Raw genomic sequence first — 144,179 nt, forward strand, 5'->3', positions numbered from 1 at the left:
CAGTCATCCCTGACCGCAATCCACGGGTGGCTTAGTCGGACATTCAAAACCCTACAAAGAAATTGCCACAGCATTCGGTCTGACCACCCTGAGCCACGGGATCGGGTTGCCACTACTACCCCCAACATTGCACTGAAGCCCGGTTCCGGGTGCCCCACGGCCCAGGGGGCGAGTCACTGGCACATGCCTTTAATCAAACCCTGCAGAGCTGGCATTTAACCCTGTCCTATCTGACTTTGCTACAGGTCCTACAATGTTAATATGACAAATATCTGTGAGCATGTGCAAAAGAAAGCTCTGCTGCTCTGTCCTGAAGATAGCTTGACAGTATGTGTTATAGGTTATCTCCAGCTCACAGAAACCACTATGGACAGCAGTGTGCGTGCTCTCTTCTTATCCTAGCACCCCTGGTATCTCCAGTATAAGATCAGATAAACAGTGTGAGCAGCAGTGTGAGCAGCCTCTTCTTACATCAGCACCCCTGGTATCTCCAGTATTAGAACAGATAGACACAGTGGACAGGAGTTATATAATCCTATAAAGATACCACTGAAAAGTGGGATCACTCCCAAAGTCAAATATATACCCAAAAAGAAAAGAGACTAACTGTAAATTATACCCTGGCTGACACGTATTACAATATCATTAATATGTATATGTAATAAGTGCATATTATACCTGATGAAGGCTGTTGCTGGCAGAAACGCGTTGTTTGTTCTTAGAAAAATGTTCGAATAAATCTGATATTGAGAAAAATAATTAATCTTTAACCATCTTTATCCTCCGGAAGCGCCGAAAAAGGGAAACCTTCTTTCCATTACACTATCCAACATGCAAGCCTTATACCATGGCTGACATAATTCCCGCATTTGTGCTGCAGACCGGAGGATTGAAAAGAGCTGACCACTATACGGATCATTTGAGTGAAAACACAAGACATCTAAAGGGTGAATGCAAAAAAAAAATATTGTTGTGGCAAATGCACATATTCATCTACACTTAGAATCTGTCTCCCCTTTTATCCCTCTTTTTATTACCGTGAATATCATTAATATATTCAAGTGTTATGAGGTAATTGCAGCCAATTTAGGATAACCAGAAAATCAAAAAAAACAAGGGATCAGTTTTAAAGTAATACATTTTATTTTACATTATATAAATACAAAAAGACAGCAACAAGAGTCTTGAGAAAAGAGGTGAGAAGGGCTGCTAAAAGCACTATGGGTAGATGGAAAAGGATCACCATAGTACAAAAAGGAGAAACCAGGTCCCTATAGCGATACATAGTGATTATATCAAAAGATAGCATGCAGATTCATTAGATATTGTTATAGCATGTAGCAAATATATGTAATGACAGTAAAAGTTAACAAAGATGACAATTAATGCAATACTAGCACATGCTGAGAGATTTAGGCAGATATAAAGTCAATCATAAAATAACGCTGCTCTGTTCCTAATACACCAAAATATGAGTCTCAGAGCAGAGTAAAAGATAACAGTTTACCTTGTGACATGCTGTCAGAAGAGTGTGCGCTTAGGGAACTGTGCGATAGCAGTGTGAGCAGCCTCTTCTTCCCTCAGCACTCCTGGTATCTCCAGTATTAGGACAGATAGACATGGTGGACAGCAGTGTGAGCAGCTCTTCTTACATCAGCATCCCTGGTATCTCCAGTATTAGAACAGATAGACACAGTGGCCAGCAGTGTGATGAGCCTCTTCTTCCCTCAGCACTCCTGGCATCTCCAACATTGGAACAGATAGACATGGTGGACAGCAGTGTGAGCGGCATCTTCTTCCCTCATCATCCCTGGTATCTCCAATATTAGATCAGATAGACATGGTTGACAGCAGTGTGAGCGGCATCTTCTTCCCTCATCATCCCTGGTATCTCCAATATTAGATCAGATAGACATGGTTGACAGCAGTGTGAGCGGCATCTTCTTCCCTCATCATCCCTGGTATCTCCAAAATTAGATCAGATAGACATGGTTGACAGCAGTGTGAGTGTCCTCTTCTTACCTCAGCACCAATGGTATTTCCAGTATTAGAATAGAGAGATAGGGTGGACAGCAGTTTTTTTTTTACCTCAGCACCCCTGGTATCTCCAGTATTAGATCAGATAGACAGGGTGGACAGCAGTGTGAGCAGCCTCTTTTACCTCAGCACTACTGGTAACTCCTGTATTAGATCAGATAGACAGGGTGGACAGCAGTGTGAGCAGCCTTTTCTTACGTCAGCACCCCTGGTATCTCCAGCATTAAATTAGAATATCCACTGTAAGCACATCTTCCTTCACATGAATGGAGAGATACTGCTTCCTGCTGCACATGATCACTTGCACTCACTCGTCTTATTAACATTCTAGGACAGCTTTCTGCCAATGTAATAAGACAGCGGACATTTTATTTCTATACTGATTACCTCCTTAAATAAAATGAGTCTAATTTTCTAATTAAGGGCTTGTTCACACACTATGTTTTTGCTGCATTTTTTGGATGCGGAAAAGTTTACAGGGAATGAATACTTTTGCAAGGCACTGAATATAGATTTTATGTGTATGTACGTACATTGATTTATCAGGTATTTGTCCTCATGTCCTTGGTATTAACTTTTCACTCCACCTGAAAGATGTTAGTTTGGTTCTTGCTTGTCCACCACACCTCAGTAAATTCCAATGACATTCCTACATTTGTCCCAGGAGGAAGGTTGGTCAGGTGTTTATATTAAAAGGTGTTACGCCAACAACATAACTATCAAATAATTAGATAAGGATTATGTCGGGATAGATACATGTGCATGTGAGTAGATAAGTGTGTGTTTATACTGTATGTACAGCGGGTGAAATAAATATTGAACACGTCACCAATTTTCTAAGTAAATATATTTTTAAAGGTGCTATTGACATGAAATTCTCACCAGATGTCGGTAACAACCCATCCAATCCACACAGGCAAAGAAATCAAACCATAGATGTCCATAAATGAAGTTATGTGTAATAATAAGAAATGACACAGGGAAAAAGTATTGTATACATGAAGCAAGAGAGGTGCAAAAAGCCATGGAAAGTCATGCTGAAATGTATCAGTACTTAGGAAGCAATCCTGCCACTTAGTGAAAAATAATATCAGTTCAACTGATGGCCTATAAAAAGGTGTCTCATTACCAAGATACCACACAAGAAACATCCCATGATGGGTAAAACCAGTGAGCTGTCTCAACCTTATTGTTGCAAAGCATACTGATTGGAATTGACAGAACAATTTCTAAACTACTGAATGTTCCAGTGAGCACTGCTGGGGCGATAATCCGGAAGTGGAAAGAACACAATTTCATCACAAACCGGCCATGACCAGGTGCTCCCGCAAGACTTCAGACAGAGGAGTGAAAAGAATTATGAGAAATGTTGTCCAAGAGGCAAGGACCACCTGTGGAGAGCCACAGAAAGACCTGGAATCAGCAGGTACAATTGTTTCAAAGAAAACTGTAAGTAATGCACTCAACCTCCACGGCTTGTATACACGCTCACCACGCAAGACTGCATTGCTGAGCAAAAAGCCTGTATAAGTGCATTTAAACTTTGCTCAACAACATTTAGACAAGCCTGTGAAACACTAAGAGAATATAGTCTGGTCAAATGAGACCAAAAGTGAACTGTTTGGATGCCATAATACACACCATGTTAAAATACCATACCGACAGTGAAGTTTGGAGGTGGGAATATCATGGTGTGGGGCTATTTTTCAGCACATGGCACTGGCAAACTTCATGTAATTGAAGGAGGGATGAATGGACAAATGTACCGAGACATTGTTGATAAAAATCTGCTGCCATCTACCATGATGATGAAGCTGAAATGAGGGTGAACATTTCAGCAAGCTAATGATACCAAACACACAGCCAAGGAAACTTTCAATTGGTTTCGAAGAAAGAAAATAAAGCTGCTAGAATGGCCGTGCTGATCACCTGACCCGAATCCAATAGAAAATTTAAGATAGGAACTAAAGTTAAGAGTTCATAGAAGTTGCCCACGGAATAAGGAGGCCATTATACAGTGTGGGAGCTAATGCAAAGGCCATTATGCAGAGTGGGAGCTAATGCGGGGGCCATTATACAGAATGGGAGCCAATACAGGGCCCATTATACAGCATGGGATCTAATGTGGGGGCTATTATACAGAGTGGGAGCTAATGTGGAGGCCATTATACAGCATGGGAGCTAATGCGGGGGCCATTATACAGCAAGGGAGCTAATGCGGGGCTCATTATACAGTGTGGAAGCTAATGTGGGAGTCATTGCACAGTTTGAAGGCTACTGTGGGTGTCATCATAAAGTGTGGGGGCCTATATACAGTGTGGAAGCTACTGTGGGGGCCATCATATAATGTGATGGCCTTTATACAGTGTTGGAGCTACTGTGGGAGGACTGTCATAAACTGTGTGTGACATTATATAGTGTGGGGACTACTGCGGGGGGCCTTTATACAGTGTGGAAGCTACTGTGGGGGGGCCGTCATAAACTGTGGGGACTACTTTGGGGGCCATTATACAGTGTGGGCGCTAATATGAGGGCCATTATACAGCTTGGGGCTACTGTAGGGACCCTCATAAAGTGTGGGGATCATTATACAGTGTGGGTGCTAATGTGGGGGCCATTAAAGAGTGCGGATGCTACTGTGAGGGCACAAAGAAGACATTGTTCTATGTAAGGGGCACAGTTGTGGCATTACTTTGTGGGGCAGTAAGAGAAGCCATTATTGCACCACACAGCAGGTGTAGTAATAGGGACACAGCAGCAGATGCTTGGTATTGGGTTATCAGCAGGATGAGGAGTTTGTGCAGGTAGATGAGAAGTGAAATGTGTCTTTGTTGTAATCTCTGCAGACGAGTTGGTGCTGGAGAAGTTGTCTTGTGAGTCTGAGCAAGTTTGAAAAGACAAGAAAAGTGAATGACAATGACGCGCCCCCCCTGGGCCTGTGCTGTGCAGGGGGATACCCGGAGCCGGATCGCTGGGGGTTGTAGTCCTCCGTGGCGGTGACCCGGTCCGTGCCCAGGGCGGTCAAACCAGTGGCAATCTTAGGTAATAACAATGTCCGACTATGCCACCCGTGGATTGCGGTCAGTGGGGACCGCCGCTGCGCTGCAGACCGCTGAGGCTGATGTTGTTTGCGCAGCCGAGTATGGGATAACTCCCCACGGGAGAAGTATTGCCTCAGGGCAGCTAGTGTGGATGATGGGAGTGATGGTGTGAGCGTCCCAGTACTGATGGTGCTGGTGCGGCGATGAAACACAGAGACGTGTGGTGCAGTTCAGGGTCTTTACTGATGGTATAATGCAGACCCTCCCGGGAGTACTGGTTAGCAGTAGGGGCCTGGTCAGTCTGTAAGCAAGTAGGATCTCCCCTGGCCAGGTGGAGTTGTAGGCCTCCCCGACTATCTGCACTCTTTCCTGGCTACCTTGCTCTATGCGGGTAGAAGTATCCCACGTCCCTGAGTATACCGTGTGGTGCTCACCCGTATGGCCGGTGACTTGGGGCCTTCCGTTAGCCTCCGCTTCACGATGGCGGTGCTGGTCCCTTGCTTGTGACCGTGCCTCCGGGCTTCTATGGCCAGAGGACATGGAATCCCCTGCCGGTTGGATTCTGCTGCTGGACCTGGATGTCCCCACAGCCTCGGACTCCGTGTCCAGGTTTAGTGTCTTCAGCCAAGGCGAGCTTTCTAGCTTCCAGCCTCTGGCACTCGCTCCTGCTCCTACAGAGCTCCTGTTGTAACTCTCCCTGTGTCTGGAACTTCACTCACTAATCCCGCCCCAGACCCAGTTTATAAGGGCAGATTCCTCCCCTCCCAGGTCTGGGTGGGCCGTGTTGCATGCTTAGGGCTCCTGACCAGAGAAACCTCCCACTTGCTCTCAGACATAATATTTCTATTACTGTGGCAACCAGACCCCTGGGGTGCCACATTCCCCCCTAGTAAATTTTAGTACTCCGGGACTAAACACATTTTTTTAAAGAAACATAAATACAAGGGTATAAACAACAATACAATAACATATTTACAAGAAGCTTTAGTTCTTTAAAGGTCACGGCGTGTCCGCAACCGGGTGTCCATATCACCCAAGGTGAAGTTTTAAGCGAAGTAGGGGACCTGTCCAAAGCAAACCCCTTGCGTTGGCCCTGGGCGTGGCTGCAAGGCTGAAGCTAGCTACTTTGGACCGCAAGGAGGCCACGCCAGACAGGTTTTCTCTTCCGCGGCCGTCTTCGCAAGAGGCACCAAGGTGCAACTATCTACAAGATTGTTCCGGTTATCCAGTGTCCATAACCTGCTAGTCCATAGAAATCTGCAGGGTAACTGAGAAACATAATTAATAACAGGCAACAACAAAAACCATAAACAGTTAAACAGATAAATTCACAGTGCACTAGTTTAGATTTTCCAGCGAGCGGGCATCTGACCTCTAGTGATTCTAGTGGACCTACGGAGCTCACTAACTGGTCCTGCACTACAGGGTGTAGGAGGTGTTATGGGCAAGCTGGGAAGTTGTCTGCGCACTCTTTGGCTCACTAAAGGCACGGCAGGCTCACTACTAGCAGAGGGTTGATTCTCCTGCGCTGTTGGTGTGGACTCTTCTGCCTCCTGGGCCGGCTGCTCTTCCAGCTCTACCTGGTCTTCTGTAGGCACTTGAGGGGCTGGCTGGAGAAAGGTGAGGACGGGCACTACGATAACGTTGTTTACTTGTGTCCAGGACCGGGGAAAGTCTCCGAGTACGGTGCTGATCATTTCCTCCTTTTCCTCTACGGGTTGAGGGTCTTCCTGATCTTCATCCGTGCTTTGCAACTTCTCGGGGCACTTTTTCAGGTGGTCTCTGGAGACTGTGGCTGTGGTCTCTCCTCCATCCTTGCTGATGACGTACACCTTTGGATTATTGTGGCTTGAGGGCAGTACGGTGTACGGGTCCTTTTCCCACTGGTCGTCCAACTTATGGAGCCGCCTTTTTCTTTTCAAGACCTGCTCTCCAGGTACCAGGGGAACAGCGGGAGCATATTGGTTATAAGTCCTCTACTGCCTCTCTCTTGATTGACTGAGACTTCGCTCGACGCTCTCCTGTACTTTCCGGTACTGCTGCTGCCGTTCTGTATCCCAGTCTGTCTCTGGCGAGGTGTCCTCGGGTATCAGGACTCCCATATCCAGGTCAACAGGCAGCTTACCAGGTCTTGCTTGCATTAGGTAAGCCGGGGTATAGTTGGTGGAACCTACCGGGATGTGGTTATACAGGTCCACCAGATCGGGCAGTTTCTCAGGCCACAGACTGCGTTCTTCCAGGGGCAATGTTTTTAGCAGATCTATCACCACCTGGTTCATCTTCTCGCAGAGTCCATTGGTTTGGGGGTGATAGGGCGTTGTTCTTATCTTCTTGCAGCCATACAGGTTGCAGAACTCCTGGAAGACCTCCGCTTCGAAGGCTGGTCCTTGGTCCGTCAGCACTTGGTCCGGGTACCCGTGTGGGCGGCAGAAGTGCAGCTGGAAGGCTCTGGCTGAGCCATCAGGTCTTTGACAGGGACCACCACCAGGAACCGGGAGTAGTGATCCACGATGGTTAGGGCGTAGACATACCCGCTTCTGCTTGGAGCCAGTTTAACATGGTCCAGAGCGACCAGTTCCAGCGGCTGCCTGGTGATGATGGGCTGCAGGGGAGTCCTCTGGCTGGCACGGTCCCTTCTTCTTAGCTTGCACAGGCCACAGTCTCTACACCACCTCTCAATGGCTCCTCTCATGCCTATCCAGTAGAACCGTTCACGCAGCAGGAACTCCAGCTTCTTCCATCCGAAGTGCCCTGCCCCATTGTGGTAGGCCTCCAGCACCATAGCTGCGTCCCGTCTCGGTACCACAACCTGCCAGATCAGCTCATGTGTCCAGGAATTGACCATTCTGCGGCACAACTTCTCCTTGTAGAGGAACAGTCTGCTCTTTTCCGTCCACAGTTGCTTGGTCTCTTCCGGAGCGTCTGGGTCCAGGCGGGCGTCAGCCTGGGTCAGCATCTCCTTCACCAGACGGACTGCGGGGTCACTGTCTTGCGTCTCCGCCCAGTTGTAGTGGGGTAAGGGGTTGAACGTAGTGGATCGCTGGCCCCTCACACGGTGGGAATACTGGGTAATCCCATGACGGTGAAACGCAGGGAGTTCGATCTCTTCCAATTCTTCTGGATCCTCCCCTTCGTCCGGTAGGTTTGGCATCCTGGACAGGGAGTCCGCATTGGTATTAGAGCGTCCTGCCCGGTATTTGATCGTGAACTCATAATTGGACAGGCGGGCCATCCATCTCTGCTCCAGGGCACCCAGTCTTGCAGTGTCCAGGTGTGTCAACGGGTTGTTGTCCGTGTACACGGTGAACCTGGAAGAGGCAAGGTAATACTTGAAACGTTCGGTTACTGCCCACACCACTGCCAGGAACTCTAGCTTGAACGAGCTGTAATTCTCAGGGTTTCTTTCCGTGGGTCGCAGTTTTCGGCTGGCGTAAGCAATTACCCGTTCTCTCCCCTGCTGGATCTGGGACAGTACGGCTCCTAGCCCGATGTTGCTTGCGTCAGTGTAGAGGATAAAGGGCTGGCTGTAATCAGGGTACGCCAGGATTTCATCTCCCGTGAGGGCCATCTTCAGCTGGCGGAAGGACTCCTCTTCCAGCTTTTCCCATTTGAAGGGTGGCTTCTGGTTTTTGGCCTTCCTGGACTGGCCTATAAGGAGGTCCTGCATAGGAGCTGCCTTCTTGGTAAAACCGGGAATGAATCTTCGGTAGTAGCCTACCAACCCGAGGAACTGCCGCACTTCCTTTATGCTGGATGGTCTTGGCCAGTCCTTAATCACGGTGATCTTGTCAGGGTCGGGAGCCACTCCGTCAGCACTCACCACGTGTCCCAGGTACTGTACCTTTGGCTTCAGTAGATGACACTTTGAGGGTTTTACCTTTAAGCCGTAGTTTGCCAGAGCTTCAAACACTTCGGCCAGGTGTTCCAGATGGTCCTCATAGTTCTTGGAATAGACGATGACATCGTCCAGGTATAATAGGACCGTCTCGAAGTTCCGGTGTCCCAGACAGCATTCCATCAACCGTTGGAAGGTTCCTGGTGCGTTGCAGAGCCCGAACGGCATACAGTTAAATTCGCTGAGTCCCATCAGGGTGGTGAATGCGGTCTTCTCCCGGTCCACCTCTGCTACAGGAACCTGCCAGTACCCGCTAGTGAGATCCAAAGTAGAGAAGAAGTTAGCAGATTTTAATGCAGCTAAGGACTCTTCTATCCTTGGTAACGGGTACGCATCCTTGTGTGTGATACGGTTGACCTTCCTGTAGTCTACACACATCCTCATGGTGTTGTCTTTCTTTTTCACTAAGACTAGTGGAGCTGCCCAGGGGCTACAGCTGTCCCTAATTACCCCAGCCTCCTTCATGTCTTTTAGCATCCCCTTAGCGTGTTGATAGTGTGCAGGGGGTACGGGTCGGTATCTCTCCTTTATGGGAGGATGGTCTCCCGTGGGGATGTGATGTTCTACCCCCTTTACTCGCCCGAAGTCCAGCGGGTGTTTACTAAACACTCTCTCGTACTCTTGAACCACCCGATAGACTCCCTGTTTTTGGTGTGAGGGAGTGGAGTCAGTACCCAAATGCAGTTGCTGACACCAGTCCTCCATTGGTTTCTTAGAGCCGTTACCTTCCTCTGGTTGAGATGGAGGCAAGGGTTCCACGGCCCTTACAGAATTCTGGTTTATGGTGAACAATTTGGCTAGCGTGGCATACCGGGGCAGGTATACTTCTCTCTCCCCGATATTGATGATGCGGACGGGCACCCTCCCATGGCGTACATCGACCACCCCCCGTGCTATCAAAATGGTGGGCCTACTGTCTGAGTAGACGGGTTCTACCATTGCTTGGTAGTCTCTACCTCTTAGACCAATAGCTGCCCGGCACCAAATCATCATCTCACTTTTTGGGGGCATGGCAATAGGGAACGGGTCACACATTCTCACGCTACCTATTTCACCACCAGATAGTTCCAGTTGTTGCCGCTTCATCAGTGCCCGGATCTCTTTTTGGAGCACACGCTGCTGGCTGGAACTGGCGTTCTTGGCAACCTGCTGCAAAATAAGAATAACCTCTGCAAGACAGTTTTCAATTACGTTAGTACCTAGGGTTATTTTTGGGTGACTCTCGCGACGGTCAATGTCCACAATGATAAGTCCTTGTGCCGGCAGTTCAACTTTACCGACCTTGATGGTCACTTCCTTAAATCCTATCTGTGGCACGGGCTGACCATTGCTGGCTATAATTCTCAGGTCGTCATCTGGGTAGCGGGTTATGTCCGAGTCATTCCAGTACCGCTTGAAGAGCACGTACGGGATGGTGGTGACCTGTGACCCGGTGTTTAGTAGGGCACTCATAGGAATGCCATCCAGTACCACAGGCAAGACCGGACGTCCCCCTACATATTTGTCACGCCAGTTCGATGGGCCTGATGATCTTATGCCTGGGGGTAGGCCCTCTACCCCAGGTTGAGCCCGTTTAAATGACAGTACCTTGCCATATGTCCGGGTTGATTGCAGTGGCGGCAGATGGGTCTTCCGTCCTCGTTGTACCGGTCGCTGGGTCTTCCTCTGGCCGGTGGGGTCCTCCTCAGTCGGCGCCACGGGACGTCCTCCGGTCTGGATGCCAGCTGGATCTTTCCTGGAGAAGAGACCTGTAAAGACTGCACAGTTCTGGTTAGCGCGGCAACGCTCTTAGTCAGCTCTTGGACCTGATGGTGCAGGTCTGTTGCCGGGTCATTGTTCAAAGCCTGCGCATCAGCTCCCACAGGCCCTGCAGACAAGGGCGCCGCGTCCTGGTGATAAGTGATAGCAGGGCGCCTGTGGGTCACAGCGCCACCTGGTGCCGGTTCTCGGAGCACCCGGATGGCTCTGTCCTTGAACTGTGCAAAGTCCAAGTCAGGGTCCTGTAAGGCCATTGCCCGCAACTGGGTTCGGTGGGCATTGCACAGTAGACCCTCAATAAATTGTTCGGTCAACAGCTTGTCTTCATTTCCCACGCTGTCAGGGTCTGCCTGCTTAATGGCTCTCAGGGCCTCTTGTAGGTTTAGAGCATAGTCTCTTATACTTTCATGTGCCCGTTGTTTGCACCCGTAAAATCTGAGCTTTATTTCGGCTGAGGTGCGGGTGTCAAATGTGTCTTTCAGCCGGGCTAGTATCTCTCTGACAGTCCTCTTCTTCCCAGGTGACCAGGACTTTACCTCCCTTTGGGCTGCCCCGATTAACTGGACCACCAGGATGCTCACTTTTTGCTCTTCCGTGAGGGGGTATACCTGGAAGAGGCTATCCAGTCTTTCCCTAAAGTCACTTAGGGTATGTGACTCCCCTGAGTACTGGGGTAGCCAGGTTGCCCCCGGGATATAGGGCATGGTGAAGGGCATGACCGCAGCAGCAATTGCGCTGGCGGCCGGTGTGGCGGTGGAGCTCCCCTCGGTGTCCGACATTCTCCTAGTGGACCGTGGCCTACCTTGTGATGCTCTTCTTCCGTAGGCCGCGGCTCCGCAGTCAATCGTCGGGGTAGAGGACCTGGCGTTGCGCTCCGATGATGTCAGCGTCGCTCTTCCTCCCTTCCAGGACCTTGTGCAGCGTCAGTGCGTGGGGCGGAGCTTCGGATCTCGCGCGCTTTCGGCGTCCACGCCCCTCTTCTTCCCGTGCGGCGTCCCGAAGACGGCGTCCGAAGGCGGGAAGCAGCTGCGGATGGCGGGAAGATGGCAGAAGACGGCGGGAAACGGTCCAAGATGGCGTCCGATGGCGGGAAACGGCTCCGGACGGCGGGAAACTTCACCACAGGTAAGTATAAAAGTCTTTTTTCAGGCACGCAGTACCCGGTGGTTGCGGGTTGGTTTGTATCCTGCCGAGTACGCCAAAGTTGACGCGCCCCCCCTGGGCCTGTGCTGTGCAGGGGGATACCCGGAGCCGGATCGCTGGGGGTTGTAGTCCTCCGTGGCGGTGACCCGGTCCGTGCCCAGGGCGGTCAAACCAGTGGCAGTCTTAGGTAATAACAATGTCCGACTACGCCACCCGTGGATTGCGGTCAGTGGGGACCGCCGCTGCGCTGCAGACCGCTGAGGCTGATGTTGTTTGCGCAGCCGAGTATGGGATAACTCCCCACGGGAGAAGTATTGCCTCAGGGCAGCTAGTGTGGATGATGGGAGTGATGGTGTGAGCGCCCCAGTACTGATGGTGCTGGTGCGGCGATGAAACACAGAGACGTGTGGTGCAGTTAAGGGTCTTTACTGATGGTATAACGCAAACCCTCCCGGGAGTACTGGTTAGCAGTAGGGGCCTGGTCAGTCTGTAAGCAAGTAGGATCTCCCCTGGCCAGGTGGAGTTGTAGGCCTCCCCGACTATCTGCACTCTTTCCTGGCTACCTTGCTCTATGCGGGTAGAAGTATCCCACGTCCCTGAGTATACCGTGTGGTGCTCACCCGTATGGCCGGTGACTTGGGGCCTTCCGTTAGCCTCCGCTTCACGATGGCGGTGCTGGTCCCTTGCTTGTGACCGTGCCTCCGGGCTTCTATGGCCAGAGGACATGGAATCCCCTGCCGGTTGGATTCTGCTGCTGGACCTGGATGTCCCCACAGCCTCGGACTCCGTGTCCGGGTTTAGTGTCTTCAGCCAAGGCGAGCTTTCTAGCTTCCAGCCTCTGGCACTCGCTCCTGCTCCTACAGAGCTCCTGTTGTAACTCTCCCTGTGTCTGGAACTTCACTCACTAATCCCGCCCCAGACCCAGTTTATAAGGGCAGATTCCTCCCCTCCCAGGTCTGGGTGGGCCGTGTTGCATGCTTAGGGCTCCTGACCAGAGAAACCTCCCACTTGCTCTCAGACATAATATTTCTATTACTGTGGCAACCAGACCCCTGGGGTGCCACAACAACATCAGAAAAAACGTCAGCTGTAAGTCACCTAAGATTCAGTAACTGTACTGTAATCACTTATATGTTCTGCAGGACTGGTATCTACCACTATATGCTAACCATATGGCAGTAATATCAGTGTTGGTCTTTGTGTAGAGATTTTTTTTCAGTTACAGCAGGGTCATCTGCTGAGGTTCCCCTACAGCAGTGTTTCCCAAACTCCAGTCCTTACTGCCCCCAAGAGATCATGTTTTCAGGATTTCCTTAGTATTGCGCAGGGGATGAAATTATTATCAATGCATCACGTGACCCCCGTCTACAGCCGGCTCTGGCATTCGCTGATGTCACGTCAAGTTCCGGACTTACTGTTGCGTTCCACGGTGGATGCTGGACTGTGGGCAGGGTTACCCCGCACGTCACACTCAGCATCCACCACCTGCTCTCCCTCTCCTCATTCATTAGGAAAGCGAGCGTTGGATGCTGGGTGTGACGCGTGGGGTAACCCCGCCCACAGCTCAGCATCCACCGCGGAGACCGTGTCACTGATATCATGCCTCACTTGACGTCACATCAGTGAGGGGTCACGTGATGCCTGTGGGCGGCCCGCGGTAGCGCCACTCACAGGCAATAGAGACCACCAAAGGTAAATACAAAAAGTCTTATAATTACAGGGTTAATACATTAGGGCAATCTTAGAAAGTAGTGTACAACTTCTTTAAATGCCAGGATACAATGATGACATGTTACAACTTTCCTTATTTGGAAATAGACAAACACATTCCATCAGAACAAGGTGAGGAGACCAATCAGGACTGGACACGTTCTAGTCAATGACTGAAATGTAGATGAAAAGATGGCTCAAGGGACAGGAGCTCAGGAGACCGGCAGAGCTCAAGAACACACACAGAAGAAAGAGAGAATCCACCAGAACCACCTCCTGGACCATACGCAGATCCACATCCTCATAAGTATCAAACTCTACTCATCTATACTATCTTATGCTTATACCATAATTCTTTCTGACACCTGTAGCCTATTTTATGTTATATCCCTGAGTCTCCTTACAAACAGGGACAGTGTTGTCAGGTCGGGGAGGTTGCTTGTGTTTGTTAACGTATGTGTCTTAACATCACGATCCAAATTATTTCGCAAATGCTCCTTTTCTCTGATTTTCCTAAATGGTCGATGAAAATGATTCAGTATGAAGTTCAAATCATCAATTGTTAGAGGATAAATCAAATTTTATTGGACAAACCTCCCAATGATAACAGTATTTTTTTCAAAACTAAAAAAACTCAAAATGCAATGTTCCATTTTATTATTCCAAAGATTCTATAGGTTGTAAAGAACTGAAATGCTCATTTGTTGAATTTTTCAGCATTAGAAGGTCACATTTACTGAAGTCCAAAGCTTTTTCAATCAAAAACATCTGAACAGTTACATGTTAACATCGGACCCATTCTTTGATATCACCTTCACAACTCTTGAATCCATTAAACTTGGGAGTTTTTGGATACTTTCTGCTTGAATTTATTTGCAGGATGTCAGAATAGCCTTCCATAGCTACTGTTTTGTTGTGAACTACCTCCCACCCTCATAGATCTTTTGCTTGAGGATGCTCCAAAGCAAAGTAGTTAAGCTGTGCAGAATTGCAGGGAGGCACGATCCTCCTGCACTACTGCTCTCCTTTGGTGACACAGTGGCAGAGGTGCCATTGCACGCGTAGAATTCAGGGTCCCGGCGCAGTGATAACAGCATGCAGCGCCGGGACTCTGACATTCTGTATATGCGTTGGAGCTATGACATCAGCTCATTGATCTGCCTGAGCCTCGCCTATGGACTCATCAGGATCCTGGATGAAGAGGATATATGATGTTTTTTATTTTTATTAAAACTTGTAGTGTGACTGTGAGGGCATCATAAACAATGGGGACCCTTATACTTTCTGGGGGATCTTGAAATAGTATGTAAGGGGCCCCTCGTAAAGTGTGGGGGCCATTATACAGCGTGTGAGTCAATGTAGGGGCCATTATACAGTTTGGGGCTAATGCTGGGCAATTATATAGTTTTTCAACTAATATAGAGCCATTGTATAGTTTGGAGGCTAATGTACGGGCTACTATACAGTTTGGAGACTAATGCGGGGGCCATTATACACTTTGGAGGCTAATGCGGGGGCCATTATACAGTTTGGAGGCTAATGCGGGGGCCATTATACTATACAGTTTGGGGGCTAAATCGGGGCCATTATACAGTTTGGGGATAATGCTAGGGCCATTGTACACTTTTGGAGTTAATGCGGATGCTATTATACAGTTTGGGGGCTAATGTGGAGGCTATTATATAGTGTGGTAGCTAATGTGTGGGCCATTATAAAGTTTGAGGCCTACAATGGGGGCAATCATACAGTGTGGGGACTCCTCATACAGTGTGGGAGTCTCTCATATTGTGATTGAGCCATCATACATTTTAGTAACATCTGTTGTGGGTTCTCATAAAGAGTGGTGGCCATTATACAGCAATGAAGCCAATTTGAGTGCCATTATACAGTTTGGGGCCTACTGTGGGGCAATCAGACAGTATGGGGACCATCATATTGTATGTAGGGGAACTGTGACCCCATCATACTGTATATAGGGGGCTGTGGGGACATCATACTGTATATAGGAGAGCTGTGGGTCCAACATACTGTGTATAACACAGTTGTGGAGACATTATATTGTGTATAAGGGAGCTGTTGCCCCATCATTTTGTGTATAGGGCAGCTGTAGGCACATGATACTGTGCATGAGGGAGCTTTGGACCCATCATACTGTTTATAGGGGAGCTGTGGGGCCATTATACTGTGTGTAGGGGAGCTGTTAGTCCAATATACTGTGTATAGGAGATCTGTTGGCCTACTATACTGTGTAAAGGGCAGCTGTGGGCCCATCATTCTGTGTATGAGGGAGCTGTGGGCCCATCATACTATGTATAGGGGAGCTGTGGGCCCATCGTCCTGTGAATAAGGGAGCTGTTGGCCCATTATCCTGTGTATGGGAAGCTGTGGGCCCATCATATTGTGTATAGAGGAGCTGCATATTAAGGGTCTCAGGGGACATTATTAAATGTTAAGTGAGCATTTAAGAAGCATTGTTGTTATAGGCGCACTCAGGGTATTGTGACCAGCAAAAGTGCACAGGGGGCACTTTCTAGGGGCAAAATGTGGACACTATTTTCTAGGGCATTAATATTTTACAGGGGGCAAGGACAATTTTCCCATCTAGAGGGCACAAAAGAGGGGCCCAGTGGTGGATATGTGAAGCCCAGCTGTGCTTGGTATCACAGATCCTAGAAGGGTGTATTGAAGGATTCCTCCACAAGAGGCCCCCATAACCATTCACACATCTCCACCTTCCACCTCAGACCACCAGAGGGAGCCCGTTAGGGAGATATAAAAGGGAAGGTGGAGCCAGGCAGCAGTCTAGTCTATTCTGGTTTAGCAGTGAGTCCAGTGCAGTCTGAGAAGAGTTACCCCAGAGGACAAAAGTCTGTTCCAGCTCCAGCAATTGCTATCCTGCAGTGGAGCTTATCCAGATCAAGACTCGGTGTAGCTCAGTGAGGTGAGCTTTAGGTGTCATAAGATCGGTGAACCGCGGCCCGCAGCCGTTAGTGTGAGTAGCCTATTGAGGGTCCGAGTAGGCCGAAGGCGAAAGAGTAGAGAGAGTTAGTTCATAGGGGGCAGAGGAGCTTAACTAGCTCACCCCGAAGAAGCAGTTACCGGACACCGGGTCCGAAGCTTACCGGGATCTCCATGACCCAGTAAGATAAACCGGAATCCCTGGAGAACTACAGGTCCCAGGATAGCTAAAGTGCTGATACGTACCAGAGCCAGGAGACACATAGGCCCCGTAGGTCGGGAGCGTGCACTCCAAGAGAAGGCCCTACCACAAGGTCAGCCAGCGCAGGACAGAGACAAAGTTAGGCCTAGCTCCAGGCAAGTCAGAAACTTATTACGCAGCAGCAAGAACCAGGAGGCCCAAAACCTGCTCATTGGGGAGGATCCGGACATACACCCTTCACCCTACAGTGCTCCGGGGAGTGCCTGAATTTCCATCAGTAAAGGTACTGAAGTGACTATTGTGTCCGTCCCTGTTCTTGCTCTGACCCGGCGGGGTCTCTTCGTCCTGCTTTCCCCGTTCGTACCCTGCCCTGAGGCCTAGCTCCACCTGTGGGGAGCCATACCATCTAGCTGCCTTATCACCGGCCTCAGTGGACTGCGCAGCGCTGGTGAATATCATCAGAAACCATAGGTGGCGTCACAAACTTTTATAAACTTGATATCTATCAACGCCTTTTTAAAGAGAGACCCCAGAGTACGGGCCCGGGAGCCGACCACCGCGACCTCCTTAAGGCTAAAGGCCCGGGTAACCGAGTCATCCCCCATCCCCTGGGCTAGTCATCTCTTCTGGCGTCATGAACAGGATTGCGTGCCCGCTGCAACGACGCCGTGTTTTGCCCGTTGCCACTGGGTACTGTGCGCCTTTATTCTGAACTGTGTACGTAAAGTTGTGGTGAAGGTTGCCGCCATTGTTGGGCCGCTGAGCGAGAAGAAGGGCGTAACCGCGGGAAAATAAGGGGCGTACCTGCAAAAGAGCGCGAAGTCCTGGACACGCCCCACGCCTCGACCTCAAAGCAGGAAGCGCCAGGTCCTGTACGGAGCGTCGCTGAACGCTCTGACGTAGGACGCAAGCAACGCAAGGTCCTGAAGATAACCGTCACCTGCGGAGCTGCGGCCTACCGGAAGAAAAACCAGAAGGTAGGCCATGGTTAACTAGAGGGGCGCTAAGATGTCCATCGAGCAGCAGAACGCCGACCTACCGGTCAACGTCCCTGAAGTTCAGCCCGCGCCCGATAATGGGCAGGCCGAAGCCGCCGCTCCATCAGCAGCGCCTGTAACACCTGTGATTCCTATGACTTTACCGTACATTCCTGGAGCAAAGTGGCTCCCCCAGTACAACGGCAAACCAGATACCCTGTCTGGATTCAAGCGGAAGATATGTGGTATCTTAGACATGTACTCTATGACCGGCAAACAAAGAGCTGCCGTTGTATTAGGACAACTGACCGGTGCTGCGGAACGGGAAGTGGAAACATGGTCGGCCGCAGACCAAGAGTCAGTGTCCGCAATATTCCAAAAACTACAGACTGTCTTTGAGGACCTTACTGAGGCGGACCTCCGGATGAGGTTCTACAGCTGCTCCCAACAACCAGAGGACAATGTTCGGGACTATGCCTGGAGTCTCCAAGGGGCCCTGCGGGCTCTGAACCAGGTTAGTGAAACCAGCGTTGAGAATGAGAACAAAATGCTGAAGGAACAGTTTGTCCGGGGACTGAAGTCTCCAGAGGAGAGCAGGACTGTGCGTTGGTGGTCCCTGGATCATCCGGATGCCACCTTTGACAATCTTAAGGAAATGGCTATAAAAGGACTGCAGCCCCTGGAAACAAATGCCATCCAACGTTACCAGGGTGGGGCTACTCCAGTGCCTGCTACACCCACCTTTTCCCCAGTGGCTGCTGAAGCTAAGGTTCCAGCAACGTCCCCTAAAGAACTGGACAGTCTGCGTCAGTTGAGCAAAACCCTGACCACTGTGCTGAGTGCTCTGCAGCTGCGGATGGAGCCTGAGGAAGGAGGGAAAATCCTGCTAGCCAATAGCCCTGAGGATGTCCCCTGGATGCGGAGGAGGAGGAGGCCAACACCACCCTCGCCAAGGACCAGTGACCAGCGCCGCCCACCGAGGGAACCAACCTGCTACCGATGCCGTAAGACCGGACACCTCGCCCAGAAGTGTCCTTTAAACGAGAAAACCCTGGGTCCGAGGGCCGACACCCAGGAGTAGACTCACCAGGCCCATCAGACTGGTACAACAGGTTCGTCGGAGGAAGACCTTTCCTGTCCATTGTATTGGACGGGATCCCGACGCATGCCCTGCTGGACACAGGATCTCAGGTAACCATTATGCCTGAAGTCCTCTACAAGAGGTTCTGGTCCATGGACGATCTACGTCCGCCAGCTCCAAATTTGTCTGTATATGCTTCAAATGGACTCCCCCTTAACCTACTCGAGGTTAAGAATGTGACTGTAAAGGTGGGGAGAGTGGAGCTGAAGGACCAGGGACTAATTGTAGTGGAGACTAACCCTGATGACAGCAACCCATATATGGTACTAGGCACTAATGTTGTTGGTAACTGTTTGGGAGAGGTTGTGTTATTGCTCCAACAGATTGCTGACACTGCCAGACCGAGACAGAGGAGGGCGCTGCAAAGAGAGATCCGCGTCCTGATGTATCAACAGCAAGTAAAGTTAACAGATGGTGAAATCGGTAACGTGAGGGTAACAGACCAATACCCATTGTCGTTCCCCCAATGAGTGAAATGCTCATCTGGTGTAGAGCTGCCATAGGTCTTAGAGGACAGAGCTACCAGGCGGTAGTAGAACCCCTTTGCTCTGAGCACAGACCCACGCTCTTAACTGCCAGGGGAGTGGTAGATGTACGTAATGGGAGGGTGCCTGTCCGTCTTCTTAACCTAGGGGAAGATGAGGTCAAACTGCCACGTTATGCCACTGTTGCCAAATTACATGCTGTCAATAATAACTGCATCCATGAGGAGGAGTCCTTAACCTCACCAGATGAAGTAGAGGATAATGACCCTGCAACCCAGGTGGAGGATTGGTGTCAACAGCTCCATGTTGGGACAGACACCACTCCTGCCCATCAAAAACAGGGAGTACACCGGGTGGTTCAAGAATACTCGCAGGTGTTCAGTAAACATCCACTTGACTTCGGGAGGGTTAAGGGGGTTCAACATCATATCCCCACAGGCAGCCATTCCCCAATCAAAGAACGCTATAGGCCTATACCCCCAGCTCACTACCAGAAGGCAAAAGAAATGCGGCATGACATGAGGAAGGCGGGAGTAATTAGGGATAGTTGTAGTCCCTGGGCGGCTCCCCTAGCGCTGGTTAGGAAAAAGGATGGGAGCATGAGAATGTGTGTAGATTACCGTCAAGTAAATCGCATTACACATAAAGATGCATACCCTTTACCACGCATAGAGGAGTCCCTAGCTGCCTTGAAGTCTGCAAATTACTTTTCCACCCTTGACCTCACTAGTGGATACTGGCAAGTAGCTGTGTCTGAGGAGGATCGGGAGAAGACGGCCTTCACCAGCCCAATGGGACTCTGCGAGTTTAACAGCATGCCGTTTGGACTCTGCAATGCCCCCGGAACATTCCAGAGATTGATGGAGTGCTGCCTGGGACACCGCAACTTTGAGACTGTGTTACTTTACTTGGATGACGTAATTGTGTACTCCAGAACGTACGAGGACCACTTGAAACACCTGGCAGAGGTATTTGAGTCACTGTCCCGGTACGGGATGAAGTTGAAGCCCTCAAAGTGCCACCTGCTCAAAAAGAAGGTACAGTACCTGGGACACATTGTCAGTCCGGAAGCCGTAGCACCAGACCCGGAGAAAGTCACAGCCATCCAGAAGTGGCCGGAGCCGAAGAACCTCAAGGAGGTGCGTCAGTTCTTGGGACTAGTAGGATACTACCGGAGGTTTGTAAAGGACTACACAAAGAAAGCAGCTCCTCTGCAAGACCTCCTTGTAGGGCAGTCCCCCAAAGGCAAAAACCCTCCATTCCACTGGGGTAAGGAGCAAGCAGAGTCGTTTCAGGAGATGAAGGAGATCCTGACAGGTGATGAGATCCTAGCCTACCCTGACTACAGCCAACCGTTCCTGCTGTATACGGATGCCAGCAACGAAGGCCTGGGCGCTGTCTTAAGTCAGAAGCAGAATGGGCAAGAGAAAGTCATCGCATACGCAAGAAGGAAGCTCCGTCCGACTGAGAGGAACCCAGAGAACTATAGCAGCTTCAAGTTGGAGTTCCTGGCCTTAGTCTGGGCCATCACTGAAAGATTCAAGCACTATGTGGCTTCCAGCAAGTTCACTGCCTTTACTGATAACAACCCCTTGACCCATCTTGAAACAGCTAAGTTGGGGGCTCTGGAACAACGATGGATGGCTCGGCTGTCAAACTACCAATTTACAATTAAGTACCGGGCGGGCCGGTAGAACGCCAACGCCGATGCCTTATCCAGGATGCCTCATCGGTCAGACACGGAGGAAGAAGTGGATGACTTGGAAGAGATTGAGCTACCTGCCTTTCACCAGAATGGGATGATTCAGGAGCAACGAGCCTCCAGGAAGCCGCGTGGAAACACGTTAAACCCCCTGCCTCATCACAGCTGGAAAGAGACCCAGGACACTGACCCGGTTGTCAGCCGCATTAAACAACTGATAACCCAAGAAGGTGCCTCTCTGGAGAAGGATGCGTCTCTCCAAGCAAAGCAGCTGTGGAACGAGAGGAGCCGGCTGTTTATCTACCGGGAAAAGTTGTGCCGGAGGTACGTCAATCCCAAAACCCACGAGATGGTGTGGCAGATAGTGGTCCCCAAGACGGACATCCAGATGGTGTTGGAGGCCTACCACGATCAGGCGGGGCACTTTGGCTGGAAAAAGCTAGAGACCCTGTTGAAGTGTCGATTCTACTGGGTGGGGATGCGCAGCTCCATTGAGAGGTGGTGCAGAGACTGTGGACCCTGTAGCCTCAGAAGAAAGACTACAGCAGCCAGAAAGCACCCCTGCAACCCATCAAGACGTCTCGACCTCTGGAAATCGTGGCCCTGGACCATGTCAAGCTGTCCCCCAGCAGGTCAGGGTACTCCTATGCTCTGACTATGGTAGATCACTACTCACGTTTCCTGGTGGTCGCCCCCGTCAAAGACCTGACGGCAGAGACAGCAGCAAAAACGTTCCAAGCGTATTTCTGCAGACCCCATGGCTAACCTGAGCAGGTGCTGACGGACCAGGGCCCGGCCTTTGAGGCTGAGTTGTTCAAGGAGTTCTGCCATCTCTATGGGTGTAAAAAGATAAGAACTACACCTTACCACCCACAAACAAAAGGTCTCTGCGAAAAGATGAACAACATCATCATCGACCTGCTAAAGACCATACCACTTGAGGAGAGAAACCAGTGGCCAGACCTACTACCAGATCTAGTGGATCTGTACAATCATATACCAGTCAGTTCCACCAATTGCACTCCGGCATATCTCATGCGGGCAAGGCCTGGAAAGCCGCCCATTTGGAGCTTGGTGTTGTTGAACCTGAAGCTGATATGACCACTGAAGACTGGGACAAGACCAGACAAGAGCAGTACAGAAGGGTACAAGCCTGTGTCAAGGACAGTCTTACTCGGGTGAGAGAAAAGCAGGAAATGCACTACAACAAAAACGCACCAGCAGAACCTTTCACACCTGGTGAAACAGTACTAAAAAGGAAAAGACGCAACCACAAACTCGACGACCAGTGGGAAAAAGACCCCTACACTGTGTTACCGTCAAGGTTTGACAACAAAAAGACCTGCGTAATTAGTCGTGATGGAGGAAGAACATCTGCTACAGTGTCCAGGGACCATCTAAAATTGTGTCCACATCTACTAAAGACTCAGGAAGAATTGTCTCTCACAACCCAGGAAGAACCTAAAGAAGCGGTGATACACACTGACCTAGGAGACTTCCCAGCGGATTGGCCTCAAATAGGAGGTGCAGTAATCATTCCAGTTCTCCAATTCTATGAACAGCCAGAAAACCCTCCACAGCAAGTTGAACCTGTAAGTGCTGTAGAAGACCCAGCTCAAGAAGTATCCCCGGATGAAGGATCCCCGGCAGGAGCAGAGCAAGAAGGCCCAGCCAATGGTAGACTTGCCAGTCCAAGAGAGAGGTTAAGGCAGTTTTACAACATGGTTACACGTAGAACTGGTAGAGTAACTGAGGATATAGACACTGACACCCCACCACCTATTGCACTATGTAGATCAGTACGCAGCACAAGAGGTAAACCCCCTGCTAGGTACACTGAGTAAAGTAGCAAAATTTCAGAGAGTGTAGATAGTTACCCCTGGGGTATTGTATGTTAAATTGTGATGTACTGCATAGTTGTATAATTTCATGCATGCTTATCAATTTGTGCTTTTTCCTATTAATTCTTTATGCCTACATAATGAACTTCGTGGCTGAGGACTGTGTGCATCCCAAAAACTCTTGATGTATATAATTGCGCTGCCTGGAGTGCCCCTTTCAGGTGACCTCAGAAGAAAAACCTGTCTGGAGTGGCTTTTGGGGGAGGTCCAACTCTGGATCTTCATGCCCTGCAGCCACCCCAGGGCCTACGTAGAGGGTTTATGGCAAGTCCCTCAAAAACCACAAAGTACTCTACCTTGTGAGATGGACATCCTTCTTGGGAACCTCACCACCAGAGACTTGGATTCTGAGGACACTCTGCTTTGTTATTGTTATGCAACGTTTAAAATTTGTGCCTCCCATAAAGGGAAGAATGTTCTAGTATTGCTTATGTTCCTATTGTTACTGTTGTTATAAAATGTACTTCAGCCCGGGAGTGCTGAGTTTAACTAGGGGGGAATGTGAAGCCCAGCTGTGCTTGGTATCACAGATCCTAGAAGGGTGTATTGAAGGATTCCTCCACAAGAGGCCCCCATAACCATTCACACATCTTCACCTTCCACCTCAGACCACCAGAGGGAGCCCGTTAGGGAGATATAAAAGGGAAGGTGGAGCCAGGCAGCAGTCTAGTCTATTCTGGTTTAGCAGTGAGTCCAGTGCAGTCTGAGAAGAGTTACCTCAGAGGACAAAAGTCTGTTCCTGCTCCTGCAATTGCTATCCTGCAGTGGAGCTTATCCAGATCAAGACTCGGTGTAGCTCAGTGAGGTGAGCTTTAGGTGTGCCGGCGCCATAAGATCGGTGAAGCGCGTCCCACTGCCGTTAGTGTGAGTAGCCTATTGAGGGTCCGAGTAGGCCGAAGGCGAAAGAGTAGAGAGAGTTAGTTCATAGGGGGCAGAGGAGCTTAACTAGCTCACCCCGAAGAAGCAGTTACCGGACACAGGGTCCGAAGCTTACCGGGATCTCCATGACCCAGTAAGATAAACCGGAATCCCTGGAGAACTACAGGTCCCAGGATCGCTAAAGTGCTGATACGTACCAGAGCCAGGAGACACATAGGCCCCGTAGGTCGGGAGCGTGCACTCCAAGAGAAGGCCCTACCAAAGGTCAGCCAGCGCAGGACAGAGACAAAGTTAGGCCTAGCTCCAGGCAGGTCAGAAACTTATTACGCAGCAGCAAGAACCAGGAGGCCCAAAACCTGCTCATTGGGGAGGATCCGGACATACACCCTTCACCCTACAGTGCTCCGGGGAGTGCCTGAATTTCCATCAGTAAAGGTACTGAAGTGACTATTGTGTCCGCCCCTGTTCTTGCTCTGACCCGGCGGGGTCTCTTCGTCCTGCTTTCCCCGTTCGTACCCTGCCCTGAGGCCTAGCTCCACCTGTGGGGAGCCATACCATCTAGCAGCCTTATCACCGGCCTCAGTGGACTGCACAGCGCTGGTGAATATCATCAGAAACCATAGGTGGCGTCACGAACTTTTATAAACTTGATATCTATCAACGCCTTTTTAAAGAGAGACCCCACAGTACGGGCCCGGGAGCCGACCACCGCGACCTCCTTAAGGCTAAAGGCCCGGGTAACCGAGTCATCCCCCATCCCCTGGGCTTGTCAGATATTACTATATGGGGCAGTAAGGGGAGCACGGTTATTGTGTCAAATAACAGGTGCAGTAATAGGGCACATATGGCAGCAGCGGCTCAGCATTGGGTTGAGTAGTTTGTTCAGGTTGGGAATAGATGGAAATGGTGCAAGAAATGTGAGAAGTCAAATGTGTCTATTGTAATCTCTGGAGACGAGTCCTGGCTGGAGAAGTCGTCATGTCAGTCTGGGCCAGATGGAAAAGACAGGAAAAGCGAAGGACTCTATCAGAATGAACATCAGCTGTAAGTCACTATATATAACTGTACTGTAATCTCTTGTATGTTCTGCAAGACTGGTATCTATCTACCACTGTATGTCACCATATGGCGGTAATCTCAGTTTTGGTCTTTGTATAGAGATTTATTTTCAGTAACAGCGCAGTCATCTGCTGAGGTTCCCCTGTACCCACGATGAGGGGGCGCCACCGTAGTTGTAATCAGGGTTACCGGTTAGGGGCCCACTCAGATGTCCCCCCCCACCAAGCTGAACCCCTACCTATGCCTCTGAGTAGGGGGTAATATAAACGTTGCTACAATGCCCATAGTTCACTTGTGTGCACTTCTTGCAGCACAATACATGTTGACTTGTAATAATGTTTTTTTCTTCCTCATCACACATATATTAATCTGCAATATGGAAGTGCCATGTAATACACTGTGGTACACAATATATGTTATATTTAGGATAAACAGTAGTATCACTCAAGTTTTATTGTATTTGAAAAATGTGTAAGTTTGAGTCTTTATAACATATATATATATATATATATATATATATATATACATACATACATATATATGTGTGTAATGAATCATGTTGCATATAATAAATGACATTTTTTGACTACTGTATATGGATTATGTGTATTGCTGTTTTTCTTTATCCTGTTTTAAATCTAACATTGATCATGCGATTTATCAACAATAACAATTATTTATTTTACACTTGTTTTTATATCCACTGTAGAGTGGATTGTTCCAGCTATTTTATATATAAAGTTGATCTATCTTTAAGAATGCAGTTAATAAGAATAAAAAGTCTGCTTTTACTGATCATGTGATTGGGTCATGTGACTGGAAGGACATCACTAGTACGAAGATTGATATCTCCAATGGTGCGGGACCTGTGGACAGGATCTGACATAAGTGATCATGTGATTGGGATTTATACTAGATATTCCAGAGCACATGATGCAGGCGGTTCGCTTGGTGGGAGGAACTTGTAGAAATGAATGACATCACGCCATTGGCTGTTGGGGAACACTGACACTATAAGACAAGCAGGATAGCAGCTTGGTGTTATTCTTCTGTGGGCAAGTGAGGTGAGCTGTGCTTGGCCACTTGTGCAGGGTGTGCATGGATGTCTTAGTACTATGATATGTTCCTGATTGTTGTGGCTGTTATCACTCTATTTTATGGCTCATGCAGATGTCTGAGCATGGAACACTAAAATGCATGGACCTGAGTGTGACCGCTTCATAGAAATACATGAGTCATGGAGACCATATATACGTTTCCCTTTTTTTTTTTTTCTTTTTTTTTTTTTTTTTTAAAAAGCAACTTTATTTGTAGTGGTGAATAAGTGGCTTTAATGTTGTAGTCAGTGCAAGTGTTGATACTTGTTACATGCATGGGTTTCTTGTTCTAGGAAATGTCACCAATTTTTTTTTTTTTTTTTTGCCACCTAAATCTGAGAGCAGTAAGATAGAGACCCTGAATCCAGTGATGTCACTTACTGGGCTGAGAATCCCAGTTTTATCAATAGGAGATTATCACTAATGGTCTAGTAGACCTGCAGCCTTAGTCATCCATACTCATGAGCTCTGTATATCCTGGCCTCCACTGATTAGCATCTGTGTGCACTGGCAGAAAGCTGTCAATGATGTGGTTGGGGTTATACAGAGCTCAGCATTCAGAATTGGTAGTTTTGCAGCAGAAAAAAGGTATTTTATGAAATGTACAGCAAGCAGCCCAGTAAGTGACACATTGCTGGAATCTGGGGCTTGGCCCCTACATCATGCTGCTCTCACATGAGGTAGCAAAATCTGCTGACAGTTTCCTTTCTTACTTTTTTCACCCTAATGAATCAGTGTCGATTTGATGTTTCCTTTTCACGCAAGATTAGTGTCTTGTATTAAACCAGAACAAAAAAACAGGGCCATCCTCCAGGCTTATGTTTGTGTAATGTTTTGGGGAAAGGGGGAGGGTGGAGAACTAATAACTGCCAGCTGGCTAAAAAGAGCATTATTCAGAAAGAACTCTCTATTGCAACAACTAGGGTAAGTGATGCTCATTCATTAATGTAATAGTATAACCCTGTTGGGGTATGTGCACACTAATTGGTGCAAAAATTTTTTCACCATTTCTTCATCTCTTGGCAGGAAACGCTTTGTAAAATACATGGCATTTTGGTGCATATTTTCTCCACTGATTAGTTTGAGCAAAAAAACGCTGACAGAATTGACACACTGCAGATTTAATACAGCAGCAAATCTGCAAGTCACAAATAAGCAACATGTGCATGAGACTTCAGGATTCTCATTCACTTTGCTGGCTGCAGGAAACCTTCCAGGTTTTGACAAATCTGCAATGTGTGCCTGCTCTTAAATAGACTTAAAATTAACTGTTCTTGTCAGTTGCTTTTAGGTTGTAATTTCTCATTGCCAGGGTCCACTCTTTGGTTTTACATGAAGGTGTTGGGTTTTATTTCTCTTCGACTTGCTGCCTCCTTTCTGAAATATTAAAGTGCTCAATTTTAATGACTATCATTAAATTACTTAATGTTTACCCATATATAATTTTTATGTTCTTCTCCAATTTCCAATAACTCATGTAATCCAAAAATTATGAATAAGATTCTCATGAAAATTGAACATTCTACTGTAATGTGAGAAATGTCTCTAACAATAGCAAACAATACCTTTGCATGTTGCACAAAGGTATTTGGCAGAAATGGTTTCATTTTATTTAAATGAGTTCTGGAAGAAAAAAATAATCTTGTATCCTCTTTGGGTCCAATGCCATCTTCTATTACTTTTCAGCACTGCATTTGTGCATAGTTTATTTAAAGGTAAATCCGTCTTGTATTCATGGTTTCTCATCTTCATAAAAGCCTGCAAATCCTTAAACTGACTTAATATCAACCTAAAATTAACTTAATATGAAAACATGATTATTTTTTGTTCCTCAAGAAAATTAATGCTAGGGGTATCTGTCCGCAAGTTTTTTCCCCCTTCTCTATATTGAAAGAAATACGCAATGTCCTCATTGTTTGCTGTATCTATCAGTTCTGGAATGTTTGCTACACCTGCGTGCCAGAGGTAGACTTCTGATTTAATGTTTCTTTTGGCACACTTGTGTTTTTACAAAATGCTCAAGGTGAAAAGAGATGTACCTTGGATGATTAAGTGACATTTTCCAGGAACAAAAGTTCATTTTAATCAATAGATCTTCTTTATAATCTCCACAATTGAATGCATTTAAATAAAATGTTCCTGTGCTGAGATAATCTTATAAATGTGCCCCTGCTGTGTACTGTGTAATATCTGTATCTAAATGTACAGGAACATGGTCAGATCATACCACATCTCCTGGCCAGGGGAGGAAGAGTATACAGACAGGACAGCAGGAGATTGTTTTCAAACAATCAGCTGCAATGTTTTACTTCAGAGTAATGTTTTCTCACAAAAACAATATAGGATCACAGCTGATTCTGTCTGTATACCACCTCTCCCCCCACCCTCTGCCCAGGATCTGTGGTGTGATCAGACATATACATTACACAGTCCACATTTATAACATCTCATGGCACAGGAACATTTTATTTAAATGCATTCAATTGTGGAACTTATTATTATTCCAAGATCTATTGATTGATATGAACTTTCTTAAGTGGGAAATCCCCTTTAAGGTATATTTGTTGCTGGAATGTTTGTAACTGAGAATCTGTTCTATAAATGCAGCAGATCTTTTGTGGCGCATCTGAATAGTGAGGACAACTTGATCACAAGGAGAGAAGGCAATAAAACACTGAGGAAACAGTACAGATTGTGTATGTGGGACAGCACAGCTGGGAAGAAGTTATTGTGAGGAACAATGTGTCGCATATATTTTTCAGGGCAATTGGAGGCTTTGATGGCTTTCAGTTCACCATGTTGAATATACTGTTAGAAAATAATCTATTCTGGAGGATTTTAACTTCAATATTGGCTCATCTCAACTCAAGCATACTGTGTCCTGCATCTGCATGGATTGGCTGGATGAAGTGGTGGAGGGAGGGGGGATGAGTCTGGAGTAAATGAGGGGAATATGTTGGGTTTTGGGTAAGAGTTGACAGGGTGGGGGAGAAGATATCTGAAATGCTTTCCCCCCCCCCCCCCCCCCCCCACACACACACAAAAAAAGTGAAATTAAGATTGAAGGGGTTACAATTTTAAGTAACCAATGGAAGATTGTATAGCTTTCCAAACGAGAAGATTATCTATGTACCTGCCATACAATTGGATTTTCTTTTGTGCAGGAAATGCTTTGATTTTAGTTCATTTACCATTCACTTGTTAGTTTTGTGTTTACTTATGTTGTCTGTGCACTGGTAACAATATATCCTGAATAAGGGGGCATGGGTCCCTGAAACCAATGTTACCCATATTTGAATTATAAGCTTGTCATCCATCTTGAATATGTACATTAAATACTGTTTGTTCTTGAAGCTGGACTGTCCTTTCCTTGTAGCATTTATCTGCAGTATTAACATGACAGAACGGAGGTGGAAAGTCCTCTTTATACCTGGTGGGGTACAAAAGTACTTACCTGATTTTGTTTTGAGTTCTATCATTTGGGGACCCCCTATCTTAAAGTAGAAAACCTGTTTAAAATGAATACTTTAAAAAAAAAAACGTAGTTTTTAATCTATTAAACTATCCAGACCTTGGTAAACATTTATTAATGGTTTAACCATTTTCATTAACTGCACTCCTCAGATGTCTCATTGATGCACCAGTAACTTCACAGATATGGCTATAAACAATGACTAAAGTAATGTGTTAAAGGGAATGTAACATCGCCAAAAAACACTGTTTACATGCAGGTAAACGGCATTAAATCCTGTCTAACCAGCTGACTTCAAGTGCTTCTAGATGGAGAACTAAGTTTTAATAACTGTTTACTCTCCATGTAACAGCTCTCTTCACTAGGACGATGCAGGGGAGTGATCACGTCACCCCTCAGTACTGGGAGTGCGGCTGTAATCACCAACACTGAGTGAAAGCTTGGTCTACACACACTCTGCAGGCAGGCTGTCACTCAAAGTCCTGGGGTGCCATTACAGCCAGGCTCCCAGTATACTGAGTGGTAATGTACTACTCCCCTGCACTGCCTGGGTGACTCAGAGCACCATTACATGGAGACTACTCTGATTAAATCTTGTTTTTTTTTCTATATAGCAGCGCTTAATGTCATCAATCTACACTAGGCTTTAATCTGCAGGTAAATTGCATTAATGTTATGTATGCATGTAAATTATTTTGGTGATGTAGGGTTCCCTTTAAATTATCCAATTTTCACTTAAAGCATTTTTTATTAATTTTCCTAACTTTTTTTTTTTCTTCCATCAAGCTAAACTCACCATGGCTAAGAAAGTTGCTGTGATTGGCGCCGGTGCCAGCGGCTTACCTGCAATTAAGTGTTGTCTTGATGAAGGTTTAGCACCTACATGCTTTGAAAGGAGTGATGATATTGGAGGCCTCTGGAGGTTTAAGGTATTAACACTTATCACTAAACACAACTGTTACCTGTAATATGCTATTCTACTACACAGATTTCACCCTACAAATGCAAACCATTTTGTAGGGACTTGGCTCTTATAATATATTCTACACTTAATTTAGTCTGAAAGCTCATTATATTGCATACATGGCTCAGTGGTTAGCACTGCAGCTTTGCAGCGCTGGGGTCTTGGGTTCAAATCCCACCAAGGACAACATCTGCAAGGAGTTTGTTCTCCCTGTGTTTGCGTGGGTTTCTTTTGGGTTCTCTGGTTTCCCCTCACGCTCCAAAGACATACTGATAGGGAATGTAGATTGTGAGGCCTAATGGGGACAGTGCCCATAATGTCTGTAAAGCGCTGTGGATTTAATGGTGCTATATAAGTGAGATAGATAAATAAGCAAATGAGGATCTTTGGTGCACCCTTGGTGTGGCCGAGAGCTTGGTTCACTGTTGCACCTCCCACCATTTGCATGCTGTGCAGTTTCCTTACTGATAAACCACCCACTGGACTCGTCCATACAAGCACTAATGATTTCAATTAATATAATACAAGTTTTAATGAAACTCCTCCCACAAAAATGTACATTAACTTGATCTGCTGCATCCTGCCTGCAGATCAGATATCACTTACAACACTACAGCTTCCCTTTAAAGCAGGGTTCCCCAACTCCAGTCCTCAAGGCCCACCAACAGGTCATGTTTTCAGGATTTCCTTAGTATTACACAGGTGATAATTCCATCATCAGCACAGGCAATAGTTACATCACCTGTGCAATACTAAGGAAATCCTGAAAACATGACCTGTTGGTGGGCCTTGAGGACTGGAGTTGGGGAACCCTGCTTTAAAGGGTTTGTCCCACAAAGTACATTTTAATTTTATTTTGGATTAAAAAAAACAATTGGATGTGTTAAAAATACAGACGTCACAGCTTTTTTTTTTTTTTTTTTTTTTTTAAGCAGACTAACTTTTCTTCATGGAAACCAGCAGCTGTGATCCCAAACTGCCCTTTGCTCCCCCACCCAGGAGATGTGGTATGATCAGACCATGTTCCTGCACGGTCAGAAAGTCAGTACACAGCACGGGCACATTTATAAAATTCTCAGCACTTTAAACATTCAATTGTGGCAATTTTATTTTTTATTTCAAGATCTATTAAAGTTTGAGACAATCCCTTAAAGAAATCATCCCTTGCTTATATCAAACCTGATCTATTTCCCTTTGCTTACAAGCTCTTGAGCACTAACTTTCTTCACAAATTTATTTAAAATATACTGAATTAATGGCTGAGTTTAACAATCCTGCTACCAGGTTTCCTTATACCAACACAATATTAGTTTTCACATACGCACTTTTTTATAGATGGATAGCCCTTTGGAAATCATCCATTCTTAGGCTGTGTGCCCACAATGTGTTTTTCAAGCATTTACGCTGCAGAATTTCCGCAGCGTAAACGCTTGGTAAACCTTCCCCCATGGTCTCCAATGCAATTCCACACTTTCAATGCCCATGCTACCGATTTTTCCACAGCGTTTATGCTGCGCTCAAAAATCCACAGCATGTCCATTCATTTTGCGGAAGCGCTGCATTTTCGCCGCCATTGACTTGCATTAGAATGCGCCAATTCCGCAAGACTGCATCTGTAATTGCGTAATTGGCGCATTCTAATGTGCAGATGGTACCTGGGTGTGGAGGACAGGAGACTCTCCTCCACACCCAGGTACCATAAAAAAAAGAATAGAATAAAAAATAAAGATTATATTCACCTTCCAACGGCCCCCAGACTCCTTCCCTGTGCTGGCTGCCGACAGATCACGCAGGACTGGAGGACCTGCGCTGACGTCAGCCATGTGACGGCAGGTCTTTCAGTACAGCGTACCGCGATCTGTCGGCAGCCAGCACAGGAGCGCAGCAAGTCTCGGCGGGGCCATCAGAAGGTAAGTATAGGTTTATTTTTTTATTTTTAACCATTCTCTCAGGTCACACTATAAATCCATGCCGTTTGCATGGATTTATATAGTGTGCCCTAGTTGTCACAAGCACTTTCCAAGTGATGCTAAAATAGCTTGGAAAGCGCTTGTCAACCCGCATGCGGAAATACATGTGAATAAACGCTTAATTTCCGCATGTTTTTTTTTTTTTTTTTTTTTTTTTTTTTTTTTTTTTTTTTCCTGCCAGGGAGATGCAGAAACGCTCAGGAAAAATCCTGAACATTTCTGCATCGTGGGCACATAGCCTTAAAGTGAAGTTGTGCTCCACTAGTCATCTTGGCAGAGCGGTCTTGGCTATAATTATGCCAACTGTTCATTGACCTACCCAGGGGCACAGCTAGGGCTGACTTCATACACTAAGCATATGAAGAAGGAAGCATGGGTGTGATTACAACCAAAAGTTTGATCACTGCATTAGCACTCGCCTAAATGACTATTGGAAGATGGCAAGTAACTGAGTTATAACTTCTTCCCTCTATGTAAAATAACAAAATTCCACAAGGGCATGTGTAAGTCACTCGGTGCACTTTTCACAATCCATGGGGTACCACTAGATGGCAAGGACAGCCAGGGGTCTGATGACAATGTCAATCATTATGATTCTCCTGTGAACGCTGGCTCATGGATTGTGATTTTTGCTATACATGGTAGTGTTAAAGCACAGCTACTGTGTACATATTTCATTGTGCGGTTTTGTTAGGTTGGTCACTGTTAGTTGATAAAACTGCATTTTTGCAAGTTGTGACTTCTTCTTTGCAGACAGATCCTGAAGAAAGCCGAGCCAGCATTTACAAATCTGTCATTATCAATACATCAAAGGAAATGATGTGCTACAGCGACTTCCCAATACCCGAAGACTTTCCCAACTACATGCATAATGCTAAAGTGCTGGAATATTTCCATCAATACATGAATCACTTTCAACTTCATAGATATATCAAGTTCAAGGTAATAATCAGTAATTTCTATAAGCATTAGACCAAGGAAAGAAGTCAGAAAATTTGACTTCTAGGGCTCATACACGGTGGGGAGGCTGTAGAGTAGAATCTGGAGTCCTATACCCTACAATCCTCCCTTAATTGCCAAATGTGCAGTTATTCTCTCTTAGAACTTATTCTACTGGATGTGGGATCTATAAAGATGCAATCTGTCAATCACAATTCTGTCGTGCCCCCACTCCCCACAACGAAAATAATTACATACAGAACACACAACTGCTTAGGATTAATTTGTATCTCAAAATCTTATTTGCAAGAATGCCTTGAATCTGTCAAATTTTTTTTTTTTCCTTTAGCCGTCCAGGAAAGAAGGGGAGAATAATCTAAACTAGATTGCCTGCATTTTATTCTTTGAGACATCTTGAGTCATACTAAATGTGCCATGTATTTGTTACTGTCAAATCAGTTGTTTGGTAGCCCTGTAACAGAAGTTTCAATGTAACTAGCTTTTAAAAACCTTTAAAGCACAATCTCTCTAGTATGTGTACTATATAAAGCAATACAATTTTTAGAAGTTTAATTTTTGGTCACTAGGAAACAAAACTTAGTGCCACGATTCTGTTAAATGTTAAAGATCTGAGTACATGGACCCCACTGACCACTAGAAAGGCTACAGGGTCTGTCTTATTTATGATAACACTTCTATGTACAGTATAACGGAAAGCTGTTTAAAGTTTACTTGACAAAATATTTTGTCTCTTACAAGACATCCGTTTGCAGTGTTAAGAAGCGTCCAGATTTTGCAACTACTGGTCAGTGGGATGTCACCACAGAACATGAAGGAAAACGGGAGACCCAGGTGTTTGATGCTATACTGGTGTGCATTGGTCATCACACCTCTCCAAATCTACCACTTCATTCCTTTCCAGGTAATGCTAAAGAATATTACATATGAGAGTGTGTTAATGGACATCAATTGCATACAGTTCAGTAATGCTTAGGGTGGTAAAAGACTGAATGTAGGCTCTGAGCAATGCATTTAAGTTGTCCTGCAGTGTTTTTGTTCTTGGATATCATATTTGTGACTCGGCTAGGGGGTTTATTCAGACATCAGTTTTTTCTCTTCACCCATGACGGCACACCTAGAGATCTGCCCCACCAAGGACCGGAAACTGTCTGAATTAAAAGGGGCTGTACCTCTCCCCTGCTTCAGTTGGCTGCCAGTCCCTGATGGGAACCTGTCTGAATTGGCAAAGGAAAGAAGATGGATTTATCCTACCCAGCCCTGTCCCAGTTGCAGAACAGGCCCCGGCCATCGGGGTCCGGAGGTGCCGTCCGTGGCACCTTGTTGCTGCATCTGTGCAGGTGCTGAGGGCTCTGGTGCGCGTGCCCCCCCCCCCCCCCCCCCCACTGTTTGAGGAGGGTCAGGAAGGTCAGCACTGCTCCAGCCATACAGTCTAGGTAACTATGGCAGACCAGGACAGCCATGAGTAGCAGTAGCTGACACCTCCACCTCAGCAGCAATAGCGTCTGCAGAAAAGCAGACAGTCACTCAAGCAGCAGTAACCGCAGAATCAAGGTGTCGGATGTCTCCAGAAGGGATTCATCTTGTATCCCTGCCACAGCCTCCAGATCCAGTACCCTTCAGGGGAAAGTGATCTTCGTGAATGTCACCTTGTGTTAATAGATTATTTCTCTTATGTGCTTTAACCCCTAGGAGCCTAAAAAAGTAGTGCCAAAGAAACACAGGATGTGTGCCTTAGGCTGCGTGCCCACATAGCGTTTTTCAAGCGTATATGCTGCAGAATTTCCGCAGCGTAAACGCTTAGTAAACCCCCCCCCCCCCCCCTATGGTCCTCAATGGCATTCCGCAATGTCAATGCCCACGCTGCAGATTTTTCTGCAACGTTTATGCTGCATTCAAAAATCTGCAGCATGTTCATTAATTTTGCATTCACGCAAGCGGAATTGGCATTTGCAATGCATTAAAAAATGCAAGGCAATTCCGCATGTGGAAAACGCACTATAAACGTGTGCGGAATTCTGCATGTGTTTTTCCGGGAGAGGACTTGCAGAAATTTTCTGCTTCATTTCTGCAATGTGGGCACAGCCTCATGCCAAATACCCCTAACCTGTAGATTGGAAGAAAGCACTTTGTTCAGGCTGTATTGATAGAACTATTGCTGAGTGCAGCAGATTTCACAGCTTCTCAGGTCTGTAGTCCATTCAGAGGTGCAGGGTTCCCTGAAGGGATTGGTTAAAGGAAGGAGGGCCCATAAGGACATCGCTTCTAACTATGACCCACCCCCTCCCCTCAATCAGAGAAGCAATTTCTCTTTAGTGATTCCTCATATAGTGACTGTGGTAGCCCCTGCTTCCCTATTGAGGATACAAACAAGCTGGTCCAAGCCATTAGATCCATGATGGGGTTAAAGGAAGAGCAGCCAAATCCCTAGAGGATATTGGGTTTACCTGATTAGAAGAGAAAGAGGTGCACATTCCTGGTTAACCCTAAAATTCAGGCCTTTATCATTTGAGAATGGAGGAAGCCTGAAAAGACTGAAGCATTACCTTCATCCTCTAAGAGGAAATACCCCTTTGAAGATAAGGATTCTGAATCTTGGGACAATTCCCAAGGTTGATGGCACTGAAGCCTGATCCTCTAAAAAAGCATCCCTAACCTTGGAGGACTCAGGTGTCCATAGATGCTCTTTAATAAGAAGGCAGACTCTTTCCTGCATCACACTTGGGAGGCAGTAGCAGGCACCTGTGTAGCCAGATCATTAATCTGGTTACAGCAACTGGAAGACCAGCTTAAAGATAAATTCTTAGATAAGATCCTGTCTAATTTGCCTCTAATGCAGGCAGCTTCAGCCCTCCTTGCTGATGGTTTTACAGAGTCTGCTGAAGTATTGGCCCAGTCAGCAAACCTGTCAAATGCAGCCAGGCGGGCCTTGTGGCTCAAGGGTTGCCCAGGACACTTGCAGTCGAAACATAAGCTATGCCCTCCCATGCAGCAACCAGTTCCTATTTGGCCAGAAACTGAATGATATTCTAGAAAAGGCAGGCGACAGGAAAGGCTTTCCAGGATTCTCAGGCGATGCAAAGATCTTATTTTTGAAGGAAGAAATTTTAACTGGGGTCACCTGCCTGGAGACAGAAGGCGATGGGACTCCAGAACTAAGGAGTCAGGATATGTTTGGTGGACCCTCCTCCATGGCTATGAAGTCCTTCAAATGACACCAGAATGAGTGGGTGGAAGGCTCTCCCACTTCATTCCAGCTTGGGAGGCCATCACCTCAAGCCTCTGGGTGCTAAACATAGTGAAGGATGGCCTAAAGCTATGCTTCTATCAAATTCCTCACCTTAACTTATAAACCAACTAGTGGAGAACCAGACATTCAAGATGGAGTCTGTGAACTCTGCAGTAAAGCTCCTCAACCTCAATGGCTTTGACAGAAGTCGACCTAGAGGACACTATTACCACGTCCCAATCCATCCAGTCTACCAAAAATATACCTAAGGGTAGCCTTGTCCATTCAGGGGAACTGAAACGTCTTCAACTCACTGCCCTTCCATTCAGTAGCTCAGAGTATTTACAAAGATCATAGCAGAAGTGATGGCCTTTCTACAAATCAGGAATGTGGTGATCATTCCTACTTGGACAATTTTCTTAGTGGGAATGTCGGAGGACCACTGTTCCACTCAACTATTAGAAGTCACGGCACTTTTACAGCAGGTGGGTTGGCTAATCCCTGAAATCTAGACTACCCCCCCCCCCACCACCTCAAAGACAGATCTTTCTGGGTCTAACCCTGGATTCTCAGCTCCAAGCCTGTTTCCTTACAGAGAACAAGATTTGCAAGATCAACTTGGCCACAAAAGCCATCAGATAACCTCTCAAAGACATTGCTGGAGATGCCTCTACTGGGATCCATGACATCCTATCTTCCAGCAGTCGGATGGGGCCCAAGGTTATATGAGGCTTCTGCAGTGGCAGGTCCTGTCAGCACAGAGATCCTTCAACAGACATTTAGAAGGAAGACTTGTTCTTCCCTTGGACTGTAACCTCCCTCTTAGTGGACAGGAAAAATTTTACCTCAGGCATGCAGAGGTCAAACCGGTCGACTATGTTACCGATGCAAGTGGTTCTGGCTGGAAGGTCACCTGGCAGATCACTCAGTTCAGGGACACTGGGGAGGCCATAAAAGGGGGTGGTCATCAAACCTAAAGGAGCTTTGGGTGGTGGAAAGATCCCTGTTAGGCTTCCCCCTCCCACATTCGGGGGCACCACGTTCAGGTCAGACAACGGTGGCATAAATCACCGGGGGTACAAGATCTCGCTCCCTGATGGTAGTGGTGAACAGGATCCTGCAGCTAGCAGAGCAGCATCTCTCATTCCTCAGTGCTCTATACATAAGGGGGTAGAGAACACAAGCAGATGTTCTGAGTCACCATACATTAAGACAAGGCCAGTGGGCCCTGGACCTGGTAGTCTTTCAACACTGACCAGCTGTGGGGTTTACCAGACATGGATCTGTTCGCCCGCAAGACCAACAAAGGTGGAAAAATTCTGTTCATAAGACCCGTCAGAGAATCCTTGCACCGTAGATGCCTTCCATATTCTGTGGAAGTTCAGGAAGGACCATGCATTTCCCCCAATAGTGATGGTTCCAGCAGTCGTGAGGAAAGTGCATGAAGATCAAGCGGGAATAATTCTGATGGCCCCCTTCTGGCCAAAAAAGGCCTTGGTTTTCCCTGCTACGACTGTCTATCGGATCCCACCGGACCTTCTCAGTCAGGGGCCAGTATTCCAAGCACAAGCCAAAGGGTTCCATCTTGCATTACTGAGTAATAAAGGTTTCTACCCTACTACATAGTAGAAAACCCATAACTAAAATTTACAGTAGAATTTGGAGAAGTTCTTGGATTTTCTTAAAACCCTGTCAGATAAACCTTCAATTAAGGAGGTCTTGGAGTTCCTACAAAGGATGATTTTGGGGTTGGCCACGGGAACACTCAAAGTTCAGGTGTCTGCTCTGGGTGCACTATGTAATTGTAACCTGGCAGGGAACAGATGGGTTTCTAGGTTTATTAAATCCTGTCCTGTTCGGACTTCCAAAATTCCTCCCTGGGACCTGAATTTGGTTCTGACCACTCTCCCTAACGACCCATTTGAACCCCTGCAGGTTCTCTCCAAAGTTACTCACCCTTAAAACTATTCTCTTGGTGGCCTTGACATCAGCCCGTAGGGTGAGTGACCTGCAGGCCCTTTCGGTTAAACCTCCCATATACCCAAATTTATGATGACAGGGTTGTCTTGCGCCCATGTCCAGATTCCACTGTAATCAAGATTGTTACCTTCATTTTGCTGTAATCCAAAAAACCCAGGGGAATCTAGGTTTCACAATCTAGATGTTAGGAGGTCCTTGTTAATGTAAATAGCCATGACTAATTGGTGGAGGCAGGACCATTCCTTGTTTCTAGCCTTCCAGGGGAATAGGAAAGGTCATGGGGTATCTAAGGGTACTATTTCCAGGTGGCTTAGGGAGGCCATTAGTTTATCCTACATGTCTGCGGGAGTTCCAGCCCCAGTCAGTATCAAGGCCCGCTCCACCAGGGCTGTGGCAACCTCCTGGGCAGAAAGGGTGGACATTTCGATCGACCCAGATATTGTTAAGCTGCTATTTGGTCTGCACCTTCCACCATTTACAAGCACTATAGGCTGCATCTGTCCTCCTCTGATCTCCCAAAAGGTAAGAAGGGTGCTTCAAGCAGTAGTCTCTCCCTAGGGTGCTCATTCTCAAATTCTCTCAAGGTGTGCTGTCATGGGTGAAGGGGAAAACTCCACCAAGGTTACTTAACGGTAGCTGGTTTTTCCAGCACCCCCCCCCCCCCCCCCCCCCTTTTTTTTTTTTTTTTTTTTTTTTTTTTACAAATCACTCCTACAAGTTTCACTCACTACTGGATACACGCATGAATGTTAGATTTTTTTTTCCATACTATGAATTGATTTTGACCAGTCCGAGAAATATGATCAGACTATTTTACGCATGAGAAAATACTGACTACACCCTAATGCTCCTTGTAACAGGAATTGTGGGTCCTTCATGATTTTGTAAAGGAAACATACAAGAAATGCAAAGCCCAATGTCAATCTACCTATGTGAGCAACCCTCTAAGATTTTAGTTTTGTATTCTGTTTACATAAAGTAACACTCAGAACATTGTTCTTGCCTTGGGTATATTAAACAAAACAAACAAAAAAAAAGCTTTATAAATGTTCACTTTCACACTTTACAAAATGCCTTTTTATATAGTGAGATGTGACTTCTTTACTATAATGGCATCTTGCTAATTTGTCTTGCCTAATGAGAATTAAATTTTTAATTGAAAATATTTGTACTGGACAAAGTGCACATTTTTAAACACTGATATATTATCTCATGGAGATTACATAATTAAATTTTGGCTGAGTCTTAAAACTGATGGCAAGTATCATTTAAAAGTGTTTAAAGCTCAGCTTGCATTACCTGTCCAGTTCTCAAGCTACGACAAGGGGTCCTTTTATCTTAAAGGGGTTACCCCAACTCAGCAGGTTGGCTTCCATTTTAAGGATGGGTGTTATCAGAAAACGACCTATTAAATATAACCTACTTGACATCTGCCATACATTAAAGGTTATGGTGTATGATTTATTAACCCTGTATCTGCAGGTTACTGTTTTTTCACATGACAGGTTCCCTTTAACTGTATTTCTTCCACAACTTGACCACATGTAGAATCTTTTTCATACATTTTCCAATACACTAATGTAAAACGGTGTAACTCAAAACTACATTTCATCCAACAAAAGGCCTTATATGGCTTTGATACAAAGTTATGATTCTTTGAACAAATGGAGAGAATTTTACTGTTTGAAGGGGGACAAAACACAAAATTGGTAACCTTTTACTATTTTTCACCATGGGCTATTTTAAATTCACACTTAATGTTCTATTAGAAAGACCTGAGGCAGAATTACTCACAGGTTACACCTTGGCTTTCAACCATCCCATATGTGAGCGCTGTCCCTGGAGGATGGTGCGGTGTCCTGACTTCCAAAGAGATCACACTGAGTGGCAATCTTCATTCATCAATAAACAATTCTTCTCCTCTCGTGATCTGATCTCATCAGGATTTGAACCCACAACCTTTCATTGTAGGTAGTAGGAAAAGTCATGAACCACAGCCTGCCTGTACTGAAGGGTAGAACTTCCTTTTAGTTTAAGCTCTGAAATCCTTCACTGTACATACCAGTGTTTCTGAGAACAAGACTCTGCAGAGTAGTATTTACCAGACTCTCTTGCTGATCAAATGCTGCTTATCCCAAACTATCTTTGCCTACAAAATTGCAGTGGTGATATCTTCACTGGACTCTGCAGTAATGCTAAGGTAGGTGGCACAAGACTGAGGCTGGTGATTGGCTGCAGTGTTCATGTGTTGTAGACAAGGACTGATGGGGAGCAACAGTGCCCACCCCCTCAATCTTTTAGCAAAAGTTCTAGTATATTTTAACATTAAATAGAATCTGTCACCCCCTCCCCACCAGGACATATCAGACCGCTAATATGGGCCATACAGGTGATAGAAATGTGAATCTATACTTGCCTGTATGCCCCATATTAGAGGTATGAAAAGTCCCAGGGGGTGACAGATTCCCTCTTAAAGATGCAACTCAAAGAAGGAATGGTCCTTGAACTATCATGGACAACATGGGAACCACTTTCAAGATGTCTTGGTTTAATCAGTGCAGCGTATGTACCACATAGAAATCCCCGCAGTTAAACATCTTGGCTATAATCAATGAGATTATTAATGGTTGTCTGAAGAATATTTTGCCATGCAGAATGTATTTGGGTAAATTGAGATCTGCTATAGATGTACAACTTTTCCTTTGTGGTGTTGAAGAATGTAATACATGGAAAAAGACCCCCATCAATCATGCACTAGTCTGGTTTTTTTTTTTTTTTTTTTTTTGCAGGAATTGACAACTTCAAGGGAAACTACTTTCATAGTCGTGACTACAAATCACCTGAACCTTTTAAAAACAAGAGGGTAATTGTGGTTGGTATTGGAAATACCGGAGTTGATCTGGCTGTGGAACTCAGTGCTGTGACTAAACAGGTAACAATGTCAGATTAGTGGTCTGGTCACCAACCCCCCCCCCCCCCTCACTCAGCAGACAAGTGTTATTGCTAATTGAGTGGCTTAGGATCACTCAAGTCCTTTCTCCCTGAAGAGACAATTTGCATATTTAACTTCCCAGAGGAGCATGCATGGCTTATAAGCCTTCTCGCTGACATGCCAGGCTTGGCTTGACTCTCCAAGGAGAAATGTTACCCCTTAGACCACACTGTATACTGAACACTCTCAAACAGCAAATGTATGTGAAACCTAACCTGTTAGGGCTCATTCACATGTTGTGGTTTTCAAGGGTAAAACTCCACTGGTTTACAGTACCAGAAAAGTCAATTTCAAAAAATGTAATGCACATGCTGCTTTTCCCGATGCACTGTTGTTCAGCAAATACTCAAGTTATAGCTGGAAAAAATGCCAAACTGCATATGTTTTCACTAATCACTTGAATAGGTGATGTTCACATGCAGAGTTTTTAATACAAATTTAAAAGCGGCTGAGATTTTAGAAGTCTTGTGTGTTTGACCTTGAACAGTCTTTTATTTGTAACTTTTTTGCAGTGTCTTCTAAAGCTTATGTACTGTAGATTAGGCACACTTGTAATCCACCCCCCCCCTCCCCCCAAAAAAAAACAGTGGAGAACTCTGCAGAAAAGACACCTAAAAAGCCTGCGTGTGAACATGGTTCAAAGCCACATGGAAAAATTAAGCAGCATGACATTTCAGAAATCTCATTTACTCATGCTGTAAATGGCAGTTTCTCTCGCAAATAACGCAGCATGTGCTTTACACTCTTTACCAGGGACAGTATGAAGGGCTATTGGATTGCACAGGACTCTCCTCTTGTCTGTCTACCACTGCTCTTTACTGAAGGTTCACAACCTCTTGTTCTATGAAGGCCTCCTTCAGTAGTGTGAAGTTAGCACTGTGCCTTGCCAAGGTGCTGAATGCCAAACTATTTTGGCAGCTGCTTGATGTCATGGTAGTTTAGGTGTTCTTGTGAAACCTTTGAGTGCAACTGCACTTTGATGTGAGCTTTTGCAATAAGCTGGCATAAGTAATATCATTTCTGGCCATTAATCCCTTCCTCAGTTTGTCTTTATGGCAACCAACTTTCTTTTACATTCAAAGGTCAATTACTTAAGTGATGTAAGTGTTAAGTCTCACAAGGGGACTAAGCCTGCGTGCCCACTATGCGTTTTTGCCACGGAATTTCCATAGCGAAAACGCTTGGTAATTTCCACTGCGGATTATCATTGCAGAAAAAATCCGCAGCAGGTCCATTAATTTTGCAGATACGCAGCGTAATTGCCGCCATTGACTTGCATTGAAACGCTTGATATCCGCATGACTACATGTGCACACGCGGATATGAAGCGATTCAATGTGCGGATGGTACCCAGGTCTGGAGAAGGAGACTCTCATCCAGACCTGGGTACCATAGTACCTGAAGGAAAAAAAAGAATTAAAAATAAACTATTATACTTGCCTTCCGATCTCCTCAGCGATGCGTCCGGTGTGTTGGGCGTCTCGCGGTGGTTTGAGGACATGATGTCATTTAGTCATGTGACCGCTGACGTCGCATGACCTGTCACATGACTCAATGACGTCATGGCAGGTCCTTTTACACAACCGCAAGACACCGGGGAAACTGAACAGCAGAGGAGGAGACCGGGGGCCATCAAAAGGTAAATGTTTGTTTTTATTTTTAACCATTCTTATTCTTAACTATTACTTGGTCACACTAAATCCATGCTGGTTGCATGGATTTATATAGTGTGACCAAGTTGTCAAGCACTTTTCCAAGTGATGCTAAAATCGCTTGGAAAAGCACTTTATCCCACATGCCGAAATGCTTGCAAAAAAGCTTGACAAACGCTTCTACCTGGCAGGAAACGCATGTAAAATCCGCATGAGTCTTTCCTGAAAGGGAGAAGCGGGAAAAAATCTGCAGCATTTCTGCATCGTGGGCACATGGCCTTAATGTAATCAAAGGCACAGAAGTTTATTAATGCAGTCAGTGTACTAAATGTGGTAGGTAGTATATTTAACCTGGCCTGTGGCGGCCATATAACTCTGCCTTTGTTAGATATGGCATCATCTGTGCCCTACAATTATACTGCAGGGGTGCCAATGGGCTGACACAGGAAACGATCATCCTGTCTAATGCTTCACATGCTGTTATCACCATTGACCACATTCCCTGTGGTGTAAAGTGCAGTGATCGGAGCTAGTTCCAGTCCCCAAGCAGCTTCAGCAGCTGCCTAACTGTATAACTGACGGCCCTGGCTGATCACATGCTGAGAACTCCTGACCATTCCGATCTTGGATATAACTGTACTCCTGATTTCAGTAAACTTATTTGGATGTACATTAACACCTATCTGTGAAAAGGGGTTAAAGTACTTGCATTTAAATATTTTTATTTTTTTTGCAACTCTGCAGGCTCTAATGTTGGAAAGCTTCAGTAGCTCTTCCTGATGCTCTCCAGCTTATTCCTCTTCCTTCTCTATAGACTTTTTTTTTTATAGGCAGCAGAAGTTATTTGGTCCCTCAGTTAAATCAAAAATGGCTCATATCTATTTGCCAACTCAAGCTCTTCTCTTGCACAAAGGCTTTCCCCCCGCCCCCTTTTTAGATGTATTACAAAGCCTCAAATGTGCTGTTGATTGTGTAGTAAATGCACACTTAACTAAAATGTGTCCTTTAAAAAATAAATAAGGGTTGAGACTGGCGAGCTTTTTCTTTTTCCTTCTCTGACTTCGCCAGAGCATGTCAGTTTGATCCGATTGTCTGATCACTCAGCCATGCAAGTCAATGAGTACATGGAAACCACCGGATTGCCCTTGGATGACCACTAAATGCAACCTGATTTCCATGGACTTGCAAAGGAAATTGAACCTTTCATTTTCTCACTTTTATGTGATCAGATCCTCAATGAGCAAATAGTGTCAGCATAATGTGAACCGATCAAACTCTGATCAGTGTAACTTGCAAAGTTGACCAGTTCCCTCTGAATAGTCAGGGGCGCCTGCCCCTAACAGGAGGCATCAATCCATCTCAGATTGTAAGGTTTAGCAAGAGGGTCACTGCCACATTAGCATTTTGCCTATTTGGAGCAGGTGCATACTAGCTTATTTTTGGTCTAACATCCATTTTTTTTTTTTTTTTTTTTTTAATATTCCCCCTCACTGAAGAAAAATTGCAGCTTTATCAATTTGCATCTGATATTCTGATCACTCAGCCATGCACATCAAGGAGTCTGGTGGTTGGGGGATTGAGTAAACTTGATGTCTGAGTGTAGTCCAATTTTTCAAGGACTGTTGGAATGGAGATAAAGGTGTCAATTTTTCTCACGAGAAAATACTGTTGTAAATCTAACCTTGTGGAGAAACAATTGTTATAAACAATTGTTATACTGGTACCAGTCTATAGAGTAGAATCCTAGTTGAGCACTTCTGAGTCATTGTTGCAAGTAATTTCACTCATGGTGCTTAATACATTCAGACATAGTGGCCATCAACATGGGAAATGGCATAGAATCTCTACACTAGCTGCATAGGACTACAAATTTTTTTCAAAGTGAATGAGAACCAAAATGGTATGCAAATATAAAATGCCATATGTGCTATTAACAAAGCACATGAGCTGTCATGTTGGTGGCTGCTACATCTGTATAATTATGTATCACTTAAGTCAGATTAGCAAAATGTAAGTTTTGTAATTATCACTGCTTTGATCTTTCAGGTTTTTCTCAGCACCAGGAGAGGAGCGTGGCTCTTAAACCGTGTCTTTGATAGTGGCTTGCCACTGGATGTTGTCCTTTTCAACAGATTCTTTGGATTACTTACTGATTACGTCCCCTCCCTAGTGAACAACTTCTTGGAAAATAAAGTCAACACCAGAGTCAACCATCATAACTATGGTCTACAACCTGCACACAGGTAATTATTTTTTTAATCAATACTACAGCATGCAGACTGAATCATTTGCATTGGGGTCTCTGCCCCTACAACATGATGGTCACGTGAGGTAGCAAAAACCTACTGACAGATTAGACATGGAAATGCCAGGTTTACTAGACACTGCCCTTTTTAGCCATCGTCCTTTCTGGACCCTTGGAACAGTATAAAGTCCAGTTGATGGATTTTGTTAAATATCTAGATACAGCTACAAGTCACTAGTTCTCTGCTTTTTCAACCATGCAGGATTCTCAGCCAACATCCTACAATCAGTGACGATCTCCCCAATCGCATCATCTCTGGTAAAGTGTTGATGAAGACCAACATTAAACGGTTTCGGGAGAAGGATGTTGAATTTGAAGATGGGACCGTGGAGAAAGACATAGATGTTGTGATTTTTGCCACTGGATACAAGTTTTATTTTTCTTTTTTTGATGAATCCATTATAAAGGTGGAAAAAAACCAAACTCCATTATATAAAATGGTTTTTCCACCACAATTGGAAATGCCAACCGTAGCTTTCATTGGTTACATACAACCAATTGGGGCTATAATGCCAGTTTCTGAGATTCAGGCTCGCTGGGCAACTAGAGTCTTCAAAGGTAATGCAGTGTTTTTTTTTTTTTTAAAAAAAAAAAAAAAAGCTCTGAATGACTGTCTGTAAATCTGCTGACTTATATTTATCATTTGGAATCTGTTTCTAGGTCAAAATAAGTTACCATCTATGAGTGACATGAAGGCTGAAATCATGAAGCGAAGAGAGGACATGCAGAAGAGGTAGGCATCTTGTAGTAGTACAGTTTGTACCTAAAGTAAACCAGTTGATTCATGATGCCTGAACAACAAATTTTGGTTCTATCATTTCAGGCTGGTATGTTTTACTCTGAAATGCTGTCTTTTTTAGATGAAAACATTTAAGGGCCATCCAGGGACCATGACACTTGGGTGAAAGGTCCATGAGGCTGGTTCTGATTACTAATTTGCCCTGCTCAAATGATAATACCTTCTATACTCCTGGCATACCACATGGTCTGGTCATGGTGGTTTTTTTTTTTTTTTTTTTTTTCTTGACACCTTTTTTAATCCCTGTAGCTGCCATCCTTCTGGATGACGCAACCATGGCATACACAGATCTCCATGAATCTTGTACACACAGGCACTTTATGTACTGCACCTGTTAACCCAGAAATGAAATCAGAGCAGGTACAGTCCAGGACTTAGTAGGAAAAACAAAGGGCAGAGAAAAGTGCCTGTGACTCGCCCCCTGGGCCGTGGGCTACCCAGAACCGGGCTTCTATACGATGCTGGGGGTAGTAGTGGTAACCCGATCCCATGGCTCAGGGTGGTCAGACCAAATTATGGCAGTCTATCAATCACTTCTTTAAATGTCCGACTACGCCACCCGTGGATTGCGGTCAGAGAACCGCTGCTGCGAGGCAGCCCGCTGAGGCTGGTGTTGGTGTGCAGCACAGGGATAGGATAACTCCCCACGGGAAGAGTGTAGCCTCAGGGCAGTGTAGGTGGATGCTGGGGGTGATGGTGCCGGCACAGCAGAAATCACACTGAGTCCAATGATGCAGTCCAGGGTCTTTTACTCGCAGTTGTTATCCAAGTCACTTCTGTCAGCAAGGACTGCCCAAGCCGTGCTGCATCCACCAGATGAGGAGCTCTGTCAACCCCCAGGCAATTCAGGAGTATGGCACAGGACCCCCTCCTGTCCTTTCTCTGGCCTCTCGTGCCCCACCAGTGTCCTGACTTCTGTCCAGCTATCGCAGACCATGTCGGGTAAGCGTTGGCCTTCACTTCCCGCTATCCTATATGGTGCCTTCCTAGCAGGTTTAGCGGGGGGTCGCACCAATAAATGGTCACAACCTCCAGTTCTTGGCTGAGGGTAGATTTGCCTCCACCAACTTGTGGATCCAGTACCTTTCCACAGCCTGACCCTTCCACCCAGTATAATGGGGTATGCAACGGTTGCTGACCGTTCTGCACTCTTGGGGTCCCTTCTGCCTTCTTGTTTCTGGAGCCCTTCCACTCCTGTCTCTTCTCCTTCCTTCTCTTCTCCTCTCTGACCCTGGCCTTTTCTCTAGGCCTGCCTCATGGAGCTGAGCTCAGCCTGAGCCACTGCTCCCTGACAGCTCTCTTCTGAACTCAACTGCACTGAACTGAACTCCCTCCTAAGATGGCTCCCACCTTTTATCTGCTTCTTTGTGTCTGAGCTCAGGTGACCTGCACCCAATGAGCTCCTTCCTGGGCTCCAGAAACTGTCCCCTTTCTGCTCCTACACCACTGGGTTCTCTCCCCCCTCCCCACTCCAGCCAGGGACATGGTCAGTTGTGCCTGCATCTGGGAGCACTGTCAAGCTGTCCCCCAAAATGGGGAGTGTATGTGTGTGCAGCTAACTGAGCCCTGGTCCACACTCCATCCTTACCTGGGAGTGGAATATCACACCTCTGGTGAGGTGCAATACCCCTGTAGCAACCGAACCCTCAGGGCGCTACACCTGCGCTTCAACTAGACAGTATTTGCAGCAAACCGTGGATGACTTGAAACATGTCATCAATCCAGAGGGATGGCAGCTATAGGGACTGAAGAGGCACCAAGTAAAGAGATGCCCTTTTGGACAGGACTGCACCTTATGCCAAAAATATATGGAACAAAAGTTGTGGCTCAGATACAGGTTGAAGCACTGCAGTTATGGGTGGTGGCTTTAGTTTTGACTGGTTCCCACAAACCAGTCCTGCACCATGCGAGTGCTTTTAAAGTCTCAAAAAGGTTTCCTGTTAATAGATATCCCTTTGTTTAATTTCCAAAACTGCAGCAATGCATTTCAGCACAGTGCCAAGAAACCAAAAAAAATACAGTTGTATACAAAAGGAACATGTCATTTCTATTAGATTATTGCACATTAAAGGGGTATTCTCTCCCCCAAAGACAAACATGTATATTTAGGTTATTTCTTGTTAAAGTGGGTAACTTAAACATATATTGGTCACATCCGTAAGTCCAATGAATATAAAATTAAACAAGACAGTAAATGGCAAGGTATACAATGTTTTTATTTATTTTTTTATTTTTTTTTGTGGGGGGGGGGGGGGTGTATTACATGGGAAAATGGTGTCAACTAAAGCATGTCCTATGAAAAACAAGCCATCTTCTGATAACCAGTTATGGCTCTTTAAAATAAGTTGACTAAATAAATGCAATTTTGGTCTGGTGTCTGCATTAACTTAGCAGCTGCAACACAACTGGCATATTGGGAATTTTAAAAGGGTGTTTTTTGGTGTACTGTTCCAATTATGGTTAAAATGAATTGTTCAATCAGTGATGTGCCCTATGTCTTTATACAGGTATGTTGAAAGTCAGCGTCACACCATTCAAGTTGACTATGTGAATTATATGGATGAAGTGGCAATAGAAATAGGCTGCAAGCCAAATTTGAAGACTCTGTTTTTGTCGGATCCTAAGCTGGCCTGGGAGTTGTTCTTTGGGCCATGCACTCCATACCAGTATCGCCTGAGTGGGCCTGGGAAGTGGAAAGATGCCAAAAAAGCCATTTTAACTCAGTTTGATCGTATCTTCAAACCAATGCACACAAGGAGCTTGAGCAGTAGCTATTCTATCATATCTCTTAACTTGGTTTTTAAGCTTGTTGGCCTCTTGATTATTTTTGCTTCGATATATTTTGCACTGTAGTTTTGACATTGAATGCTCCCAATTGGGGATACTGCATTAGCTGAATGAGATTACCTTTACAATAACTACGAATTATAGATTTTAAAGGGTGTTCCTAACAAAGTTTTCAATGTTATTATACAAGGTAAGGCATCTTAAAAAGGAATTAGAATTTTCCAAGACCTCTGATTGCAGTAATTCAATAGCCCTTTAGGCTGGGGCTACACGGCAACTTTGGCCATGTCGCCTACCATGCAGCCAAAGTTTGCTAGGTGCCGCTGCTACGTTTCAGCACAATACGAGTGAATGGACTTGCACTGACCTTTGTGTACGGAGACCATGACTAGCAAGTAAAGTGTCCAACTGCGTCAGATTTTTGTGCCTACATCTGTCCTGGTCCTATGATGGACACACAGGTCTTGGACTCATTACTAAATGTAGCTCACATTGAATTATAGCAACTAGAGATCTGGAAAATTAATGGATCCGGAACTTAGACTGGAAAATGGCAATATCCTATAATGTAATTTTTGCAACTAGAACATTTTTAGTGGTTAAGAGTGCACTATAGATAAGACCATGCAGCTCACATGCAGATGTTAATTAAATGCTACACAACCTGCAATACTCTAGATTATAGAACATAACTATGAATCATTGCTGTGGTGGTCTTTCTCATTTATGCAATCTAATCATTCTGATGACACTGTCAACACTTTTTAATGGAGTAATTTTTTTAAGTTCCCACATTGAGCTTTTGGTGAGTTTGACATGCTATCCATTGTCACTGCAAAAAAAAAAATGCAGCCTGTTCCAGCAAAGTAGATGGGATCTATCAATCTCATGCCCACTGTGCTTACCAGGAAGTGTTAAACCCAGTATCCTTATTTGCAACTTGACATGTTAAAAAGACATCACTGCAGACTCTAAGTGAAACTCGTGTAAAAAGAAAAAGCTCTGAAAAATGCAAGCTCCAACAAAAACCCACAATGCTCATCATGGGAATGTTGCCTTAAGATATATCTTTTTTACAATATTGGTGTAATCTTATGAATTGTTTTCATTGCTTCTGGTAATGAGTTCTGTGCAAACATAATAAAATACTTATTTGCATAATTTGTCTTTTTGTTCTCTGGGGGGGGGATTAAGGAGCAGCCTAATGCTTATGGTGTACTTAAATGGTTGAATCAAGAATAGTAAATGTAGAAGTGCTTGAAGTAATGAGAATTTTGAAATTTACTTGTTAATCACCTCCATTCTTAAGAACAGAATCTTAATGCAATCTACTACATGTTTCCAAAGATACTAGCAACTGCTGCAGTCTAACTAGGTGTGCAGTGCTTTCAAGCTGTATGATGTCCCCACTACTCACTATACACAATATGCCACTAGAGCATCATACAGTATGATGCCCCTATATACAGTAGGATGTCCCAACAGCTCACTTGCATATAAGATGACTACACAGCCCACTTACATACAGCATGATGGCCCAATAAAATAAAGCGGCACTCTCCATAAGTGTCTTGTATCTTTTATTTTGTATAAAGTGGCAGCAGGAGAAAACTGGTACAAGCCTACATGTTTCATAATTAAGGTTATCCACTGTCAGTCTGGTCTTTTTGTGTGTGTTTCTTAAAGCCCTCCTGAATGTGCAAAAAAAACCATGAACAGCGTTAAAACAACTTGCTATGCATATGTCGAGTCTCTTGTAACCTCTTAACTGCATGGTGTCTTCCCCTCATGCTTCACACATGCCTGGATCACGCCATCCCTTGACCCATCCTCTGTCTGGCTATCTCCCCAGATCACTTCTCCCCTATGCCTCCAAAACTACTGGAACAGCACTTCTGTCTTGAGCTATCCTCCCACCTCGCCTCCTGATTTCTCTTTGCCTACAATCTGGCTTCTGACCACACCACTCCACTGAAAATGCCTTGACTAAAGTCATCAACGACCTACTAACTGCCAAATCCAAGCGACACTATTGTCCTTTTCCTTCTGAACCTGTCATCTGCCTTTAACACAGACAATTCCATCTTACCACAGACTCACTCTCGTCTCTCAGCATCACAGACTTGGCTCTATCTTGGATCTCCTCATAACTAACAGACGGACATTCAGTGTCTCCCACACACCACTTCCTCATCCCACCCACTATCTGTGGGTGTCCCTCAAGGCTCAGTTCTTCAAACCCTGCTTTTCTCCATCTGCACCTTTGGCCTGTGAAAGCTCATAGAGGTTATACTGAAAGCTATTAGACTGTGACGACACATAGATCTACCTCTCCAGACCTGATATTGCCTCCTTACTAACCAGAATCCCACAATGTGTCCGCTATTTCATCTTCTCCTAGCATCCTAAAACTTAATATGGACAAAACTGAATTAATCTTTCCACCATCTCGCTCAAATCCCCACCTGACCTATCATAGTCAATGGCTGTCCACTCTCCCCAGTCCCACAAGCTCACTGCCTCAGGGTAACCCTTGACTCTGATCTCTCCTTCAAACCTCATATCCAAGCCCTTACCACTTCCTGCCAACTCAAATATTTCCTGTACCCTTAACCATGAATCTGCAAAAAACACTAGTGCACACCATCTCTTGCTTTGACTACACCAACCTCCTGCTGTGGCCTCCCTTCCAACACTCTCGTACCCCTCCAATCTATCCTTAACTCTTCTGCCTGACTAATCCACCTGTCCCCCTGATAATCCCCAGCCTCTCCTGTCAATCCCTTCACTGGCTCCCCATTGCCCAGAGACTCCAGTTCAAAACCCTAACCTTGGCATGCAAAGTCATCCACAACCTGTCTTTTCCATATGTCTCTGACCTAGTCTCCTGTACGCAACCTCTGAGCCTCACAAGATCTCCTCCTTCTCTACTCCCCTATTATCTCCTCTTCCCACTATTGCATACAAGATTTCTTCTTCTTCTGCCTCTGCACGCGCCCCCCCCCCCCCCTGCTCTGGAACACTATCGCAACAAATCAGACTCTCGCCTACCGAAGAAGTGTAAAAAAAAAAAAAAAACCACCCAAAAGACCCACCTCTTCCGACAAGCCAGCAGTAATCCTCGCTCCACCACACCGCTGCACGACCAGCTGTATCCTCACCCATACCTTGTAGATTGTGAGCCCTCGCAGGCAGGGCCCTCTTCTCCTGTACCAGTCGTTGACTCTTTTTTTTTTTTTATTCAAATTGTACTTATTGGTTATATATACACCTTTAAACATATAAAGCGCCATGGAATTGTGCTGTAATAATGGTTTTCAGGCATCGAAAGTCGTGAAGCAGCAAACAGTGACCAGTCCATTCTTCAGGTTGGATGACCATGTGTTTAACATTTGTCCTCCAGTTCTGTGAACCACATTTTATAAAGACATTGCTCAAGTTTTTCAATGTCAGAGGAGCTACCAGGATGGTGACCGTTCTACAATTTCCTATGAGGAATGGTTAGAGGATTTGGAAATGTTTCTCTTGCAAAAGACTGAGAGGAGACTTGATGGCCTAAACCTAATCCCTCTACACGGACATCCCTTCAGATATTTGTAGACAGCTATGTGCTCACGGTCAGGATTTGAAGCAGAAACTTCCTGAGTTTCTGAATCTCCTTGGCAGGGAAAAACATGCGTTTTTGATGCGGTTTTGGAGCTAAAAGTTATTTAGTGGAATATTGCTTAACCCCTTGGATTACCGTCAGAACTGGGGTGAGTATATTGGTTAATTAAATGGTTAAAGAATGTGTCTTGTACTTCAAATAGTGTTTGCTCTGTGTTTAACTCTTGGGTTTGATGAAAGGGTCTGACACCTTGCTCCACCTTTTTTTTAGTACATGTGAATCCACCGCATATAATGACACATCAGTCAAAATCTGCAGCGGAGACTACCATGTCCGGTACAGAAATTGATATGTGAGTTTGGGTACATCGCCACGATCAGGAGCCGCTGCATGTTTATACTGTGCCAAACCCGCAGTGGCCAGATGGTATAGCATCAAGGATGGGATCTCTAGAAATCCGATGTCCACTATGCATATATCTGAGGCTGCAGATCACCTGTGGACACTCACATGGGGAGCGTCTTTCTGGACCGCAGCATGTCAAATTCTCTTGCGGAATCTCTAGTCTCCGCAACATATTTTTGACCACTAGAATGTATTGAATGTGGTAAATCCTCATGGTTCAGTGAACACGTGGATTTACCTGCGTTCAATAGAATGCAACATTTTAGTCACAGCAAAAGATGTGTCCAAAGCACTGCTACGTTCTGATCGTGGGCACAGTGCGTCATTTTTATAACCAGCAGAGGGAAAGTCAACTGCTGGGGGCTGATCAGTAGCCGGGGAAGGGGCCATTAGCCTAAAAAAAAATGTTCCCTGGCTATTTAAATTAATATCAGCCCACAGCTGTTTGTTTAGCCTTTTCTGGCTAGTTTACAGGGGGACCACAGAAAAAAAAATTGACGTGGGATCCCCCTATAAAATCTAACCAGAAAAGGTTAAACAGACCGCTGCAAGCTGATATTAATAGCCAGGGAAGGGCCCATAAATACTAGCCCTCTCTGCGACTATTAATATCACCCCCCCAGCAGTCCCAGAAATGGCGCATAAGATGCCCCAAATCTGGCACTTAGTCTCTGCTCTTCCCACCTTCCTGTAGCGGTGGGGTTGGGGTTCACGTCAGCCTCGTCTTGGTGGCAGACGTGAAGCCCAGGTTAGTAATGAAGGGCGTCTATAAGACACCCCCATTACTAACTGCGTAGTAAATTTATTGCCGCCATTTCAATAAAAGAGACGGCCAGAATGTTTCCACGGTGAGGTCATGTGAGTGATCAGCTGATTACTCACGTGACCGCAGGTCCTGGCAGCGCAGTACACTGCTGGGAGTGAGCGCGCTCCCCGCAGTGTGCCGCCGGGAGGAGAACATCGCCAGGGACTAGGACCAGGAGGACACCGGTTGGAGCCGGACAGGTGACTATAATGTGTTTTTTTTTTTTTTTTTTTTTTATATACTACCGAGGGCATGCCGGCTTAGCAGAGCAGACTACTGCTTCCCCCCCCTCCCCTTCCCCAGCCGTGACACTCTCACTGTTATTAGCGGGAGCAGTGGTCGGATGAGAAGAGTAGTAGTCCTCCTCTCCCGACTTGAGTACCACCCGCGCTGCGTTTTCGCCACAAATCTGCGGCTATTGGCTTTAATTGAAACAGAGCAAATCCGCAGGTATAAATATTATACCTACGGTTTTGCTGTGGTTCAATTCAAGTCAACGGGCGCGAATTCACGGAGGAAACACCCGAACAATGGTCATGCTGCGTTTTTTTTTTTTCTGCTGCAATGGTAATCCTGTGCGGAAATTTCCGCTGCACATCCGGATTACCATTGCTATAGCTGGCAGACCTATTAAGCGTTTCCGCAGTGTTTCTGTGACGGAAGTGCAGTAAAAACCCTTCGTATGCTCATAGCCTTATTCTCATTTGCACAAAGACTAGAAGCAATGGGATGAAACTGGGAGAAGATACAGATTAAATATTAGAAAGCTTTTTGATAGTGAAGGTGATCAATGAGTAGAACAGGCTTCCATGTGAGGTCTCCTTCAGAGGCTGGACAGTCTGAGATGGTTTAGTGACTCCTGCATTGAGCAGGGGGTTGGACATGATGACCCCTGAGTTCCCTTCCAACTCTAACATTCTATGCTACCCTCACTTCACCACAGCCTGCAAGACTGATAAGTGGATTCACTCACTTGAACCCAATATTAAAAATAACCATAATGATATTCTATGAGATAAGAACCTGATAGTGTTGGCCAGGGAGAGTTGTTTGTGTTAGACTTTAGACAGCAAGGAAATGTTTCCCTATATAAGACACTGATCACTGTATCTGACATAACGTGCAGAAAATCACAACTATCAGGTAAGTAAAATGCAAGTTGGGAAAAGACTTTGGCATTTGTGTAAATATTCAAATCCTCATTTGCACATTGCAGCAATTTCTTCTATTGTGGTTTATAGTGTGCTGTAACTTTTTTTCACTGCCCCTATAGATATACTTTCTGCTTATAGTCTTGGGGTTCATTCAATGCAATCAGTGGTTTTCACAGATGTCAGTCTGGCCCTAGAGATGATCACGGGTACTTCACATGTCTGATTTTTTTAGACTTAGCCGTCCATGGAGAATTGTGGCGACATGTCTGCTTTTTGAGCCAAGGGTCTGATCAATATCAGCAATGCAAATCTATTGGTCCGTGAAAAAAAATCTGCCATCGGTGCGGTCCGCATTTCATGAACTGTCAAAAGAGAAGGTGGAATATATATTTTTTTTTTTATCCTCTCCATGGATGAGAAACTGACACTCAGATCAGACTATGATCAAAAATAATTAGTCTAAGTGAGACCTGAAAGTACCCAATTTCGAATATTACAGAACTTGTTCCTATTTTCCGTGCCCTTTATGGTTTTCACACATGCATCATATATTACTCCTCTGATCTTGTTCTCTAATGTTACAGGTATGTGTTTAGGCCACTTATATTCAGCATTTGTATTTTGGTTGCATCTTAAAATTGGGGCATTTATGGCAGAAAATACAAAATTGCACACTGAAATTTTAGAAAAGGAGAAAACTGCAACCAGGCTAAAAAGCCCATTTACAATATAAAAAATTAGATTATCCGTCAAAGGAAACCTGGTTTGGATAAGAGCAAAGTTTATTGTGGATCTGACATGACCATGAATGTGAATCTTTACTGTACAAAGAGCAAACTCTATTTGCGCTGTGATAAACCCTTCAGTGTCATAGTTATCTGCACGCTGTTCTGTATGTGAAAGGTTGTTGTTCACCACTTTCTACAGAAGGAAGGCAGGAGGCCCCCTCTGCAGACTGCCTGCTTGTCATTGGCCTCAATGGGGATACAAACTCCCTTTTTCTTGCTCGTCACTTTCTCTTAACAGCTTAATGGCTGGAAGCTCTGTACATGCTGTGTAAAAATCAATTGTGCGCAGATCAGTATAGGGTTAAATAGGAAAAGTCCTCACTGTACAGAAGCAGGAAGCATTTGTAGGTATCTACACTACATAGACTATTGACATCAGGCAAGTAATACAGCTTCTTGTAAACGAGCAGCAGTCCCTTCTGCAGCAACGAGTCGCAGGCCGGTAGGGGCTATCCCGTAGGCGATTTCCATGTGGTTCAATATTTGACTGTATATTCAACTATTTTGTGGGTATTTTGTTTGGTTGTTGTGTACACTTGTGCTTACAATTCTGCAACGTTTTGTTGCTATCTTTATTTGCTTGGCCAAAAAAATTCTCTCTACAACAGCTGGTGTTCTCAAGGCAAATACTATATTCCCTAAACTTGTGGCAGAACCACATGTATGTAAACATTGAATGCCTTTTAAAGTGTGGTTCTGTAGAGAATAGGTAGCATGTTATGATGTATGTCCTGCTGCACTTCTCCAATAGGTTGTGCATGAGCAGGGTCCTACCCCATGATCACAGTTACAAAGAACTTGGCACATCTGTGCAAGCAAGCGCTCAATTGTTAAAGGGACTGTCAGCACTGAATGACTGATCAAACTAAGTCCCGCCGCTCGGTGCTTCACGGTGCGGCCAATCCTTTATATACACCATCCCACCTGCTTGTTTTCCCTCAATCTCTACCCCCCCCCCCTATCTTTGACAGCTCCGGCCTCATAGAGCCAGAGAAGGGAGGAGATATTTCCAAAAAAGCAGATGGAAAGGTGTATATAAATGATTGGCTCTGCCGTGAAGCACCGAGTGCTTGCACTTAGTTTAAACAGTTATTCTGTGCTGACAGTCCCTTTTTTAAAGGGGTTGTCTGGTGAAAACAAGTTATCACCTAGCCATTGAATAGGTGATCACTTACAGGATTTTTTATTCCTATTACAAAATGGAGCAACAGGTTGGATGCCTGACAGCTGCTCCATTCATTCTCTATAGGGTGGGCAGAAAAACAGATCACTATTCGGCAGCCACATAGGGAATGCAGCAGAGGTCGAGCATGTGAACTGTCATACCCCATTCTGAAAAACAGTGCTGGTCCAAGTGGTTGGATCCCCACTGATCAACAAGTTATTGTCTAATTGGTGGATATGAGAATTTATTTTCACCTGACAGCCACCTTAAATGATGTTTCAGTCAACTCAATGACCTTCTTATCAGAATACAATATTTAGGGGGATAGATTCAAAGCAAAAGGCAGAACTGGCAAAGCAAGAACTACTCTGGAGTGATGGTGCTAGTAATAGACAGATTGTTCTAAAAATTCAAATATCTTTGCAAGTATCAAGTTTCTTGTTGCACATAGCAAAAATGAATGTAACAAATGGGAACGATCAGCCACTAGTCGGCACTCACATCTTCATAGAAAATTCTTTGTGTCAAAGATTAAAAACAGCTCTTAAAGCCTGAAGACCCGATATGTGTTGTCCTCCCCTTTAGTTTTTACGGCCATTGTGTGAATCATTGCTGCTGTTTTTAACCTTTGACACAATAAAGGATTTTTTTTATAAACACCACTTGCGTCTCAGACGCTGCTATAAAGGGGACTCCAGTTTCCATATTCATTCGTCCACTCACCTTTTATAATAACCTGACCATGAGCTAAGCACACCATATTCACTTCCCACATCCACACTATACTTTTAGCTGTCCTCATTCGCCATTTTTATAGGCCAGCGAGATGCCTGCCCTGGGTCACACACTAGCGCACACACACCATCAACTTTCCCAACCTGAAGGGTATTCTTCTTGCACTCTAGCATACACTGGCTAACACCAAGCTATACTCATGCTCTTCAGGATTTGTGGGTACATTTAGAGCAGCAAGGAACAAGCTTATTAAATTTTAGATTTAATATACAAAAAGTAAAGTAATTAAAAAGGTTACAAAAGATAAAATAATAATTCATACATACCGGCAAAAAAAATAAATAAAATGTGTAAAACACAGATACAGTACAGACCAAACGTTTGGACACGCCTTCTCATTTCAAGATTTTTCTGTATTTTCATGACTTTGAAATTGTACATTCACACTGAAGGCATCAAAACTATGAATTAACACATGTGGAATTATATACTTAACAAAAAAGTGTGAAACAACTGAAAATATGTCTTATATTCCAGGTTCTTCAAAATAGCCAACTTTTGCTTTGATGACTGCTTTGCACACTCTTGGCATTCTCTTGATGAGCTTTAAGAGGTAGTCACCGGAAATGGTCTTCCAACAATCTTGAAGGAGTTCCCAGAGATGCTTAGCACTTGTTGGCCCTTTTGCCTTCACTCTGTGGTCCAGCTCACCCCAAACCATCTCGATTGGGTTCAGGTCTGGTGACTGTGGAGGCCAGGTCATCTGGCGTAGCACCCCATCACTCTCCTTCTTGGACAAATAGCCCTTACACAGCCTGGAGATGTGTTTGGGGTCATTGTCCTGTTGAAAAATAAATGATGGTCCAACTAAAAGCAAACCGGATGGAATAGCATGCCACTGCAAGATGCTGTGGAAGCCATGCTGGTTCAGTATGCCTTCAATTTTGAATAAATCCCCAACAGTGTCACCAGAAAAGCACCCCCACACCATCACACCTCCTCCTCCATGCTTCACGGTGGGAACCAGGCATGTAGAGTCCATCCGGTCACCTTTTCTGCGTCGCACAAAGACACGGTGGTTGGAACCAAAGATCTCAAATTTGGACTCATCAGACCAAAGCACAGATTTCCACTGGTCTAATGTCCATTCCTTGTGTTCTTTAGCCCAAACAAGTCTCTTCTGCTTGTTGCCTGTCCTTAGCAGTGGTTTCCTAGCAGCTATTTTACCATGAAGGCCTGCTGCACAAAGTCTCCTCTTAACAGTTTTTGTAGAGATGTGTCTGCTGCTAGAACTCTGTGTGGCATTGACCTAGTCTCTAATCTGAGCTGCTGTTAACCTGCGATTTCTGAGGCTGGTGACTCGAATAAACTTATCCTCAGAAGCAGAGGTGACTCTTGGTCTTCCTTTCCTGGGGCGGTCCTCATGTGAGCCAGTTTCTTTGTAGCGCTTGATGGTTTTTGCAACTGCACTTGGGGACACATTCAAAGTTTGCCCAATTTTTTCGGACTGACTGACCTTCATTTCTTAAAGTAATGATGGCCACTCGTTTTTCTTTACTTAGCTGCTTTTTTCTTGCCATAATACAAATTCTAACAGTCTATTCAGTATGACTATCAGCTGTGTATCTACCTGACTTCTGCACAACACAACTGATGGTCCCAACCCCATTTATAAGGCAAGAAATCCCACTTATTAAACCTGACAGGGCACACCTGTGAAGTGAAAACCATTTCCGGTGACTACCTCTTGAAGCTCATCAAGAGAATGCCAAGAGTGTGCAAAGCAGTCTTCAAAGCAAAAGGTGGCTACTTTGAAGAACCTAGAATATAAGACATATTTTCAGTTGTTTCACACTTTTTTGGTTAAGTATATAATTCCATGTGTTAATTCATAGTTTTAATGCCTTCAGTGTGAATGTACAATTTTCATAGTCATGAAAATACAGAAAAATCTTTAAATGAGAAGGTGTGTCCAAACTTTTGGTCTGTACTGTATGTCTTACAAATTGGATCTGCGAGAGCTTCTGCCAGAGGAGAACACCGTGGGAATTATGGATAGATCTGCAATACTCGTTGCTTCTCACCCTGATATTTGGTTGATGAAATGTTCTAAAGGGTCTACCGGACCCCCTCACTCCTCCCTCGACTGAGGTAACAGGGGGACAACTGATTTAGATTCGATTCTTATCCTGATTTAGTCCATGTTTCTGCTGTGGGTTGTATTTTTCCGCTGAACCTCCTGGAGAAAGAATAGTGGCATCATCTTGCCAAACATCCTTCAAGCACTCTATACATACCACACATGAATATGGGGTATCCATAATTCAGGGAGATATTGCGCTCCTATCCTGTGGGTTGTCAGTTACAAAAAAACCCTTGCAATTTTACCCACAGATGCAAATATGTCCTCTCATCCTATATATATCTCCATGGATTGTGTCAAACTTAGATTTTATAGATATGGCATGGAAAATATTGTACTTCCCTTGCCATGTGAGGTCTCTGATGTGGAGCCATATTGTCTGCCTGAGGGGCAGATTTCTTCAGTTGCATTGATTAGCACCTCTATTAAGGCTGTACACAGTCAAGGTTGCCCTTTCAACAACTGTCAGCTACTTGTTAATTACTCTGTATAAACAATCCATGTCTGCTTTCCATTATAAAACCTGCTTCAATTACCTGTTTACAGCAGGAGAGGGGGGCAGGCAGTGATACAATGCCCCCAGCCTTTGATCTGTATAACTCCTAATGACACGCCTGTTATTCAGTATAATAAAACATCAATGTACCTTGATCGTCTGGGATATTAATGATCATTCCCATTATCCCTTACCTTGTCCCAGTCTCTATCTTTGTTTTTGTTACGATCCAACTCTACCATTCTCCTCCAGCTCTCTGTTTTTGTTCTTCCTCTCTTCTTGGTCTCTCACTTTCCTTCTACTTTTCCCTTGGTCTAAGGATCAGGTCTATGCAGGTGCACACTATGATTCTGCCATCACTGCACTGCTGTGTCACATTTTGATTTCCAGCACTTTGGCTGTTTTGGTCCTTGGATTAGTACATGTAATGCACTAATAGGTGATGTTAAATCTAGAAAATGTTATATTAAATTAATGGTAGTTTTCTATTTATTTTGTAGGCCGCCACCATGGGAAAAAAAGTTGCTGTGATCGGAGCTGGAGCCAGCGGTCTGGTAGCTATTAAGAGTTGCTTGGAGGAGGGTCTAGAACCCACCTGTTTTGAGAGAACTGAAGACATTGGTGGACTATGGAGATTCGATGTTAGTTTCAAGTAGTATGTTAGTTATTCCTAACACAGTCCTTTTCCAGAAAAATGTATACAATATCTTCTATAATTCTTGTTTATTCAGGAAAACCCTGAGGCGGGCAGAGCGAGTATATATAAATCTGTCATTATTAACACTTCCAAGGAGATGATGTGTTACAGTGATTTCCCTATTCCAGATGATTATCCAAATTTTATGCACAATTCTAAGATTTTTCGGTATTTCAGACTTTATGCTGAACATTTCCAGCTGACTCAATATATCCGCTTCAAGGTAAGATGTCTTGGTCGTACGGGCTAGCACAACTAACTCTGGCACCTTTAAAAGCTTCTTACAATAATGAATAAAGACAATTTTAGGGTAAGGCCATGTGTAGTAGAGTCCTTCATAGCAGAAGTCACCGTAAGGGTAGGTTCACACCGTTTTTTCGAGAGGCTTTCTAGTAGGTTCACTCTGAAAAATGCATGAAAATGTGCACACAAATTTTTTTTTAAAGAATCTTCCTAATAATTTCTATATGGAAACAACTTACTGCTCACATGTTCAGTCTTTTGAGGGTCTTCTAACCGCTTCAGGTTTACAAAAACGCCGAGCAGTTAAAAGAACTGAGCTGACCCCTCTTCAGGTGTTTTGCATTTGGTAGACGCTCCATACTTTACAATGAGAGTCAATTTGAAAGCTAGAAAAGCACCCAAAAAGCTGAAAAAACTCTCAAACACCCAAAAATCATTTACAAAATATTTTAACAAAATACTTTGGGAAATGTAAACAAAACCTTTCAAAATCTCTAGTTTCCTGAAGCGGTTTACACTTGAAAAACTCATCATTTTAGCCCACTTTAAAAAAAAATATTGTGAGAACGTACCCTTATTCAGCAGTTAAGCAAAGTCAGCATGGTGTTTAGCTTCGGCTCCAACACTTGGATAGGAAGGGAGGAACACTCCTGGCACTCACCTGGCAGACCAGAGATAACACAGAGCTTTTATCAGATAACAAATATGGCTGTATAAATAAGCCTTACATGTGTATCTATATCAACGCCTTGTTACACACTTGGCTGGATATAATATAAGGCCGTCTGACATGGTCAAGGGTCGCACAGTATCGGAGCACTCCATAATGTAGAATATTAACCACCACTGATATACAAGTAGGGAGATTACTTACTCCCTAACATCACTTTGCAGTTTCACATAAAATTTCTCCCTTCTTTGACGTCTCCATCAGGGATTTCCATCTAAAGCCAAGAGAAACAGAATCTTAAGGAGCCATTGAGTATAATGAGGAAACACAATCCAAAGTCCTCAGATTTGGACTGTGTTTGACTTTATTTTTTCGGCGTTGTTGATCACTTATGCCAGACAGAAGCGTAATGTGAAACTAGCCTTACACAGTCCACACAGGCTGCCATTGTGGACGGTAGACAATACCACTATGACCATACTAATTTTAAGAGCTCGTGCATACGACCAATTTTCTCGTCCGAGTGCTATCTGGGATTTTACGGATAGCACTCGTACCTATGGTATTCTATGGGGCTGTGCTCATGGTTTGATTTTTTAACCAGATCTGTATACAAAATCGGAGACGAGCCCGATTTTTATCCAAGTATTAAAATTGGCAATGGGTCTGTGAAAAAAATCTGATAGCACTTGGATGACATCTGGGTGCGGTCCGATTTTCATGGACTGACAGAATGGAGAAAGTGGAGAAACGTTTTTTTTTCATGTCATAGAAAAACTGATGCCACTCTGATCAAATCCTGATCAAAGTCTTATCAGAATAATTGGACCATTTTTTTTTAGAGGTGGAGAAATCGGTCATATAAACCTACCTTAAGTAGTAGTAGTATACAAGATGCAATTACTCATGTAGAGATATATTTGTAATGAAAACATCCCCTATCAAAAGGGAACTTATTTCAGTGTTTCAAGGGTCCTAGCTAGGGTAGGTTGGGGGCTGATGGAGGATGTTCTCTGGGTTCCAACAGGGCTAAAATAAGCTAATATGCCCTGACTATGATGTTAAGATACAGGGCTAGATCAGCACCCCGGGCAAAGGAAAACCTAAAGGTTTAAAGTGCGTTACTTGAAATACCTTTTTATTTCAGACCTCAGTTTGTAGTGTCAAGAAGCGACCAGACTTTGCTAAGACTGGACAATGGGAGGTAATCACTGAGAAGGATGGTGAACAGGAGTCAGCCATTTTTGATGCTGTTCTTGTATGCAGTGGTCATCACACAGAAGCGCACATCCCTCTACAAACCTTTCCAGGTGATTTCATTATTATTCATAGTCAAGACTGTTGTACAATATACATCCTATATGTCTGTGTAAGAAGAAAGGACATACTGTATCTGGTATTAGCAAAGTAAAAGCATCGTGTGACTTTGGATTGAGATATTCTAAATACATAAAAAATTGAGTAACTTTACAAATGAATATTACATATTGTTTATGATGTTTTTTTCTTCCATCATGATCAAAGTTAAAAAAGAGTTATCCAATTAAGACATATTGTACCTTTATGAACATCCCTGTCTATATGTCCTTCATGCTTTATGCCCCTTCTGACCATGCACTGATGAGTTGATTGGTCCTCATTTGGAGAATCGGTTGTCTTCAAGGCTTGTGCTATGTTCAGCTGTATATGAAACACTAGCGTTCCCATTTGAAGTTAATAGAGCCGTTCTCACAAAAAGCACCGGCTGCCTGTGTTCTTATAAATAGCTAAAATAAATACATATGTGGCGCCTCTGAGGGTTCGATCGCCACAGGGATGCTGCACTTCTCTAATGGAGTGTAGTGTTCCTCCTCTGAGGTAAGAACAGTGTGATAGTCGTGACCCAACCTTTGCATCCAACACCACATTTCTCCACCAGAGGGGGCTAGTATGCACTAGGTGCTGCTCCCCTGGTTACAGGGAGACTGGGGAACCAAGAGTTAGGGGAACCAGTTAGTGGGTGAGGGTGGAGGACTTACAAGTTAGTTACACTTTAAATTTCATATTTAATAAAAAGCCATTTTGGCTCTTGATTCTTTGATCGTTCTCTGACTGACAGTGTTAGTCAAGTCTGGCACTGTGACCTCCCTCCCGGAGCGCAGATCCTGTGTGGGCCTGCATCGGAGGGAGACACAGCCCTCGTGCCCCGGCCTTGGGACGAGGGGTAGGTTGTAGACAAGGAATGCCTCGACCCAGTCAAGAACCAGGACCAAGAAGGCCCGGAGCTTAAGAGTGTGGCTCCACAGCAAATGGATCCCAGGCAGGATGCAGACGGAGCGGTGTACGCCACCTGTCCTTGCCATGCTGATATATTCAGAGGGAGTCCAGCTGCAAGAGGGGTACCGGCCCCCGACACCCGACCTTGCTACTCCATGTCCTGGTCGGGAAAGCCCGGTAGGCCCTTAGGATCCCACCGGGTATCGGACGGAGCGGAGCTGCCACTCGTGCCCTTGTTCTGAGAGGAGCTCAGAGGGAGACCCGGCCTATTTGCACACACATGGACAGGAAAGGATTCGGTCTGTAGTTCAGGAACACTCTGGTGTAGGGTCCCGACTGAACGCTGGACTTACTCGGAAGTTGTCGGACCCCCGTCCCTGGTGACCACAGGACTCCGTGGGGAGCAGGGAATCGCCTTCCTTCTGCCATCTTTAAAGTGAGTAAAGCCTTGGAAGTTCACCCCTATGGCCTCCGAACTGTTTATTCTGCGCTACACCGCACGACGCGGCGCCCGTCTCCCTCTACTACTACCCCCTCCATCCTGTCCCTCTGCCCTGAGGCCTTGCTCCGCCTGTGGGGAGTAGTAATAACTTTGGCCGCCATAACACCATGCCTCAGCGGACTGCAGCGGCGCTGGTGGCCTTCACCAGGTGCCACAGGTGGCGTAGTCGTAAATCAGCCACTCAACCCGGATAAGCCCACACCATCCTTTTAATGTGACGGCCCTGAGCACGGGTCGGGTCCGGGTCACGGCTGCACCCCATCTCTCCATCACAGGACCCGACTCCGAGTCCCCCATCTCCCAGGGTAAAATAAAGGGCTTTTCGAGTAGAGGCGTCACACATACATATATACATACATACATATATGTATGTGTGTGTGTATGTGTATATATATATCCCGGGCCCATACCCTGGGGTCACTCTTAAAAAGAAGGGGGGAAAGTTTATTTGGGAAAGGGGAATGTTTGTGACGCCACCTGCGGTTTCTGGTGAGGACCACCAGTGCTGCAGCAGTCCTCTGAGGCCGGTGTCCCGGCAGCTAAGATGGTGTAGCTCCCCACAGGTGGAGCTGGGCCTCAGGGCAGCGCAGGTAGAGGGAATGCAGGGATGCAGGACAGAGGTGACCCAGCCGGGTCAGAGTAAGAACAGGGACAGACATGATAGTCACTTCAAAACCTTTTACTGGTGGTATTCAAGGCACAATCCGGAGCACTGTAGGGTGAGGGGTGCACATCAGGACTCTCCCCAGTGAGTGGGTGTGGGGCCTCCTGTTTCTTGCCTTTTCCTAGTAAGTTTATGACCTGCCTGGAGCTAGGCCTAACTTGGTCTCTGTCTTGCACCGGCTGACCTGGTGGTAGGGCCTTCTGTTGGAGTTCACGCTCCCTGGAATTTTCGGCCTCAGTGACTCCTGACCCTGGTATATCAGTCAGCTTTTGGTGTTCCTGGGACATATAGTTCGCCAGGGGTTCCGGTTGTTTCTGATGGTCCTAGAGATCCTTGCAGACATGGACCCGGTGTCTGGTATATGGTCTTGGGGTGAGCTGGCTAAGCTCCTCTGCCCCCTATGTAGCTCGCTACTCCACTTGCCTTCGGCCGCTCAGGGCCCTGACTAGGCTTCACACTGGCAGCAGACCTCGCTACTCTTCACTGCTCTTATGGCGTCGGCACGCCTTAGGCTCACTAACCTGAGCTCTCTGAGTCTGGACTGTGCTCCACTGCAGGATGGCTTCTGCAGGAGCTCCTCTCAACAGGCTTCCTTCTACAGACTGGGTTCTCACAGACTGGAACTAGCTCTGTCCCCTGAGGAAACTGTTCTCCAGACTGCACTTCTCACAGACTGGACTTCAGACTTACTCCAGACTGAACTGCCTAGCTCCACCTTCCCTATTTATATCCCTATCCAGGCTCCCTCTGGTGGTCTGAGGTGGAAGGTGGAGGTGTGTGTATGCTGTGAGGGCCTCTTGTGGAGGAATCCGTCCATGCACCTGACGCGCCCCTGGGCCTGCTGTGTCGCGCAGCGTCTCGCGCACGGGGGCTTACCCGGAACCGGATCAGATGAGGGTTGTAGTCTCCGAGTGGCGGGGACCCGGTCCGTGCCCAGGGAGTCAAACTCAGTGTGTGGCAGTCTTGATAGATGTTATTTGAGTGTCGACTACGCCACCCGTTGATTTGCAGCTATGGAGCTGCCGCTGCAGGGCAGACCGCTGAGGCCGGTGTAGAATTGTGCAGCGTGATAGTATAACCCCCAACGGGAGGGGTATGGCCTCAGGGCAGCCGACGTGGAAGATGGGGGTAGCAGGAACCACTCAGAGACGGTGCGGTGTAATTCAGGGTCTTTACTGGTAACAACGATAGACCCTCCCGGAGTACTTGCTAGCGAACGGGGCCTGGTCAGTCCTTGAGCAGATGGGATCTCCCCTGGCCAGGTGGAGTTGTAGGCCTCCCAAACTGACTGTACTCTTCTGGCTACCTTGCTAGAAGCGGATATAAGTAGCCCACGTCCCTGAGTGTACCGTGTGGTGCTCACCCGTATGGCCGGTGACTCGGGGCGTTCTATTGGCTTCCGCTCCACGATGGCGGTGCTGGTCCCACGCGTGTGACCGTGCCTTCGGGTTTCTGGGCCTGAGGACCTGAAATCCCCTGCCGGTCGGCTTCTGCTGCTGGGTAAGAGTTAGTCCCCACAGCCTCGGACGCCGGGTCCGGTAAGAAAGCTTCTCAGTCAGGGCGAGCTCTGCAGCTGCCAGCCCCTGACTCGTAGTAGTATTGCTCCCACTGAGCTCCAGCTGTTTCTTCCTATGACTGTCTCTTGTCTCTACTCTCCTTGACTCCTAACCCTGCTTCAGCCCCGGGTTTATATAGGGGAAGTTCTTCCCCTCCCAAGACTGGGCAGGAGGTGTGGCATGCACAGGATCCCTGACCAAAGGACCTCCCACCTGCTCTCAGACATAACATCTCTATCACTGTGGCAACCAGACCCCTGGGGTGTCACATTCCCCCCTAGTGAAATTTAGTACTCCGGGACTAAACATATTTTAGAAAAACATAACAAGATAAAAACAATAATAATACAATAAGAAAAACATATAAAGATGGTTACGGCATGTCCGTAACCGGGTGCAGTCTTTGAAGAAAAGCAAGGTGTCCATTTCACCAAAACAGGGAGACGTAACCAGGTAGGGGTTTGTCCTACCCCGAGTCCTTAACAGTCTTTAGTCCGTCCTGGGTTACGCTCCAACTATGTACAAGGATTCCCGGTAAATCCACCAAGGACTCCTACAAATAACTAGAAACACAAAATTATACACAAGCAACAATACACAGGTAAACATAAATAAAACAATTTATACACTTCAAATCCTCCAACGTGCGGGTAACTGGCCTCTAGTGGCCCTAGTGGCCCTACGGAGCTGACTGTCTAGCCCTGAACTACAGGGTGTAGGAGCTGTCAAGGGTAAACTGGGCAGCTGTCTACCGACTCTTTGGCTCACTAGGGATATGGCAGGCTCACTGCAAGCAGAGGGTTGATCCTCCTGGTCTGCTGGTGTGGGGTCTTCTGCCTCCTGGACCGGCTGTTCTTCCAGCTCTACCTGTTGCTCCGTAGGTGCTTGGGATGCTGGTTGGAGGAAGGTGAGTACGGGTACCACAACTGCACCATTGACTTGAGTCCAAGACCGAGGGAAGTCCCCGAGTACAGTACTAACCATATCTTCCCTTTCCTCTACGGGTCGATGGTCTTCTTGTTCCTCTTCAGGGTTCCTCAGTTGTTCGGGACACTTCTTCAGGTGGTCCCGGGATACAATAGCTGTGGTTTCCCCTCCGTCTTTACTGATGGTACAAACCTTCGGGTTCTCGTGGCTTGAGGGCAGTACGGTGTACGGGTCCTTTTCCCACTGGTCGTCCAACTTGTGGAGCCGTCTCTTCCTCTTCAAGACCTGCTCTCCGGGTACCAGGGGAACAGCGGGAGCATACTGGTTGTAAGTTTTCTCTTGTCTTTCCCTAGCCTGACAGAGACTTCGCTCCACGCTCTCCTGTACTCTCCGGTACTGCTGCTGCCTCTCTGTGTCCCAGTCTGTTTCTGGTGAAGTGTCCTCGGGTGTCAGGACTCCCATTTCCAGGTCAACAGGTAACTTACCAGGTCTTGCCCTCATTAGGTAAGCCGGGGTACAGTTGGTGGAACCTACCGGGATGTGGTTGTATAGGTCCACCAGATCGGGCAACTTCTCAGGCCACAGACTGCGTTCTTCCAGGGGCAACGTTTTTAAAAGATCCATTACCACCTGGTTCATTTTCTCACAAAGTCCATTAGTTTGCGGATGGTAGGGTGTCGTCCTTATCTTCCGGCAGCCATACAGATTGCAGAATTCCTGGAAGACCTCCGCTTCAAAGGCAGGTCCCTGGTCCGTCAGCACTTGGTCCGGGTACCCGTGTGGACGGCAAAAGTGCTGCTGGAAGGCTCTAGCTGCTGTTTGAGCCGTTAAGTCCTTGACGGGGACGACAACCAAGAACCGGGAGTAATGATCCACGATGGTTAACGCGTAGACGTAGCCACTTCTGCTTGGGGTCAGTTTTACATGATCCAAGGCTACCAGTTCCAACGGTTGCCGGGTGACGATGGACTGCAGGGGAGTCTTCTGGCTGGCACGGTCCTTCCTTCTCAGGTTGCACGGGCCACAGTCTCTGCACCACTTCTCAATGGTTCCCCTCATGCCTACCCAGTGGAATCGCTCGCGCAGCAGGAACTCCAGCTTCTTCCACCCGAAGTGTCCAGCTCCGTCGTGGTATGCCTCCATCACCATGGCTGCGTCTCTTCGTGGCACCACTACTTGCCAGAGTAGTTCATGCGTCCGGAAGTTAACCATTCTGCGGCACAACTTCCCCTTGTAAAGGAACAGTCGACTCTTCTCTGCCCATAGTTGTTTGGCTTCCTCCGGAGCGTCTGGTTCAAGGCAAGCCTCCGGGCGAGTCAGCATCTCCTTCACCAGTCGGACGGCAGGGTCGCTGTCTTGCGTTTCCGCCCAGTTGTAGTGAGGTAAGGGGTTCAACGTAGCAGCCTGCTTACTCCTTACCCGGTGGGAATACTGGATAGTCCCATGACGGTGGAACGCAGGGAGTTCAACTTCTTCCAGTCCCTCCGGATCTTCTCCTTCGTCCGGCAGGTTGGGCATCCTGGACAGGGCATCCGCGTTGGTATTGGAGCGTCCGGCCCGGTATTTGATTGTGAACTCGTAGTTGGACAGACGGGCCATCCACCTCTGCTCCAGGGCACCGAGTCTTGCCGTGTCCAGGTGTGTCAACGGGTTGTTATCCGTGTACACGGTGAACCGGGAAGAAGCGAGGTAATGCTTAAAGCGCTCGGTGACTGCCCATACTACGGCCAGGAACTCTAGCTTAAATGAGCTGTAATTCTCGGGGTTCCTTTCGGTGGGTCGCAGTTTTCGGCTGGCGTAGGCGATTACTCGTTCCTTCCCCTGCTGGATCTGGGACAGTACGGCTCCTAGCCCGATGTTACTGGCGTCGGTGTAGAGGATAAAGGGCTGGCTATAATCCGGGTACGCCAGGATTTCGTCCCCCGTGAGGGCCATCTTCAGCTGGCGGAAGGACTCTTCTTCCAGCTCCTCCCATTTGAAGGGCGGCTTCTGGTTCTTGGCCTTCCGGGACTGGCCTATCAGGAGGTCCTGCATAGGAGCTGCCTTTTTGGTGAAACCGGGGATGAATCTGCGGTAATAGCCTACCAACCCAAGGAACTGCCGCACTTCCTTTATACTGGAGGGACTTGGCCATTCCTTAATTGCGGTGATCTTATCAGGGTCGGGAGCCACTCCGTCAGCGCTCACCACGTGTCCCAGGTACTGCACCTTTGGCTTCAGGAAGTGACACTTAGAGGGTTTCACCTTCAGGCCGTAACTTGCCAGGGCTTCGAACACTTCCGCCAGATGTTTCAGGTGGTCCTCATAAGTCTTGGAATATACGATGACATCGTCCAGGTACAACAGGACCGTCTCGAAGTTTTTGTGTCCCAGACAGCACTCCATTAATCGTTGGAAGGTTCCGGGTGCGTTACAAAGTCCAAACGGCATACAGGTAAACTCGCTAAGTCCCATCGGGGTGGTGAATGCGGTCTTCTCCCGGTCCGCCTCTGCTACAGGAACCTGCCAGTACCCGCTAGTAAGATCCAAGGTAGAGAAGAAGTTAGCAGATCTTAAAGCAGCCAAAGACTCCTCTATCCTTGGTAAAGGGTACGCATCCTTGTGTGTGATACGATTGATTTTCCGGTAATCTACACACATCCTCATAGTGTTGTCTTTCTTTTTGACTAAAACTAGTGGGGCTGCCCAGGGGCTACAGCTATCCCGGATTACCCCAGCCTCCTTCATGTCTCTAAGCATCCCCTTGGCGTGTTGGTAATGTGCAGGGGGTACGGGTCGATACCTCTCTTTTATGGGAGGATGATCTCCCGTGGGGATGCGGTGTTCTACCCCCTTAACTCGCCCGAAGTCTAACGGGTGTTTGCTAAACACTCTCTCATACTCTTGAACCACCCGGTAGACTCCCTGTTTCTGGTGGGAGGGAGTGGAGTCAGTTCCCAAGTGTAGTTGCTGACACCAATCCTCCATTACTTTCTTAGAGCCGTTACCTTCCTCCGGGTGAGATGGAGGCAAGGGTTCCACAGACTGTATAGAGTTTTGGTTGATGGTATATAATTTGGCTAGCGTGGCATACCGGGGTAGGTATACTTCCCTCTTCCCGATATTTATTAGGCGAACGGGCACCCTCCCATGGCGTACATTAACCACCCCCCATGCTGTCAAAATGGTGGGCCTACTGTCTGAGTAAACTGGTTCTACCATTGCCTGGTAATCCCTACCTCTCGGACCAATAGCTGCCCGGCACCAAATCATCATTTCACTTTTTGGGGGCATGGCAATAGGGAAAGGGTCACACATTCTTACGCTACCAATCTCACCGCCGGAGAGTTCCACCTGTTGCCGTCGCATCAGTGCCCGGATCTCTTTCTGGAGCACTCGCTGCTCGCCGGAGCTGGCGTTCTTGGCAACCTGTTGTAAAAGGAAAATCACCTCTGCAAGACAATTTTCAATTACATTAGTTCCTAGCGTTATCTTTGGGTGACTCTCGTGTTTGTCAATGTCTACAATAATCAGTCCCTGTGCTGCCAGTTCGACTCTACCGATTTTGATGGTCACCTCTTTAAATCCGATCTGTGGCACGGGCTGGCCATTGCTGGCGATGATACTCAAGTCGTCGTCAGGGTAGCGGGTAATATCCGAGTCATTCCAGTACTGCTTAAAGAGCACGTACGGGATGGTGGTGACCTGTGACCCGGTGTGCAGTAGGGCACTCATGGGAATGCCATCCAGTACCACAGGCAAGACTGGACGTCCTCCCACATATCTGTCGCGCCAGTTCGATGGGCCTGGTGATCTTTTTCCTGGGGGTTGGCCCTCTACCCCAGGTTGTGCCCGTTTAAAGAACAGTACCTTGCCATATGTCCGGGTTGATTGCAGCGGCGGCAGATGGGTCGTCCGTCCTCGCTGTATCGGTCACTGGGTCTTCCTCTGGCCGGTGGGGTCCTCCTTGGTCGACGCCACGGGATGTCCTCCGGTCCGGATGCCAGCTGGATCTTCCCTGGGGTGGAAACCTGTAAAGACTGCACAGTTCGGGTTAGCGCAGCAACGCTCTTAGCTAGCTCTTGGACCTGATGGTGTAGGTCTGGAGCCGGGTCATTGTCCAAAGCCTGCGCATCAGCTCCCACAGGCCCTGCCGACAAGGGCGCCGCCTCCTGGTGGTAAGTAATAGCTGGGCGCCTGTGGGTCATAACGCCACCCGGTGCCGGTTCTCGGAGCACCCGGATGGCTCTGTCCTTGAACTGTGCAAAGCCCAGATGGGGATCCTGTAAGGCCATCGCCCGCAACTGGGTTCGGTGGGCATTACAATACAGTCCCTCTATAAATTGTTCAGTCAACAGCCTGTCCTCGTTTCCCACTCCATCAGGGTCGGTCTGCTTAATGGCCCTCAGGGCCTCTTGTAGGTTCAGGGCATAGTCCCTTATACTCTCATGGGCCCGCTGTTTGCACCCGTAGAATCTAAGCTTGATCTCGGCTGAGGTGCGGGTATCAAAGGTGTCCCTCAGCCGGGTTAGTATCCCTGCGACAGTCCTCCCCCCAGGTGGCCAGGACTTTACCTCCCTTCGGGCTGCTCCGGTTAATTGGGCCACCAGGATGCTCACTTTTTGCTCCTCTGTGAGGGGGTACACCTGGAAGAGGCTATCCAGCCTTTCTCTAAAGTCCTGCAGGGTATGTGACTCCCCTGAGTACTGGGGTAGCCAGGCTGCCCCCGGGATATAGGGCATGGTGAAAGGCATGACCGCGACAGCGGTGGCGCTGGCGGGGGTTGAAGCGGTGAAGCTCTCCTCCGTATCCGACATCCTTCTCCCCCCTAGTGGACCGTGGCCTACCTTGCGATGATCCTCTTCCGTAGGCCGCGGCTCCGCAGTGGATCGTCAGGGTTGAGGACCTTCCGTCGCGCTCCGGTGACGTCGGCGTCTGCTGGGCTCCTTCCAGGACCTTACGCAACGTCCGGACGTGGGGCGGGGCTTCAGTTCTCGCGGGCTTTTCGGAGTCCACGCCCCTCTTCTTCCCGCGCGGCGTCCTCAAGATGGCGTCCAACGGCGGGAAAACTCCACGGATGGCGGGAAGAAGGCTGAAGATGGCGCCGGATGGCGGGAATCTTCACAGATGGCGGGAAAACTTCACGGATGGTAAGTTTTAAAAGTCTCTTTTTCAGGCACGCAGTACCCGGTGGTTGCGGGCACGAAATCCTGCCGACTACGCCAAAGTTGACGCGCCCCTGGGCCTGCTGTGTCGCGCAGCGTCTCGCGCACGGGGGCTTACCCGGAACCGGATCAGATGAGGGTTGTAGTCTCCGAGTGGCGGGGACCCGGTCCGTGCCCAGGGAGTCAAACTCAGTGTGTGGCAGTCTTGATAGATGTTATTTGAGTGTCGACTACGCCACCCGTTGATTTGCAGCTATGGAGCTGCCGCTGCAGGGCAGACCGCTGAGGCCGGTGTAGAATTGTGCAGCGTGATAGTATAACCCCCAACGGGAGGGGTATGGCCTCAGGGCAGCCGACGTGGAAGATGGGGGTAGCAGGAACCACTCAGAGACGGTGCGGTGTAATTCAGGGTCTTTACTGGTAACAACGATAGACCCTCCCGGAGTACTTGCTAGCGAACGGGGCCTGGTCAGTCCTTGAGCAGATGGGATCTCCCCTGGCCAGGTGGAGTTGTAGGCCTCCTAAACTGACTGTACTCTTCTGGCTACCTTGCTAGAAGCGGATATAAGTAGCCCACGTCCCTGAGTGTACCGTGTGGTGCTCACCCGTATGGCCGGTGACTCGGGGCCTTCTATTGGCTTCCGCTCCACGATGGCGGTGCTGGTCCCACGCGTGTGACCGTGCCTTCGGGTTTCTGGGCCTGAGGACCTGAAATCCCCTGCCGGTCGGCTTCTGCTGCTGGGTAAGAGTTAGTCCCCACAGCCTCGGACGCCGGGTCCGGTAAGAAAGCTTCTCAGTCAGGGCGAGCTCTGCAGCTGCCAGCCCCTGACTCGTAGTAGTATTGCTCCCACTGAGCTCCAGCTGTTTCTTCCTATGACTGTCTCTTGTCTCTACTCTCCTTGACTCCTAACCCTGCCTCAGCCCCGGGTTTATATAGGGGAAGTTCTTCCCCTCCCAAGACTGGGCAGGAGGTGTGGCATGCACAGGATCCCTGACCAAAGGACCTCCCACCTGCTCTCAGACATAACATCTCTATCACTGTGGCAACCAGACCCCTGGGGTGTCACACACCCCTCTAGGATCTGTGGCACTAATGCGCAGCAGGGCACCACAATTTCCCATAAGGCTGGATTCACACCTGCCTTAAGACATTTGTTTGTCTGTTCTGTTTTAGGAAAAGATAAATGGAATTCATGTTCAAAACGGATCCATTACATAACTGAAGTAGAAGGAATCTATTGACTACTCGGGTCCATTTGGGTTCTGTGTGAGTTTAGAGGGAAAAGGGCATCATGCTGAATTTTAATTTTGTTCTAAAAACTGACACAAAATGGAATCCAGTCAGATCCTATAATAGTCAATGGGGTCCCTCTGTTTCCATTTACATCAGTTATGTAACTGCTGCATTTGGATGTAAATTCTGTTTTGACATACCTACTGCCTCTGATGGGTACGAGGTCTGCACAACTTACTCCTGTTTGGTTCCATCTTTTTGTTTTTTCATCCTGCTACAGCAGACGCCCCTTCAGCTAACGCTACCCAGGCTGATAGTGCTCTTGGCCAATAAGGCTTTGATGGTGACCTGCACAGGGTGGTCAGACTTCCCTAGCTGAACAATATCAACTGGTCATCCTCTTAGGTCATGGTCTACTCCTATTTTTCAAGTCCTCACCCTGTGAAGCAGCTAAAATAGCTCCCCTTTTAGAGTCTTGCTGCAATATAGCAGGCAACCATCTGCAGAGGTTCTTGGGCTGTCCATCACGCATTCTGGCCTCAAGGCTGTCTCCGGTCCATCACCACTACTCCTCACGAATAAGCCGGGTTTCGCCAGCTTACTGCTCACTCCCAGATGCACAGGTCTTAACTGTTTCAAATGCCAACATCAGGTTTTTGTTTTTTTTGCACCACACAAGGGCGGTCTGCACTCTCTCTCATGATATGTTCACATTTTTGGTTGTCGTTCCTTGGTAACTAAAAAACTGGATCTGTTGCAAAAAGAGCAAGGATAAAAGCACACTTTGCATCTGTTTTTGTTTTATTTGTAATGGATTCAGTTGTGTCTCTGAGCACATCTAGTGGTCTGGACATGCACAGTGCTAAAAAATTGGCTCCGTTAACGGATGACCTAACAAATAATTGTCAATTACGATCCATTTCCAATATAATTCAACGTTAAAAAACGAATCCATTTACTAAATCTGTTTGGGCTGGACAGAAAAGTTGTGCAGACTATATTTTTTGATACAGCATAAAAAATAAAACTACAATGCATTGCAGCTGGATTGCAGTTAACTGGAGGAACTTTTAGGGTATTTCCGTCCCTATTCAAATAGATGGATCCTTTATTGGATCATTTTAAAGGGAATCTGTCAGCAGGTTATTACTATGTAATCTGAAAGCAGCATAAATTAGGGGCAGAGACCCTGATTCCAGGAGTTATCACTTAGTTTACGGAGTGCAGAAGTTGTGATAGAATCAAAGTTTTCTCTGCTGTAGATCTAGCAGAGCTTACAATGCTGAGCCCTGTGTAATCCCGCCCACACCTCTGATTGGCAGCTTCCTGTGTACAATGTATACTGACAGTAAGCTGCTAATCAGTGGTGTGGTTGGACCAGGAGGCATAAGACACCTAGTCCTGTAGTGATAATCTCCTGCTGATTAAGCACTGATTTTATTGAAGCAAAACCACACAACCTAGTAAGTGACACATAGCTGGAATCAGGTTCTCAGCCCATACATGATGGTGCGCTCAGAGTAAATAGCAAAAACCTGCAGACAGATTCCCTTTAATTTAGTTTTTGTCATCTCAAAACAGATCCAAAACCGAATATAATTAACCGGACATACAAACGTGTTTTTTTTTTAAGCCAAATCTCTCCCTTTATGCTTCATTCACATCACATTTTAGCTACACACCAGTGGCACTGTCAGAGCTGTCGTCTGAAGCCCTGAAAAAGGGGATTCAGATGTGTCCGCTGAAAGGGCCATTGTCTTTAATGAAGCAGGCAGTCACTTTGTTCTCTATCTGACCTGCCTTTTTCAGGCAGACACAAAAATGCAGTCCACCACATTTTTATGCCCGCCTGAAAAAGGTGAATACTGCTGACAATGAGGTCAAGTAGAGCACAAAGTGACTCCATCTGCTTCATTATATTTTTTTGGGAGGGACACATCCAGGCTTGGACTGGCCCACAGGAGAACAGGAGAATCCTCCAGGGGGGCTCCTGTGCAGGAGTGGGCCACCACCCTCTTATATGAGCAGTATTGGCACAATATACGTGAATCACTATGTACTTACAAAGGCGGCATCTTATTCATGTAGCAATCTGCCCAGCTCATTGTTATATAAATTTGTGTTTGAGGATAATGTCACGTTTGCATGTAGCTGAAAAGTGGGGCCCTGGAGTTGGTTACTGGTGGGCCCTTGGCACACTAGTCTGACACTGGACTCATCACTAGAGTTGACATCTTCTCCCTATTGTATTTGTAAAGCAGAAAATGTGACTGATATGTGTTATTCACAACAGGAATTGAAAAGTTCAAAGGACAGTACCTTCACAGCCGAGATTATAAAAATCCCGAAGAATTTACGGGAAAAAGAGTCATAGTCCTCGGAATCGGAAACTCTGGTGGAGACATTGCTGTGGAACTGAGCAGGACGGCATCACAGGTTTGTCACAATTATAACACTACATGGAGAATCGCACTGCTCCACCCTGTGGAGGCCCTTAGGCAGTCGATATCTTGGGGCCTCTCCAGCAAATTATTTTGTAATGCTTTTTTAAATCTACTAGCAATAATTTTAATACACCAATTACATTCTACTACACGGAACAAAAATTAAGTTAATAAAACTTCATTACAAACCACAAAAGGTAATTAATGTCGACCTTGGGTGTCAACCTGAAAATACTCATCTGTGTTCCCAAAGTTTCAGCTCAGGAATATTCTTTGATGATCTATAGTTGCCGAGAACTCACGGCCACCTACCTTTCCTCCACTCCCACTCCTTGTTCTGGCCAAACACACAGTTGCCATGCCAGATCGCATAGATGCCCATCCTCTACTGCTCGTAAATTCTCAAATATTACCCGACAACAGCTAAAACATCATTTCATAATAATCACATCAGAGCTCCATCATTCCAGCTGGCTTCCAATGTCAGCTGGTTGTACTGGTATGCTGATTGCAATTTTTTTTCAATATCAAATCAATATTAATTTTCATCCATTGCTCGGGATCCCCAAAGGATGCGGGACCCATAGGCCAGTTCTTACTATGTCTTAGTAATTATTAATCTAGCACTGGAGAATCCTACCACAAGCTAAACAGTCTGGTTGATAAATTGAATAAGGTTTGTAACAGAGGCATGTATGGAAATCATGGGGTCCTAAAGCAAAAGTCTTCATTGGGTCCTCCTGAAAGAAAAAGAAAAATTGGTGTGGTACATAGTTGCTGTCACAGAAGGACATATCTCCCAACTTTTAAAGACAGGCAGAAGAATATGTGGCACTTTCACATTAATTTTGTCCCTATTGAAGCCCCTTAGTGTTTTCACCCACTACAATACCCCCTCTCATGGTCCCCATAAATTATGATGTCAGCAAAAATGACCCCCAAATATAATGATACCCCTGCAGTTAAATCCTAGACAGTACCCTCCACACATTTTGAAGCCCCTACAGTCATCCTGTGCCCCCACACAATGTATGATGGACCACACAGTCCTCCTTTACACAGTATAATGATCTCACAGCCTCCCTATGCAGTATAATGACCCCCATAGTTCCCTACACAGTATGATGGTGTCACAGTCCCCCCACACAGTATAATGCCCCCCACAACCTTCCACACAATATAATGCATCCCAGAGTCCTCCACACAGTATGATGTCCCCACTGTCATCCACACAGTATGATAGCCCTACAGCCCTCCACACAGTATGACAGCCCCATGGTCATCCACACAGAACGATGACCCCACAGCCCTCCTATCGGTAGAATGCCCCCCCACAATATATTCCTCACAGAGTTTGATCACCCCCACATACAGTTCATGGCTTCCAAAGTTCCTCACACTTTATGATAACCCCACATCCCTGTACACATAGCATGATGGCCCCCCACAATATATCCCAACACACAGACTGACAGCCCCAAACAAGTACTCATTGAGTAAATAAATAAGTAAAATAAAGCTGCTGACTTTGCCTTATTCCTTCGCTGCTCTGCCGTGTTTGGTTTGAAGCTCCTCACAGCAGGCATGATGTAGTAACATAATCGCGACCATTGCACTGAGACTCCGAGGTCAAGCACACAGTGAATGGTGGAACAGGGAGCTGACGGCTTTCTCTTTCGTCATTTTGTTCAACTGCATCCACATCCTGGATGCAAATACCATGGAAAAGTGTGACGCCATGCGGGATGGGCGCCAGTTCCCCTATTTTTGTGCCTGAGAATTTTTTGCACTTGAGGTGAGATCGATTCTCCATTCATTGTCATTAAAGGGTTATTTATATTGTTGGGTGTTGTTGGTTAATGCTTTTTAAAACAAACACTTTTGTAATTAGACAATTAAAAAAATCTCTATTCCCCTAATATTGACAACTTCACTTTTTCTTGTTTATAGCTTATTACCAAGGGGACCTGCCACGGCTGTAACCAAACATGCGCAGTGCTTGCAAACTTTTTTTTATTGAGCTAGTAAGCACTACTCTGAAGCTGGCAGGATCACTGGAGTGAACTGTTAGCTCCCTAAGGCCACGGCCCCACTATCAGTATTTGGTCAGTATTCGGTCAGTATTTTTTCTCAGGAGTGGGAGCCAAAACCAGGTGAGGAACAATCAGAGAAAATGTATAATAGAAACAAGTCAGAAATTCTGCATTTATCACCCACTCCTGGATTTGGCTCCTACTCCTGAGAAAAAATACTGACCGAATACTGACCAAATACTGATAGTGGGACCGTAGCCTAAGCGGCCAGCTTGCATGCCACTGCGCTTCTGATACTTCAGAGGCAAAGCATCTAGAGAACACACTTTGGGCCAGCCGCAAGACTATGCAACTGGACGGAAATATTAATTAAAGGAGTTATCCAAGACTTAATTATTTTTCCCCTATTCAGCTAAGAACTTACTGGCAGGTACTTGCTAACTACCTGCCTGTTCTGCCCAGCGATGATCTCTCCTGGTTCAGGCAGCAAGTCCCATTTTACTTTGACCATTTGTCAACAGTGTCACCTTCTCTTCTAGTCTGCACTCTCAATGGAGCATCACATTCTGATTGACAGTTGGCTCCCCGCAGTTAGGCAGTGGGAAGTCGGCTGTCAATCAACGTGACATCGGCAGTGATACGCCGTCAACAAAAAACAGAGACAGAAGTGAAGAAGCTGCTGTGCCTATGTGACGTAACCAGAAGAAGGGGAATTGCCGGAAGGAGAGTCCGTTAACCATTCTCAACTGGGATAGATCATCGCAGGGCAAAACAGGCATGTAGTTAGCCAGTACTTACCTGCAAGGTCTTAGCCCAATAGGAAAAAACACCCTAAACCCTGGATAACCCCTTTAAGCAGGAGCATCCACACCCTTGAAATTAGAAACTCTGGAGGCTAGGGAGCAGTGCACGTCTCAACTGAGAAGACACAAATCCTTTAATACCTCTCCCTCTGTGTATATAATAAAGTTGTGCAGCTCTCCATTATACAGTAATTAATCTCTGGTTACATAAACCAGAAGACATATTTAGATATACAGCAAATTTTCTATTTCTTTGCTTACAGGTGTTTCTCAGTACCAGGAGAGGATCGTGGATAGTAAACCGCGTGTCAGACTACGGCTATCCTGTGGACATGTTGCATCTTACACGCTTTCTTAATACACTGAAACATTCTGCACCCAACTTCCTCTTGAATCACATTGCAGAGTCGAAGTTAAATCAACGTTTTGACCATGCGAATTATGGCCTGAAACCAAAACACAGGTAAGTCACACTACAGAACATATTATAAAAGCGAATGCAACTTTTTATGGTGTCCACAAAGAACTTTAAAGGGGTATTCCCATCTCCAAGATCCAATCCCAATATATAGTAGGTGTAATAATAATAATACCAAATACCTCCAGTTAGAACTGTAGTACAGTTTTTCTTATTCGCTACGTCTTTCCTCATGTGTAGGCATTGCAGGCAGGGGTGGATTAAGAGTAGCCAGGGCCCCGGGCAGTTTAGAAGGCGTGGGTCCCCCCTCCCCAGGTACCACATGTATCACGTGACATGTCACATGATCTTCATTTGATAGATCATGTGATAGGTCATGTGAGTAACACACAGAAGTTCTGATCACATCTATAGACGGAAAATGGCGGAATTTTTTTTCCATTATGTACAACCCTATACATAACATAGCGCTATATATAGCAGAGCAGGGGTGGGAGATTAATATTCCCAAGGGGTCACATGAGAGACCATGACTATTGTGGAGGCGGAACCAGTAGGCTGAAATTACTTCTGCTCAATATTAATATTAACAAAATTCTAAAATTATATTAATTGTATGACTTAATATTGAGCAGAATTAAGTATGCTGACATCACCCTATATACAGTATGAGTCCCCACAAAGCCCCTAGATACAGTATGAGTCCCCACATAACTCCCTATGCACAGTATAAGCCCCACATAGCTCCTTATATACAGTATGAGCCCCACTTAGCTCCCTATATATAGTTTGAGCCCCCAAATAGCCTCCTATATACAGTATGAGCCTCACATAGCTCCCTATATACAGTATGAGTCCCATATAGCTCCCTATGTACAGTATGAGCCCCCTAATAGCCTCCTATATACAGTATGAGCCCTCAAATAGCCTCCTATATACAGTATGAGCCCCCAAATAGCCTCCTATATACAGAATGAGCCCCCGCATAGTTCCTTATATACAGTATGAGCCCCCACATAGCTCCCAATATACAGTATGAGCCCCCGCATAGCTCCCAATATACAGTATGAGCCCCTGCATAGCTCCCAATATACAGTATGAGCCCCCATAGCCTCCATATATACATTATGAGCCCCCCACATAGCTCTTTATATACAGTATGAGCCCCACATAGCTCCCTATAAGCAGTATGAGCCCCACATAGCCTCCCTATATACAGTATGAGCCCCACATAGCCTCCTATATACAGTATCATCCCCCCACATAGCCTCCTATATACAGTATAAGCCCCCCCACATAGCCTCCTATATACAATATGAGCCCATCACATAGCTCCTTATATACAATATAAGCCCCCAAATAGCCTCATATATACAGTATGAGCCCCGAAATAGCTCCTTATATACAATATGAGCCTATCCATAGCTCCCTTCTCTGATCGACTGTCGGTTCCACAGCCAGCTCAGAGAATGATCGAATCTCACTCTGGGGGCGGCAAAATGCAGCTTCCTGGGAGACACCTCTGACCACTACATGAGGTGGCCCGAAGCCACCCCCCTGACGGCTGTACCCAGGTCACCTGCCCCTCCTCTTCCACTAGGTACGGCCCTATACAGTCTATATGAGAATACATGACTGGTATATATAATATAATCAGAGATGTGTCCGTCTGTTCGAAGCCGTTATAGACTATGCACGCAATGCGCCTGCGGAGTCTGGCCAGAGACAGAAGAACACATCAGACATTACAGGTGAGAGGCAGGAGGACGAAGATAAAGGATTGTGATGCCAGAGATCACGGTATGCGTAACAGCTGACTGCATACTGCTATCTCCGGCGCCAGTAGGTCACATACCTCGATCTCCATTTTGTTGAAGACACTGTGTGCAAATTTGTCTTCAATAAAATGGCGCCGGAGATCGCAATTAGTGTTGAGCGAATTTGTTCGGCATTTCAAATTCGGGTTCATATTCGATGTTGCGGCTTGTTCGCGCCAAAAAATCGTCTCCGCCCATGAAGATCCCTGATTTTCCACGCTGTCACGCAAATAACTAATCGCAATATGTCCAGGCACGAACTCTGGTGCCACACTCCTCCAGCCTCGCCGGAGATCCGGAGATCGAGGACGCTCTGCAAGGGGGAGGGGAAAACGTGAGTTGGAGTGTTTTTTTGTTTTTTTATGGATGGAAGAACAGAAGAACAGGCAGGATGGGGGAGCTTATACCAGGATGGGAGACCTGGATGGGGGAGCATATACCAGGATAGAGGAGCATGTACCAGTATGGGAGACCTGGATGTGGGAGCATGGACCAGGATGGGGGACCTGGATAAGGGGACCGTATACCAGGATGGGGGGCAGCATGTACCAGGATGGGGGACCTGTATATGGGACCATGGACCAGGATGGGGGACCCGGATAAGGGGACCATATACCAGGATGGTGGAGAGCATGTACCAGGATGGGGGACCTGGATAAAGGGACCATATACCAGGATGGGGGGAGCATATACCAGGATGGGGGACCTGGATGTGAGAGCATGGACCAGAATGGGGGACCCGGATAAGGGGACCATATACCAGGATGGTGGGGAGCATGTACCAGGATGGGGAACCTGGATAAAGGGACCATATACCCGGATGGGGGGAGCATATACCAGGATGGGGGAGCATATACCAGGATGGGGGAGCTTACACCGGGATGGGGGAGCATTCGGTTTCAGTCATGGGATCTGGTCAGGCGCCGGTTCAGTCATTGCTTTGAGAATACAGAGCAGCTGATGTAACCCCGGCCCTGACTGACAGCCGGCCTCAATGTAGAGCCAGTGTCAGTCAGTGCTGGGGGCGCGGTTATAGGGGACGCTCTGTATACTCTGTGGTGACCGAACCGGCACTGTCCCGCCCCCATGACTGAAACAGAATGCTGGCGAGGAGAATAAAGTTAATTTTCTCCCCACTGCATTCAGCTGCTGGGCAACATAATACCTTGTTAACCTGCAGATTAACTATTATATATGCAGGTTAATAGCTTTATTTCTGATGAAATGATCCCTTTAATTTTGTAGCACAATATTTCAATGAAATGGTGCCGGAGTCAGTGCATGCGCATAACACGCTATCCGGCACCATTTTATTGAAGACACTGTGTATGCAAATTCGCATACAGTGTCATAAAAAAAAAAGGCGCTGTAAATGTACTAAGAAAAAAGCTCGCCACCCAGGTGTAGAACGAGTTCAATAGCTAGTACGATATACTGTGGTACAGACATCAGATGTTATATACTATACACATTGTTATATCCCATCTGATGTCTGTACCACAGTATACCATACAATAATCTGTATACTGGATGTGATGTATTATGTACAGGGATATACACTGCACTGATCACACCTGGACCTGCACACAGGGCCTCACATATTATATATGGAGCAGTATAATATGTGACATCCTGTAGGTTCAGGGTTGATCAGTCAGTGTAGGATCCTGTCTGCTGATGTCCGTGGTCGCTCTGCTGGGGCTCACTGTGATTTATTGCAGGACTCTGAATTTTCCTGCAGATCTGGTGGCGCTGGAGCCGATGACCCAGAGTGACCTGATCTGCAGCAAAGGTCAAAGTCCTGCAATAAGTCATACAGAGCCCCAGCAGAGCGGCCGCTGACCGGACACTATGGAATCCTGTGTGCACTTATCAGGAGGGGAGCAGCGTCCTGCAGCCCCCACCTCACTCCAGACATCCTGTCCTGGGCCCGACCTCATTTACCGCCATCCACTGAGGTCCAATGCACGAGCTCCTCTCCGGCAGGATGATGCAGCTCCAGGCGCCGCTGTGTGACGTCAGTCCTGGAGACGCAGCCAGTGCAGTGTTGGGGGCGTGTCTGCCTCCCTGTGATGTGACCGGCCGGCGTCTAACAGGATGTAGGTACAGTGCGGTCCCCCTGCCTCTGCCCTGCAGGAAACTTTATAATGAGGGCAATCTGGCCACGGGCCCCACGGAGCCTCAGGCCCCGGGCGGTAGCCCAGATCGTCCTCATTATAATCCACCTATGATTGCAGGACCTTAGGTATCCATGGTTATAACCACTAAAAACTAGCTAATTAACTGTCACTATATCAGTGGTTGTAACCATGGATACCTAAGGTCCTGCAATGCCTACACATGAGGAAGGAGACATAGCGAATCAGGAAAACTATAATACATTTCTATTTGGAGATATTTGCTAAATATTATTATTATTACATCTACTACATATTGGGATAGGATATTGTTCCCACTATGAGTATTTGATGAGTTTTTAATATTGCAGATTTTATGCAGCATTTCTGCACCTATTTTGTAAATTAGGTTGCGTTTTTATCACATTTTTAACGCTACAATTTTTTGTCTCTTTCTGGTATTTCATGTTGTAAATAAAGCTGCTTTGTTTTTGATACTTCCTGGTATTTGGCTTTGATAAAACTTTATTGTTTCAGTCATGTGCGGAATACATGCATTTTTAACTGCAAAATGTAAGCATTGAATGCAATTCTATGAGGAAAATCTGCACATAAAGCTCAAGTGTATCTGCAAGAGAAATTGACATGTTGCGAATTTCACAAACGCACCCCAGGACCGGTTCATGCAGTGTAAAAAAAAAAGCACGGGCATGAGATTTCTATAAATCCCATACACTTTTCTGGAATAGTAAGATGCTGCGTTTTTTGCAGAACAAAAATACTCAGCGTCAAAAACTCACCAAAAACTTATAATGGGAACTTTACATAAAACTGACTAGTTAAAAAAAGAAAAGAGCAGTAAAAAGCTGCTTCACTGCTGGCATTACTGTACATGCTTACACCTCTATTAGCCTAAACAGTTGGCTAGCAGGAGCTGTCAAAGAATAAATACATAATATAATATACATGATGGCCCTCACTACTTTCAGGTCCACACTTACTGCAGCAAAACAAACATACTTCTCATCTCTCATATCCTCCCTGTCTTACAACCCTAAACAGCTATTCAGTACTTTCAATTCTCTCCTCTGTCCTCCAGCTCCCCTCTCTCTCTCCACTCATCTCAGCTGAAGACTTTTCCTCATTCTTCAATTAGAAGATTGACACCATCAGACAAAGCTTTTGCCATAAGTCCCCATAGTCCTCCTCACAACTACTCAACTCTAGTTCTCCAAAACTAGCTTCTCCGCCATCACGGAAGATCAACTTTCCATTTTACTCTTCAAGTCACATCTCACCACCTTTGAACTTGACCCAATTCCATCCCACCTCATCCCAAACCTTCCCGCAGTCTTCATTCCAACCCTAACCCACCTCACTAACAACTGGTGTCTTCCCCTCATGCTTCAAACATGCCTCAATTACACCTATCCTCAAAAAGCCATTCCTTGACCCATCCTCTCTGTCTAGCTATCGCCCCATATCACTTCTCCCCTATGCCTCAAAACTACTGGAACAACACGTCTATCTCGAGCTGTCCTCCCACCTCTCCTCCTACTTCCTCTTTGACCGCCTCCAATCGGGGTCCTAACTGCACAACTCCACTGAAACTGCCCTGACTAAAGTCACCAACGACCTACTGACCGCCAAATCCAAGCGACACTACTCTGTCCTTCTCCTTCTGGACTTATCATCTGCCTTTGACACAGTAGACCATTCCCTCTTACTACAGACTCTCTCATCTCTAGGCATCACAGACTTGGCCCAAGCTTGGCCCTATCTTGGATCTCCTCATACCTAACAGACAGGACATTCTGTGTCTCCCACTCACACTCCACCTCCTCATCTCGCCCCCTATCTGTCGGTGTCCCCCAAGGCTTAGTTCTAGGACCCCTGCTCTTCTCCATCTACACCTTCAGCCTGGGACAGCTCATAGAGTCTCATGGCTTTCAGTATCACCTCTATGCTGACGACACACAGATCAACCTCTCTGGACCTGATATCACCTCCTTACTAACCAGAATCCCACAATGTCTGTCCGCTATTTCATCTTTCATCTCTGCTAGATTCCTTAAACTTTATATGGATAAAACTGAATTCAGCATCTTTCCACCATCTCACTCAACCCCCCCATCTGACCTATCTATCAAAGTCAATGGCTGTCCACTCTCCCCAGTCCTTCAAGCTCACTGCCTCAGGGTAACCCTTGACTCTGATCTCTCCTTCAAACCTCATATTCAAGCCCTTTCCACTTCCTGCTGACTCAAACTCAAAAATATTTCCCTGATCCGCACATTCCTCAACCATGAATGTGCAAAAATCCCAGTGCACGCCCTCATCATCTCTCGCCTCGACTACTGCAACTGTGACGCCTCTCAAGCCCTGCCCTGGGAAGATGGGGTACTCGGAGCCGGGTCAGATTTTGAGAAGGGGGATGCAGTCGTGGCCTTGACCCGTTCCGTGCCCAGGGCCGTCACATTGATAATGATGTTAGGGCTATCCGGGTTGAGTGGTACTTTATCGACTACGCCACCTGTGGTGTCTGGTGATGCGCCACCAGCGCCGCTACAGTCCGCTGAGGCCCGGTGTCATGGCGGCTAAAGTTCTCGCTGCTCCCCACAGGCGGAGCGCGGCCTCAGGGCAGGCAGGACAGGATGAAGGGGGTGCAGTGGTGCGGGAGTAGAGACGCGGGCACCGTGTTGCGTGGTATGGCGCGTAATGAACAGTCCGGAGGCCAAAGGGATGAATTTCCAAGGCTTTACTCACAGTTCTTATAAGCAGCGCAAGGCTTCTCCCTGCTCCTCGCGGAGTCCTGCGGCCACCAGGGACGGGGGTCCGACTACCTCCGAGGAAGTCCAGTGTCCTGCAGCGTCCCTACACCAGAGTGTTCCTGCACTACAGACTTTACCCCTTCCCGTCTGTGCGTGTGTGAATAGGCCGGGTCTCCCTCTGAGCTCCTCTCAGGTGTACGGCTCGGGTGGCAATTCCTCTCCATTCGAAGCCCGTGGGGTTCCTCAGGGCCTAACCGGGCTTTCCCGTCCTGGACATAGAGTACGAGGTCGGGTGTCGGGGGCCGGTACCCCTCTTGCTGCCGGAATCCCTCTGAATAGATCAGGTAGAAGAGGACAGGTGGCGTGCTCCGCTCCGTCTGCATCCTCCCCGGAGCCCATTTGCTAGGGAGCCACACTCTAAAGCTCCCGGGCCTTCTTGATCCTGGTCCTTGGTCGGGTTGAGACATTCCTCGTCTGCAACCTCCCTCTCGTCCCATAGATCGGGGTACGAGGGCTGTGTCCCATGCCGGTGCAGGCCCACACAGGATCTGCGCTCCCGGAGGGAAGTCACTTACACACAGTATTTTGACAGCACAGTACGACCACTTGACAGCAAGACTGCTAGAGACCACACAGGTCTAAAGGACTGGACAGAGAACCAAGATCAAAGATGGCATTCTATTAAATATGAAATTAGAAGTGTAACTAACTAACTGTTCCTCCACCCACACCCACTAACTGGTTCCTACCACTTTGTGTTCCCCAGTCTCCCTGTAACCAGGGGAGCAGCACCTAGTGCATACTAGCTCCCTCTGGTGGAGAAATGTGGTGTTGGATGCAAAACTAGGTAACTATCATCACACTGGACTTACCTCAGAGGAGGAACACCACACTCCATTAAAGAAGTGCATCATTCCTGTGGCGGCCGAACCCTCAGGGGCGCCACACAACCTCCTGCTCTGTAGCCTCCTTTCTAACACTCTTGCACCCCTGCAATCTATCCTAAACTCTGCTGCTCAACTAATCCACTTGTCCCCCTGCTATTCCCCGGCCTCTCCTCTCTGTCAATCCCTTCACTGGCTCCCCATTGCCCAGAGACTCCAGTTCAAAACCCTAACCATGACATACAAAGCCATCCACAACCTGTCTCCCCCATACATCTGTGACCTAGTTTCCCGGTACTTACCTGCACGCAACCTTCGATCCTCACAAGATCTCCTTCTCTACTCCTCTCTTATCTCCTCTTCCCACAATCGCATACAAGATTTCTCCCGTGCATCTCCCTATACTCTGGAATTCTCTACCCCAACATATCAGACTCTCGCCTACCGTGGAAACCTTCAAAAGGAACCTGAAGACCCACCACTTCCGATAAGCCTACAACCCGCAGTAACCCTCGCTCCACCATACCACTGCACGACCAGCTCTACCCTCACCTACTGTATCCTCACCCATCCCTTGTAGATTGTGAGCCCTCGCGGGCAGGGTCCTCGCTCCTCTTGTACCAGTCGCTGACTCATTTTTGTTCAAATTATTGTACTTGTTGTTTGCTATGTATACCCCCTTTTCACATGTAAAGTGCCATGGAATTAATGGCTCTATAATAATAATAAATAATAATAATTAAAATTAATGATGGGAGCACTCCCTGCCTCTTCCTGAACCCTCAGTAGTTGCTGTGTATGCTGAGGAAATGGAAAGTCCTCCTGTCATAAATGCTGCTGGCTCTATGTGGTGCCATAAGTACAGAGATATTTCTTGTCATACATTGAAGGGAGAATACATGTACTGTACATACAGTATGCTATGGAGAATGCCATATATGAAATCAGAGGCATATGAGGGTATGGCAGAGGCCTTATACATCTCTGTGGAAACCATATTACTACTTCGTATTAACTATTTTACAGCCGTGTTTATAAATCCTAAAGGCCCCCATACACCGAAGACTAAAGTCGACCAAACACATTAATATCTGTCTTATGTGTATGGAAGCCTTCCGAAATGGTTTGGGACTTTTTCTTTTTTAACCTAACTGCATGTATATATTGCTAAAAATCATTAAATATTTTGCACTGATTTGCTTTTGTAGGCTCTTATTTTTCCTGCACATTCAACTTTGATGTGGTCTCTAGCCAGAAATCAGCTGAGAGTAGCACAGCAAAAAGGCATATAAAAGAGTTGCAAATTCCTGTCAGACTGTTATAGCGAGCTAACAAATTCTCAGGTTGTCTGGTCCTAAGCTACTAGTCTGCAGTCACTCTATGTTCACTCTGGTGCCTGAGCTGGGAACATTGGTCATATGACTGTGGGAATATGCGATATGAGTACTCCCAGCCACAGTCCAACTAAAAGGGGGCGTCCTCGCTCAATGCAAGTGTATTGAACGAAGGCAGAAACAGTAAAGTTGGAATGTGTCCGGGAGTATGCATATCACATAGTTGTAGTCACATGACCGCTGTTCCTGGTGCAGGCACCGGAGAATCTTCACAGCGTGCAGTGCATGCGTTGTGAGGATTCACAAGTCTGCAGTCACATAGAGTGACTGAAGATTTGTAGTTTAAGACCAGACAAACCCTTTAACTCATTTTGCAGTCTATAGTAGCCAGTACAACACAAAAACTGTGTAAGGCAAACAGGGCAAAATTTTTAATGAAACACAACAGCAAAAATGATGTTTAACCCCAATTACATTCATTTAAGTAAGAAAAAATAAAAATCAGCCCCAAAGGGTGGTCAACCCCTTTAAGAAATTCTGCTCTAGGGTCTGTATATATTTTAGGTCTTGGTCTGGGGTCTTTAATTTTTTTGCAGTGCTGTCTGGTGTCTGAACTTATTTCCTGAGTTAGATCTGGGGCCTGTATTTACATGGGGACCCCATTTGGGGACAATTTTTATTGTCTTACTTCATTGTATGTTATTGGGGCTAAAATATTTTTTACAATTGGGTTTCATTAAAAGTTTGAAGCATTTGCCTTCTGTAGCTTGTGTTGCACTTTCTGTAGAATACGTTAACTAAGAATTCATCAGTCAGCCCGCTATGATGATCTGATGGGGAGTTTGTGACTCTTTTATTTGTCTTTTTCTGAGCTTCTCTCAGTTGATTTATGACCACAGACCACATTAAAGTTGAATGTGCAGAGATAGAAAGCCTGTAAAAAAAAATGCAGCAAAATTTTTAATGTACCTAATAGCAAAAGTCATTTTTAGCCCTAAATAAATACATTTAAGTTAAAACTTTTTTTCCCCAAAGGTGGACCACCTTTTTAAGCGCTGTTGTCTCAACTGTAAATGTTTGCATGTGATAAGAACTATACTACATACAGCCATATCTATACTGCTAAGCACTGCTAGGTACAGAACCAAGGTCATCTACATTTACAAGACTGTGATCTAGAAAACAACAGGCAGCTATGTATGTAACTATGTATGACTATCACAATATTTGTGGACAGTGTTATCAGAGGAAACGTTGCTGCAGCCTAAAGAAAGACTGATGATGGTATTATGTGTAGAAATAAGAAAAATATTTTTTTAAAACATTCTTCATGATATGAATTAACTGATCAATGGAATAATAATCAGATGCAATGTCAGACAGATGCACAGCAGTTGCGCTGGGTCTAATGGAAGACCAGTTTCTCCATACATCCAACCATTGGAAGCTGATAATGACCCACATCATACATTTATGGCGTTTCGCCTGGGCTTTAACCCCACCAATGCTCCTCAAATCTAGCAGGAGCAGGTAGGGTCTCCAGCTGTCAGACATAGCCGAAGACCCTGGGGAGAAGATAGACTTGGATTATTACCACATTGGTATTGCCAGTGCTTCTGTAGGACCTTGCGATCACATGATGGCTGGGTCTCTGACGGTAATACAGAACTGCAGCGTTCTAGCAAACCGAGATCAGCTTGGCCAGTGATGTCTATAAGGGTCACACGACTGTTTTTTCTCTTATCCGAGAAAATCGGTCCCGTTATGCTAATCACACTCTGATAAGAGTTTGATTACAGTGTGATCCAATGTTTTTTGGATGTGGAGAAGATAAAAAAAATTCTCCATCTTCTCCAATCTGTCAGTCCGTGAAAATTGGACCACACTCGGATGACATCCAAATGTGGTCCGATGTTTTTGACGGACCCATTGACTTACATGGCCGAGTCCGATCCGATTTACGGATGCAAATCATGGCTGCTGTGATTTTTTTCCCTCTATGAGACTCGGTTTAAGGAAAAAAATCAGACATGTGCAAGACCCCATAAAATAATATTGGTCCAAGTGCGATCCAACAAAACACACTCGGACTGAAAATACGGTTGTCTGCTTGAGCCTTAACTATAGGGAGCTGTTTTCCTCTTTAACTGGAGCTCTTATAGATGTCCCAGTTATAGTGGAAAAAGATAAGCAATAAAGAAAAAAAAATCTGTCTCCCAGAGATGTTTTAGGAGATAAATTATGTAAATATATATCATATATAATATATGTTCATAAGTATATAAGATTCAAAAAAAGCAAACAACGAAAAAGTACTGAAAGATAAAAATGTCTCCACCACAAAAATACATAAACAGATTTTTTTATCATATAAATATATTTTATTATACATATAACCCCCCCCCCCCCACACACACACACATATTAGGTATGCCCTTGACTGTAATAGTCTGGAGAATTCATTCAACAGTTTTTTTTGGTGTGAAATGTGAACAGCAAGGCTGTGTGCCCACGATGCATTTTTTAAGCATTTCCGCAGCGGCAATTCCGCCGCGGAAATGCTTAAAAAATGCTTGGTAGAAGGTCTGCCATGGTCCCCAATGATAATCCGCATGTGCTGTGCACATGCTGTGGAAACTTCCGCTGCGGATTATAATTGCGAAAAAATCCGCAGCATTACCATTAATTTTGCGTAATCATGGCGTTTTCGCCACCATTGACTTGCATTGAATCACATGATATACGCATCACTACATGTGCACATGCGGATATTAAGCGATTCAATGTACGGATGGTACCCGGGTCTGGAGAAGAGGAGACTCATCCAGAACCGTGTACTATACAGTAGTACCTGTAAAAAAAAAAGAATTTAAAATAAAAAATAAACCTTATACTCACCTTCTGATGGCCCCTGGTCTCCTTAGCGATGCATCCTGGCTCCCCGGCGGCTCGCGATGGTCTAAAAGGAACTTCCATGACGTCATTTAGTCATGTGAAGGGTCACGCGAGCGCTGACGTCGGTGGTCGCATGACCTGTCACATGACTAAATGACGTCATGGAAGGTCCTTTTACACCACCGCGAGCCGCCCAACACACTGGACGCACCGGACAAGGAGACCGGGGGCCATCAGAAGGTGAGCATAATGTTTATTTTTTATTTTTTACTATTCTTTTACTATTAACTTGGTCACACTATATAAATCCATGCCGGTTGCATGGATTTATATAGTGTGACCAAGTTGTCAACCACTTTCCAAGTGATGCTAAAATATCTTGGAAAAGCGCTTGACAACCCGCATGCGGGAATGCATGTGAAGAACGCGGGACATCCGCTTATCACTGGCAGAAAAACTCATGTACAATCCGCATGCGTTTTTTCTGCCAGGGAGATGCAGAAACGCTCAGGAAGAAATCCGGAGCATTTCTGCATTGTGGGCACATAGCCTTAAAAATATAAACAAATAAAAATGAAGCCAGGAATAGTTTTTATTCTATACTTGCACTGCAAAAAAAAGTGTACAAACTACAAATAATTTATATGTATCCCAAAACAGAGCTAAAAAAAAAACATAACACAAATATTCAAAGAGCCACATCAATGTAAAAATAAAAAAAGTCTGACTGCTGAAAAGAGGAGAGACAAAAACAAAAAAAATAAGTCCGTCATTAAGGCTCAATTAAGCCTGGTCATGAACAGCTGCACTATCACAATTAATATGCCAAGCTCTGAAAGCAATGCCAGAGATGGCCAACAGGGGGAGAACTCCTTGAATTCAGCCCTGAAAAGCAGAGCACTGTCCATCACATTGGGAAATGTCATATCCAAACAAAAGGGAAAATGACTTTTGTGATTTCTTACATCTACAGGGATCACAGAAATAAAACAAATAATTTTTATTATTAATGATTAGATAGGTGCAAACATATAAAAACATTTAAAAACATTTTAACCATAAGGTACAAACCAAAGACAGTCAAATAAGGCTGACATGGAAATTCACCAAGACCCGACTATATAGAAGAGTATACGAAATAAATGGGAGTTTAGGAACTTGCCACAAGTTCTAACGATCAACTCTGTTTTGCCCTTCCTACAACGATGTAATCAAACAAATGATAAGATCACAATAATTAACCGCAAGATAACAACAAACACTAAGTATACAATGCCATATAAAAAAACCAACAATACCCAATCAAAGGGAGTGCAAAATCCAATATATAAGTAAGTCACAACTAATTACAATGATCCATATAAACAAAGGGCATCGCAAGAAAGATGCTTAGCAGTCCATGAGTAGACACCATCCAAATAGACAAAAAATGTATAAATAAAGGCCCCGTCACACTAAGCGATCTCGCTAGCGAGATTGCTGCTGTGTCAAGGTTTTGGTGACTCACCAGCGACCTCACCAGCGATGTCGCTATGTGTGACACTTTGCAGCGATCAGGCCCCTGCTGTGAGGTCGCTGATCGTTGCAAAGTGTCCTGGACCATTTTTTGGTCGTTGGCCTCCCGCTGGCCAGCACACATCGCTGTGTGTGACCAGCGGGACCAACGATCTGGCTGGTAACTATGGTAAACATTGGGTTACTAGGGGCACGCGCGCACTTAGTAACCCGCTGTTTACCATGGATACCACTCTGTTACTGTGAGCGGAGGCTCCAGCGCACCGTAGCAGAGTGGTATCCATGGTAAACAGCGGGTTACTAGGGGCACACGCGCACTTAGTAACCCGATATTTACCATAGTTACCAGCCTGCTCCTGCTTAAGCAGCAGGCTGGTAACGGGAGCAGGACATCGTGGAACGATTCTTTCCACGATATCGCTGCTCCCCTCATCGCTGGTGAGCCTGCCTGTTTGACAGCTCACCAGCGATGTATTAGCGATGCAGCAACGATCCCTGACAGGTCGTATCGTTGTCGGGATCGCTGCTGCATCGCTTAGTGTGACGGGGCCTTAAGGCTGGTCAAGGAGATGGAGGTGAACCCCACGCCTATCGACAATATGTCTTCCTCAGTGGTAAGTTGGTTCAGGATAAATTCTTTCTCCTCAATTGATGCCATTACATTTTGAACATTTTCATTGTGGATATGTCTGTGAGCGCTGAATGCAGACTCACCAGTGTATTCCTACATGATGCAGCTTAGTCTGTTTCCCCTGCCTTAAGCCTGTAAGAAATGAGAGGGAGAAACCTATTACAAGCAGGAGGCAGTGGCGGCATCCTGGAGCTGCATTAGTCAGGAGACTCTATAGTGTGAAGCTGCAACATGCAGGATGCGCAAAGACTACATAGATGAAAAAATGCTTCATTGCTGTCTCAAGGATGCGTTGGGAACCCAATATATGTAATTTATAATCCTACATATGGTTGAGTGTATGTAGTATTTTTAAGTCTAATCATGACATATGTGAAACTCACATGTAAAGCACCATGGAATAAATGGCGCTATAATAATAAATAATAAAATAATAATAATGTGTTCTAGAGTGAAATTGAGCATATTGAGGAAAGATCTCGCATAACCATCTTTTATGGCAATTTCTGTTGCCTCTGTAAGAAATTGTCTGATCATGGTGTCCATTAATTATCTAGTCTAAGGCCATGACCCCACTATCAGTATTTGGTCAGTTTTTTTTCTCACGAGGGGGACCCAAAACCAGGAGTGGGTGATAGAATCAGAATTCTCTAATTGTTCCTCACCTGGTTTTGGCTCCCACTCCTGAGAAAAAATACTGACCGAATACTGACCAAATACTGATAGTGGAGCCATGACCTTAGTGTGACTATTTCTGTGGCTTCTTTTTGGGGGGATTGTATGCTGGTGATGACGAATGTCTTAGATGGTCTATTTCTTAGCAGACGAGAGGACTAGTCATGCATTTTGGAGGTGCATTTAAATGACAGTAAATTTTGATTTCTCCTAACAGCAGGCATGGAGGCATTTGTAACAGAGAGCCACATTTCAGTAAGCGGATGTGGTGGTGGGAAGTTATGTTAAATATCCTTTCACTGTATTTAATAGAGACCTCTATTTTGGGCCTCTATTGCAAATATGGCTTTGTCTCCAGTTAAGACAAAATAACATTTTCCTGGAAGCAAATTAAAATGTAACATAGTGTCACTCCGATGTCACTGCAGTTTTCTGTGGATGACAAAGTACAGGTTAGAGAGTTTGTGATTTCTGACTCGGGAATACAATGATGCATTGCATTTACTGCTTTACTTACAGCACACAATGTATGCAGCACCCTGAGGATTCGGCTGCTACAGGGGTATTGCACCTCAACCCAGAGGTGTGATATTCCACTCCCGGGTAAGGATGGAGTGTGGATCTGAGCTCAGAAAGCTGCATGCACTACACACATCCCATTTCCGAGGAACAGACCAACGGTACTCCCACTTAGAAATGTGCAGGTACGACCGAGTCTGTTCCTGGCTGGAGTGGGAGGGGGGTGGTACATCCCAGTAGTGTAGGGGCAGATAGGGGGAGCAGCCTGGGTAAAGTTAGGAGCTCATTGGGTGCTGGTCACCTGAGCTCACACATAGAGGGAGTATTTAAGGTGGGCACCATCTAAGATCAGGGTCAGTCAGTCAGCCAGTCTTTGCAGAACAGTCAGAGGAAGAGGAACAGAGCAGCCCCAGAGCAAGAGTGAGAGAGGAGAGCCAGAAAGACCCAGAGGGGGAGACAGAAAGGAACTCTGAGAACCCAAGTACAACCCCAGGGTGAAGAGTTGGCAATAGGGTACCGGATCCCAAACTGGTGGGGGCTAAAGCATACCTCAGCCAGAGACCGGAGGCCGTGGGCAGGATCTGCCACGGCCACCCACCACATCCACCCTGAAGGCAAACCACGTGTAGGGTCAGGGAACCCAAGGCCAAGGGTCTCCCAACAGAAGGCCCGAGGGAGCTGGACCTAGGTGGATCCCTGGTGGGGACGGCCAGAAGAAAGGACAAGAAGGAGGGCTCAGGGACACGCTCCGGACTTGCTTGGGGGTTGGCTGAATCCAGGACCTGGTGGATGCAGCACGGCTCGGGTGGTCACTGAAGGCCGGAGTGACCGGAATATCTGCAGTAAGTAAACACCCTGAACTGCACAACCCGACTCTGTCTTTACTTATCATCTACGCTGCACCACCACAACCCCCATCCTCTGCACCTGACCCCCTGAGGCCATACCCCTCCCGTTGGGGGTTATACTATCTAAAGCTGCACCAACACCATCAGCCTCAGCGGACCCTGCTGCAGCGGCGGCCGTAGTGACCGCAATCCAACGGGTGGCGTAGTCGACATAAAGAACTTTGTAACATCTGTAGGACTGCCACATACTCTGAGCTTGACACCCTGGGCACGGACCGGGTCACAGCCACTCGGAGACTACAACCCCCATCTGATCCGGCTCCGGGTATTCCCCTAAAGAATATGGCCCAGGGGGCGCGTCAACTTTGGCGTAGTCGGCAAGATTACGTGCCCGCAACACCCGGGTACTGCGTGCCTGAAGAAAAGAACAAGTTTACCTCAAAAAGAAGTCTCCTGCCGGTTCCGGAGGGTCCCCGCCATCGTACTCCATCACAGATCGATTTCCGCCGGTTGTCCGCCATTAACAGCTTTTTCCCACCATCTGCGGAGTTTCCCGCCACTGGGAGACGATTCCCGCCATTTCCAAAGGTTTCCCGCCTTGGAAGAGCGGACGCCATTATGGGCGTGCCAGAGGGTGGCAAGAGGCCGCCTCCCATCGTGGGCCAGGACCGAAAATGGCGCCAAAAGTGGAAACCGCCCCCACCAACAGAGACTGTGATGCTAGAGGTGTCTGTCAGCGTGAAAGAACTGCCCCTGGAGCTGACAATCACCAAGTGGCCCCGGGACCGCCCTCGAAGTGGGAGGACTGAGAACAAGAGAACAAAGATGGGTGTCGCTTGGAGCAGTCTGGAGAGAATGCACCCGGAGACAAGAAGCCTAGAGCTGAGTCCAGAAGAAGCTTACCCGGAGATGGGAGAAGAGCAGAGCAGCACCGGCCCGCTGGCCAGGAGCCTGCTGGAGACAACGGAAGGAGAGCAGAGCAGCACCGACCCGTTGGTCAGGAGCCTGCTAGAAGCAACGACCCCACTAGGCTTAGTGGAGGTCCTGGCACAGCTCCCCCGAGATCGGGAGTGTGCACAGACCGCGCTGGAGGGCCTCGCACGGAGGATGGCCCGGGTGCAACGAGAGACGTTGGCGGAGTGGAGCCGAGAGATGGCCCAGCGGACCGAGACTTGTCAGCGGAGCACGCCACCCGAGACGAGGAGACAGACCGCCTCTGAGGATGGCGCAGGAGGGCTGAAGGCCGGAGACGGCGCCGAGAAGGGAGCCGAACGAAGGGAGGCAGGTAAAGGGGACGTCTCTACCCCAAACCGGGAAACCGCGTACCTGCCCCAGCTCCCCGTCGCAGAGCCCGAAGTACCCCCTGCCGTGCCCGTAACCGCAACGTCACCGCCACAGACTAGGCCTCAACCGGAAGCCGCAGCCGCGACCCCTGTGACGTCACACGCCTCGACCCCGAGCGTGACCAAGCAGGAAGTACCACCAGCCTGGTCGCAAGGCCTAGTACCCCCGGGCGCCGCAATACCAACAGCGCCCCCTACCTCCGCGGAGCCACCGGCCTGGTCGCAGGGCCAAGTAGCCCAGGGCGCCGCCGTCCTTACGGTGCCCTTCACTTTCCAGGTGCCCCAGGCCTGGCCGCAAGGCCTGGGCAACCCGGGCGCCACCACCACCGCGCCCATAAAACCAAGAGTGCCGCATCTGGGAGAAGATCTGTTCGCCCAACATACGTGCCCGGATGGGCAGCCCTTTATATGGCCACCGGAGTTTCACCATCCCCGACTCCGGAAAGAGAGACCCCTAGATGAACCCCTGATTCCGGTTCCAAAGCCCGTAAAAAGGACCTCGCCCCCGCTAGAGGAGGCACAGTTTGAGTGGGACCCCACCGGAGAAGACCTCATGGGGTTCACTCAGGAGACCCGGGCAGCTGCAGCGGAGCGTGCAGAGTGCTGCCGGCAGCAGCTCGAGGTCTTTGAGAGGGAGCGGAGAGAGAGGCGGGTCCGGGAACAACAAGCCCAGATAAGGAGCGCGGAGCAGAAGAGCCGGGCCAGGAGGAGTCCCCGTGCAGCCCATGGTCCCCCTTCCACCGGGACTGTGATCAAGTTTAATATGCAGCACGGGTGGGGCTTCATCCGAGATCACCGCACCCCAGGCGACGTCTTCGTGACAAGAAGAGACGTTGAGTCCCACCTACCGGAGGGACACAGAGGACGTGACCTGTATATAGGGGACGAGGTCACCTTCACCCGGCACAAGTGTGCCAAAGGACCCTACGCCCTCCATGTGCATCGCCTGACGGAGGAGGAGCTGCGGTGTGAGGAGGAGCAAGAGGACCCGGACGGGTCTGAAGTTAAAGGTAACCACAAAGAAAGAGCAGGAGGACGTCGTCGTTGAGTACAGCGGAGTAGAAGCTGTATATAGTTGCCCGTCGGGGCACAGTGAACTGTTACTGCTGCTATTATAGTCCCCGTTGGGACCAGCAAATTGAACTGTTACCCGTATTTCCCTTAATCCCTCTGACCGAGGACTGAGAGCGGTCATCCCCTTCCTAATACCTGGCCGAGGACTGAGAGCGGCCATATCCCCTTGTAAATAGTTGCGCTTCCTAAGGCGCCCCCTACCGGTTTTATAGGAAGACCAATTTTCTAGAGAAACTGTTGCACTTTTCCCGGGCACACGTTGCACAGTGTCCGGAGGAGGAGCTCGAAGCAAGAAACGACTACGAGAATGTTATTTATATGAAAAGTTTTATGATGCTGCTAATATATGTTGTTTTATATGTTTTATTATGTTTATATGAAAAAAAATTGTATGTTTTGGTGTTTTATCTCTTACAGCCCGAGGACGTGCTGTGATTTACCAGGGGGGAATGTAGCACCCTGAGGATTCGGCTGCTACAGGGGTATTGCACCTCAACCCAGAGGTGTGATATTCCACTCCCGGGTAAGGATGGAGTGTGGATCTGAGCTCAGAAAGCTGCATGCACTACACACATCCCATTTCCGAGGAACAGACCAACGGTACTCCCACTTAGAAATGTGCAGGTACGACCGAGTCTGTTCCTGGCTGGAGTGGGAGGGGGGTGGTACATCCCAGTAGTGTAGGGGCAGATAGGGGGAGCAGCCTGGGTAAAGTTAGGAGCTCATTGGGTGCTGGTCACCTGAGCTCACACATAGAGGGAGTATTTAAGGTGGGCACCATCTAAGATCAGGGTCAGTCAGTCAGCCAGTCTTTGCAGAAAAGTCAGAGGAAGAGGAGCAGAGCAGCCCCAGAGCAAGAGTGAGAGAGGAGAGCCAGAAAGACCCAGAGGGGGAGACAGAAAGGAACTCTGAGAACCCAAGTACAACCCCAGGGTGAAGAGTTGGCAATAGGGTACCGGATCCCAAACTGGTGGGGGCTAAAGCATACCTCAGCCAGAGACCGGAGGCCGTGGGCAGGATCTGCCACGGCCACCCACCACATCCACCCTGAAGGCAAACCACGTGTAGGGTCAGGGAACCCAAGGCCAAGGGTCTCCCAACAGAAGGCCCGAGGGAGCTGGACCTAGGTGGATCCCTGGTGGGGACGGCCAGAAGAAAGGACAAGAAGGAGGGCTCAGGGACACGCTCCGGACTTGCTTGGGGGTTGGCTGAATCCAGGACCTGGTGGATGCAGCACGGCTCGGGTGGTCACTGAAGGCCGGAGTGACCGGAATATCTGCAGTAAGTAAACACCCTGAACTGCACAACCCGACTCTGTCTTTACTTATCATCTACGCTGCACCACCACAACCCCCATCCTCTGCACCTGACCCCCTGAGGCCATACCCCTCCCGTTGGGGGTTATACTATCTAAAGCTGCACCAACACCATCAGCCTCAGCGGACCCTGCTGCAGCGGCGGCCGTAGTGACCGCAATCCAACGGGTGGCGTAGTCGACATAAAGAACTTTGTAACATCTGTAGGACTGCCACATACTCTGAGCTTGACACCCTGGGCACGGACCGGGTCACAGCCACTCGGAGACTACAACCCCCATCTGATCCGGCTCCGGGTATTCCCCTAAAGAATATGGCCCAGGGGGCGCGTCATGTACATATTATATCAAATGAATAATGCAGTTGGTGCGTTTATGCACTTAGAACAACCACTAGGTGGCGATATTCACTTATTTACTTTGTGTGTTTTCTATGTGTTGATTATAATATTTCAATTAAGGATAAAGTCAGGATATAACGTATTTTATCTGTGTAATTAATTACAAAAATGTAATTTACCAGCAAATATACATATATGTTTTATTTTGATGTTCTGTTCATGACATTATTTTCCATATGAATTTATGATATTAATATTTGATTTCTACCAGTGTTTTTAGCCAACATCCTATGGTGAATGATGATCTTCCAAATCGTATTATTGCTGGCACTGTACTTGTGAAATCCAACGTGGCAAAATTTACTGAGACCACTGCCATTTTTGATGATGAAACTGTGGAAAAAGATATTGATGTTGTTATATTTGCCACGGGTTATTCCTTCAGTTTTCCTTTTTGTGAGGAGCTTAAAGTCCAACACAACAAGGTCTCTTTATATAAATACACCTTCCTACCGGAGCTCGAGAAGCAAACGCTGGCTGTCATTGGTTTGATACAACCACTTGGGGCCATTATGCCCATTTCAGAACTGCAATGCAGACTTGCCACAAGAATCTTTGCTGGTAAGTAAACTATGAGTACTGTCAGTACCGAGAAATATGTGTAATGCCAACGCCAGCGTCCCTGCATGGTCCCTCTCCCTCCTCCCGGCAGGGACACCAACATACTCACTGCCATGGCCACTCAGCGGCGTCTCCTTCTGCTGCTGCTGCTCCCTGCTCCCAGGGCCTGAGCACTTTGTGCAGATCTCCCGGCAGCGAGCTTAGGGTGTACGCTCCCCGCTTTTAAAGGGGCAGTGTGTGCACTCCTGGAAATGCTCCCAGCAAATAGATGGGAAGCATTAAGTATTTAAGGCACTTTCCCCTGTAAGTAGGTGCCTGAGCAATTTTGATGTATAGTCAGTCTGCAAGCTGATAAGTCCGTTGTCAGGTCCCTGTTCCTATACCTTTCCTGTTACTCACAACCTGAACCAGTTTGCCATCCCTGAACTCGATTAATCAGGACCAGCACCAGTGTCCATTCTTGCTGGTAAGCCAGAATCCGCACTGTCTTAACCAGCAGCAGTGTCTGTTCTTTCTGGTAATCCAGAATCCGCACTTTCCGAACCAGTACCAGTGGCCGTCTTGTCTGGGACTCCAAGTTTTTGTCTCTGATCCTGACCCTTGGAGTCATCTGCCGCAGTATTGGGGACTGCCCTGAAGTAGTACTTGGCGACCACCCGCAGGTCAAGCCTAACTCCACCATCTAGTAAAAACCAGGTGGCCACTTAGCCACTACCCTCCAGGGTAAGCCCGGCCCGTGGGGCCGTGTGTCCACGATCCGCCAGTGTGACAATAAGTAGAACTATTCACAGGATAGAGGATAATTGCATCATAGGAGATGTAAGCATTGGTACATGTGAACTAAATTCTTCTAACTTCAATCTATTCAATTGTAATAATGTCAAACATGAACACTACCACTCTATTCATAGTCCATATGGCTCCAAAGAAATCGCACAACAGCACTCGGCTATTTCAAAAGTTAGTGACCTGTCAGGTTGGATAATACTATTAACTGCAGATATAGGGTTAATCTGCAGATCAATAAAGTTATGAAGGTGCCAAGCCAGAGTACTGAAAGTGAGGCACCTGGGAGAAAATTAACTTTATTCCTCATCGGAGCCTCCGGCTTTGTCATATGGGTGTGTCGGCGCGGCTACAGTCATCTCTCACTATAGTGTGAGCTGTAGTTATAAGCATGGCCTGCCACTTTGACTGAAAATTGGCTCTGTACTGATGCTCTGCTGAGTTGGCTGTCAGTCAGTGTTGGGGCATTTTTGCACCCGCTGATCTCTGTGCTGTGGGCGGTGACTTGAATTGCTCCAGACATGCCTGCAAGACTGAAAGCCAGTAGCTCACAGAAAAAAATTAGTTTGCTCCCATGTGGCGCACTTTCAGTATGGCAGCCGGACACCTTCATAACACTATTAACCTACAGATTAGTCATATATCTGCAGGTTGATAGTGTTAGCCACCCTGACAAGTTCCATTTAATATATATGGAATGGTTGGGCAGTGTGCATGCTTGTCTGTACTCCATTTGAACAGTAAGGGGTAGTCAGTGGGCCCCAGTTCTCATGATCAGTGGTGCTCCTACTGGTCGGACTCCCATGAATTGGGTACTGATGGTTTATCAGGCGGATAAGTGATTACGTTTTAGTTATGAGAACTCCTATAAAGGGCTATGAAGGAAAAGATTTAAAAATAGAAAAAGATAAAAAAAGGCCCATCATGAAGTTTTCACCAGAATTCTGGCATAAAGATGCTTGAAATGTTGCAACATTTTTGTTCAACTTGAAATTGTGCAAAAATGTTGTGTTTTTAAGCCAGTCTCGTCCAGCTCTTCCAAAATGGTCGGCTAGGCGTGGTGAAGCTTGCCCAGCAAATTCCTTGCACTTTATGCCACTAAGTTACACCAGATATTGACGCCGGCCCCTTACTGTAGCAACGTTTCTGGCGAAGCCGCACTGCAGTTGTAAGATGCACCTAATTTGTTATGAGGTATGTGTGGAGGAAGATGCTCCTAATTCATGTGTCTCTTGATGAATTTGAGGCATCTTACTCAAGCAGTTCCTACTTTAAGACTGGCATGCAAAAGGACAAATAGACCACTGATCAAGTCCGTTATTAACTTGTACCTCAACATTTTTCACAATCCTGTATTGGTATTTATTTTTTTTATTAGTTCTAATAAACACCAGAAAATCTGACAGAGCTGGTTGGATGATCAGATAATTTATGAAAATTTTTGTTTAGAAATAAAAACTAATTGTGGGACACTGGCAGGTTTACTAAGGTCTCTTTAGTGCATGGACCCCTCTACCCTTACCAGGGAACAAACGATAGAAGTGAAAATAAAGGAATCAAAATGTTCTTACTAGTAGACAAAGGTTGGAAGGGGGCCAAGTATTCAACATTATTAAGGTGCAGGATTGCTGAAAGTCATTGGAGAACGGAGGACAGAACCACATCTTAGAAATGGGTATAAAATCAATGTTGGTAATTAGTGTTGAGCGAATATGTTCTATTAACCCTTTCGCCGAGTATGCTCGGGCCGAGCTCCGAGTATTTACAGCTGCTCAGTGATATGGTTGAATCGCTCCCGTGTGCATGATTTGCAACTGTTTGACAGTTTTATTACATGGGAGGAATGTCTATTTCTTACACATTCCTCACATGTAATAAAGCTGTCAAACAGTTGCAAATCATGCACACGGGAGCGATTCAACCATGTCACCGAGAAGCTGTAAATACTCGGAGCTCGGCCCGAGCATACTCGGACAGAACATACTCGCTCAACCCTATTGGTAGGATTCTGAGAGATGTTGCTTTTCAATTGAATATGTCCATCACAAGTCCAGTTCTTTGTGCAATCGGTACAAGGAGGATACTGTGGTTAAGAAAAAAAATTGGCATAATTTAAGGACATAGATTATGAAGTAGCGACCTTCACACAGATCACAAATCCTTCATTTGATTCAAGCGAGGATATAAACTGTTCCATTATGTAACAATGGAAAAAGGGAAACAAGAGATTGCTTAGCATACATGATGCTTATGAACTGCTCATGTCCTCCAACAAGTCTTTGTAAATTGATGCTGAATTGGGAGAGGTGCCTGGGAATCCCTTCCCTAGGGAGATTTGGCAGGACATAATGTTAGACTATGAAATGTGTAAATATATAATATATTAACCATATGGACGTTGCATTCAAAATCCTACTCCTTTGGTATTTCCCTTAAAAAAAGCAACATTTTCACCAACAAGGTCAAAGTGGTGTGGCCTACACCAAGGGCCTGACTTATCACTTTCGATATATTAAAATCACTTATCCTTTTTTTGTCTTGTGGTATTCACTGACATTTTTTGTGCCAAATTTTTCAATATGGCACACGTGTTTCACAAATACGCCACAAACTAAAAAAGTTCTCTTTATTTTTTGTCTTTAACTGTTTTTGTTGCGACTTTTCTGCACCAAAGTTGCAAATCCTTAGAAAAGTTTAAAAAATATGGCAATTTGAAAACTCCTTCAGAAACGTTACTCAAGGGGGGGGGAAGTAAGATGCGCCCCCCCCCAAAAATGTGACATTTAGTAAAATTCCCATTTCATGAATCTGTCTACAACATCTGGATAAGCAAAGTTTAACAAGAAAAAATGTAAAAAAAAATTAAAAAACAAAGACAACTTAAAAATAAGGTGCAATTACAAAAGCCACTAAAAAGGTGCAGATTACTTCAGAAAGCTGAAGATCCATCGATGATGAATCGGGTCCAAGTGTCTATCAGATTTATCGTCAGGGTTGTTAAAGAAGATTTCTAGATCCGAGCTTACCCTCTTGGACATTGGCTTTGATCATTTGCATTGTGTCACACAATCCAATTTCAGAAAAAAAGGACCAATTCACCATTGTCAGTGGAGAGTTGGTCGAAAGTTTTGTTCATTTGTATGTTCATTCCAACCATCTCTACACTGGCAGCACCATGTAACAGGAGCATGTTCTTGAGATATAGGCAGGTCCCATTGGTGGGACCTGCAATCTACTATACATTTATGGCATATCCTCTTGACATACCATAAATATACAAGATGGAAATACCCCTTTTAAAGAAAGACAAATTTACATTTAGGAAATAGAAATGTGATCTAAATCTTAGCATCACGTGTCATATTAGTTTATTGAAACTTGATACCATATATTGCTATTGCTTTGTGCTTTAGGAGAAAAACGACTGCCCCCCGTCAGTGACATGAGAGAGGATATCAGAAAAAAGAGAGAAGAAATGGAAAAACGGTAATTTTACTTATTCCTTCAACAACTGTATACTCTGTATCTAAAGCAGAGCTTTCTGCAAGGAGATCCTTGAATGGGTTCAAGAAAACCGTGAGATTCGATGAAACCCGGAGTGGAAAAAGTTCTCTAGAACAGGGGACAACTTACCCACACTGTCAGGTTGTGCTACAATAAAATGTAAAGGGGGTTTCTAGTCTAAGATATTTAAGGCATATTGTCTGATAGGAGGGGGTTTCAGTTTTGGTTCTCTCATGGACACAGCTGAGTGTTTCACAACTTCCTCCCACACTTAATCTTGATCAATGATGATGTAAATCCTTGTGCAGAAAGTGGTTAGTTTGTAATAGTTTAAAGGGAATCTGTCACCAGATTGCCGTGTAATCTGAGAGCAGCAGGATGTAGAGGTAGATACCCTGATTCCAGCGATGTGTCACTTGCTGATCTGCATGCTGTCATGTTGATAAAATCAATTTTATATCTGCTGTGAATCTACCAGTTCTCTAACTGCTGAGCTCTGTATAACCCCATCCGCACCACTGATTGGCTGCTTTCTGTGTACAGTGTGTGTAGGCAGAAAGTAGCCAATCAGTGCTGGGGGCCAGGTTACACACAGCAGTTGAATATGAAACACAAGACACCTAGTCCTGTAGTGATAATCTCCTGCTGATAAACACTGATTTATTGAAGCAGAAACATAAAACCTAGTAAGTGATACATCACTGGAATCAGGGTCTCAGCCCTTACATCATGCTGCTCTCAGATTACATAGCAAAAAACTGCTGACAGATTCCCTTTAAAGCTAGCTAATTTTTATAGCTGTAGAGAAAAAAAAATGTTTTACCAAGGGAGCATTGCTCACAAGTTTCATTCCAGGAATGTTTTTAGGCTTCTCGGCATTGCTACCCTCTGTGCCACACCCTCTTAGTAAAAACAATAAAATGTAGTGCTATGTAAAATGTCCCACATCTGGCGTATAAAAAAATAAAAAATTGGAATATTCAGCGAAGCAATGGTAATGAAATAAGAGCAAATTCTGCCCACTTATGACCTGGTGACACACTCTCTTTAAATGTAATTTCTATATCTATTCTCTCATCCTCAGCTATGTCTGCAGTCAGCGGCACACCATACAGGTGGACTACTTGGAATACATGGATGAACTGGCAGAATTGCTAGGCGTGAAACCAAAAATGTTGAGTCTCTTTCTCACTGATCCCCAGCTTGCCTGGAATGTATATTTTGGGCCGTGCACGCCATATCAGTATCGGATATCAGGGCCTGGGAAGTGGGTGAAAGCAAGGACAACCATCTTATCTCAATGGGACAGAACCTTGAAACCAATGAAAACGCGTTATGTAGAACCAAGCTCACGCTTTTCTCTTCTCCATGTGGTCGTAGGGCTGGTCCTTTTGGCTGCTGTATTCTATTTTTTATGATTGGTGATGAAGAAGATACAGGCTCCAATAATGACACTAACTAGTAAAGCAGATGACAGATTTGTGGACTTCTGTATAATGTGGTCATATTGATGTTTCTGTAAGTTTCTTCAGTGTCTGGGTGATCATACCGTATTTCCATGGGGTCTCTATAGCTAACGAGACCTATTTTCTGAAAAATAACAATGTTTACTGTTGATTACTGGATTGTCAGAAGGAATTTCATCAATAATTTTCATGAGCCACATTTGAGATTAACCATTGAACTTGGCGCAACAATTAGGGATTTAATAGTCATGCTGCTCTCCTCCCCAGATTTGGGGTTTTAATTGTAGTAATATATTACTTGTGAATCCTGCTCCAATATATACATGACTGTATGTGTTTTATGTATTAGAAATAAATTCAAATTTTAATATAAAAAAATGTTTTTGCTTTTAATAAAGAAAACAATAAAGCTTTTCATTTCTTGAAAATGTAACTTTTTGTCTTATTTTATTAGCATATGTAAAAAAAATTGCCGTCATATTCAACAGAATTTCATTTAATAATGGATTTATGTTGTGTTTAATATTTATAAGCTTTCATCTGATCTCAATCCCCTTTTCTTTGATAGAACATTTATAGTAAAAAAGAACAAAAAGATAAATTTAGACTCTGCCATATAAACGATCCATAATGTACAGATGCGCAATAATGTGATGCTTTTTGTGCCCCCATTTTTATATCGCAATGGCATGATATGTAGCTCACCCAGGTAGGGCGGATGAGGGTGTTTCTGTCGATTACAGTCCCACAAACCCAGGGCCGGCGTCAGCACCCGGCACACCCGGGCAAGTGCCAGGGCCCAGAGTAAGCAGAGGGGCCCACTGCCATTGGGCACCCGCCGCGCTATGGGGCCCGTGAGCGGTGCGGTGCCGGTGTCAGCGCCCGCCACCCCCCCGCTTGCTCAGGGCCCCAGCAGCCGGCACAATACTTACCCCTCCCCGTGCCTCCGCAGCGTCTTCCGCGTCCTCTGACTGTGACGTCTCAGGTCAGAGGGCGCGGTGATGTCTTTACACCGCGCGTGCTCTCTCCTGACCTGTCACAGTGCAGAGCGGGAAGATGCAGGCGACGCTGGAGTCTGAAGCAACGCCAGCAGCAGGTAAGAAGTGAGGTGAGTATTGGATTTTTTTTTTTTTCATGTATGGGGGCATGGAGCATTATATGGTGGGGGGGTGTGACATCCTGCATGGGGCATTATAAGGGAGGGGGTGTGTGTGACATCCTGCATGGGGCATTAATTATAAGGTGAGGGGGGGTGCAACATCCTGCATGGGGCATTATAAGAGGGGGAGGGGGGAAGTGACATCCTGCATGTGGCATTATAAGGGAGGGGGGGTGACATCCTGTATGGGGCATTATAAGGGGGGGGGTGACATCCTGCATGGGGCATTATAAGGAGGGTGGGTATGTGACATACTGCATAGGGCATTATAAGGAGGGTGGGTGTGTGACATACTGCATGGGGCATTATAAGGGAGGGGGTGATCTGACATCCTGCATGGGGCATTAAAGGGGGGGAAGTGACATCCTGCAAGGGGCATTATATGGGGGGGGAGAGGTGACATCCTGCATGGGACATTATATGGAGGGGGAGAGGTGACATCCTGCATAGGGCATTAAAAGGGGGGGTGACATCTTGCATGGGGCATTATAAGGGGGGTGACATTCTGCATGGGGCATTATAAGGGGGGAACAGCCTGCATGGAGCATTATATGGTGGCCAGTATTCTGTATGGAGCGTTATATGGGGACCAGTATCCTGCATGGAGCGTTATATGGGGACCAGTATCCTGTATGGAGCTTTATATGGGGACCAGTATCCTGTATGGAACATTTTATGGGGGCCAGTATTCTGTATGGAGCTTTATATGGGGACCAGTATCCTGTATGGAGCGTTATATGGGGACCAGTATCCTGTATGGAGCGTTATATGGAGACCAGTATCCTGTATGGAGCTTTATATGGGGACTAGTATCCTGTATGGAGCATTTTATGGGGGCCAGTATTCTGTATGCAGCGTTATATGGGGACCAGTATCCTGTATGGAGCGTTATATGGGGACCAGTATCCTGTATGGAGCTTTATATGGGGACCAGTATCCTGTATGGAGCATTTTATGGGGGCCAGTATTCTGTATGGAGATTTATATGGGGACCAGTATCCTGTATGGAGCGTTATATGGGGGTCAGTATCCTCTATGGGGCATTATATGGGGGCTAGTATCCTGTATGGAGCATTATATGGGGACCAGTATCCTGTATGAAGCATTTTATGGGGGTCAGTATCCTATATGGAGCATTATATGGGGTCCATTATACTGTATGGAGGACTATACTGTCCGGTCTGCACTGTGCGCTGTGAGGTTTCGCCGGTTTCTGAGCTATTGTAGAATTTACAATAGATATCACTCATGTAATGTAGTAAGTGAAATCTTTGCATTGTACTATATATATATATATATATATATATATTTCTCTGTGGTATCTGTGCATCATGAATCGTGGTATGTGCTAAAGGGGCCCACTGAGACTCTTTCGCCCAGGGCCGACAAAAACCTGGAGCCGGCCCTGCATAAACCCTACACGCTCTGATGACATTTTTCTTGTACTATTCTTGCAGAAAGTTCGGTGCTACTGCTGTAAACAATCAGCAATTGCCAGGTCGCCAACCGTCCAGAAATTCCAAGACAGTCTGTAAATATGGGACATATTTTGCCCTTTCCGTAAAAAAATTGAAGGCTTCCATGATTTTTTTTTGCAGCTAAAGAAACTTATACGGATTTATACGGATTATCATCATTTTACAGTTTACCGTGAATGCAGCTGATGTGTTCATGTCTGATTTATTAGCTGTAGACACACATGACTGATAATCATAGTGATTTATTATGGTTTTCCAATGTGTCCATAAAAATATTGTCTGTCCGTGATTTTTTGATAAACTGTCCAGAAAGAATAAAAAGTCAAGTTTGCAACGCTGTGCAAAGGGATCAATCTGTCCTTTTTTGTATAACTACGACAATATGTGACAAGATGTGAGGGGGTCTATAGTTTTATTTTCTGCAGAGGGCAAAGTGCAATAATAATTCTATGCTTCCCCTGTGGAAATAATTTAAACCTCTCCTTTTTCATATAACCCCGATCATATACAGGATTAGAAGGGGTTTGTAGTTTTATATTCCGCAGAGGGCAAAGTGCAATAATAATCCCATGTTCCTCCTGTGGAAATAACTTATATTTGTCTAAGGGTTGGCAACTTAGGATACAGATGTATTGAGAATAGTCTAGACATCAGTTATTACACATTGGGTGATTGGTTTTAGGGAATATTAATATCCTGACTATGACCCGTGTAATAAAATAGGGGACATAAAGGATAGAATGCATTCAGTACGGTGGTTTTGTTTATAGTATTTTAAATATTTATAATAAAGTATAATTTTTTAATTATTGCTATTCCACCTCAGTCAGTGAGTTTTTTTTTTTTTTTCAAAGGGATCAAGTACCACGACTGCCCTGAACCTCCTCTGATCCCCTCAAATATCCAGCGCCACCTCCTCTCAACTCAGAAGGATGGAGTTAGCAGCACAGAGCTGATAAGTCTCCAACATAAGACATAATGTAACAGCGACTGCAGCTCTGGATGTGACTGGAGTATAAGACATTATGTAATGGCGGACCAGTGACTGCAGCTCCAAATGTGACTGGAGGATAAGACATGATGTAACAGCAGAATAGTGACTGCAGCTCCAGATGTGACTGGAGGATAAGACATGATGTAACGGCGGACCAGTGACTGCAGCTCCAAATGTGACTGGAGGATAAGACATGATGTAACAGCAGAATAGTGACTGCAGCTCCAGATGTGGCTGGAGGATAAGACATGATGTAACAGTAGAATAGTGACTGCAGCTCCAGATGTGACTGGAGGATAAGACATGATGTAACAGTAGAATAGTGACTGCAGCTCCAGATGTGACTGGAGGATAAGACATGGTGTAACAGCAGAACAGTGACTGCAGCTCTGGATGTGCCTGGAATATAAGACACGATGTAACAGCAGAATAGTGACTGCAGCTCCAGATGTGACTGGAGGATTAGACATGATGTAACAGTAGAATAGTGACTTCAGCTCCAGATGTGACTGGATTATAAGACGTTATATAACAGTAAAATAGTGACTGCAGCTCCAGATGTGACTGGAGTATAAGATGTGATGTAACAGTAGAATAGTTACTGCAGCCCTGGATGTGACTGGAGTATACGACATGATGTGAATGGAGTATAAGACATGATGTAATTGTAGAACAGTGACTACAGCTCTGGATGTGACTGGAGTATAAGACATGATGTGAGTGGAGTATAACACATGATGTAACAGTAGAACAGTGACTGCAGCTCTGGATGTGACTGGAGTATAAGACATGATGTGAGTGGAGTATAACACATGATGTAACAGCAGAATAGTGACTGCAGCTCCAGATGTGACTGGAGGATAAGACATGATGTAACAGTAGAATAGTGACTGCAGCTCCAGATGTGACTGGAGGATAAGACATGATGTAACAGTAGAATAGTGACTGCAGCTCCAGATGTGACTGGAGGATAAGACTTGATGTAACAGCAGAACAGTGACTGCAGCTCTGGATGTGCCTGGAATATAAGACATGATGTAACAGCAGAATAGTGACTGCAGCTCCAGATGTGACTGGATTATAAGACGTTATATAACAGTAAAATAGTGACTGCAGCTCCAGATGTGACTGGAGTATAAGATGTGATGTAACAGTAGAATAGTTACTGCAGCCCTGGATGTGACTGGAGTATACAACATGATGTGAATGGAGTATAAGACATGATGTAATTGTAGAACAGTGACTACAGCTCTGGATGTGACTGGAGTATAAGACATGATGTGAGTGGAGTATAACACATGATGTAACAGTAGAATAGTGACTGCAGCTCCAGATGTGACTGGAGGATAAGACATGATGTAACAGTAGAATAGTGACTGCAGCTCCAGATGTGACTGGAGGATAAGACTTGATGTAACAGCAGAACAGTGACTGCAGCTCTGGATGTGCCTGGAATATAAGACATGATGTAACAGCAGAATAGTGACTGCAGCTCCAGATGTGACTGGATTATAAGACGTTATATAACAGTAAAATAGTGACTGCAGCTCCAGATGTGACTGGAGTATAAGATGTGATGTAACAGTAGAATAGTTACTGCAGCCCTGGATGTGACTGGAGTATACAACATGATGTGAATGGAGTATAAGACATGATGTAATTGTAGAACAGTGACTACAGCTCTGGATGTGACTGGAGTATAAGACATGATGTGAGTGGAGTATATCACATGATGTAACAGTAGAATAGTGACTGCAGCTCCAGATGTGACTGGAGGATAAGACATGATGTAACAGTAGAATAGTGACTGCAGCTCCAGATGTGACTGGAGGATAAGACTTGATGTAACACCAGAACAGTGACTGCAGCTCTGGATGTGCCTGGAATATAAGACATGATGTAACAGCAGAATAGTGACTGCAGCTCCAGATGTGACTGGATTATAAGACGTTATATAACAGTAAAATAGTGACTGCAGCTCCAGATGTGACTGGAGTATAAGATGTGATGTAACAGTAGAATAGTTACTGCAGCCCTGGATGTGACTGGAGTATACAACATGATGTGAATGGAGTATAAGACATGATGTAATTGTAGAACAGTGACTACAGCTCTGGATGTGACTGGAGTATAAGACATGATGTGAGTGGAGTATAACACATGATGTAACAGTAGAATAGTGACTGCAGCTCCAGATGTGACTGGAGGATAAGACATGATGTAACAGTAGAATAGTGACTGCAGCTCCAGATGTGACTGGAGGATAAGACTTGATGTAACAGCAGAACAGTGACTGCAGCTCTGGATGTGCCTGGAATATAAGACATGATGTAACAGCAGAATAGTGACTGCAGCTCCAGATGTGACTGGATTATAAGATGTTATATAACAGTAAAATAGTGACTGCAGCTCCAGATGTGACTGGAGTATAAGATGTGATGTAACAGTAGAATAGTTACTGCAGCCCTGGATGTGACTGGAGTATACAACATGATGTGAATGGAGTATAAGACATGATGTAATTGTAGAACAGTGACTACAGCTCTGGATGTGACTGGAGTATAAGACATGATGTGAGTGGAGTATAACACATGATGTAACAGTAGAATAGTGACTGCAGCTCCAGATGTGACTGGAGGATAAGACATGATGTAACAGTAGAATAGTGACTGCAGCTCCAGATGTGACTGGAGGATAAGACTTGATGTAACAGCAGAACAGTGACTGCAGCTCTGGATGTGCCTGGAATATAAGACATGATGTAACAGCAGAATAGTGACTGCAGCTCCAGATGTGACTGGATTATAAGACGTTATATAACAGTAAAATAGTGACTGCAGCTCCAGATGTGACTGGAGTATAAGATGTGATGTAACAGTAGAATAGTTACTGCAGCCCTGGATGTGACTGGAGTATACAACATGATGTGAATGGAGTATAAGACATGATGTAATTGTAGAACAGTGACTACAGCTCTGGATGTGACTGGAGTATAAGACATGATGTGAGTGGAGTATATCACATGATGTAACAGTAGAATAGTGACTGCAGCTCCAGATGTGACTGGAGGATAAGACATGATGTAACAGCAGAACAGTGACTGCAGCTCTGGATGTGCCTGGAATATAAGACATGATGTAACAGCAGAATAGTGACTGCAGCTCCAGATGTGACTGGATTATAAGACGTTATATAACAGTAAAATAGTGACTGCAGCTCCAGATGTGACTGGAGTATAAGATGTGATGTAACAGTAGAATAGTTACTGCAGCCCTGGATGTGACTGGAGTATACAACATGATGTGAATGGAGTATAAGACATGATGTAATTGTAGAACAGTGACTACAGCTCTGGATGTGACTGGAGTATAAGACATGATGTGAGTGGAGTATAACACATGATGTAACAGTAGAATAGTGACTGCAGCTCCAGATGTGACTGGAGGATAAGACATGATGTAACAGTAGAATAGTGACTGCAGCTCCAGATGTGACTGGAGGATTAGACATGATTTAACAGTAGAATAGTGACTGCAGCTCTGGATGTGCCTGGAATATAAGACATGATGTAACAGCAGAATAATGACTGCAGCTCCAAATGTGACTGGATTATAAGACGTTATATAACAGTAGAATAGTGACAGCAGCTCCAGATGTGACTGGAGTATATGACATGATGTGAATGGAGTATAAGACATGATGTAATTGTAGAACAGTGACTACAGCTCTGGATGTGACTGGAGTATAAGACATGATGTGAGTGGAGTATAACACATGATGTAACAGTAGAACAGTGACTGCAGCTCTGGATGCGACTGGAGTATAAGAGATGATGAAACAGTAGAACAGTGACTGCTGCTCTGGATGTGACAGGAATATAAGACATGATGTAACAGCGGAATAGTGACTGCAGCTCCAGACGTGACTGGAGTATAAGATGTGATGTAACAGTAGAATAGTTACTGCAGCCCTGGATGTGACTGGAGTATAAGACATGATGTAACAGTAGAACAGTGACTGCAGCTCTGGATGTTACTGGAATATAAGAGATAATGAAACAGCAGAACAGTGACTGCAGCTCTGGATGTGACTGGAATATAAGACATGATGTAACAGCAGAACAGTGACTGCAGCTCTGGATGTGACTGGCGTATATAGCGACACTCAGCAGAGCGGTGTCACTATACCCGGCGTCCAGGAGACTAGCGCCGCCCTCTCAAGTGACATCACTGCTCTCCGCCAGATATAGCGACACCGCTCTGCAGCTGCCTTATTACTATTCAGCTAAGCAGACAACAGACCGGTTGGTGCACTCATCTCACAGGGCGCTGAGGGAGACACTGCACAAGGGAGGTGACACTGCACAAAGGAGGTGACACTGCACAAGGGAGGTGACACTGCACAAGGGAGACCCTTAGTGACAGAGCAGGGACAGCACCACCCCTGAAATGAGCATCACTGATGACGCTTCATTTCAGGGCAGGGCAGAGACTGTGGCAGTGATTGCAACCGCAGCCCCCGATGATGCTTTGTTTGAGTATCCCAGCATGCCCTGGGGATACTCAAATGATACTCAAATGAATCTGCAACAGACAGGAAGTAGAGAAAAAAAATACAAAAGTAGTTAGATTAGTTTGGGAACGGTAGGGAATTTTTAATGCAAGTATATTAGAAAATAGCTTAGATTATGGCACTAAATAGATAGGGAAAAATGCTTTGCCTTCGGACCACCCCTTTAAGAACATTGGGATTTAGTAGCTAATAATTACTTTTTCTCATTGATTGTAACATTACCTAGCATCACATCCTATTCATTAAATTCATTTGTGATGTGGCGGATAAAAAAAAGCTCTAATAGTAAATTTAAAAACACTGAGTCCATATTGAATTACGTTCTCAGCCGCCAATAGTTTGGTTTGAACTGTATAAAAAAAGCACAAGATAATTATCTGCTCCATGTTTCTGTGCTCTCGGGAACATTTCATTGTTTGGATGTCATTTTGTTTCATCTTGTACCAATCGTCTAAAGAAAACATCTGGCTCTGGATCTAGATATATTTGCCAAAACACATAGGAAATTGGTGGGAAATAGCTTGTGTGGAAACATAGAAGAAACAAGACCAGGATGTTTATTCAATTGTCTACAACTGGACGTATTCTTATGTCTGTATCAGATAACATTCAAAATAAACAGATGCCAAGTGGTTCATGTAATATGGGTAACACCTTCTTGTTCTTGTCCATAACATTAAGTCTTCAAAATATTAGGCTACTTAAAAACCCTTAACTTAAGAGATGAAGGAAACTCAGTCCTAAATGCAATGTACAGTTATAATAGAAATTGTCATATAGTTGATCCTGTCCTTAAAGGGAATCTGGTAGTAGGATCAACCCTCCTAAACCATCTATATAGGCATGTAGGTCACTGGAAGCTGGATAAAATAATACCTTGATATCTGCAATCCGTCTTATTCCCAAGAAATTGTTAGCTGTTAAGATCTATGGACCACACAAACTTCAGATCTCTCCGAGAATCTGCTTCCAGAAATTATTTTAAATGAAAGGGGGCATTTCCAGTGTGAGACAAGTAATAGCTGACCATCTGCTCTCCTGATCTACATGTCTCACACTGGTAACGCCTTCCTTTATTTAAAATAAGCTCTGGAGGCAGATTCTCATGCAGATCAGTGTCCGTCCCATAGTCCTGAACAGCTCATTTACACATGATTAAAAACATAAATTTCTCTGGAATATAACATTGGATTACAGATATCATTGTATCACTTTATATTCAGCTTCCTATGACCTGCATGCCCATAAAGTTGGCTTCGGAGGGGTGATCCTTCTGACAGATATCTAAAAATTTTTAGATATTAAAAAAAATCTAGAGGATATGGGACTAGACCTGAAAAACCACCACAACTAGGATATGAAATAAACACTTCTTAGCACAAAATAACTGAAATAACTGTTCAAACCAAGCACAGGTGTTCGGTCTACCCTTGGCATGTCTGGGTAGTTCAGTGCAACTCCCCCCCATACCTATTTTCCATCTACAATACCTCCTGTGGCTCATGTGAAGCCAGAACTGTCAATCAAGGAAGAGGATATTCAAATTGTCTCTTCAGAGAGGAAAAGGACTAGAATTCTAAGGCCACCTATTGGAAATAGCAATCCTACAAGTCATTATCAACTTTAACAAGCCTTGTCACATGACTTAGGATAAAAGCCAAACCAGGAATCTCAATTGGCAGACACTGTGCTTCAGGGCACTGCCCCTCACCAGTGCAAAGTGTGAGTTCTGGTTTGGCTGGGTGAGAGACGTCTGACCAGGATCCAAGGGGTAACGTTTCTCCTTGCGGAGAGATGATTGCTCTCTGTGGGAAACACAAGATAATCTTGTAGTTATGATACCTTTTAATGGCTAACAAAAATAAATGATGTTACAAAGCAACTTTTCGGGACAAGTTAGGACCCTTCCTCAGGAATGGTATAACATGATATATGAAGAAACACAAATATATGCACACAAAGAGAAAGGAAAAGAAAAGCAGATGCATGGCATAATAAACTGACATTTAAATGAACAAACAAACTGAGCTTGGAGAGTGAGTCTTTAATTGGATTAGATTAGTGGTGTAAAAGTTTTATGGTCCCATGTAAGATCAGAGACCTGGTGCCATCCTGTCCCTAGAGCAGATTGCTCAGATTTTGTAGTGAGACATAAATCCTCCTGACAGATTTAGTCCTGTGTGGAGGGTGTCAAAGACGCTAATAAGTTTGTATTCCCAAACTCTTCTGTGTTTTTGTGATTTAAAGTTGCATTTTAATATGACAACTTTTGTATTGTTGATGTGTCCTGGACCACAGAAATGTTTGGCCACCGATATCTTGTTTTTTTTTATCTGTAATCGTGTGGCGATGAGACCTCATCCTTGCTCTGAGTTTCTGTCCTATTTCTCGCACATAGAGACCGCCAATAGGACATATAGTGCATAGAATTAAGTACACCACATTGGAAGAGGAACATGTGAATGTCACGGGAATCTTATATTCCTGCTGCGTGTTGGTAATCTGTATCCTGTCTTTGGTCTCTACATGGGTGTAGGTTTGGCAGCTCTCAACATTTCAATTAAAAGTTCCTCTTTGTGTATCTGAGGGCACTGAACTTCGGATCATAATGTTTCTTAAATTTGGAGGTTACCTGTAGCACAGCAAGGGAGGGTCTTTGAATATTGTTTTTAGCCGGTCATCCTTGTGTAGGATGTGGTGAAGTTTTTTAGCAGTTTTTCTCAGTACCTCAAGCTGGGGGTTGTAGGTCACCACCAGAGGTACACGATTATTTTCCTCTTTTTCTCCATACTGAAGTAACTGACTTCTAGGGATCCTTGTGGCTCTAATGATCTGGTCATCAATGGAGGTGGGGTGGTAGTCTTGGTTTAAAAATGTCTTTTTAAGATGGGTTAAGTTTTCATCCCTGTCGGTTGGAGTGGAACTGATTCGATTATATCTAAGGGCATGGCTGTAAACAATGCAATTTTTAATGTGTTTCTGGTGGAAGCTGTCCCATCTGAGGTGTGTGGGATGGTCAATTGGTTTCTGATACACTGATATCTGGATGGAACCATTTTGAATATTTATGGTGGTTTCCAGAAAGTTGATTTCTGTTTTTGAGTGCGCCAATGTTAAGTTTATGGTGGGATGAAATCTATTGAATTTGTCATGGAATTTTAGAAGTTCTTGTTCAGACCCAGTCCAGATTATTAAGATGTCATCAATGTAATGAAAATATGCCAGGGGTTTGATGGAGCATGATGCTAGAAAGTCATTTTTCAGTTTCGCCATGAAAAGGTTGGCATACTGGGGTGCCATTTTGGTGCCCATAGCAGTTCCAGTGCGCAGCAGCTATAGCTCCTTGCCGATAGAGAAGAAGTTATGTGTGAGGATAAATCTGGTGAGTCTTAATACAGATTCAGAAGGGATCCCATTAGCTTCAAGAAACATTTGGCAGGTGGATAATCCATCTTCATGTGGAATGTTTGAATATAGGGATTCCACATCCATGGTGGCTAAGATGGCACTCTTAGGGAGAGGACCTATTGTAGATAGCTTTCTTAAAAGGTCTGTGGTGTCCTGTAAATAACTGTCTGTTGTAACATACCTGGCGGCGTCCTTGCATAGTGGTCCATCTCCAACTGTGCAAGAGCGCGCACTTGATTTCCAGTCCAGACTGCCACTCTGGCTTCTTTCCATACTGTCTGCTTTGCTCTGCTTTGGCTGCTTAGGGCGACGCCCGCCGAACTTCCTGCTTCTTGTAGCTGCTGCAGACACACCCCTAATGCGTCCTCAGCCTATTGCTGTCTGTCACCTGGTATTTAAACCAGCTCCTCCTTAGAATCCTTGCCTGAGCATCTTGTTCTGTCAGTTGGCTTCTTGTCACTGATGTGCCAGGTCCTGTCTATGTTTCCTGCCTTGCGGTATCAGTTCCCATGTCTGAACTGAGTCCTGTCTGTGCTCTCTAGCCAGCTGTCTTTCTGCCTTTCCTGGAGGCTGTATTTCCAGTCTTGTCTGAACACGCTCCTAGCCTGTTCGTTCCGCCCTCTGGGGGCCGCATACCCAGACTCGCTCCTGTATTTGTTGCAGTAACTGTTCTTGTCTGAACTGTCTCCTAGCTTCTTACCTGTTTTGTCTTTATGTCCGTTTACTACCTTTTTCTGCAGTGTCTGAACCAGCACTTGGCTTTACCTAGGCTCGCTCCTGCATTTTGTTGCAGTAACTGTTCTTGTCTGAACTGTCTCCTAGCTTCTTACCTGTTTTGTCTTTATGTCTGTTTGCTCCCTTTTTCTGCATTGTCTGAACCAGCACTTGGCTGTACCTAGGCTCGTTCTTGCATTTTGTTGCAGTAACTGTTCTTGTCTGAACTGTCTCCTAGCTTCTTACCTGTTTTGTCTTTATGTCCGTTTGCTCCCTTTTACTGTAGAGTCTGAACCTGCACCTAACTTCTACTCGTTGTCATTTTGTTTCCGTTTGTGAGTTGGAGTCCTTTCGCTACTTCTTTGCAAGTACCTTGTGTGTATCTGGTTCTGCCTTTCTTTTCCAGTCTGTTCCGTGTGAACAGAGCCCTGCCCCCTTTGCTTTGTCTTTGTTTACCGCTTCGGCGATTTATCTCTGTCCTGTCTTACTTACCAATCTGGCGGTTCCTGCCCACTCAGCCTTGTCCACCGCACTTGCAGTTTCGCTCTGCTCAGCCTTGTCTACCGCATCTGCGGTTTTGCTCTGCTCAGCCCTGTCCACTGCGTCTGCGGTTTTGCTCTGCTCAGCCTTGTCTACCGCGCCTGCGGTTTTGCTCTGCTCAGCCCTGTCCACCGCGTCTGTGGTTTTGCTCTGCTCAGCCCTGTCCACCGCGTCTGCGGTTTTGCTCTGCTCAGCCTTGTCTACCGCGTCTGCGGTTTCGCTCTGCTCAGCCTTGTCTACCGCATCTGTGGTTTCGCTCTGCTCTGCCTTGTCTACCGCGTCTGCGGTTTCGCTCTGCTCAGCCTTGTCTACTGCGTCTGCGGTTTCGCTCTGGACAGCCTTGTCTACGTCTACCGCGTCTGCGGTTTCGCTCTGCAAAGCCTTGTCTACCGCGTCTGCGGTTTCGCTCTGCTCAGCCTTGTCTACCGCGTCTGCGGTTTCGCTCTGCTCAGCCTTGTCTACCGCGTCTGCGGTTTCGCTCTGCTCAGCCTTGTGTACCGCATCTGCGGTCTCGCTCTGCTCGGCCTTGTCAACCGCGTCTGCGGTTTCGCTCTGCTCAGCCTTGTCTACCGCGTCTGCGGTTTTGCTCTGCTCGGCCTTGTCTACCGCACCTGCGGTTTCGCTTTGCTCTGCTTGATTACCGCATCTGCGGCTCTGAACCCGTCTCCCAGTCTGTACTGGACCCTACCCAGCCTGCGCTCTAGCCTGCCTGTTCCTGTATTCCCTGGTGTGGGTCAACAGCCATGTCCGGGGTCTGACCTGGAGTAGCACCTGGTCCCTCTGCCCGGTTCCTCCCTGGTGCACTGGAGTCATATGCCGTCGTGCGACCTTGGTCGGATCGGGCAGATACTTAGTTATGCCCCTCCAGGCACTCTCCGGTTCATGGCACAGTGGAATCACTAGTCACGCACACGCCAGTCAGTCCGGGCGTGTGCATTACAGCATGCTCAGGCCATGGTTCCCGTTGAGCCCCATGGCCTTCGCTCTCTGAGATGTTTTCCAGCGAATACGTGCATCTAGAAGAAATTTTATTTTTTTATTTTTTTATTTTTTTGCTACAAGCTGAGTTCCAGGCGAATTACCCACCCGTCCAGATGGAGCTGTCTGCACCTGTTCCTGCGGATCCGCTACGGTACTATGGGGATCCAAGACAGAGTCGTGCATTTGTGGAGCAATGCATGCTACACTTCAAGTTCTACCCTCTTTATTTTCCCACCGATCGGGTTAAGGTTGGATTCATGATGTCTTACCTAGCGGGTGATGCCTTGAAATGGATCACCCCGCTATGGGACGCACAGGATCCTATCATCCTGGACCTGCAGGCCTTCCTGGTGGCCTTTCTAATGGTCTTCGATGACCAGAACCCGGAAGCCCCTGCTGAAGCTTCACTTCCCAATATTCCGGAGCAGCCCCGATGGGTAATGTGTGTGGGTAGCGCACTAGTCCTCCTGCCCGAAGAGACTACTGCCCACCCAGAATCCACACAGGATGACTAAGCTCTCCGGAATACTTCTCTCAACCTCAAGAGGCAGTCCAGAGGTGCTATGCGTAGAGGCAAGCCGTCACGCCAGGGTCTGTCCTCCCAAAGACCTCCTGACCCCAACCTTGAAGTCCATGCTGAAGCTTCACTTCCCAGTATCCCGGAGCAGCCCTGACGGGTAATGTGCGTGGGTAGCGCACCAGTTCTCCTGCCCGAAGAGACTGCTGCCCAAAAAGAATCCACACAGGAGGACTTCCTGCACTCGGTATCTGATACTTCACCCACTTTACCCTGTGAGCCTGTCCAAGGGTACTCCGAAGCAGTGATTACCTCCGAGTCCATGCACCTCTACAACCTGGCGGAGGACCCCCTGTTGCCTCCTGATTCCTCCGGGATACCACTTGATGACAAATGGAGAGAGACTTCCCTACACCCGGTACCTGATTCCTCGCCCGCTTCGTCCAGTGAGTCCGACCTAGTGTACTCCGAAGCAGAGGTTATCCCCGAGTCTCTACACCCCTCCGACCAGGCGGAGGACCTCCAGTTGTCTACTGAACCCTTTGGGGTGCTACCTGGTAGTGAATGGACAGAGACTTTCCTATACTCTGTACCTGATACCTCGCCCGCTTCGTCCAGTGAGTCCGACCTAGTGTACTCCGAAGCAGAGGTTACCCCTGAATCTCTGCACTCCTCCAACCAGGCGGAGGACCTCCAGTTGTTTCCTGAATCCTCCGGGGTACCACCAGATAACAAAGGGACAGTGACTTTTCTACACCTTGTACCTGATACCTCGCCCATTTCATCCTGTAAGCTTGAGAAGATGTACCCCGAAGCAGAGGTTACTCCTGAGTCTCTGCACCCCTCCAACCCGGCGGAGGACTTCCAGTTGTCTCCTGAACCCTCTGGGGTGCTACCTGATAATAAGTGGAGAGAGACTTCCTTGTGTGCTGTTCCTGGTACTCCACCCGTTTCATCTGGTGCTGAGGATGGCTGGATAGGAGGTAGCATCCTTGGTACCCAGATTAGACCAGTTTTGTCTTTTCCTGTGGACAGTAGAAGTAATCTCCTTGAAGAGAAGGATTGGCCCTCAAATTCCCTGCGGAAGATTCTGGCAGGCCTGAAGAAGAGGGGGCGTAAGGGGGGGGTACTGTAACATACCTGGCGGCGTCCTTGCATAGTGGTCCATCTCCCACTGTGCAAGAGCGCACACTTAATTTCCAGTCCAGACTGCCACTCTGGCTTCTTTCCATACTGTCTGCTTTGCTCTGCTTTGGCTGCTTAGGGCGACGCCCACCGAACTTCCTGTTTCTTGTAGCTGCTGCAGACACACCCCTAATGCGTCCTCAGCCTATTGCTGTCTGTCACCTGGTATTTAAACCAGCTTCTCCTTGGAATCCTTGCCTGAGCATCTTGTTCTGTCAATTGGCTTCTTGTCACTGATGTGCCAGGTCCTGTCTATGTTTCCTGCCTTGCGGTATCAGTTCCCGTGTCTGAACTGAGTCCTGTCTGTGCTTTCTAGCCAGCTGTCTTTCTGCCTTTCCTGGAGGCTGTATTTCCAGGCTTGTCTGAACACGCTCCTAGCCTGTTCGTTCCGCCCTCTGGGGGCCGCATACCCAGACTCGCTCCTGTATTTGTTGCAGTAACTGTTCTTGTCTGAACTGTCTCCTAGCTTCTTACCTGTTTTGTCTTTATGTCCGTTTGCTCCCTTTTTCTGCAGTGTCTGAACCAGCACTTGGCTTTACCTAGGCTCATTCCTTCATTTTGTTGCAGTAACTGTTCTTGTCTGAACTGTCTCCTAGCTTCTTACCTGTTTTGTCTTTATGTCTGTTTGCTCCCTTTTTCTGCATTGTCTGAACCAGCACTTGGCTGTACCTAGGCTCGTTCTTGCATTTTGTTGCAATAACTGTTCTTGTCTGAACTGTCTCCTAGCTTCTTACCTGTTTTGTCTTTATGTCCGTTTGCTCCCTTTTTCTGTAGAGTCTAAACCTGCACCTAACTTCTACTCGTTGTCATTTTATTTCCGTTTGTGAGTTGGAGTCCTTTCGCTACTTCTTTGCTAGTACCTTGTGTGTATCTGGTTCTGCCTTTCTTTTCCAGTCTGTTCCGTGTGAACAGAGCCCTGTCCCCTTTGCTTTGTCTTTGTTTACCGCTTCGGCGATTTATCTCTGTCCTGTCTTACGTACCGCTCTGGCGGTTCCTGCCCGATCAGCCTTGTCCACCGCACTTGCGGTTTCGCTCTGCTCAGCCTTGTCCACCGCGTCTGCGGTTCTGCTCTGCTCAGCCTTGTCTACAGCGTCTGCAGTTTTGCTCTGCTCAGCCCTGTCCACCGCGTCTGCGGTTTCGCTCTGCTCAGCGTTGTCTACCGCGTCTGTGGATTCGCTCTGCTCAGCCTTGTCTACTGCGTCTGCGGTTTCGCTCTGCTCGGCCTTGTCTACCGCATCTGCGGTTTTGCTCTGCTCGGCCTTGTCTACCGCACCTGCGGTTTCGCTTTGCTCTGCTTGATTACCGCATCTGCGGCTCTGAACCCGTCTCCCAGTCTGTACTGGACCCTACCCAGCCTGCGCTCTAGCCTGCCTGTTTCTGTATTCCCTGGTGTGGGTCAACAGCCGTGTTCGGGGTCTGACCTGGAGTAGCACCTGGTCCCTCTGCCCGGTTCCTCCCTGGTGCACTGGCGTCGTATGCCCTCGTGCGACCTTGGTCGGATCGGGCAGATACTTAGTTACGCCCCTCCAGGCACTCTCCGGTTCATGGCACAGTTGAATCACTAATCACGCACATGCCAGTCAGTCCGGACGTTTGCATTACATCTGTGTTCCTTGCCAGCGGTTTAAGGATATTTTCTACCCACCGTGAGATTTTTTCGGTGAGTGTTCCCACCCCTGAGATGATTGGCCTCCCTGAGTTACCTGGTTTATGAATCTTGGGAAGCATATAGAAAATACCTATTCAGGGATTCTCAGGTATGAAGCCCAGAAAGTATGTGGAATCTGTACCCATACCTTTGATGACTCTTTTCAACTCCCTCATATTTTGGAGTTGGGTCATCATCCAGTTTGGTGTAGTATTGTATGTCCATCAGCTGTCTGTGTGCTTCTTTAATGTAGTCAATCGTATTCAGAAGGACTATGGCACTACCTTGATCCGCAGGCTTAATAGTGATCTCTTTGTTGTTCTTCAGATTGTGAATTGCCCTTCTCTCCTTCACACTGATGTTAGGTGTTTCCTTTCTTTTTTTAGCCAATATCATGAACTGCACCAAATGTCTAAATGAGTCAATATATTGGTCCAAAATGGTGTTGCGGCCAGGAGGAGTTGTCCAGTCAGATTTTTTCTTGTCCTCTAGTTTGATTTGTGTTTGGCTGTTTAGAAGCCTCAAGTCGTCTTTACCATCAAAGAACTCCTTCAGTCTCAGTCTCCTGAAGTATTGTTCCATGTCACTACAAAGTTCTGTCTTTTCTAGAGGGTTTGTAGGACAAAATGTGAGACGTCTGGAAAGCACACTGAGTTCTATTTTGGTGGGTTTGTGAGATGACAAGTTGATAACACAGTTGACTGTACCTGTGTCCTTCTGGCTGCTTTGCTCCATACTGTTGAGTTTAGGAGGAACTTGACTGGTCCTGGAATATAATCCTGATTCCAGTTGAAGTCTGTGGAGTTTCTTTTTCTTGTTGTCTATAAGGTATGACTTTAGTGTTGTATAATAATGCTGCATTTTCTGCTGTATATTTCCAGTAGGTGTACTCCTTAAAGTTTGTATTTCCATTTGGACATTATTCTTGGTGCTGTTGAAAACATGAATAAGGTGATTCCGTAGTCTCTCTGAAGTTCTGTAGCAGAGGTGTTGTGAGTAATGAGTATTGTAGGTGTTCTGAATAGGATTTTTTAAGCTCAGTCCTTTTGGGTATTAAATGTTCCTTCTTGCATCTGGTTAAAAAGAAGATGTCACCATCCAGTTGTGGCAGTTTCTTCAGAAGATCTTTTAGTTCCATAGATGTACAGTACATTGTGGTATCCTCCATTTAGGAGAGTGACATGTCAAGCCCGACATGCCAAGGTGAGGAGACTTTTAAACCTTGCAATGCTCCTCTGGGAAATTAAATATGTAAATTGTCTCTCCAGAGAGGATGAGGACTCTAGAACTCTAGCGCCACCTATTGGAAGTAGCAATACTACACGTCAATATCAACCCTTTAACAAGCCTTGTCATATGACGTAGGATAAAAGCCAAACCAGGAATCTCAATTTGCAGACATGGTATTTCAGCGTACTGCCCCTCGTCAGTGCAAAGTGTGAGATCTGGGTTGGCTAGGTGAGAGGCGTCAAGGAAGAGGCTGATAGAGATAAAAGGAAAACAAGTAGTGCACATTATGGTAAAGTGCATTGTCGGCGAGCGCCTGTGCTTGGTTTATACAGTCATTTTTTGCTGATAGAAACCCTTGATCATAACAATTCCTTTTTAGCAGAGAAGACAGTGCCCACTGCCTCTACAGAGGGGCAAGGGCATAATCCCATCTACTGCCACCATTGCCACTGGCTTTGCATATAATAATTAATTTCACCCATTTAATAAATACCTTCCCTGCCCTCAAGTCTTTCTGCTACACTCCATAAATATCTTTATTCCATACAATCAAAAACTTTTGTGCTTTGAAGTGATAACAAAACTCTTTTCTAAAACATTTTATTCCCTGAGGAAATGGCCATGAAACACTTTTTAATAGTTGAGTGTAAACTTCTACTTGGGATTGATCCTTTTAGATTATCTTCCAATGTATCCAATATAGTCTATTTGGAAACATTTTTACTAAAACCGCAGTATCTGATTTTAGTAACAATATATGTGTGGAAAATTTGAACAATGGGAAGTTCTTCTCCGGCTTGGAAAAAAAGAGATGATAGGTCCAGCACCACTTGCGTGGAATAGATATTATAAAAACATCAAAAATTTATTATGAACTAATTTAAAAATAGTGATATTAAAAAATCGCTAGTTCAGAAACATGCTCTCTGATGCGTTTCGAACTGTCAGTTCTTAGTCATAGTCTTGCATGACTCTGGCACTATATGACATGATCTAAATACCTTTAGAAAGGGGAAATGCTGTAGTGTGGTAATATTTAAATCAGCATCATTAAGTAAGCACAATCTATATAGAAATGTAGTATATATACATCAAATCTGTCCTTATATTCATACCATTTGATACACAACTGTTCAATTTCAGAATCCATGAGGCTTCTCTATACCGTAAGTTTTTTAACTTATCCCCTCCCCTTTCAGGTGGAGTCACTCTTTCAGCCGCTATGACTTTCAAAGTGCTAACATCACCTCCGTGATAGTTACAAAAATGTTGAGAAGCACCTGATGGATTTCGAGTTGTGATGTTTTGTGCATCATAAATATGTCCTGACTCTGAGATGCGTTTTCTAAGAGTGCGTGTGGTGCACCCCACATACTGCTGATGACATTGTTCATTGTTATATTGATTTTCCATGGTGCAGCTGCGTCTGGCACGAACATCTTCCCCCACTGGCAGATTTTGAATTATATGTTTGGGATGGCAACTTGTCGCATACAGCAATGCATTGCCTGATGTTATCTTCCTATGAAAACTGCCAGGGGCCAGGGATAATTTTTTTTTATCTTAATCCTGATTATTTGCTTAAAAAGCAATCCAGAGAACACTGTTTTTCAGCTCCATTTGCTTGTTGCCACGGCAGAATGCAGCCAGATCTTTTCCATATTACAGCGATAAAAATCCAGAAATTTGAAGTGAACTTGGAAAATATTGGCCTCCATTTAAATTTTGTTGCAGTGTGTTAGTGAAGTTATTGACACCAGGTCGCTGTGAAAAAATAGTAACCTACATGCCAGTGTGGCGCCCCTGAGGGTTCGACCGCCACAGGGATGCTGCACCTTTTCAATGGGGTGTGGTGTTCCTCCTTCGAGGTAAGAATGGTGCAATGGTCAAGACCCCACCTCCACATCCAACACCACGCTTCTCCCACCAGAGGGGGCTAGTAGGCACTAGTGTGCTGCCCCTACTGGAAAAAGGGAGACTGGGGAACCAAAAGATAGGGGGAACCATGTAGAAGGTGAGGGTGGAGGACTCTCATTTTAGTGACACTTAATATTTCATATTTAATAAACAGCCATTTTTGGCTCATGGTTCTTTGATTGTGATCTCCATCCCTGAACGTGGCTTCTGGGTGAACCTGCAGCGGATGGAGACACGGCCCTCGTACCCCGGCCTTGAGTCGAGGGGCAGGTTGGAGTAAACGAATGTCTCAAACCTGGCCAAGGACCATAACCAAGAAGGCCTGGAGCTTAGGAGTGTAGCTCCACAGCAAAAGGATCCCAGGAGGATGCAGACGGAGCGGTATATGCCACCTGTCCTCGCTATTCTGGCCTAGTCAGAGGGATTCCGGCTGCAAGAGGGGTACCGGTCCCCGACACCTGACTTTGCTACTCTACGTCCTAGTCAGGGAAGCCCGGCAGGCCCAGAGGATCCCACCGGGTAACGGAAGGAGCGGAACTGCCACCCGTACCCTTTTTCTGAGCGTAGTCCAGAGGGAGACCCGGCCTATCTACACACACACAGACAGGAAAGGACTCGGTCTGAAGTCTAGGAACACTCTGGTGCGGGGTCCTGATTAAGCACTTGAATTACTCGGAGGTTGTCGGACCCCCGTCCCTGGTGACCGCAGAACCTTGTGAGGAGCAGGGAGAAGCCTTGCAGCTGTACTCTCCACCGTGAGTAAAAACCCTGGAAGTCAACCCCTATGGCCTTCGGACTCTTTATTTCTGCACCGCACCGCACCACGTAGCACCAGACCTCCTACACTACAACTCCCTCCATCCTTGTCTCTGCCCTGAGGCCCTGCTCTGCCTGTGGGGAGTAGTATCAATGACGGCTACCACAACATCCCACCTCAGAGGACTGCAGCAGCGCTGGTGGCCTTCACCATGTACCACAGGTGGCGTAGTCTATAAGAACCACTCAAAGCGTAAGCCCGTACAACCTTTTTTTAATGTGACAGCCCTGGGCACGGACCGGGTCCAGGCCACGACTGCTCCCCCAACATCTGACCCGGCTCCGAGTACCCCATTTCCCAGGGAGGGCTGTGAGCATCACATAGCTTGGCGTAGTTGGCAGGATCGCGTGCCCGCAGCAACGGAAGGAAATTGTCCATTGCTACCGGATACTGTGTGCCTTACACCTTAGACTGTCGTTTCCACTTAAAATGGCGCCCACCCAAGAAGAACAGATGCCATAGTGCACAAAATAGACAGTCTCCTAGCACCTCCTATCGTGGGCCAGGCTCCCCATGGCGCCAAAATAGCAGACCGCCCCTTCCATCAGAGACTATCCACGGGGTAATGCCCGTCAAAAAGGATGGGATGTACGATAACATGCCTGTCAGCCGATCGCCCTGGAGCCGCCCCAAAAAGAGGAGGGGATGAAAAAACAACAAGGTGCGGCCATAGCAGTTGGAGACTGGTAATCCTCAGGAGCGGACATGGACGCTGCTGGGGCGAGTCAATCGGAACCTTCCAAACCCGGCCTCGGTTCTTCTATCGTCAGAGAGCAAAGTGCCATTACCCAAACAGCGGGAGATATGGAGTTTCTCCGCCAGGAAACCCCGGACCTCGCTCGGAGGGTGGCTGAGGCCCAGCAAGCGGCATCCGCTGCGTGGCTGGAAGAAATGTTGCTGCGCATCTGGACCCGCCGCCAAGGAGCAGCAGCTCAGGAGGAGACCGCAACAGAGGTCGCGTGTAGCCCAGGAGCGGGTGAGTGTGATACCTCTGTCCCGGCTGCTGAGCCCACCGTGCCCCTCCTGGACCTCATGACCGAGTACCTGCTGCCCGGCGCGGTCACCTGGGAGCAGGTCTTTGCCCCGGAGCTTGAAGCGTCTGCTACCGGCGGGGACCTGCACTGCCTCCCAACTCCCGACTCTGAAGAACCTGAGTTTGCTGGGGTATCCACCGACCCCAACCCGACTGGTCTGCACTTCTAGAGGACCTGCAGCAGCCCCTGCTGTCACCGCTGCCCGCACCTACAGTCACCTGGCCGGCGGCTGAAGAGTGGGCCTGGGACAACCAGGGGGGGGACCTGATGGGCTTCCCCCGAGAGACCCGGGCTGAAGCGCGTAGGAGGAGCGAGCTGTGCCATCAGCAGATCCTCCAGCTCGGCCGGGAGCAACGCCAGAGGGAAGTTCGCTGCGAGTGCCTCGAGGTGCGCGCCAAGGCTGCAAAATCCTGGGCCCGCCAGGAAGAGGCAACCCATCCGAGTCCCTGTGTGGAGGGGCAAGTTGTCCGCTTCCACCATGATACGGGATGGGGATTCATCCGGAGTTCCCAGCATGAGCACGACGTCTTCGTCAGCCGGCGGGCCATTGAGCCGCGGCTGAAAAAGGGACACCCTGGCCGGAACCTCTTCCCGGGTGACATAGTTACATACATCCGTCACCAGGTGGTGCGGGGGTGGAACGCCCTGGATGTCCACAAGGTGTCCAGGAGTGATGCCCCCTCGCGCTCGGCCATGGAGGACCGGTCAGCCTCCGTCGGGAGGAATGAGCCTTTTCCCCGGTGGGGACCCCTGGATTGAGCAGCCCCGGCGGCTGTAACCTGTTTAAAGTTATTATGTTTCTATTAATGTTTGCCATGTTATTCCTCCCAGTTTATCTAGAGACATTTGTCCCTGCGGACTTGCAGTAGGCAGACTCTTTAACTGTAAATAGTTTGCATCTCTTTAGGTGCTCCTTATTGGTTTTATGTAAAACCGCGGCTATTTCTACCTCAGACTCAGAAGAAAAACCTGTCTGGAGTGGCTCTCCTGGAGGTCCAACTCAGGATCTTCATGCCCTGCAGCCACCCCAGGGCCTACGTTGGGGTTTGGGACAGGTCCCTCGCGCTTCTGAGCTGACTTTTCGTCCTTGCACTTTTGCCTGTCTGTCTATGCATAATGTCTCTTGATGGTTTTATACTTTTATATTTTTATATTATGTGCAGTTTGTAACATTAAAGGAGAAGTGCCTCCCATATTGGGAAGATTGTTTACTGTTATCAAAAATATAAAAAGACTGTACCAGGTTTTGCTCTCTTTGCAGCCCGCGGACGTGCTGTGTTTCACCAGGGGGGAATGTGGCGCCCCTGAGGGTTCGACCACCACAGGAATGCTGCACCTCTTCAATGGGGTGTGGTGTTCCTCCTTCGAGGTAAGAATGGTGCAATGGTCAGAACCCCACCTCCACATCCAACACCACACTTCTCCCACCAGAGGGGGCTAGTAGGCACTAGTGTGCTGCCCCTACTGGAAAAGGGGAGACTGGGGAACCAAAAGATAGGGTGAACCATGTAGAAGGTGAGGGTGGAGGACTCTCATTTTAGTGACACTTAATATTTCATATTTAATAAACAGCCATCTTGGGCTCATGGTTCTTTGATTGTGATCTCCATCCCTGAACGTGGCTTCTGGGTGAACCTGCAGCGGATAGATACACGGCCCTCGTACCCCGGCCTTGAGTCGAGGGGCAGGTTGGAGTAAACGAATGTCTCAAACCTGGCCAAGGACCATAACCAAGAAGGCCTGGCGCTTAGGAGTGTAGCTCCACCGCAAAAGGATCCCAGGGGGATGCAGACGGAGCGGTAGACGCCACCTGTCCTCGCTGTTCTGGCCTAGTCAGAGGAATTCCGGCTGCAAGAGGGGTACCGGTCCCTGACACCTGACTATGCTACTCTATGTCCTAGTCAGGGAAGCCCGGCAGGCCCAGAGGATCCCACCGGGTAACGGAAGGAGAGGAACTGCCACCCGTACCCTTTTTCTGAGCGTAGTCCAGAGGGAGACCCGGCCTATCTACACACACACAGACAGGAAAGGACTCAGTCTGAAGTCTAGGAACACTCTGGTGCGGGGTCCTGATTAAGCACTTGAATTACTCGGAGGTTGTCGGACCCCCGTCCCTGGTGACCGCAGAACCCTGTGAGGAGCAGGGAGAAGCCTTGCAGCTGTACTCTCCACCGTGAGTAAAAGCCCTGGAAGTCAACCCCTATGGCCTTCGGACTCTTTATTTCTGCACCGCACCACGTAGCACCAGACCTCCTACACTACAACTCCCTCCATCCTTGTCTCTGCCCTGAGGCCCTGCTCCACCTGTGGGGAGTAGTATCAACGACGGCTGCCACAATATCCCGCCTCAGAGGACTGCAGCAGCGCTGTTGGCCTTCACCAGGTACCACAGGTGGCGTAGTCGATAAGAACCACTCAACCCGTAAGCCCGTACAACCTTTTTTTAATGTGACGGCCCTGGGCACGGACCGGGTGCAGGCCACAACTGCTCCCCCAACATCTGACCCGGCTCCGAGTACTCCATTTCCCAGGGAGGGCTGTGAGCATCACACCAGCTATTTAAAACTGTGATTTTCTGACACAAGTATCACATATAAGTGTGCTAAAAATTCAGCCATTTCTGGCCTCCATGTAAATTTTTTTGCAGTGTTTCATTGAAGTTATTGACACGAGGTCGCTGTGAAAATTAGGAACCTACAGGCCAGCTATTTAAAGCTGTGGTTTTCTGTCACACGTATTACATATAAGTTCGCTCCAAATACAGCCATTTCTGGCCTCCATTTAAATTTTGTTGCTGTGTGTTAGAGAAGTTATTGACACCAGATCGCTGTTAAAAATAGTAACTTACAGGCCAGCTATTTAAAACTGTGGTTTTCCGTCACATGTATCACATATAAGTTCGCTCCAAATTCAGCCATTTGTAGCGAACGTGGAAAATATTGTCCTCCATTTAAAATGGGCAATGGACATGGCAAGGGATGGGGTAGTGGAAGTGATGGTGCATGAAGAGGCCGAGGCTGAGGGCAAGCTGAAATTGTGTCACAGCAAACACCCACATCTTCTCACCCGACCTTCCTGTCCCAATTACTATGAGACTGCAGCACACCACTATTGAACCCAGAGCAGTGTCAAAAGGTTGTTGGTTGGATAACGGATTTTGCTTCCAATCACTTTCTCACCACCACCACCACCCTGTCTTCCACATGGTCAAGTCTCAGTAGCCGTGAGTCTGAACTGCATATTCCTCACCCTGATCCTTCTTCATCCCACCATGCCAAGTGCCCGGAGACAACTGAACCCACACTTACACACTCAGAAGAGCTGTTCACTTTTCCATTTATAGATTTGGGCCTCTCGCCCGGTCCACTTGAAGTGGGGCAAGAGGAGATCGCATGTAGCGATGCCCAAAACAATGCAGTTACTGGGAGAGTCCACCTATCCACGGACACGTTGACAAGTACTTGTGGGCAGGGACGGTACATCTCGCTGACGGCACACTGGGTTAATATAGTGGAAACCGCGATCCAATTGGACCTTGGGACGGAACACATCCTTCCGATGCCGAGGATTGCGGGCCCTGGGTCAATCAGGGTTGCACCCACATTCTACAGCTCCTACACCTCCTCCTCCTCTTCAGCATTCATCTCCGAAATGACAAAGCAGCAACAGGCTGTGCTGAAGCTATTATGCTTAGGTGACAAACCACACGACGCTGAAGAGTTGTGGACAGCTCTGAAAGAGCAGGCAGATCTGTGGCTGACACCGCTGACCCTACAGCTAGGCATGGTCGTGTGTGACATTGGCCGGAATCTGGTGGCAGCTCTGAGGTGAGGCGAGCTTACACATGTACCATGCCTGGCCCATGTGCTTAACCTCGTGGTTCAGCGGTTTCTCAAAACATACCCAGATCCTGCTGGATCTGTTTGTCAAAGTATGCGGCCTGTGTGCTCATTTTAGAAAGTGAACTACAGCTTCCGCCGCCCTTACCGTGTTTCAGCAGCATTTGCAGCTTCCGGCTCACCAACTGGTGTGTGATGTCCCCACGCGTTGGAACTCTACATTGCAGATGTTGAGAAGGATTTGTGAGCAGAAGAGGGCAGTTGTTGACTACCAGCATTAACAAGGCAGTCGGTATTCAGGTCAGACTCCACACATAAAACCTCAGGAGTGGACATGGATGTCAGACATCTGTACCATCCTCCAAAACTTTGAGGACTCCACCAAGATGATGAGCAGTGATGATGTCATAACTGATTCACCATCCCACTTCTCTGTCTTCTGAAATGCTCTCTGCTCTCAATTAAAGAGGAAGCATTGCAGGCGGAGCATGATGAGATGAAGCAAGGAATCATATAGGGTGATTACACACAGCCCAGCCTCATCTCATCCCAAATTGGATTGGGTGACAATGAGGAAGAGGAGGAGGAAGAACAGGAGCTAGTTTCCTGCGCTATAGACGGTACAACCTGCACAACTGTCATACCGTCTGTCCAGCGTGGATGGCCTGAGGACAGGGAGGAGGAGGAGGAGGAAGAGGAGGATGAGGAGGAGAGCATTGTCAGTCGTCCTCTTGGTGAAGACACGGAAGTCTTGCCTCTTTGAAGTCTGGCACACATGGCTGAGTTTATGTTACGCTGCCTTTCCCATGACCCTCGCGTTGTCCAAATTTTGGGTGACAGTCATTACTGGTTGGTGATGCTTCTAGACCCACGCTACAGAGAGAACTTTATGTCTCTTATTCCCTTGCAGGACAGGCCTAATAAAATGGTGCAGTACGAGAAGGCCCTTGTTGCGGAATTATTTAAAAAAATTCCCATCTGAAAATGCTGGCAGAAGAGGTCACAGTTCCTTGGACAACCAAGGAATACCGACGAGAGAACCACAAATGCAATCCAGCAGAGGCAGGGGAACACTGTCAAAGTTCTGGGACAGTTTTCTCATACCCTCCCATCTCACAGGCCCTGAGGCGCGGGGTACTCTCACAAGGAGTGCAAAGTTTCGGAAGATGGTGAGGGAGTACCTTGCTGACCGTACCAATGTCCTCCGTGATTCCTCTGTGCCTTATAATTATTGGGTATCCAAGCTGGGCACGTGGCATGAACTGGCTCTCTATGCCTTGGAGGTCCTGGCCTGCCAGGCTGCTAGCGTTTTGTCAGAGCAGGTTTTTAGTGCCGCTGGAGGAATTATAACTGATAAGCGCATCCGCCTGTCATCTGAAAATGCTGACAGGCTGATTCTTATAAAAATGAACAAGGGCTGGATTGGGCCAGACTTCTCAACACCACCGAATGATAGCAGAGTAACATAAACTCAAATACAGTGTCTTTTTTTGGGGAGGTCTAACTCTATTTCCATGCACCTCTGTCTTCACACCCAGACATGGATATACGCTTCCTGATTTGCTCTTGTCCTCCTCCTTCTCTGCATCCTCATCCTCCACCACCATGTCACCACCATATGTACCACATCAACATATCTACATCTCTTGCAAGGGGCATTGGTGTTCCTACAAATTTTTGGCAGCCGTTGCATTCACTGCATAGGTAAACAGTATGGGGGACCCACTTCCAAATAATGGGAGCATTTTTTTCAGGAGGCCCTCCGACCTCTACGTCTCTTGCAAGAGGCATTGGAGTGCCTCCAAATTTTTGCCAGCCATTGCAGTCACTGCATAGGCAAACAATATGGAAGAACCACTCCTTTCTAAAATTTTGGCAGCCGTTGGACTCACCGCATACCCTAAAACTGTATAGCAGACCCGCTCCTTTCTAATGGAAAGATGTTGTTACTGTGGCCCAGCTCTATGTGTATTTAAATTGTTTGTGGGTTTTTTGCTACATTTTGGCAGCCATTTGGCTCATTTCATACCCTATAACTGTATAGCAGACCCGCTCCATTCTAATGGGAACATGTCGTTACTGTCGCCCTGCTTTATGTGTCTTAAAATTGTTAGTGGAAAATAAAAACATTCAGAGAGGCGCCCTTGTATGTACCTAGTGGTCTAATGGGGATTTTTTTGGGGGGGAGGGAGGTAATGAAAACACTCACCTTTCGTGGTTGTGCACCTCTGCACAATCACAGTGTGGGCCTTCGGTGTATAGTCAAACACCACACGATTCTGCGGCGTTCAGGCCTGACCGGTCCTGTGGTGGTGACGTAACCGCAGGCTCTTCACTCTCTGTGCTCCGCCACTGTGAGCTGCAGCTCTTGCCACTCCCAGAGGGATACAATTGATAAACGTGGCAAATTTGCGGCTCCTAAGTGTGGCGCATGAATCCAGAAACCAGGCACAGATTATCCTTTTAGTGATGCTTCTTTATTTGACAAATGTAGCACTCACTCACTCACTAAAATTGTTAGTGGGGTCTTTCCTAAATTTTGGCAGCTGTTGGCTCACTGCATACCCTACAACTGTATAGCAGACCCACTCCTTTCTAATGGAAACATGTCGTTACTGTGGCCCAGCTCTATGTGTCTTTAAATTGTTAGTGGGGTTTTTCCTAAATTTTGGCAGCCGTGGGACTCATTTCATACCCTATAACTGTATAGCAGACACTCTCCTTTCTAATGGGAACATGTTGTTACTGCGGCCCAGCTCTATGTGTCTTTAAATTGTTAGTGGGGTTTTTCCTAAATTTTGGCAGCCGTTGGACTCACTGCATACCCTATAACTGTATAGCAGACCCGCTCCTTTCTAATGAAAACATGTCGTTACTGTGGCCCTGCTCTATGTGTCTTTAAATTGTTAGTGTTTTTTTTTACAAATTTTGGCAGCCCTAGCAATCACAGCATGGGCATTACCACTATAGGAGACCCGCTCCTTTATAATGGGAAATTTTTTTTTACTGAGACCCTCCTCTATGTCTATTCAAAGGGGTATCGGGTTGTGTCCAAATTTTTGTCAGCCCTTGCAGTCACTGCATACGCAATGACAGTATAGGAGACCCACTCGTTAATAATGGGAACAACAAAGCATAGCCGGCTGATGGCTCTCTAACAATAGCGAGGGACAACTTCTGGCCCTTTAAGAATAGTAAGGATCGCCTGATGGCCCTATAAAAATAGGCTTTGGGACTTTCAGAGTCCCGCCATCATAAATGAAACAAGTGTCTGATAATGTGTTACACACCACATTGCCAGATAAGGCTGTAAAATGTTAAAATTACATTTCCCGGTGAAGGCATTTGTCTTAAAAAATAACGTAAAGAAAACAGTAGGATCTTTCATTAGTAGAAAAAACAGAGTCACCAATGTAACCACAATGTAATCACATTGTTCAGCTCCTGCACCTCCTCCTTTTTCAGTTCGGCCTTCATCTCCGAAATTTCCACATCAGTCACAAGTTGAAAGCACTGCAGCACTGCCTTGGCCAAGCGACAACAGGCTGTGCTGAAGATAACATGCTTATTGCTGTTTAGGTGACGTAAGCTGAGATAGCGCTAACCACAAACTAGACAATGACAACTCGGACTTATGCTGGCTGAAAGGCCCCCGTCAAGTGCTTCACGTTCCTACTAAGGAACCGGAGGGCAGAGTAAAGTGCAAATTACCTACAGAAGGGAAGGATTGCTGAGATAGAAAGAAATCCCAGAGTGAGCTAAAACAAACCTCGAAATACAAAATGAAAGTAAGAGTATGCCAGCTACTTCCTAACCAAGAAACAGAAGATAGGTTAAGGGTGAAAAGCATAATCAGCAGAGAGCTAAACCCTAAAGTATATATAGCCACACTCAAAAGGTGATTGGGCAGACAAATGAATAAATGAAAACAGCCGGTTTACCTAAAAAGACTAAAACAAGTGTGACATGCAGAAGTAGTGCTATTGCTTCAAAAGCATCCAGCAAATGTTACAAATAACACAAGCACAGGAGACAGGAGGTGTTGTGCTTCAGAAGCATCCAGCAACTAGAGGGGTTAACACAGTCACAGGAGACAGGGAGTGTTTTAGCATAGCCCCAGGGGGATTATGGGGAACTTGTTATTGTAGTCTGGCTGAAGCCAAAGAAAAAGGTGGTGTGTTATCTGGATCTGTCAGAAGGCAACTGAACAGGATTCAGATCAGGAGAGAAACTAAACACAGGTCAGATAAACTCCCTGAACTAACAGTGCAGAGTATTATCGGGCAGGACATAAGGACTGGAAGGAATTGTGTCACAGGGATCATCTCGTTCATCAAACCCTCCCCCACTCCATCTCCATGCAGGATAAAGAATGATGTGTACTATTGTGTCCTTGTGAAGGAAAAGCCTGTGGTTGTGTATGCATAGAAGTGTGCTGCTAAGAGATCTAATCTATGCTGAATTATGCTACTGAAGAGACTGTAATACTGTGTCTTGTGAAGAAAGTACTATATTGTTACTGGAGCCAGTTGCTCAAAGAAACTCAGACTGTACTGTAATGAAGATTGTTGCTTTAATATCCCTGAATTGCACTGGCCATGCTTCAGATTAAATTCCACTGTTAAACTGTTGAAAAAGACTCTTGTCAGATGTGTCTGGTCAGCAACTGAATCTATTGTGTGCCTGAGAGAAGCTGCAGCCTATGGTCGCCCTAAGTAACGGTTCTCCCAGGATTCCAAAGAATTCATGAAACCCGTCTCTCTCTATCTGAACCTAGTGGCGTTCGTGTAACACAAGCATAACAGACAATAAACACGAGAAGTTAAGGTGTAGCTGTTGTGGCTCAGCAGATAGAGCAGATGACCACAAAGCACAGGCTCAAGAGTTCAAACCCAGGCACGATAGAAGTGTGATAATGAGGAAAACCATTTAAAGGCGGAAATTATTTCTGTGCATTCATTGTAAAAATACATAAAAAAACCACATGACAGGATGCTCAAATGTTCATCACATGAAGCATAGGAGAATTTTCTAGATCAGTATTTTATTACGTTTTTTTTATTAGATCAGTTTTAAAATGTACCGTGCATTCTGCATATTCCTGGAATATCTCTTTTATCTTTAAGAGACAATCAAACCAACTATTGCTTTAGAACTAGATCTGAGAAATCAATAAAATCCCCAAAGGAAAGCATGAAAAACTGCTAAAATAGGGCAAATAAAAAACAATTGGCACTAGAATACTGATTCTGAGCATCTGAGATGTGAAGGATGGTTTTATGGACTGTTGTGTTGAAACTTGAGCTCCTTAGAAGTAAAAATAAAGTATTATGCTGAAAAAATTAAACACTTTTTTTTACTGATCTTTTCATTGAAAGGTTTATAACATCACATAAACAAAGAAGCTACAGTAACATGAGATTACTCCAAAATCCAAAGAAAAAGGCTAAGTGAGGGCACAATCAGACGTGAGCAGGTTATAGACCACGGCACTCCTATTGAGCTGGTGCTCAAGTAGAATTTCACTCCATCAATAATGTTATGAGGTTTCAAACTTGGCGCTGAAAGGTGAATATCTGATATAGTGGTTGTATTATGGGCAATGCAAAACGCTTCAGTCTTGCAATTGGACCTTCTTCAGATGCTAAAACAAAAGAACGTTAAGCATAAAGTATATGGATATACAATTGCACATATGTAAAAAAGGAAAGAAAAAATCTTATGCAATATATAAATTATACAAAAAGACAAGTTATAGTTATGATTCAGGTATCACCTCCTGGCATTGATATATTTAAAGGGAACCTGTCACTTGTTTTGTCATACATCAATTAAAACGTTCACCTTATTCAGCGCCTGTGCTGCATTTCATAAATGGTGATATAACCCCTTGACTGCTCCTGTATGACCCCCCCAAAACCTTTTGACGTTTTTCCGAGCTGTATGTTAATCTTTTAGGTCTGGTCTAATGGGCGTCCGTTCTGGGCTCCATATCCCTCCTCCCGGGTGCTGCTCATCGTCCTCCTGCTTTGATTTACATGAATAATGGGTCCTGCGTCATCCACATTGCCGGGTGAAATATTGCACTTACGCAGAGAAATCTCGGCTTGCACCTGCGCACTATGCTTTGCCCTACTGCGCGCATGCGCACTTATGTTTTTGGCTCTGCCTACTGTAGGGCAAAGCATAGTGCGCAATCGACATTATTAGGGGCTGGTGTGACAGAAGCTGCTTTTCACTGCACTTCTCACCCCTCAATCTGGGACATTACAGGAGTGTGCAGCTCCCCGCTGTTATCAGCCAGTCACCTGTTAACAGCTGTTTCTCTGCAGAGAACAGGTGGAGTGGCCACAAAGACGTTATTTTTTTTTTTGGCGTGTTTTTGATGGAATCTATTATCAGGTTTTTTTTTTACTTATGTACAAAAAATGTGCACAGGGATAATAAGATTCTATTTTATTAGAAATTTAAAGACGTTATTTTTTTTTGGCGTGTTTTTGATGGAATTTACTATCAGGTTTTTTTTTTACTTATGTACAAAAAATGTGGACAGGGATAATAAGATTCTATTTTATTAGAAATTTTTGTTGTTTTTTTGTCAATGACCCTGAGAGTAACATAGATGTGGTTGTTTACTGAAGAAGTGCTTGAATAAAAACCGCAAGTTAATAAATCTCTTTGAATTGACGTTTTCAATAAATCAGCAGCACGGGAGGTGTCCATAAATTCTGCAGATCCCGAGTGTAACATAGCGGTCTAAGAGAAAACTATTTTCCTCTCAATATAAGGTGTAGGATGATGTGGTAATGGCTGATAAACATCCGTATTATATACCGTAATTGTAAAAGCATTTGTCAGTGTATGCCTTACGACCCATGATAACAATGGTCCCACCTTTGTCAGCAGGTTTTATAATTAAATCACCATCCACTATAAGAGATTTTAGGGTTTCTTTACTAAAGTTGAATCCATTGATTCCCAAGACCACATTGAAACCGTTAGAATAGACATCCCTGAAAGATAAAACCCAAAATAACTTCTCAAGTCATTGACAAGTAACTGAGATTAGAAAGCGTTCTAAATTTGTGAGAGACACTGAAGACTATTTTCAAAACTGCATTTACCAATGGTAAGATTTTTCACTTGGAAATCCAAGGGGACAAACACCCTCTCTAGATAACAACTTTTCCAGTGCAGACAGGAAAAGACAAACACGGAACAGATGTTCATCACCTTTTTAGGCCCAAAACACATTATGAACAAGAAGAAAGCCAGATGGGGAGGCCAGTGCCGAAGACACTCCATCACTCCGTCAGACGACCAGGTCCTAGGTATGGACTTGCCATTGGTAGTTAACATTTCCCCTAAATAGCTGAATCCTGCACATATGTCCCACTTGCAAAAATAACGTTCTTATTGTCATATGTATAGATTCGGATGGACGTACAGACGTTTTTTTTTTTTTAAATGTTAAACTAAGCATTTTTTTATAGCAAGGAAGTCAATCAGGTCACTGGTGATAAATCATCAGATTTCTCCATTTCTATAAAAAATATTGGCCTAAAACTTAATAGTTCCTAAGCCCAAAAACAATCCTCCAGTGGAGACATTCACTGCACTTCTGGAAAAGGATATCTTGAAGTTTAGATCGGACATTGATAGAAGCTATCTACATTGTCTATCAAATGTCACAAATCTTGATAAACAAGCCCTAGAATCTCTTATAGAGACTAGGGATTTAATATTAAAACTAGTGTTGAGCCACCCCCGTAGTGTTCGGGTTCGGTTCGTCGAACACCGGCATGTCCGCCGAACGGTTCGTCGAACAGTTCGTCAAACACCGTCGAACACCGTTAAAACCAATGGCAGGCAAACAAAAACACATAGAAAACACATAGAAAACACCTTCAAAGGTGTCCAAAAGCTGACAAACTGCTCAGAAGACACAACTAACACATGAAAAAGTGACAAGTACATATAGTCATGCGAAAAGAAAAGAGGTGGAGGAGTAAAAGGAGGAGGAGACACAGATATAGGCATGTCATGCCATTCTAAAATCAAGAAAGGCTGGAGTAAAAATCTAAAATCAGCCTACCAACACCCAGACGTCGTGACAAGAAAATTAAAAAAAGAAACATCTTTAGGTAGAATGGCGGTTCCATTCAGAACACTTTCCTTACAAGATGTAGTGGTATCCCCGTTGGGAGTCGCGCCAAAAACGGAACCCAATACATTCGGACTAATCCAGCATTTGTCATATCCAAGGGGCATGTCAGTAAGCGACAACATCGACGCGGAACCAAGTACACTAGTATATACTGTACCTCCTTTGACAAGGCAATCAGGCGGGTCAAGAAGTTGGGAAGGGGCACCCTAATGGCCAAAACAGACATTGAGGGGGCATTCCGGTTACTTACTACATGTGCCTCCGAATAGTGTCCGCCTATTGGGCTGCTTCTGGGAAGGAGCATACTATATAGATCGCTGTTTGCCCATGGGGTGCTCCATATCCTGCTCACTTTTTGAGGCGTTTAGTTGCTTCCTCGAATGGGTCGTCATGGACGTTTCTAAGGGGGCACATATTATCCATTACCTCGACGACTTCTTATGCCTGGGCCCAAAAGATTCGCCACAGTGTGCATACACGCAGTAGTCCACCTGTGAGAAGGAGAGAGCTGGAGGGAGAGCGGACTCCACAGAGCCGAGGGGTTAGATGGAGAACGGAAAAAGGAAAGAAGGCGAGGGAGGTAAGGGAGTACGGTGGAAGGCTGACCTGAACTCCCCCACGTTCCTGCTGGGCGGGGAACAGCCCTGGGAAGAAAAGCCGCTTGCGCATCCCTTTGAGGTTACGGGCACGAGCGGGCAGAGGGACTACGCTGGAGTGCGAAGCCGACACGGCAAGTCCATTCCTGCCCGTGCGACCTCCGTGTCGCCAGGTTTGTGCTAGGGCCGCGGTGGACCCTGACGGCCAGCCCCCCTCTCCCAATACTGGTGCCTGTCCGCTGGTTGGTCGAGACCCCCCCACGGTGGAGGCAGGTCTAAGCTCAGTAATTTAAATTGGCTCTGTAATTTGAATGAGTACACTTTAAATCCTTTTACAAGGATCTATTGGAGGGCAAGTCTGATGCCAACAGCCGCGGTAATTCCAGCTCCAGTAGCGTCCACTAAAGCTGCTGCAGTTAAAAAGCTTTTACAAGGATCGAGCTTGGCGGTCCACCACAAGGCGTGCTACCGCCAGTCCCAGCCCCTTCGCCTTGGGGCGCCTCCCCGATGATCTTGACTGAGTGGCCCGGGGGCCCGAAGTGTTTCCTTTGAAAAAATTAAGTGTCCAAAGCACAGGTGGTATAGCTTGCTTAACAGCTGGGCTACTCCGCTGACTAGCAGACACTGCTACTAGGCCCAAAGTATTGCCTGGGCTAGACGCAGTTAAAAATTTGTAATTAGATCTACTGGCGGTGTAGCTTGCTTAACAGCTGGGCTACTCCGCTGACTAGTAGACACTGCTACTAGGCCCAAAGTATTGCCTGGGCTAGATGCAGTTAAAAATTTGTAATTAGATCTACAGGTGGTGTAGCTTGCTTAAAAGCTGGGCTACTCCGCTGACTAGAAGACACTGCTACTAGGCCCAAAGTATTGCCTGGGCTAGACGCAGTTAAAAATTTGTAATTAGATCTACAGGTGATGTAGCTTGCTTAACAGCTGGGCTACTCCGCTGACTAGTAGACACTGCTACTAGGCCCAAAGTATTGCCTGGGCTAGATGCAGTTAAAAATTTGTAATTAGATCTACAGGTGGTGTAGCTTGCTTAACAGCTGGGCTACTCCGCTGACTAGCAGACACTGCTACTAGGCCCAAAGTATTGCCTGGGCTAGATGCAGTTAAAAATTTGTAATTAGATCTACAGGTGGTGTAGCTTGCTTAACAGCTGGGCTACTCCGCTGACTAGCAGACACTGCTACTAGGCCCAAAGTATTGCCTCAGCTAGATGCAGTTAAAATTTTTTATTAGATACAAAGGCGGTGTAGCTTGCTTCAGATGGGCTACTCCACTGACTATGAGACACTGCTACTAGCCCAAAAGGATTTCCTGGGTTAGATGCAGTTAAAAATTGTTATTAGATACACAGGTGGTGTAGCTTGCTTCAGATGGGCTACTCGGCTGACTACGAGACATTGCTACTATGCCCAAAAGGATTTACTGGGTTAGATGCAGTAAAAAATTGTTATTAGATACACAGGTGGTGTAGCTTGCTTCAGATGGGCTACTCCACTGACTACCAGACACTGCTACTAGGCCCAAAAGGATTTCCTGGGTTAGATGCAGTAAAAAATTAGAATTAGATACACAGGTGGTGTAGCTTCCTTCACAGGTGGGCTACTCCGCTGACTACCAGATACTGCTACTAGGCCCAAAAAGATTTCCTGGGTTAGATGCAATAAAAAATTAGAATTAGATACACAGGCGGTGTAGCTTCCTTCACAGGTGGGCTACTCCACTGACTACCAGACACTGCTACTAGGCCCAAAAGGATTTCCTGGGTTAGATGCAGTAAAAAATTAGAATTAGATACAGAGGTGGTGTAACTTCCTTCACAGGTGGGCTACTCCTCTGACTACGAGACACTGGTACTATGCACAAAAGGATTTCCTGGGTTAGATGCAGTAAAAAATTGCTATTAGATACACAGGTGGTGTAGCTTGCTTCAGATGGGCTACTCCACTGACTACCAGACACTGCTACAGGCCCAAAAGGATTGTCTGGCTTAGATGCAGTAAAAAATTGGTATTATATACACAGGTGGTGTAGCTTTCAACACAGATAGGCTACTCCAATGACTAACAGACACTGCTACAGGCCCAAAAGGATTGTCTGAGCTACATTTCGCCAAATGCTGTGAAAAACACTTGCACAGCACTGGCACAGACCTGCCTGGCAAAACATGCTATGAACTGCTGTAACCTAGCCCTCAAAAGGGCTGCAATTAGAACTAGTCCCTACTCCCTAAACCTATCTCTCTATGTAACTGGAAATTCACTCGCAATTCACACAGTTATACTGTATAGCGCCAACAGCAGCAGCGGTGCCATCTAACACTCAGCTGCAGCAGTGAGAAAATGGTGGCGACGGGGAAAATGGCTGGGTCTTATAGGGCAATGACATGTGACATACACAGCCAATGACACATGCCCTTGCTTGTGTGAAAAAAAAGCACTTCGTTGCGTGTGTGCCCTGCTGATAGGCTGACAGATTGCACCTCCCCACTGTAAATGCGGGAAAGAGAAAAAAAATGGAGATCGGCATTATTTCTGCAGAGATCCATCCCCTGCCCCTCCACCCGCCCACTCTACACTGAAACTGTCTATTGACATTGATTAACAGTATTACTGTGAAAAAATCCAGTTACGCTTTTGGTGCACGAACAGTTATCGAACATAACCTCGAACTGCCGGATTTTTTGCAAATCGTTCGAGTTCGTCGAATGACTCGAACACCGCCCAAAACAACTCGAATTTGAGATTGGAGAACAGTTCGAATCGAACACTGTTCATCTGTAATTAAAACCTGCTGACCAAGGTGGGGCCATAGCGGTCATGGACCACAAGGCATACACAGATGCAATGCTGATACAATTACATAATGTGGTTGTTTATCAACCATTACCACATAATCCTACACCTTATATCGAGAGGAAAGTTCATTCTCTCCTAG

General features: G+C 46.2%; 2 protein-coding genes across 8 annotated transcripts; both read left to right on the plus strand.

The window, feature by feature from the left end:
* Nucleotides 1-13,761: 13,761 nt before the first annotated feature.
* On the plus strand, nucleotides 13,762-50,253 carry LOC141156749 (flavin-containing monooxygenase 5-like). 3 transcript variants are annotated; one of them, XM_073643088.1, is made up of 9 exons: nucleotides 13,762-13,891; nucleotides 30,244-30,386; nucleotides 33,145-33,333; nucleotides 34,090-34,252; nucleotides 41,347-41,489; nucleotides 45,248-45,444; nucleotides 45,709-46,064; nucleotides 46,167-46,239; nucleotides 48,813-50,253. In XM_073643088.1, the coding sequence occupies exons 1-9, from the start codon at nucleotides 13,777-13,779 to the stop codon at nucleotides 49,156-49,158; spliced, it is 1,725 nt and encodes a 574-aa protein (XP_073499189.1). In that variant the 5' UTR covers nucleotides 13,762-13,776; the 3' UTR covers nucleotides 49,159-50,253. The 3 variants fall into 3 exon arrangements, with proteins under 3 accessions (XP_073499189.1, XP_073499192.1, XP_073499190.1); XM_073643091.1 differs by lacking the exon at nucleotides 13,762-13,891 and adding an exon at nucleotides 25,928-25,952; XM_073643089.1 differs by lacking the exon at nucleotides 13,762-13,891 and adding an exon at nucleotides 26,758-26,909.
* A 4,649-nt stretch (nucleotides 50,254-54,902) lies between these two features.
* LOC141156750 (flavin-containing monooxygenase 5-like) lies at nucleotides 54,903-106,865 on the plus strand. 5 transcript variants are annotated; one of them, XM_073643093.1, is made up of 9 exons: nucleotides 54,903-55,052; nucleotides 60,891-61,031; nucleotides 61,122-61,310; nucleotides 63,148-63,310; nucleotides 76,577-76,719; nucleotides 79,827-80,026; nucleotides 100,332-100,681; nucleotides 104,881-104,953; nucleotides 106,056-106,865. In XM_073643093.1, the coding sequence occupies exons 2-9, from the start codon at nucleotides 60,900-60,902 to the stop codon at nucleotides 106,387-106,389; spliced, it is 1,584 nt and encodes a 527-aa protein (XP_073499194.1). In that variant the 5' UTR covers nucleotides 54,903-55,052; nucleotides 60,891-60,899; the 3' UTR covers nucleotides 106,390-106,865. The 5 variants fall into 5 exon arrangements, with proteins under 5 accessions (XP_073499194.1, XP_073499196.1, XP_073499195.1 ...); XM_073643095.1 differs by lacking the exon at nucleotides 54,903-55,052 and adding an exon at nucleotides 56,074-56,230; XM_073643094.1 differs by lacking the exon at nucleotides 54,903-55,052 and adding an exon at nucleotides 56,158-56,293.
* The last annotated feature ends 37,314 nt before the right edge of the window (nucleotides 106,866-144,179 follow it).

This window comes from Phyllobates terribilis, unplaced genomic scaffold, assembly GCF_046119375.1.
Source record: "Phyllobates terribilis strain yellow unplaced genomic scaffold, ASM4611937v1 Scaffold_8__6_contigs__length_399053987, whole genome shotgun sequence".
In the NCBI taxonomy this organism is placed as follows: domain Eukaryota; kingdom Metazoa; phylum Chordata; class Amphibia; order Anura; family Dendrobatidae; genus Phyllobates; species Phyllobates terribilis.

Bases quoted from the DNA above. Each gene is read 5' to 3' on its own strand.
- LOC141156749 (XM_073643088.1), top strand. From the start codon at position 13,777: ATGGCTCAAGGGACAGGAGCTCAGGAGACCGGCAGAGCTCAAGAACAC. The intron at 30,387-33,144 runs GTATTAACACTT...TCTTCTTTGCAG, and splicing joins GAGGCCTCTGGAGGTTTAAG to ACAGATCCTGAAGAAAGCCG. The intron at 33,334-34,089 runs GTAATAATCAGT...GTCTCTTACAAG, and splicing joins ATAGATATATCAAGTTCAAG to ACATCCGTTTGCAGTGTTAA.
- LOC141156750 (XM_073643092.1), top strand. The intron at 80,027-100,331 runs GTAAGTCACACT...GATTTCTACCAG, and splicing joins GGCCTGAAACCAAAACACAG to TGTTTTTAGCCAACATCCTA. The intron at 100,682-104,880 runs GTAAGTAAACTA...TTTGTGCTTTAG, and splicing joins TGCCACAAGAATCTTTGCTG to GAGAAAAACGACTGCCCCCC.